The 122392-nt window shown below is 39.9% G+C and overlaps 7 protein-coding genes across 7 annotated transcripts in view; 4 read left to right on the top strand and 3 right to left on the bottom strand.

Moving 5' to 3' along the window:
• Positions 1-6857: 6857 nt before the first annotated feature.
• LOC308369352 (hatching enzyme 1.2-like) lies at positions 6858-11320 on the bottom strand (the record flags this gene model as incomplete). The annotated part of the gene is made up of 7 exons (XM_080843759.1): positions 6858-6990; positions 7168-7249; positions 7561-7739; positions 9267-9384; positions 9738-9890; positions 10046-10112; positions 11249-11320. The coding sequence occupies 7 exons, from the start codon at positions 11318-11320 to the stop codon at positions 6858-6860; spliced, it is 804 nt and encodes a 267-aa protein (XP_080699885.1).
• A 22533-nt stretch (positions 11321-33853) lies between these two features.
• LOC308368872 (low choriolytic enzyme-like) lies at positions 33854-36847 on the top strand (the record flags this gene model as incomplete). The annotated part of the gene is made up of 7 exons (XM_080843154.1): positions 33854-33938; positions 34406-34471; positions 34622-34774; positions 35213-35330; positions 35610-35788; positions 36193-36274; positions 36715-36847. The coding sequence occupies 7 exons, from the start codon at positions 33854-33856 to the stop codon at positions 36845-36847; spliced, it is 816 nt and encodes a 271-aa protein (XP_080699280.1).
• A 1200-nt stretch (positions 36848-38047) lies between these two features.
• Positions 38048-49289, bottom strand: LOC308368871 (uncharacterized protein; the record flags this gene model as incomplete). The annotated part of the gene is made up of 17 exons (XM_080843153.1): positions 38048-38180; positions 41545-41626; positions 41817-41995; positions 42315-42432; positions 42833-42985; positions 43248-43319; positions 44098-44101; positions 44510-44591; positions 44781-44831; positions 45532-45660; positions 45928-46009; positions 46900-47078; positions 47457-47574; positions 48143-48290; positions 48526-48596; positions 48868-48904; positions 49215-49289. The coding sequence occupies 17 exons, from the start codon at positions 49287-49289 to the stop codon at positions 38048-38050; spliced, it is 1713 nt and encodes a 570-aa protein (XP_080699279.1).
• Positions 49290-52341: 3052 nt separating this feature from the next.
• Positions 52342-66402, bottom strand: LOC308369351 (low choriolytic enzyme-like; the record flags this gene model as incomplete). The annotated part of the gene is made up of 8 exons (XM_080843758.1): positions 52342-52474; positions 61312-61393; positions 61891-62069; positions 62498-62615; positions 63156-63308; positions 63584-63649; positions 63930-63966; positions 66328-66402. The coding sequence occupies 8 exons, from the start codon at positions 66400-66402 to the stop codon at positions 52342-52344; spliced, it is 843 nt and encodes a 280-aa protein (XP_080699884.1).
• Positions 66403-69024: 2622 nt separating this feature from the next.
• LOC308369350 (low choriolytic enzyme-like) lies at positions 69025-72989 on the top strand (the record flags this gene model as incomplete). The annotated part of the gene is made up of 8 exons (XM_080843757.1): positions 69025-69099; positions 69229-69265; positions 69550-69615; positions 69848-70000; positions 70616-70733; positions 71111-71289; positions 71735-71816; positions 72857-72989. 8 exons carry the CDS (start codon positions 69025-69027, stop codon positions 72987-72989), a joined length of 843 nt encoding a protein of 280 aa, XP_080699883.1.
• Positions 72990-76017: 3028 nt separating this feature from the next.
• LOC308368870 (low choriolytic enzyme-like) lies at positions 76018-79281 on the top strand (the record flags this gene model as incomplete). The annotated part of the gene is made up of 8 exons (XM_080843152.1): positions 76018-76092; positions 76403-76439; positions 76699-76769; positions 77005-77152; positions 77726-77843; positions 78222-78400; positions 78800-78881; positions 79149-79281. The coding sequence occupies 8 exons, from the start codon at positions 76018-76020 to the stop codon at positions 79279-79281; spliced, it is 843 nt and encodes a 280-aa protein (XP_080699278.1).
• A 35063-nt stretch (positions 79282-114344) lies between these two features.
• The window catches only part of mtch2 (mitochondrial carrier homolog 2), a 10490-nt gene continuing 2442 nt past the window's right edge, over positions 114345-122392 (top strand). Inside the window, exons 1-11 of the mRNA XM_080843604.1 lie at positions 114345-114483; positions 115486-115570; positions 116273-116379; positions 120313-120336; positions 120523-120582; positions 120950-121007; positions 121230-121281; positions 121454-121513; positions 121621-121714; positions 121813-121860; positions 122000-122067. Coding sequence (XP_080699730.1) covers positions 114397-114483; positions 115486-115570; positions 116273-116379; positions 120313-120336; positions 120523-120582; positions 120950-121007; positions 121230-121281; positions 121454-121513; positions 121621-121714; positions 121813-121860; positions 122000-122067 — 743 coding nt within the window. The 5' untranslated portion in view covers positions 114345-114396. The remainder of the gene's footprint in view (positions 114484-115485; positions 115571-116272; positions 116380-120312; positions 120337-120522; positions 120583-120949; positions 121008-121229; positions 121282-121453; positions 121514-121620; positions 121715-121812; positions 121861-121999; positions 122068-122392) is intronic.

The following is a 122392-nucleotide window of genomic DNA, read 5'->3' as shown; positions in this document are numbered from 1 at the left end:
TTTGAGTCTCTAATAGCACATTCATGTTCCACGACATTGTGACTATGTTGTCCCTTTTTGTCATAGCCATTTTTGATCACCAGCCGACAACCTCAGAATCATCTTCGCCCGCTGATGTTGGTTAACCCAAAAGTGTATTCTTCCTTGTTATACTGGACTGTAAATGTCTTTGTAGCCAGCACCATGTTCCTGGGGCTTCAGCGGCAACCTCTGTATGACACACGTGTTACCACATGGTCTCGAGGCCCTCTTGTGGTGTGTTGACCCAAGTATCTTTTGCTGCTTTAAAGTAACACTCTGCAACAATTTGACACTTTTTGAGGTATGGTTTTATAAGCAACTAGTTTTGGTACCATCCTCAAATTCATTTTGATAGCATATGGTCATGTAAAGGAAAGATAAACACCTGTGTCTTTTCCACTATAGCCATCTAAGATATGCCCCATGACATGTTGTATACGGGACTGGAATACCCTGCAAAAATGGAAGAAAAGCTTTCACAGCATGACATTGCCTGCAATACTGCCAAAAGACTCCAGTTAGTGTGTTGGCAGGCTTTTATCAATGTTAACTGGGCTGTTGGTGGTGTTTGCAAGGTTTTTGCATGCCTTTTAGGTAGTTAGCTTGCTAGTTTAGGAATAGAACTCCTTATTGCTGCTTTAAGATCAGCTCCAGTTTCAAAGATGATTATTATTATTGTGTGCAAGGAGTACGTTCAATTAAAATGCCTCAAAATCTTTTAATTATTAGTAATAGTTGGTAATACATAGGTTACAGATGGGTTACAGATTTGTAACTAATGGGGGAAACTATTAGCAAGGGTCACCAGGGAAAGCAACCATGATATGGGTGTATAGTAACATCTTTCACATCATTATATAGTTGCCCATGATATGAGTACCTGATGTGTCAATATAACACTAATTATTTATAGGAATATCTGACATGATGTAAATACAGACATTCATTAACTCACATATTGCTTTTTAAATAGGTTATTATGTGTTTATGAATGAGTTATGACGTCCTTATAAAGGCACCCTTAAGGTAAATTGTTACCAAATTATCATATTACTGAAGCAACATATCTTATGTAGAAAAGAACCAGAAGAAATAAAAACCAGAAGATAAAAAGCTGCCTTAGCACACTGTACTATTCCCATGTACTGGTTTCCTGTGAAAGCTTAAAAATACCTCAACCTTTTATCTCCAACTGATACGCAATCACCTGCTGTCCCTCTGGCACACTGCAAGCACTGACTTGGGAGGAAAATGTATACTAACATAGACATCAGTTCATCCTATACATAGTTTTTTAGAGCAAAGTTTAACTATTGGATTGATAGATAAATACTTTATTAATCCTGTGAGGAAATTCTGGTATCTTGTAGCTCTCTCATATTTACAATAATTACAACATACAGACAATATGATACAAAACAAACTAACAATACAATTCAGCTATGTACAGTGTAGGATGTAGGGTGTATATTGCATAGTTAAAGTTTAATGGCAGCTGGGACAAAGGACCTCCTATGCCGCTCAGTCCGTGAACGAAGCGTGTTGAGCCGCCCGCTACGGAAGCTGCTGGACTGTCCTGCCATGACATGGTGGAGGGGGTGGTTAACATTGGCCATGATGTATGCGAAAATGAAAAGGTTTATTTGGATGGACTCCTATTGACTATGTACAGATGCTCAGATCTGTTTAAACTCTGTTAACCACAATTTATAGTTAACGTTTGTTCATTATGTCCATAACAGTTTCGGATATATTTGGGGAGATGTGCATGGAAGGTCTTTGGTCCGGTACATTTCCGAGGTACGTGCTTGAATTTTTCGTAGACATGAGTGTTTTGCCCAGTGGCGGTTCTAGACCATTTTTACTAGGGGGGCCAAGGAGGGGCCAGGGTTCAGGGCTGGACTGGGACAAAAAATCGGCCCGGGCATTTTGAACCAGACCGGCCCACTTAATTCGATAACACACTTTTTGGTCTCTCGAATGTCTACACCAACCAGGCTTTTAGCTAGCAGGGCGTCTGCCCTATAGTCTACTAAAAAATAAGAAGAAATGGGACGCCCTACTTCTAGGCAGGACGGCCTACAGACGCCCTATTTTTCTCCCGTTTTACCTGTTAACTTCGCTGAATGTGATCAAAATTCACCGTTTCAGTCGCTTCAGTGCTTAGCGAAGTCTAGAATCATATGCCCTGCCAATTAGAAAATAGCATTGCTGTATTCCCGCTACAACAACAACGTTACATCATGATTCCAACGAAACATTGATTCATGGGCTCGGAGAAGCTACAGAAGACAGCTGTCTCACCGCACGTCACTGAACCTACTACTTTATGAGTTCAAGAAGAGTTTGTGTGTTAAGGTGGTGGTCTTAATTAATCTAAATTCAATACAATACAATATACATCATACACTTTAAAGCTTTGTTCAGAATACGGAGGTCTAAGATCGGTCGATATTTTCCGTCCTTTTTTGGAACCAGAAAATAGCGACTGAAGAACCCCCTGTTCTCGTCTACAGACTGTATTGCTCCCTTTCCTAGAAGGGAGTCTATTTCCTCCTGTAGGAAACGCGCTTGATGAGGTGGCACTAACGTTTGAACCAAGTCCCCTGAACTTCGCGGGGGGGGGGGGGGGCAAACTAGAGCGTATAACGGGCTATCATAATTCACTATCTGGACAAATTGGCATATTTTCGGAATACCAGGGTTTGGGAATACTGGGCTTTCGGAACATTGACATGGCACCGCGCACCAATAGGCTAAGGGGCTAGCCCACCACTCAAACACACAACATAGAGTGTAGGCTAACGGCTGGCTGTTTCAGAGTAGAGTAGGCTGAGGGCTAGCAACAGCTACAGACTTGTCTTGTATTTAATGCAAACGAACTTGGCCATAGAACATAGGTCCTAAGTCAAACATATTTTAGAGACATTTTAATTCATGAGTAGTAAGCTTACCGTAGGTTGTTGTATCGTATCTCCATGGGCCACGCTGAATTTGTTTACCGTCCTAATGCATTATGTAGGCAGGTCCAAATCGAAAGGGGTTGGTGTTGGGTCAGCCCAGGGGATGTGATTGGGCCAGCCCAGTGTCAATAGGGCCGCTCAAGAACTACTTTCGTGGGCCAGCCGGTCAGACCATTATATGGGGAAAAAAATAAAAAATAAAAATTCGGGACTTTCGGCCCATATTGCACCTCGGCCCACCGGGAAAACGCCCGGTATGCCAGATTGCCAGTCCATCCCTGCCAGGGTTTAACCAGGGGGGCACATAAAAAAACCGCAACAAATGATATTTAAAGATTATAAACTTATATTACTTTATTAACATGTATAACTTAACTTAACATTATAAGAATGAGTGCAGGTGTAAGAGAGGTAGGGCCATAAAAAATGAAAATGAAAAATACAGTACAGGGTGCAAATACAGAGCATTATCAAACGTTCTCTCAACTTTTGACACTGTGTGTGTGGGAACCAAAGCAAGAGTGGCTCTTCTCTGATTGGTCCTGATTTGACAGCAGGAGAGTCTCATCACGACAACCGTTTACCAAAACTCCGTTAAGTAGCTACATAATATCTTTGTATTCCGACCCGAAGTAACGGTACCCATAACACCTGTTTTTATTAAATACTAGTGGTGATTGTGGCATTTGACCCACGATCACTTTATTAATTCCAGGAAAAAGAGTCAGTTCTCATGACAGTCGATGTTATCTGCCCCTCATGTTATTAAATGTTATTGTAGCTGCTAGCTAGTCTACTGCTGATCTAAGATTCCTGCGCTAGCAAGAAGCCTTTGCTTGTTAACTGTTGTAGCTAGCAGTGTTGAAAGCAGTGAAAACACCCTGATCACGAGATACATTAAATTAATTACACTGAAGTCAACTTTGAAAACTCAGCAGCAAGAGCTAGCAATCAAAGGCTTCTTGCTTGCGCAGGTATCTAAAGCAAACTAGTAGCTAGACATGCTACCTACTGGCAGATAACAGCAACTTTTTTTATCCTGGAATTAATAAAGTGATTTTGAAAGACTGTGTATGACCCACACAAATTCTTGTGGTTGTAAAAACAAATTCGTTCAGTTCGTCTATGACAATATATAACATCTGGGAAAGTCAACAGGCATAGGATATTTCCATCTTTTGGTTCTTGAAAAAAAAACGCTGTGGTTATTTTTCCATCTTCTCTGCCTTCATGTGGCAGAAAAATCACCAGCTCAGCCGGTAGACAGTTGTATATGATCACTATTGTTACCACTAGGCACAGGTAGACTACCAGCTCCTCTTAAGAACCAGCGATAAATTAATGAAACGGAGCGAGCCAAACATTTAAATCGTAGCTCCTATTTCCAAAAAGCACCACACATGGCATACTACAGTGATAGGGTGCGCCGCTTTAATTTACCCCTGTAGAACGTTGTGTCGCACTAGTACCGCTTTTGGCGCTCGTTGTAAAATCGTAATAAATTCATATTTTGTTCTACTCGGTCAGCACGGGGTGGCCGCAGGGGTGGCCAGGGATATGTCTACGGGGGCACGGGCCACCCCAGGCCTCCCTGTAGAACCGCCACTGGTTTTGCCTAAATGCAAATTGTGTCCATACGCTTATGGAAGGTATGATGCGCGCGAAATTACTTTTGTCCATGTATTCTCCGTGTCAGCGGGTCACAGAAAGGATTCTGTCACTTCCGTAGACTCTGAAGCCTAGGAAAGTTTATTAAGGCCCAATCCCATTTCTAATCTCCACCCCTACCCCTTTGCCCTCGCTTTTTCAAACGGAGCCATAACGTAGGGGTAGTCGAAGGGGTTTAAACTCTAGCCCTACGAATTGGGATAGCCCTTCAACACTTACGTACGTCATCAGTACGCTGCGTCAGCTGTTACGTTACCGGAGAGCGACAGCTGTCACTCACCAGACATAAACAAACATGGCGCCTGCAGCTGTTATTAACACAATGCAACATTTCATCAAACAAGTTTTAAAACCATGAATTGCAAAGAAAATACTTTCATTTGTGTGATGCTTTTCCTGCTGTTTCCGAAATTTTTAAAGGGACTCGCGCGATGTTTCTTCTTTAATGATCACGGGTTCGCAATGCATTGGGGGAAATCGGTCTCACCCCTTCGTTTGAAGTGTGCCCTCGGAAAATCTCCGTTTAGAGGGGTGGAAAGCCCTTCCCCTCGCCCCTACCACTCTGTCCTAACGTGAATTGGGATAGCACTACCCCTCCACGTGAACGCGCAAAACGGAGGGGAAGGGGAAAGACGAAGGGGTAGGGGTGAAATGGGATTCAGCCTTAATCTTTGCTCTCGTGGATTTTCACGGATTTCACCAAATGAATGGACAAAAGTCCTTTGGTCTCATAATACTTTCACTAATAGAAACCTTAGTTATTTCAGTAATATAGCATAGGCGGACAATCAAAACAAAGTGTTACAAAACAGTGCTCTTGAGTTCTTTAGGGATGAAGAAGCAAAATGTTATCAATCGTTTGAACCGATGAAAATAGCCTATGACCAGTAAATTCTTAATATTTGTAACAAAGTATAATGTATGAGAGTGCTGTTGTTGTGACAGACTTTGCAGGTGTTCAGTGTCTTGCATTGTTCACATACTATAGAGACAGGATGTTCAGTACCATAATAACCTTTATCAAAGTATGCTCTGTCCAAAGCCAAGCACTCTGAATTGAATTGTTTACATTCTTTCTGTGGTTATGTGAAGGACAGATCAACACACCCATCCTCACACTAGCCACTTATTCATATAGTTTCATGATCCCAGCCTAAATCCCAGCAAAAATGTAAGAACAGCTTTTATAGTACAACAAATAGTGCTGTTTTCAAGGCTGTTGGCTATTCTTTAGTTAGCTTAATAGTTTTAGAGGAAAACTCCTTACTGTTGCTTTAAAAGGCCATTGATTTTTGGGCCGACTGGCAGATGTTTTTGCAGACCGTGTGCGAGGCGCATCTTTTTGCAGAGCGTGTGTGGGGAGCATCTTTTTTCAGACCCCATTTAAGTATATGGACATTGCTCTGCCATTTAAGACTTTTTCCTCCCCCCTTAAAATATGTTAGACTATCAGGAGTCTCTAGAAGTAAAAACATTTAGGAAATGATATGTGTTTCTCTGTAACATGACTTTTGTATTGTTGGCACAATATGTGATATGTTTATACATTCACAACAGTTTTTAGGGCCCTCTCTCAGTAAGTTGTTAGTCAGTTTCTTACTGTGTGTGATGAATGAATGGTTGGTATTTTGTGGACACACAGAATGAGGCAGACGAACTGTCAGAATGGAGATGAATGGAGAGATCACACAGCCTTTTCCATTATACTGGGTACCAATGCAGAAAAACTACTATAACTCCAGCTGGTTGATCAGATGTTTGATCAGAGGATATGCTGAGAGAATTACAATTTTATTAGACATCGGCAGTGTTGTGTTGTTGAGGCAACTATTAATATATATATTTTTATGACATTTTTAAACCTTCTTTCGGCATTCATTCTGATCCTATGTACACGAAAGGAATCAGCAACAAATGTTATATTTCTTGTGATTTATTTTGAGACTGGTGAGACATATGAGACAGAGGAACCCAAATGAAGTTCATCATGCTCTGTGTGAATCCGGGAGTCAAATCTGGCTTTTCATCGCAGGTTCCTCAGGCAAAGTCGTTGTCCTTTTGTTTCTGATAGAAACCGATAGCATCAATTAAAATCATGAAAAAAAAGAAGTGACAAATCCTAGACCGCTCATTTTCATATCATCAACTTAACAGATATTTTTATTAGGATCAGGAAAACACACGCAACAAATTCTGAAAGAAGTTCTACTCACAGCACTTGTACAGCCTGTTAAGTCTGAGAAGGTCGTTCTTGCTCATCTGACCAGCCTTGCCAATTGCAACGTTGCTGTTGGGGACGGGCACCATTGTAGGGCGGTTGTTCTTAGAGAAGGCAGTCCTAATAGGACAGAAATATACATCCAGAATGCACATGAAGAGATGAGAAAATGGCTTGTGAAAATATCGTCAAATGGATGAATGAATGAATGACTGAATTAAATAATTAATGGGTTGCTCCATCAATTCATGAATCAGTGAATATTATTTGAGAGTATCATGCCATTGTGTTACTGACTTGTGGTACTGCATGACAGAGTTGTAATCATAGGGGGTTCCCTGGTTGAGGGTGTTCTTCTTGTTGAAGTTGTGCTTCATGTCTGTGTGAAAGAAACAGTTTTAACTTCTAAATGTTATCTCTGCTAACTAATTATTTTGAAACAGCCTCTGCCTGCTATAGAAAGATGATCATCATATTCATATACACAATATGAAAATATCTTTGTACATGTTACAAACCCACATTACAAATACGCTATAAGACGGAGGGAAAATTAACGTTTTGTGGTCTGACTTGTTGAGGAAGGCTTCGACGTTTCCTGCAGAGCTACACAAACACACATCTTACTCCATGCTCGCTCAGCATGTTATAAACCCCCATTTGATAATTAGTTTAGATATGTTATCCTACCTTCAATGACGTTCTCCCAGACGACACGGATGTGGTTGTCACGGTCGCTGCGGGTCTGCTCGTGGTTAAAGCCCAGAGCGTGAAGCAGCTCGTGCTGGACGGTGTTGTGGTACAGACAACCCCTACGGCTCAGAGACACAACCTGCTGGCCACCACGACGGCCAATGTAGGAGTAGCACCTGATGCATGCAGACAAAGAAAGGTCATCAGTTCAAAGCTATAACTATTCTATGCTAACAACAGAGGAACATCAGCATTTGAGTAGTGTCATTTAGGAACATTAAGGATGTAGCTACCTTTTTGTAACGTAAAATTAGACAGAATGTCTCAGTGAATGCATAGCCTTAGCCACCGAAGGAACTGTGTTTGCACATCAAGGCTCTAGTACTTCTGTTCTTTTTGGTTTCTGCATGCAGACTGCACACCTTTAACTAGAAAATGCATTTCCTGAAGGAAATACCAGTGCATGAAATGCAAAAGTTAAGAAAGGAAGAAGAAAAGAAAGAAGAGTGAAAGAAGGAAAGAAGAAAGGAAAGAAGAGTGGAAGAAGGAAAGAAGAAAGGTAAGAAGAGTGAATAAAGGAGGGAAGAGAGGAAGAAGGAAAGAAGAGTGAAAGAAGAAAAGAAAGAAGAGTGAAGAAAGGAAAGAAGAGTGAAAGAAGGAAAGAAGAGTGGAAGAAGGAAAGAAGAAAGGAAAGAAGAGTGAAAGAAGGAAAGAAGAAAGGAGAGTGAAGAAAGGAAAGAAAAGTGAAAGAAGGAAAAAAGAGTGGAAGAAGGAAAGAAGAAAGGAAAGAAGAGTGGAAGAAGGAAAGAAGAGTGAACAAGAGTGAAAGAGAAAAAAAAGTGAAAATATTGAAAAAAGGAGATAAAAATGGAGTGAAGAAGAGAGATTGAGTGTGAGAGAAAGTAGACTGAGAGGGATAGAGAGAAAGATGGAGAGAAAAAAAAGTAGAGAATGGAAGGTGTCTTATTGTTCCTAGTTACAGTTAAATTGAGAGGGACAGAGAAGAGGTTCCTTGGATTTGGCGCAGGTGTCAGTGAAGCACAGGTGCAAGCCAGTTTACAGACCCTATTATGATTTCATAATGGCCCAATGTAAGTCAATGGGAACATTTTGATTCGTTTGTATTTAATATCTTAAAAAGTATAAAGTTTAGAAAAGTGAAAAATACATAGCATAAGTGTCCTTTACAAGACCTACGCGACAAAGTTTGAATGGAGTTTGTACGTTAAGCGGTTCGGGCTGAATTAATCGCAGAAAAAGGTGAGAAGAAGAAGAAGAAGAAGAAGAAGAAGAAGCCTAGGAATAACAATACAGGGCATTTCATGCACTGTAATTAGTTTTTCTGCCCTGAGGGTTTAACCATTTCAATCATGACACATTCAGAGTCATAGGCTGTATGTGTAACCTCTCCTAGCTACTGTGATATTGTCAACCGAAAATTAACAAGGTCGATCTGAAATGTCCATAATTTTGATTTTTTTTTTACCAAATAATGTAAAATAATATGAATTAGTGCAAAATAAAAACATATTATAAAAAATATTGTGGTTAAAAATAATATACAATTAAATAGTATTTCACCAAATAATGTAAAATAATATGAATTAGTGCATAGTATTAAACATCAATCTTGTTTTTCTCAGAATAACACTTTGAACTTGATAATTCTCAGATGATGATACGTGTTTGCTCAGGTTTCACACCCGTTCTTGGAGTAGATGCCAATGTAGTCCCTCTCAAATCTGCGGGCCTTGAAGCGGATGCAGGTGGAGGAGGCAAAGGAGTCCAGGCCGCGCTGGATGATGGACTTCTCACGAGCAGCTGTGGGACAAGTTCAACAATGAAAACAAAAGCATGAGTTAACTTTCTGATGTACTGTTACTCTTAACTTGACGCTCCTATTGGGCTGTCTGATTTCATGATGGCAGTGTGTGTATAATTTGCTTGTCCAGTTAAAATGTAATGAAAGTCAACACTTCAGACATGGCATGGCTAACACTTAGCATTGTCACGGCTTTATTCACCAAAGCGAACCGCCGAAAAAGACACGTTTTCTATGTCTCAGGTGATGAGAGGTTAACAAATACTTTTGGCTCTGGAGTTGTAATAAGGAACTTAGGTTTTCGATGGGATTGTACTGGACAGCTTGATGAGAGACCTGAGGGGTCACTCACAGAAGTCGTTGCTGATGATGTAGGGCACGTAGACCTTCTTATCACTGGACTTTGGCCACATGCAGCCACGAGAGGTGCAGGGGTCAGCGTTCCTGTCATTGTCGTTGTCCACGGCGATGTCATCCATCAGCTGGGGCTCATCATCATCATGTGCTGGTGGATAATCATCGGTAAATACATGTTAAAACTCTGACAGCATGGGCCAACTTTTCATAAATTCTTAAAACAGAAAAGGTGAGTGCATCACAGAAAAACTTTTAGAAATAAAATTAGAAATATTTGCTTGTGGCTGTGCTCATATAACTTACCTATGCCAAAGTTGGCTTTGTGAAGAATCTCAGCCACAGAAAGATTATCCTCCTCAGAGACATCTGTAGAAAGCAAAAAGAAGACTTGAGCTACATTTGTACTGGGAAATAAGATAAGATAAGCACAGCCACAAGTTTGTGATGGAATATTACTGGGCAGAATCAGGCAGCCATGACCGTGGAAACGACTTTAGGCTGAGACACAGTATGAATGAGCCAAAGGTACTATTTCCTCTTCATTAAACAAGCATTGCACACAGTGCTACATGGCCCTCTGGACAACACCAACTCAGCTGCCAAGGACACGTTCTGTAGTGTACGCATGTTTGAATTTCAGCCTTTGAATGTGAACGTATATATATATTACAAGAGGCTACTGCTTTTTTCAATATTTGACATCTACTTTAGCCAGTCACAATACCAAAAGGGATTACTGTTTAAGGATAAGACATTAGGCTGATGGGTGTGAGCATGGAGGAATCATGAACACCCACAGGTTGGGGCATGCAGACAAGCAGTGGAGAGACAAGGAGCAGTTGTTTCTCTGTGTGATGAGCCCGGTCCTGATTTGGTGTTGAACGGCACCAGATTGGGACCAAATCTACACCAGACTGACTATTTGTCAAAGCTTAAATTTCACAAAGTGGACTGTGCGATCAACTTGTAAAATTAGTTCTTTACAACATTGTTCAGATTTCTCCAAACTGATGTTTTTTTTCATGAGGAAATTAAAATTGTAATCGACAGAAAAGATCACTTACCAGTCTGACAATGGGATTGATGAGGAGAGAAATGAAGAACACCATATCAGTCAGCGCATTGAAACATTAGCATTATGAGCAAGATTACCTGCTGAAAATGATGCTGACTCATTTTTATTTAAATATTTATGAATACATAAAAACAATATTAACTACTATGGCACTATTAACAATTTAAGGCTTTGCTGCATAACACATTAATAAATACTTCATAAACAATTCAGAATTTATACATTTAAAAGAATTACAGGACACCCTTGCATATTAACTCTCCTATCAATTAGAAACTTAGCTCATTGTTACAAACAGTGTAATGACAGCTTTTCAGGAGAAAGACTTCATTAGTTTGAGTCCATTAATGTAGCTCATACAGGTGAACCTGAGGCAATCCATCACTCTCACTCTCAGAGGACTCAGGAGCGGTAATGAGCCAATCCCTCACCTCCACCTCCTCAGCCCAGGCAGACACCAGCAGCAGGGCCAGCAGACCCACAGCGAACTTGAACACAGCCATGACAGACAATCACCTGGGGGGGAACACCACACTGTAAATACTTAAGACCTTTTTTTTTTTTTTACTTCAACCAGTTTAACGGTTTAGAGTTACTATCATTGTTGCACAGATGAAACATTCTTTTATCATTTGTATCATTTGTTTGATAACTATGGAACTGACAATAGTTCGATTTCAAGAAGAACATAAGCCTTAAGAATTCCAAATGATATCTGCTACTAGGTTTACCCAGATTCAACTACGCCTGATATGTTGAGGAAAGGTTCTGTACCGTGACACCCCACAAGTGTATGAGTGAAATGCATGAAATGTGTCTGTTTTTATAGGTTTCTCAGCCGCCCCAACCCTGACAAAGTTGCTGAATGTACACAACTGCCCGTGAAAATGTGCTGTATAGGCCAGCATGTCTTCTACTGTACAGCTGTTTTTATCATGTTTAAACACACATTTAACCTTGGTTGCTGGCTAATACATGCATGTTTAAACACACATTTAACCTTGGCTGCTGGCTAATACATGCATGTTTAAACACACATTTAACCTTGGTTGCTGGCTAATACATGCATGTTTAAACACACATTTAACCTTGGCTGCTGGCTAATACATGCATGTTTAAACACACATTTAACATTGGCTGCTGGCCAATACATGCCCTCTTATCAGGGTATGGGTGATTATTGGAAAACTCTCAGGAATGAGAGTAATAATAATGTTATAAACTGTTTGAAGTTTAGGATTAAAATTATGTTTCTTTAGTTAGTCATGTATTAGCCAAAATCTGTAGTTGTTTTAATGACTATGGAGACCTGCTTTGCTTCCTCTGTTGTTGAAGCTATTGTTTTCTCATAACTGTCTTGCACAGGTCCAGAGCAAAGCATAAAGTATTAAAGTTTAAGTGTACTTATTTATAGCCTGTTGATTATTCTCATGTTAAAAGCATGCATCACAATCTAAACAGTACACACCTAGCCCACTAGCAAATCAGTGATGGTTAAACTCCTAAAACAATTGTAAAAGCAATTTTCATCTGGAATCTAGTTGAAGGGGTGGACCAATGTTCACTTAGGATCCATTCCAGTGGATAAGCTATAATTCACTACACACAGACATTTCTGCGACATGGCCCTGGAAAGTGGCAGTGTTGTCAGCCTCGATGAGTGCATTTAGCACTTTTAAGGAAATCTGTCTGAGGCTGCCATGATTGCTCAGAGGCATGCCCTTGAACAGATAACCTGCTATGAGAACCTGCCGTGCCTAAAATCTGGGCTTTCCGTTGGGTGTGGCTGATAGGATGCTACTAGCCAGTCGTGGTTTAAGCGGGGAAAGGGACATTCCTGGAAAGATAAGTGGGATTTAATAGCTTTTTTACTTTTGTCTGAGTGTATACAGAATAAGGGATCCATACAAGGAGGCGACCTGTTACATCTCAATTGTTTCCTCAGGTGCCTGATCAACACACATCTTTTGTGTGATTCTAGTGTAGTGATGCAGCACGGAGAAATGCATTGGTAGGTAGTAGGCACTTTATTAATCCTGGAGGAAATGCAGCTGTGAGCATGATAGTGAATTACATTTGTTACACATATGCACTGTAAACCCAGACAGTTCTACTAACTCATTAACATTATGTATTCAGTACTTAAAACCTGGTATTTAGTTGACCCAACTTAAAATGTATTCGTTTTCTGAGCAAGTGCAGACGTTTTAATTGTATTGGAATGTATTTGTTTGAGTTAACGTTGCCTGATAACTCAAAAAATGTTAGTAGCTGACGTCATCAACGTCGTTGAGAACACCATTGCAAAGCTCTTGTGATGAGAGACGGACACAGCAGACTAAAGGTAGAGGAGTCGTTTAGTAATCCAGAGGTTGGAAGGTTGCTAGTTCGATTCCCCACTCCTCCTTACCAAGTGTATAAGTGTGAACCCCTAAACTGCTCATGATCTATAAATGCAAAATTCCCTGTCAATCTCTTTGGATAAAAGGGTCTGCGAAATCACAGATGTAAATGCAGTGGCAACACTCGGAAGGCGGTCGACCAGTGACAGTTCTCTCTACAGTAAGAGCTTGCGCAAGAAGTTGGAACGTAAGGAAGATACCCTTTCAAAAACTTGTAAGGGCGTGTAGAACCTGATAATGTAATAATTTCCCGATAATGTAATAACTCCCGATAATGTAATACAAATTCCTTCATAAGTCCCTAAAACATGTAATAAAACCTGATAATGTAATAATACCCCGATAATGTAAAAAAGTGCATTTCCCAATAATTTTGCAGAACCTGATAATGTAATAATTACCTGATATTGTAATAACTTTGGTTGGTGCTGTAGCATCAGGTCTCCAGTTTCAGAGGTCCAAACAGTGAAGCTGTCCAGAGACCTGCTGCTTCACTATTAGCAGATACAGTATATATTTTATATGATTGCGAATGCACAATTTTTACAATGGTGAAAGGGATATTCAGTGGTAATCAACTAATAGGGAAAAAGAAGAACATTTTGGTATGTTATAGACCGGCAGCTAATGGGCACATACTGTACCAGGCCAATCAAATCGTCTTTTGTCATTCGTCAGTCGCTCGGATTGGTTGTAGCGCCATTCCTATTGCGTGGCATTGCGTGCAGAGGCAACTTAACAGACAACCGTTAATCCCGCCCACACTGAAAATCGTGTTGTGCCGGACCCTTGTACAGCTTCTTGCTGTACAGGTTTGGCTTGCGAGGCTAAAGGCCTATACCATTGGGATCAAAATATGAGCAAAACAATAGTGGTGGTTGTTTACACAGCATCACTACTTGGTCTGAATAACTGGTGTCCCAACATTTCAGCACTGACCAAAGTTTTTACAATATCAGGAATTTATTACATTATCAGGTTCTGCAAAATTGAGGCTAACCTGATAATGTAATAACTTCCAATTAATGTAACAGTTTATTACATTATTGGTATGGCGATTGTTACATTATTGGGAAATGCACTTTATTACATTATTGGGGTATTATTACATTATCAGGTTTTATTACATCTTTTAGGGACTTATGAGGGATTTTTTTATTACATTATCAGGGTTATTACGTTATCAGGAAATTATTACATTATCAGGTTATACAGGGCGTAATAACTAGTTTGAGAAAGACCCAGAGAAACACAAATATCTGACGAGGCTAAATCCTTTACGATTTTGGAATAATATGTGTTCAGAGAACTCAAAAATTATGAAAATGATAACACAAAAAATCTGAATAGCCGATGTATAATTTTTGAGTTAAGTTTACTTAAAAAAAATAATATATGTACTCAAATTTTGTTTTGTAATCGGTTACATCAAAAGTTTTGAGTTCTCTGAACTTGTTCAGGTTTACAGTGTGTCATTGCCATCACCATAATTCTTGCTCTGGGTGTGGGGTACGTTGGAGTCAGCACTCAGGACTCTGTGGCCACAAGATGATTCTGAATGTTCCACCATGCTGGTAGAAACGTCTTTAGCCATTCAAACCTCTGTTGGTGAGAACCTTCCAAATGGAAAGATTCCAGATAACAATGGGAATGCTAGTCCACATGGCGATAAGGGGAAAAGCTCCCATAGTCTCCATAGAGAGTTGTTGAACAGTACTCCTGATGACTCGGTACAAGAGAACATGACTCATGACAGATAAGAGGGGTGTGGATCAAGCTTGTCTTTCCATTGGCTGTATCCTTTATATTCTGATTTTCTTTGATTATTTAAGATGAGACGAACAATTCGATTTTTAGTTTTGTTATACTTTGTTATGCATGGTGTAAGTGGCATCTATTTTCCTTCATATTGTGGACATGCTGAAAATAGCATTGCTGATTTTATTTCATTTATTTTTTACAATATTTTTATGCACAGTTTTAAGTGCATGGTAAACTTTTGAGCATTCTGTGTTTGACAGTAGATGGCAATGTTGTGCTTTTAATTTAGCATTCATATAACACAAACCTGATGATGTAGCAGGGACAGATGTTAGCACTCACCAACACATGCAGATGATGACAAACACACTTTACATAGTATTAAAAAACAATTCTGTGCAATTGGATTTACTTGGTTGATATTGTCAAATGAAAAAGGTACACATCCACCTGACATACATGTGATGACATGCCTGCTTAGGGGATGAGGACAACTTCACAAGTTTGACATCGTCCACATACCTCTGTGGGACATGCCCTCTGAATTGTTGATACGATGTTGAAATCTTTTACTACATTTTAATTATTTTCTGAACATTTTTAGGGAAGTATTCCTCTCTCATTCTGATCCAGTGTACATAATAAACAAGAGCAACAGATTGAATATGTTTCATGACGTGCAGAGCTTTAATTAGAGACAGGTGATAGATCTAAAACAGGAAAACACAAATCAAACGCATCATCCTCACTGATCATCCAGGAGATGCAGTATCTTGTTTCTCATGGAAGGTTCCTCAGGCAGTATTGCTGTCCGCTTGTTTCTAATAGAACAAATAATATCAGTTAAAATCAATTAAACGAACAATTACAAGAGACTATGACCCACGGCCTTAATTCAGGAAATTAAAGTACACAGCACTTGTAAAAATCCAACACTTTGAGCGGCATTGTTGTGTATGAAAGGTGCTATACAAATAAAGTTTATTATTATTATTGTAAAGTCTGTTCAGTCGGAGAAGGTCATTCTGGCTCATCTGGGTGGCTTTGCCAAGGTCCACATTTCTGTTGGGGATTGTTTATTCTTTGAGAAGGCAGACCTGAAATAATCAAAGATACAAATATTAGCATTGTCCACTATCAACATAAAGAGATGATGAGATGGTCTTCTCAAATTCCTCTTGTAGCTTTACTCTATGGCTGCCACCCAAAAAAATGAAAAGAAAATATAAATTTTTTCCCGATTTTTCTGGACCACCCTGCTTACCATGTGTACGTAGGAAACCCATCTTGACTCGTTCCACAGACGCTGGGAGACAAGAACAGATCCTGGTTCTGTCAGATCACCAGATGTCATTTCATTTCTCATTTACAGGAGGTGAGGCATCAACAATACAGTCAAGCAAATTATCAAACAAGATTTTTCAGACGGATCTCTTTTCTTTACTGTACAGCAGAGGAGAGGTCACTTATACTTCATAACCCAGAATCCCTCTCCAAGGTGTGAGGGGTTCAATAGGCACATTTGCAAAGAACATGCCAGCCACAAGGGGTAGCCTGAGAGCTAGAGTTTCTCTCTCTCTCTGTGTGTGTGTGAAATTTGGTGGCACTTACAAGCCAATGAAGATGTGTTTCATAGGATTTGTTATTTTCCACTGTACAGCAGTGTTGTACCATGTTTATATAAGCTATATAAGTCTAAGGTATTATTATTATTATCATGTTTATATACACATATAACCCCTGGCATCTGACTAATTGACCACGATGCTTACGAGACTTCGGTGACTGCCTCAAAAAGTAACCATTCAACGATGTCACTAGCTACTTGTGATTGTGATAGCTCTGTGCCACCTTCCCACCTTGGGTATAACACTTATGGATTTGAGACATAGCCTATTATTACTTATTTGTCCTTATCTAAAGGAGTTTACTAGACTGAAAGTCTATGAATATAAGGACATAGAGAAATCCACAGTAGTTGACTCTAGTTGACTCTACTTCCAAATCAGCCTTGCAAGGTTAAGTGCAAGTGGAGCCTGGTGCCATCTCTACATGCAGCCCAAAGATCCCCTAAAGTGTGGCCCATCATTGTCTAGAGAATAGAGCCTGAACCAGTCTTGGTATAATTCAAATAATGCTTATTGAATTTAAAGTTGTCAAAAAAAGTACTTCCCGGTACAATCTGCAGATACATACAAAGATTCTTTCGTTTATCAAAATGTCCACTGGGAGGCGCAGTGTGCTTTTTTAATTGGAGTAACGTATCCAGTTTTGGGAATGTGATCCACCATTTATGAGAATAGCCTGAAGCAATGTGTGTGGCAGATGAGATGAGATCTACTCCAACTCTGCCCCAACTTGTATGGCATTGGATCAGTGGATGATCCAAACTACACACAGGTTAGCGTATGATCAGTATATGAAGTTCAGGTCATTTAAAAAATGATTCTTGTCATTGAATTTGACCATATACTAAACTAGCTGATATTCTGCAAATGGTTTTGTGATATCAGTGAAGTAATCACTACATTTACAGACCAGAGTGGTAATAAGTGCCTCAGGGTGTTATCAGAGTTGTTATCAGAAGGAAGTAAAGAGGGGAGAGGAATTTTGTGTTTCAGTGTCAAATTACACACCTCCCCACATTATTGTCATATTTGGAACACATGATTAGAAAAGGTATTCAGTGTTATCAGCTTGTCAGGAGGACATGAACCCATCTCAGTGACCCGACAGACACCCACACTGTTAGCAGCTGATGTGAAATCAGGAGGGCTAACTGTGATATGTAGCCTTTAGTATATTACAGTATAATTACTTTCAGTGCTTTACTGTATATCACAATTGCATTACGTGAAATATAATATAAAAGGTGCTTATTGAATGAGTTGTGAATCAGAATCATTATTACCTCCGCCAAGGAGGTTATGTTTTCGCCCCTGTATGTTTGTTTGTCTGTTTGTCTGTTTGTCAGCAGGATTACGGAGAAACGCATGGACCGATTTCCATCAAACTTTGTGGGGAGATTGGGTAATATAATGGCAATAATTGATTAGATTTTCAGATGTCAAGGTCAAAGGTCAAGGTCACAAGGCGGAGGTTTGCATTCTCTGAATGCTCCCATTCTTGTTTGTATGTGCATTTCAGTATTCTATTATACATGAAGTTCACATGTTCATTCTTTTGTATATAATATTCTCGTGTGCCTCATCACTAGAAGTAGGTTCAAATAGGAAAGTTTCTGTGTCCTTAATGTCAAGCAGTTCCTGAAGCTCAAGCAGGCTCAGAGTGCCTAATCTAATTCAGAGTGCCTAATCTAATCTCTGGTCTAATCAGAGATGCGGGTGATTCTTCAAGTGAAAACGTTCTTCTCTCCCTTGATGCACACCCTTATTCAAGTCTTAGACCTGTGTGTGAAAAATTGTTGCTTTTGGTTGGGAATAACAGAGGCTTGTACCAGAGCACCGTAACACTGATGCTCTTTAAAAAGGGTTGGTAGTTCACCTGTTAAAATACCACAGCCAACTTGTTTTCAAGCATGTATGAGAAAGGAGTTGACTGCTCCTGACTCAACTGAAAATAGGCATGTTTCACTTGATCTTTGTAAATTAAAGCAATAATGTTCACAAACAGGTTTTTTTAATTGGCTGGCTTTGCTTGGGTTTTCATCACATGGAGAAAACATTTCCTTCATCCTCATCACCTTGTAATAGCCATTTTATTTTCTTATTTTTTCAGAAGACATAAAAGTCAGATTGTGCCAAATGCTTATCGCACCAGCAAATGCATTCATACATTGTATACATATATATATATACGTATATATATTAGCCAGAACATTTAACATGTGCAAAAGACACAGTACACAGACAAGGAACACAGGAGAATGGTTAGCAATATAGTAATAGTTGCACAGACTTGTACTCTCGTACTGTATACTTAAGCATTTTAGTACATTTGACATTGTATATGGTTTTACTTCCCAACTGTGTTTTATAAATACACTCATTGCCACAAGTATAATCTGCTGTGGGGAAAAGTCATGATGTCCATGATGATGAACTTCTTCATGGGTTGTACCGGTGAACGCGTCTCAAACTCAGAGTGGTGCTGTTTGGAAGGCCATTCTGAATGAGCTCCTCACGAAACTGTTGACAACAATTGCATGAACACGTGAGTGTATTTACAATAATTCCATTTAGATGAAAACCTTCTCTGTGCTTCTTGCCCCAAAAACAGATCCTATGGGGAAATTGTTTCCTGGACTCTTTCATCAACACGTGATACTTCAACATATCCTGATCATATTACGCAAGTTTGAGAGACTGTAGCTGTATGTATGTTACCTGTGTTTGCACCCACTATGGCATAAAGCCGTCAAAAACTGCTGTCACTTATAGGAGCTCTGCTACAAAATATTCACTTCATTCAAAGAATTCCTTCACTTACTGGTTTTAGTATCAGCTCTTCAATCTCAACTTCAGTAAGGTCAGTCTTTGTGTCAACCACCATTCTCAGACCAGTTACAAAGGCTGTTGGAGAGTCAGGGAGTTCATGTAAGTGGTGTGTAGTAGGGAGAAGTGGAGTTGGCAACCATGTCAAGTTGAATAAGTGGCTAATATGAATTGATATGAACCAGTTAGCATGCGTACACACACATACACACACACAATCATACAAAGTGGAGAAGTCAATACAAATATTATTGAGTTTCAAAAGCACTTTGGTGGATTGACATAAAAGCATGAAGCAACAACATGTAATACGAGTTACCTGTGTAGCAGAAGAAAGGGAGGGAAGTGGCACAATCCTCATCTTTCCACCGGCCCGAGTCACTAAATGACATTGCAGTGCAGTGTTGGATATTATTGAAGTTATCAGGTTGGCCTGTTTTCCAGTGTCTGAAAGAGGACTCACTGCTGTCTGACCATGTTCTGGTTCTGTACAGGCCGATGAATACAAAGTTTCCACTTGCGGCTTCACGGACCTTTTCATTTTCTGTCTCGTTCCTTATGCTTGGAAGATCTATATAGTTGGCTCTACAGTAGGCCTGTGCATCATTATATGACATTTGTGTCGGTATGAAAACGTAGCTTTTGTCTACTCCTGTAACATGAATTTACAATTAATAATGGCACAGTCATTCTATTGAAAGCTGTTAGAATATAATAGTAATCACACAAAATGTAACATAAGTGTGGTGAACTAAAATCACTTTACTTAAGTATGCTTACTTACTATAGCAAACAACGAATACGTTGTGCTCACAAGATATATCATTCCATGGGCCACTAGGTGACATTTCTGCACAAAACTCCTGTCCACCATTGTTATTGGGTTCTGTTGTTCTCCAGTTTCTATACGTTGTCTCTCCCGGACCATAGAAGCTGCTGTTCGTAATGGGCCATCTCCAGCTGTTCAGCACATCATCATGAAGTCCAATCCAAGCAGAGCCGGTCTGGCTGCCAAGTTGAGTCAGCGCATTCACATCGTCTGCTTCGTAAAGGGTGGCCAGGTCTGTGTGATGGGTCCTGCAGTAACTCTGTGCTTCACTCCAGCTCTTCGATTCATTTACAAAGTTGTATTGGTGAGAGAGAGCTGAGCTCAGGGTGAAGAAGCCTGTTCCCAAAAGCCAGAAAATAGTTTCTGGTGATCAGATTTTGTACCAAAGAGAAATTATCAACTGTCATGATGCAAATACTCTTCATTCAAAATACTAAATTCTTTACATTCAAAATTAACCCCCATTTTTTCTTACATCCTTACATTTGAAAATGTTTCAGTGATTCGACATACACTGTTAGCCCCAATTTCTTACGAAGTCTACTGTACTTAAACAATTTAATTACAATGCACTCAAAAAATGTAAGTTTTATGACATTACTACTAAATGTTGAGTATATTCTACTGAGGGTGATGACATTACTTCATGTTTCTAAGTATATTCTACCAATTTGTAGATATAGTTGATTGTGTGTAATAACTTTAAGTGAATTGGCTTTAAATGATTGAGTTTATTTCACTTAAAGAATGTAAGTTTTATGACATTACTACTAAATGTTAAGTATATTCTACTAAGTGTGATGACATTACTTCAAGTTTCTAAGTATATTCTACCAATTTCTAGATATAGTTGAATGTGTGAATAACTTTAAGTGAAATGGCTTTAAATCACTGAGTTTTCTTCATTTAAAGAATTGAAGTTTTATGACATTACTACTAAATGTTAAGTATATTCTACTAAGTTTGATGACATTACTTCAAGTTTGTTAGTATATTCTACCTTTGTGTAGATAAAGTCAAATGTGTGAATAACTTTAAGTAAAATGGCTTTAAATTACTGAGTTTTTTTTCACTTAAAGAACTTAAGTGTAATGACATTACTACTAAATGTTTAGTATATTCTCCCAATTGATGACATTACTACAACATTTTAAGTTCTTTGTAGATATATATCACACTTAGTAGAATATACTTTACATTTAGAAGTAATGTCATAAAACTTTAATTCTTTAAATGAAGAAAACTCAGTGATTTAAAGCCATTTCACTTAAAGTTATTCACACATTCAACTATATCTAGAAATTGGTAGAATATACTTAGAAACTTGAAGTAATGTCATCACACTTAGTAGAATATACTTAACATTTAGTAGTAATGTCATAAAACTTACATTCTTTAAGTGAAATAAACTCAATCATTAAAAATAACTCAGTCATTTAAAGCCATTTTACTTAAAGTTATTTACACATTTGACCTTATCTACAAAAAGGTAGAATATACTTAGAAACTTGAAGTAATGTCATCACACTTAGTAGAATATACTTAACATCTAGAAGTAATGTCATAAAACTTTAGTTCTTTAAGTAAAAATAACTCAGTCATTTAAAGCCATTTCACTTAAAGTTATTCACAGTAACTTAAGTTAAGTGGCTTTCAATTACTGAGTTTAAGTCATGAACAGAGTGCATTATGGGAATGTGAATGCTCTTGACAGCTGAAAAGCATTAAGTAAATTAAGTCTGTAATTAATTTGGCACACTACAAATCAGCCGTGGTTAACCTAATGTGGTCACAACTTGAATGCGGAGCATGTTATATTGAATCACTCCTCTTGGTGTTTAACAATGTTTTGGAAGTGCAAGTACTGTCGTCATAGCTGTGAAAAGAGAGCACAGCTATTTAAACATTATAGACTGAAACATGGAAGTAATGCGAGAACATTTCCATGTTTATATCAGGAATGTCTGTGTACGTTCAGGTTAAGCTTCATTTGGGGAAATGCAAGCTGCCACCAAAAATTCAGACGCTTAAAAACATCTTGCTTGCAGTTTGCAAATAGGTGCTAAGAAACGTTTATTTTTGTATTTATTTTTTAAGTTTTGTATTTTTGGTTTTGTAAAAAGTGTTGAAATAAAAGTGAAATAAAAAGCTTGTAATTCTTAACTTGTAATTAAGTGCATTGAACTTACACACTTAAGTGTAGTAGTTATGCAAAGCGATTGTTATTGCAAAATATTTTAAGTGAAATCAACTTCGGAATTAAGTGCATTGAACTTAATGCTTTAAGTTTAATCACTATGCAAAGCAGTTGATATTGCAATATATTTTAAGTTAAATGTACTCAAAAGTTTCCATTACACATTACTTGGTGTTTTTAAGGCAACCACTTTCCTCAATTTTTTTTAAGTAAACTCAACTTATCTGGGCGTAGTGTGTTGCAATAGATTTTAAGTTAAATCAACTTGAAATTTTAATGGTCATTGAACTTAATGCTTTAAGTGTAGTCACTTGGCAAAGCAGTTGATATTGCAATAGATTTTAAGTTAAATGTACTCAAAAGTTTTCATTACACATTACTTGGTGTTTTTAAGGCAACCACTTTCCTCAAATTTTTTAAGTAAATTCAACTTATCTGGGCTTAGTGTGTTGCAATAGATTTTAAGTTAAATCAACTTGAAATTTTAATGGTCATTGAACTTAATGCTTTAAGTGTAGTCACTTGGAAAAGTAGTTGGTATTGCAATAGATTTTAAGTTAAATGTACTCAAAAGTTTTCATTTCACGTTACTTGGTGTTTTTAAGGCAACCACTTTCCTCAAATTTTTAAAGTAAACTCAACTTATTGGGGCTTACAGTGTAGTTCAGCAGAAACGTACCGAATAAAAGAAAGACGAGGAGCATGATTCAGTTATTTCCTGGTGCTTCTAAGCCAAATAGACCTGAGGAACAGAGAAACAATATGCAAGTAAACGCTGTGATGAATGAGAAAAGGTTTTTACAACTTACCTTATGTACACTAAGTTATCTAGAAGTACACCCACGCCAATCTGTCCAATACACTTTGACGTGTTCTGCGTCGCCAGTCGCTAAGATAAGGATCAGCCACAGATGACATCAAGTATTTGAGATGTAATATAACACCTCTCCCAGACTTAGCTATACAACATTTTTTACATGTTTATAAACTCTCACCCAATGCACCTACTGGAAGCGTATTCATTTTTGTTCATTTTAATTAACTAGCATTTCTTTAACACACACACACACACACACACAAACACACGCACACACGCACACACACACACACACACACACACACACACACACACACACACACACACACACAGACACACACACACACACACACAGACACACACAGACACACAATTCTTTTTTTTTGTTTCGATGAGGAGGTACTTACATTCATTTCATCATGTCAGACAACCATAACTAAACATAAAACATCAAAACTAAACACAAACTAAATTTCCCTACACTTTGCAGAGCAGCCTCTCCCTCTCCTTTAAAGGCACCCAGTGCAACTTTCGAGGCTTAAAAATAAACATTCAATTTCTAGTCTTTTTTACACATAGTAAGTTTCAATAACTCCATACCATTACATACCGACATTCAAGCAGCAAAGATGACACTTCGTTGTGTGGTGAGAACTGATAGAAAATTGATAACAACAACAATCGCCGCCATTTTTTTAATTTTTTGTAACCTACAATAAATAAAGCAGGCTTCCAGTCAATGGAAAAATGGCTTCTCCCCACCGGCGATTGTTGTTGTTTACGATTTTCTATCAGTTCTCACCACACAACGACGTCTCATCTTTGCTCCTTGAATGTCGATATGTAATGGTATGGAGTTATTGAAACTTACTACGTGTAAAAAAGACTAGAAATTTAATGTTTATTTTTCATTGAATGTTTACATAAAATTGCACTGGGTGCCTTTAACCTCCAATGTAAATACTGTAATTGCCACAATCGACAACATTTTCTGCACCATTACTCTACTTACCCTTGGAATAATAACCTTATGAGAACTCTGTACACCCACAAATGTTATGTTTGTATGTATTGTGTACATTTACCATATGTATGCTGTGAACATTTATGACATGTATGCTAGCATGCTCATCATGATACGTGTATGATTTCATCTGCCGTGTTCCTGACTGTTTCCCCTCCCCTTCTCCTCTCTCCTCTAAGCCTGTTTCACACTTACAGAGCCAGTATACTAACACAAGTTTGAGCACACACACTGGGCAGACAGCTAGAAGAATGTGAATGTGAGAGTGTAAGGAAATGTCCCTGAATTTAACGAAAGTGCTATGGATTTAATTTAAGAAGTATGCAAAATATATTTTGAGGCTAATTTATATTCATCAGGGAGGAGCTCTTAGACCCCTAACCATAACTGTCTATTGACATCGCTGGACCCTGGTAAAATAGGTTTATGTTATTAATGTGATATTGAATGTAATCGGAATGTACTGTGTGTCAAGAGTGACCTGAGGGGTATTATTCAGTAGGTGAGACAAGGGAATGAGGTGTTATGCAGCAGGTACTCTTGGTAAGAGACATGTGACTTTAGAACTCCCATGGAACCCAATTTAGACTCTATCTCCATCTGGTGGCCACATAGATACCATTGCAAATTCAGCACTGTTGCCATTGGCAACGACCTTGTCACTTTTTATCATTCGAAGGGGAAAACATCTTGGCTTGTTCTTCATTGCCATAGTACACAATGGACACAAGGACTAACCTACATATATTTGTAATTGTCCACAACATGAACCGTCATCATCAGACTTCTGTTGCATCCCAAGTCTGTCCCTTGTCACTAATTTTGACACTCTTTAGAATTAAGCAACAGGAGCAAAATGAGCTCATGTTGAATCAAGGTGAAAATGTGTCTGTGACTCAACATCCAGGCTCCAACAGAGAAGGACAGAGTTCTAAGGCTCAGGGTGGAGGGTAAGTTATCTGTATTGTAATCTGTATTGTTGCATACTGATACACTCACACACAAACAACCACTCCAGACAATAGGTTTGGCACTATGGAGACTCACCATGCAACCCCCCAAAACCCTAGACAGAACAATGAACACATATAGGAGGTGGCCAGCATCATTTCTAAAACAAAGGGGAGACAAAAAAAACAAATAATACAAAATGACAAGACAGACCCTGAGACAAACATAGTATTTCTTCTGTATCCTAATACAAATAAATAACCATGTTATACATTATCATGTTTCACAGGTTTGTAACGCCCCACCTTATTTATGTGGTATGGCCCAGACCATCTTTATGGTCCCCTCCACCTAGGCAATTAGCAGTTTCAATGAGGTGGATCCAATTGTGTGTGTGCAAACCATGTCTGCTTGGGTGCGCTAGTGGTTGCAAAGATGGGGCAGGAGTGTGCGATTCATGTGCGGTCGCACCACGACCGTCAGAGTTAGGCTACCTCCCAAAGTCCATCTCTACGTCCTCGTCGTGGGAGGTGGTAACGGGTCATGCCGGCTAGCAGGGCTGTGGTAATGTGCGTGGGGCCAGCAACCCTACCACAGTAAATATTGCCAACTAACACAAAGGTCAACCACAATAACCGAGACAAGTGAGTTGACCCTAGGGCTGAACGATTTGGGAAAATATTAAAATATATATTTTCCCCCCAATATTGCGATTGCAATTTACTATGAGATTTTTTTTTATTTTATCCTCTTTTCCCCCCCCCCAACAAAACGTAATGAATGATTTTAATATGAGCAACACAATAGTAGATAGATTTAGTGTTAAATATTCTTTCCCAAATTTGACATTTTTATTTAACTGCTCATTACAAAAAAAGTAATTTAAACAATGTCAGTATAAACACGAGGCATGCATTTTTTAAACACTGTGCAAAATTAAGCATCTTGTTTTGGTTTCGTAGTTCAAGGAGGCACTGCCTTGTTCCAACAATGAATTTATATTAAGATTATTTGGACACCTTATGCTATATACGTATCCCCTCGAAATGGCAAACCTGTCTCTGTCATGGTTTACATCATTTTCGGGGAGAAATCGTCAGTAGCATAACACAATTATATGCTTATTCTACATAAACTAAAAACACATAACAATACAAAGTGACCTGGAACGATGTCTACCTCAGTTATGAGCTTTCCAGGGCGGTAGACTGCACCAGTGAAAGATCTTAACCAAGTGAAAGCAAGCAAAAATATGTAAAGAGGGCAAGCAGGGTTATGCCAGCTTTTTTGTTAGTGAGAACATAATCGTAATATTACGTAATATTACTTATTTAAAAAACAATTAACTGTAACAGTTAAGTTACCAATAAAAGGTAAGCCTACTACTTCTGTGCTTTCAGCCAGCTGCCTGTTGACATTTTCAGACAACAATGAAGCTAGCTTCTTTTGCACAACACAACTTTTAAAGGTAAACTTTCTATTCAGAAGCTTCTTATCATCCATTTTGCTGTATCGTGCTCACCATTCACTCAAACCATTCACACAAAATCTGACCGTCAAGACTAACAAGCTGACCAAGCTTTGACGTATCCAGGCCCAGGGGCCCATGGTTTTATAATCCGTCTATGGCTACAACGTACTGTATTTTGCATATACCTGCATGTGGTCTTTAGATATTCAGATAAGAGTCAAATTGTTTGCCGTTGTGAGTGTTTCCTAACTCCATGATGAAACATTTTCAAAAATAAACATGTTGTGTGTTACTACTCACCCATGCTTGGAGTAGATGCCCACATAGTCCCTCTCATCCCGGTGGGGCTTATAGCGGATGCAGGTGGAGGAGGCGAAGGGGTCCAGGCCACGCTGGATGATGGACTTCTCACAAGGAGCTGTGGGGGATGGTCAGGGAACTGATGAGAACACAAGTGGGCCACGTAGGCACATCACACAAACCAAACATTAATTTTCATCATATTCAAGCCAAGTCAAGTCAAGTCAAGTCTTTTCTTGTCAGATACACAGAACAACAGAGTCGGACTGGGCACTGAAATTCTTAGGACAGGACACCATACCACACTACCACAGTAAGACATAACATAACATAACATAACATAACATAACATAACATAACATAACATATAAACATAAAAACATATAAGTACTCCAACATGATATAACATAACATAACTTAACAATAAGTGCTGAACTAAGATACACATATGAAAAGACAGGGTAGTAGATGCACTAGAAAAACAATAAATATACAATATATATATAGATACTAAACATAAATATACATACTAAACAGATAAACATACCTACACGAGCTAAACTGAACAGAACATATTATACACATAATAACCTGAACTAACATGGGACCTATACTAACACAGAGACAAAGACACTTTGGATATGTGGGTGGTGCAATATTGCAAATGTAGTAGTGCAAACAGCAGTGAATTACATGTGATTTATGCACCTATTAATGAGTGTGGAGTCGATTGAAGTGACGTTGCGAAGTTGCTAGCTTAGGTTCTGTTAAATGTTGTACTGTTGAAATTGCTAGTTTATGTTCTGTTCAATGCTGTACTGTTGAAGTTGCTTGTTTATGTTCTGATCAATGCTGTTCAATGCTGCCCTATGTAGTTCTGTATACCTGGCTGGAATACCATGCAAAAATGGAAGAAAAGCTTGAGTTGCTTAAACCATGATGAAATGTACATTACATGTCAAAATGACTGTTGTGGCCTCTCTGTTGGGAGCAAATGCGTTTCTATTATTAGAAGGTGGAGGTATATCTACATACATATTAAAGTACCAGTGTCAGTGTCAACTGGGCTGTTGGTGCTTTTTGCAAGGTTTTTGAATGCCTTTTAAGTAGTTAACTTGCTAGTTTTGGAACAGAACTCCATATTGGTGCTTTAAGATATCGTTTTTTGTATCCCTATTGGTCTGTGTTTTGTTCCCCAAGTGTGTTTTGGCAATACTGTTATTGTATTGAGAGAGAGAGAGAAAGAGAGAGAGACCTTCAGTGACAGACTTGGCCATCAGTACACCTTGCTACTTTATGTTCTGTTCAATGCTGTACTGTTGAAGACTATGTATGTATGTAATGGCAGGAGGGATGCTGACCACACCGGGAATTATATATAATTATTACATTTTATTATTATATCATCAGGGAACTTGCTCGTAGTTGGATAACTTACAAAGACTCAAAGTTCATCTTTGAAATTTAACCTAAGACTGAATTAATTAAGAGTGTCTGACTCACTCAGGCCAAAGTTAGCCCTGTGCAGCTGCATAGAGACAGGCAGATCATCAGAGGCCTCCTCTTCAGACATCTCTGCAGAACGCAAAGGAGAGACAACAGTGACAGAAGCAAATATGGAGTGAAGAAAAAGCATGGTGAAACATTCAGTATTGCAACGAGGCACATGAAGCAAAGAAGATTGCTCTTTGCCAATATGAAGGCAAACAGGGTTGGAAGGTTATATCACACAACCGCTCTGTAATATAACTGTGGATCTGTTGAGTTGCTTAATCCATGATGAAATGTACATTGCATGTCAAAATGACTGTTGTGGCCTCTCTGTTGGGAGCAAATGCGTTTCTATTATTAGTAGGTGGAGGTATATCTACATACATATTAAAGTAACAGTGTCAGTGTTAACTGGGCTGTTGGTGCTTTTTACAAGGTTTTTGCATGCCTTTGATGTAGTTAACCCGCTTGTTTTGGAACAGAACTCCATATTGCTGCTTTAAGATAACATTTTTGTATCTCTAGTGGTCTGTGTTTTGTTCTCCAAGTGTGCTTTGGCAATACTGTTATTGCATTGAGAAAGAGAGAGAGAGAGAGAGAGAGAGAGAGAGAGAGAGGGAGAGAGAGAGAGAGAGAGAGAGAGAGAGAGAGAGAGAGGGGAGGGAGAGAGAGAAAGAGACAGAGAGACCTTCAGTGTCAGACTTGGCCATCAGTACACCTTGCTACTTTATGTTCTGTTCAATGCTGTACTGTTGAAGACTATGTATGTATGTAATGGCAGGAGGGATGCTGACCACACCGGGAATTATATATAATTATTACATTTTATTATTATTGTTATTATTATATCAACAGGGAACTTGCACGTAGTTTGATAACTTACAAAGACTCATCTTTTTAATTGAACCTAAGACAGAATTAATTAAGAGATCTTGTATTTTTCTGACTCACTCAGGCCAAAGTTATCCCTGTGCAGCTGCATAGAGACAGGCAGATCCTCAGAGGCCTCCTCTTCAGACATCTCTGCAGAGGAGAGACAACAGCGACAGAAGCAAATATGGAGAAAGACATTAAGGCCCGATGTCAATACTCCCCCTTATCCCTTATCTTCCCCCTTACCCTTGAAGTTGCGCGTTCATGTGAGAGCTAGTGGTGTCTCAATACCCAATTTGATCAAGATTAAGGGATAAGATTTAGGGCTATATGGCCCTTAGAGTCAAGATAATCCCAGACCTTACTTGCTCCTCCAAGCGCTATCCCAGAGCACACAGCGAAACCAGCCCGGGAATTTTCAAAAAAACATTGCTGCTTGAAGTGAGGAATATTTTACATGAATAAAGCTATCTACACAACTTTTTATATGTTTATAATGACTCGGTTTGATCTGAAATGTGCTACACGAACGATGCAGAGTATTGTAGGTCTTAACTGAAGCTTTCAAACAGTAGTTTTAGGTTACAGCTAACGCTTATGCCACCACTTCATTGGATTATATGGTAGCTTGCTAGGACTAGCCTGACTCCATGCATGTGTACAGATAACTTTATTATCCACGAATTACGTTTGATATCTGTGAATGACAGCACTTGCTTTGGAGACATCAATCCGTGCTTTACATGTACCGTCCACAAAACAATTACGACAGTCTAGTTTTGCGCTCTATACAGTCGTATATATATTTGCAACCATAATTGAAACATAATTAAATCGCTAGTTTCATAGCTCATACAGTCACGCATGTCTACAGATAACTTATCCGCGAATTCCGTTTGATATCTGTGAATGACAGCACTTGTTTGAAGACATCGACCTGTGCTTTACATGTACCATCCTGTATTATCCAGGGACGCCAAGTGACGTACCCGAAACCGAGTGGCGTCTCATTTCATAGGGGAAAGTTTTCAGCCCTTGGCCCTTACACTTGCAAGTGCTAGGGTTAAGACAAAGACAAAGACAAAGAAAAAGGGGCAAGGGGAAGAATCGAGATTGGGCCTAATTATTTGAGGCAAGTGAAGAAGTGGCATGGTGAAACATCCAGTATTGCAACGAGGCACATGAAGCAAAGAAGATTACTCTTTGCCAACCGCTTTGTGTAATATAACTGTGGATCTGTTGGATCCATGATGAAATGTACATTACAAAATGACTGTTGTGGCCTCTCTGTTAGGAGCAAAGTTGGAGGTGTATCTACGTACATATTTAAGTAACACTATGCAACAATTTGACACTTTTTGAGGTATGGTTTTATAGGCAACTAGTTTAAGTACCACCCTCAAAATCATTTCAATGTGAAAGGACAGATAAACACCTGTGTCTTTGCTATCCAGGATATGCCCTATGTAGTGTTGTATACCGGGCTGGAATACCCTGCAAAAATGGAAAAAAAGCTGACAGCATGACATTGCCAGCTATACTGCCAGAAGACACCAGTTAGTGTGTTGGCAAGCTTCTATCAGTGTCAAATGGGCTGTTGGTGGTGTTTGCAAGGTTTTTGCCTGCCTTTTAAGTAGTTAAAGTAAAAATATGTAAGTTATTTACCTTAAAATAACAGCTTGAAAAAATTGTGCCGCTACAATTATTTTGGTATGGAGAATGGCCTCTCTGCCATTGCCATCGGGGGGTCTGTAGGGAAAAAAACTGCGGCATGTAAGATTGTAGGAGCCATCCGTTCCTTTGTGTCTGAGCATGCACAAAGGGATGGATTAACGAACAGATCGTACATACACTACACTAAAGGAACTATTAAAAAGTCGATTCAATTAAATTAATAATTTCTTATTTAATTTGTTATTTTTTGTCATTTACAGATATGCAATCATGATTGCTGGGTAATATGTATCTTGTTCGCCAATGTCAAGTCTCTATTACCCCTTTTCCACCAAAGCTGGTTCTGGGCTGGTTCTGGGCTGGTTCCGGGCTGGTTCTGGGCTCTTTGGTTTCCACCGAAAAAAACCTGGCTCCGGTTCCAAAAAACAGGTTCCAACTCAGCACCAACTTTTAGGTGGGCCAGAAAACAAGAACCAGTGACGTCGCGGTTCGTCCCTGGGTTATGGGCGGAGCTACCCCACCAGAAACAGAAATATCCGCCGCCATTTTTTCCCCACCGTCAACTGAGTGAAAACGGTGAAAACGTAAATGAAAAATCCAAGGACAACAGACCAAATAACAAATTAAAAATAATAAAGAAAGCTTTCATTCATCAAAATGTTTTGGTTTGTCTGCCTAGTATACATTGACTCTTTCAATCGGACTTGTTTTTTGTGTTTGTTATCACACTTAAAATTAGCTGTTGACCTAGCAAGTTTGTGTAGCAGGTGGCTAACTAGCACTACCTGCCTTGAGGTACTGCTACAGTTGTTATGCTAGTCAACCATCATGAGTTGCATTGCCTTTCGTTTGATCTACGTGAGGAAATAGAAAACCCGTAGTTGTATCATTAACTGACACCGTAATGTTCTGCTGATTTTGTATTGTTTGTACTGAAGAAGACGTGCCACTTGAAAACATAAACAAAATTCATGTAGCAGCTTGCTAGCTAGCTGCCGTGAGGTATTGCTACAGTTATGGCAACTAGTAAGCATATATCAGTTGTAGCTAGTCAACTCCCGTCAGTCGTTTGATCTACGTGGGGAAATATAGAAAACCCATTGCCAAGTAAACAGAACATTAACTTAAGCTTGTATGGTACTGCATGGTATTAAAAAATGAAACACAATAGAAGTTTTATCGACATTTGTTTGCTTTCTCCCTGGAAGAAAACCACTCGTGAATAACTAGTAACATGTCAAAACATTCGAAAATGTTCAGTTAGGACAACGGAGGCGTATGACGTGATTTAAAGACGTAGCTAGCCCTACTCTGGCTCTCAGTCGGTGGAAAAGCGAGCCGGTTCCAAGATAAGAACCAGCACCGAACCGCATAAGCACCAGCCCAGAACCAGCCCAGAGCCAGCTTTGGTGGAAAAGGGGTATATGTGATCATGTGACGAGACGATACGATTTAGCTAGTTTAACGATGGGGCGACTGACAGATTGCATTTTCATTTGAATTTTGCAACAGAAAGAGCGTGATGACAAGTAAATGCTAATGCAATACACTGGGGGTGCTGTTTAGCTACTACATTGAATTACCATTTGAATAAAGAGTCGAAAAGACCGTGTCAATATGAAATGCAATGCAATAAGCGCTCATTCAAATTGTTATTCAAAATAATACAAACTGGATTGCGGATTGCATTGTCATTTGCACATTGAATTGCCATTTGACAACTGCTTTTCCATTTGAATTGCGGATTGCATTGTCACTTTGCGCATTGAATTGCCATTTGACAAATGCATTTTCATTTGAATAAAGAGTCGAAAAAACCGTGTCAATATGAAATGCAATGCAATAAGCGTTCATTCAAATTTTTATTCAAAATAATACAAACTGAATTGTGGATTGCATTGTCATTTGCACATTGAATTGCCATTTGACAATTGGTTTGCCATTTGAATTGCGGATTGCATTGTCACTTTGCACATTGAATTGCCATTTGACAAATGCATTGCCATTTGAATAAAGAGTCTAATAAACTTCCATATTATGCACCTCTGGAATTTTGGAAATAGCGTTTACGCACCTATTAATAGCGTTTACGCATCTCAAAGTGGCGTTTACGCATCTCAAAGTTCTCTGAGCCTAGTATTCTGCCGTTGTAATAATCCGAAATAAATTTGGTTTCATTTTAAATCACCTTAGACTAAATTTCATATTGTTGAACATATGAACGCTGTATTCTGAATAATTTTTATCTGCACTATATTATGGTCTGTGACCCTCCAATCAGTGCCTTGCGGCTGCGGCAACACCAATAAAGATCCAGGAAGTATGTAAACACATACACGTTGTGGATAAGCCTTTTCGAAATGGATTAATTAGCCATGGATATCAGGCGATTTTTGAAGAGACCATTGAGTGCTTTCATTCACACAGATGCCCACAAAAGGCCTCAAGATCAAAGTAAGACTGAAAAAGATCAATTCACATTTTTTTTACGTCACTTTGGTTCGCACAACATCGCATTAAGACAGGGTCACACGCTTTTAATAACGTCCTTTCAAATACGATGATGCAGGTAACAAGGCAGCCTTCCCGGTTCAATCTACATACAGAAATTCTTTCAGCAATTGAAGATGCATGAGTAATTATCCTCACGCATATCACGCTAATTAATTGCACATTGTAGACAGATTCTTTGCAAGCCAGTTAGACATAGCTAAGTGAAATGTTTTAGCTTAGCTATAGAATCTTCCATTTTCGCAGTCATGGTCAAATATTAGTGTTGAAGAAGAGCCTACATGAGTGTTCAATCCAACACAGTATATGAAGTCCTGGCTGCTGAAGCACAGGAGAGGCATGAACCCCAGAACACGCCCATGCAAGGCAGGTTTCTCCAATGGTTAAAGAACAGGGGAAGTGTTTAATTGCAGCATTGTTTCTTTTTATATTATACTTTTCAGTTGTAACACCCTGGGCCTGTTTCCAGAGGCCTTCATTTTTTATTTAGGTCCTATAGAGGTTCTTTCTTTTGTCTCCCCCCCCCCCACCCCCTTCGTTTTTGTGAGGCCTACACCTACTTTTCTTAACTGTTTTCTTGAAATTTCATCACCTACAAACTCCAAACCCATCTATTCACTGTCATTGATTTAATATGACTTAAACTGACAACATAATGGAATAAAGCCAGGTCAGCCTAACAGAGGTGCAGCGCTTTGTGTTGCGATGCTTCGCGCCGTGTTTCATCGGGTCGAGGACTGTCTGATCTCAAAATTCATAGTTTACCCACCTCTAATTTTACCACTACAGCACTGTGCATAACCTAAAGTGTTTTATGGTATTTCATGCTCTAGACAGCATCCCTGTGGAGGACAACTATACAGTGTCTGCTCTAATCGAAAGGGCCAACAACAATGCAGGTAAGGAGGTGTTGAAGCTCTTAAAGGAACATCAGCAATGATGTCAAGATAGAATTAAACACCAATAATCAAACATAATTAACCATATATAACATAAACATCATATATAAAAATAATTTAATTGCTAACTAATTCTATTTCATTTTCCAGGGCAGGAACTTGATGCTCCGGAGATCACAGAGGGTGATATTGCCGTGTACACTGGGCTCCAGAACGCTGACCCTTGCACCTCCCGTGGCTGCAAATGGCCTCGCTCCAAGAATGGCAATGTCTATGTTCCATACGTCATCGCCAATCAGTACTGTAAGGACTTGTGTTATTGTACAGTCTGTTATTTTAATCCCATACAAATTTTTTCAAGTTTAGCGAATTTCTCCTAGCTGTCCATTCAGTGTTTGTTTGAGAAAATCTCCCGTTTTTATACACACTTATGGTTTTAACCTGGCTCGCTCTGTTTTTTGAATCAGGGTTAGCTGAGGTTCTTAAAGCTTTTTTAAAAAACCAACGGGATATATGTTTTAAGCCTTTAAGGTTGTGTTCAGTCCTAGTGTGAGCCGACTTTGGACTTGACAACTGTATGTGTGCATTATATGTGAATAAGCAACGAACATGTTAGTCATAGTCAAGTTTCCAAAGAAGCTTAGGAGTCTCTAAATGCTAGAAAACGTCCACTAAAACTCTGCTCTATTTACAGATTTGATTGTGTATTTTTAAAAGACAAGTTTTCCTTACCCCAAACAGCCCAACAGCAAAGGGCCACCATTGAGAGGAGCCTGCAGTCTTTTGCCCAGTCCACTTGTATCCGCTTCAGAAAACGCAGAGGACAGAGAAACTATGTGCACATCCAGTCACGCTCAGGGTATTGTGCCTAATAGACAACAAAACAATACAATACAAAACCTTGTGAATTTAGCTTTTTTATTTTGGATCAAGTTATCAGTCTAAATAGCCAGGATTTTAATTTCTTTATTAATACTTTTATTGAACTTTGTTTATTTCATGCCATGTCAGAAATATTGGCAAAACATTGCATTGATTTTTGATAGTGAAATTTGGATCATTTAATTCATAATTTAATTTAAAGGATGGGCTTTTTTTCCCCACTGATGGTAATGTTTGAAACTCCGGCTGGCTGCAGGTGCTATTCCTATGTCGGGCGTAGAGGTGGAGGGCAGGTGGTGTCCCTGGCTAGGAGGGGGTGTGTGTACCACAAGGTGATTCAGCACGAGCTGCTGCACGCCCTTGGCTTCAACCATGAGCAGACACGCAGCGACCGTGACTCACACGTCCGTATTATCTATGAAAATATCATCAGGGGTGAGCAAGACCTGCTGCTTCCTCTTGCTTCTTTTCCTTATTATAACATGCTGCTATGTATTTTTTTATTCTTTGAAGCACCTCTAGATCCTGCCAGGTATAATGTATATATAATTGTTTTATTATTGTTATTACAACTACTAGTAGTAGTATTACTTTGACCGTTGCAATACATTGATACATAGACACTCAACTGAGTACAGTGACACATATTAATTAGATTAATGTCATACTTCAAAATATAATCATGAGTAGTCTTGTATCCAGATTATGTCAGCCGTGTGCCATTTTTGGTTTTAATTCATGAGAACAGAACTGGAGAATAAATCTTTATTCTTTTCGTTACATTGCACGCAGTTTGTAAATTACATGTTGCATGTTCACTAAACATTGGTTTTCCTCAGGACAAGAGCACAACTTCAGGAAGATTAAAACCAACAACCTGGGTACTCCCTATGACTATGGCTCAGTCATGCATTACAGTCAGTAAGTTCTGAGCCTTACAATTCTTAAGGAACACCAAACAGGCACATGGGTAGATGTGATCAAGTTTATGCAATATGCAATGCAATATGGGACTCAGTGATATGCAATATCGGATGTGTGAGTGCGTGGGTGGATGCAAGCATGCTTTAATGTGCTTAAGTGTGGTTGAAGTGCTTATGTGGATGTGAGCATTGTTTTTTTTAGTGGTTGTACAAGCACATTTCGTTGAGTGTATTTACTACACAATGACAATTAAAGTCTATTCTATTTTCCTTTCTCTCTCTTTCTCTTTTTCTCTCTCTCTCTCACACACACACACACACACATCATATTTTGGATAATTCAGGTTTTGTCCTGGTGACATAGACATAAGATAATGAAACGTCAAACTATGCAGTAAACCACTGACCTTAAACATTGATGTGCCTCCTGCCTTTCAGGTATGCCTTTTCCCGCAACCGGAAGCCCACCATCGTTCCCATTCCCAACGCCAATGCAGTCATCGGGAAGGCCTCCCAGATGAGCCGCTGGGACATCAAGCGAGTCAACCTTCTCTATAAATGCAAACAGTAGCATCATTACTCACCCCACAGCTTTACTGCGGTATACCATTAGACATCTGTATTCACAGTATTTGTATGTGGAGTTGTGCTGTATTTAAAAAAACTTTCAAGAGATGAGCTGCTGTTTTTTTCCCATGAATAGGGCCATAGCTGGCAACATGAACACATCGCACCAGGCCTTAACCCATAATAAGAGGCTTTTCCACCTCAATTGCATAAATTAATGCAGGATGTTTGTATAAACAGTTTAATTGTGTGAGTTTCTTCCTGGAATGTTTTGTAGTCTAATACTAAAACTACATCAACCAAAACCTGTGTGGCATTAAATTATTAAATTGTTAAGCCTTTAAGCTTAAACCAATAAAGTTGCTTCAAGTGAAATCTTAAGTTCATGTGTCCAGTCTCATATGGACATAACTTACGTTTATATGGGTGAGGAATGCAGAAGAGCTCGAAGTTCAGTTACAGAAGTGGATCATGTTGCAAACCATCTTACACTAATAATGACAGTTAGAAGCTGCAATGTTGCACAAATAAATATAAGTTCTTGCAATATGTCCCCCTCTTAGTTTTTCTCTTGTCTTTTTCTCAGTGAAACCTTACACATGGTAGACAAATTGTCCAAATAATCGGGTAAATAAATGCAATGACAAGCATTGGACCCATCACCAATAAAGATTTGTGAATGTGGAAATATAGTTTAGTGTGTAGTGTTGTTGGGTTTAGTTTTATAAATATATTGTGAACTTCTGACCAGTTACTCTACTAACAAGTGTGGGGACAAGAAATGGAAACAGACTCTAAAAGATTTGTCATAAAATGAAACTAGAAGCTATTTTCCTCTACCTCTTTATGGTGTTGTGTGAACTGAATAATCAACAGACAGCATAACGGTCATGGTTTGTGATTTTATTGACAGGTGAGTGACTGAGTGGAAGTACAGACTGCAACCTTCATGTGACTCCCCAACAGAAGGAAATACTTTCCCTTCAAGGGTTCTTCAGGATATTCTTTCATCATTATTTACGTTTATCTGATCAAAAAAAAAACATTATCAATGAAGAAAAGAATGTGACTACAGAGCAGGAAAAACAATCAAATAAACCATTTATGTTTATTTGGAAAATTCAAACGCACACTTTCACTGTCAAAACAAACACTCCACACACACATACACACAAACTCAAAAAAAAAAAAAAAAGTGTTTTTTCTACTCACAACATTTGTAAAGTCTGTTCACTCTGATGATATCGTCCTTGCTCATCTCTCTGGCCTTGCCAAACTCCACGTCGTTGTTTGGGATGGGCACCATGGTGGGCTTCTTGTTCTTGGAGAAGGCAAACCTGAAATTATAAAGGACAAGAAGGCCACATTTACACATTTTAAAAATGACATGTTTAAAGGACCAATATGTTATACATTTCCTGTACTAAATCATGAAATGAATATGATATGAAATCAGAAATGAAGGAAACATGCTGAAAATTGGCTTCTCCAACAACAGTGCTACAACCAGTATATTCTCCTTTTTAGATTTCCATTACACATCGGAACGTCTGTTTGTGTTTTGGCCTGTGCGATTCCGCCCTTTACCTAGCCTGACGTTGTCATAGTCATAGTTCTAGTAAGAATATGAGTCTGATACTGCTCCATTGGGCTGTGATTATGGGGCGTGTTTCAACCGAACCAGGAAAAAAAATGCCTCTTCGCTCAATTGGATAGACCTTCAACCATCGGAGCAACGTAGTATGTTACATATGTTAAGCGATGTATGTTAAACCTTTACTGAATCCCGAAGGAAGGATGGCAAAAACATCTTTTTGATCGAGAAATGCCTTGATCACGTTTCTCTGTTCCTCTTTCAAAATGAATGCACTGTCAATGTCTTCTAAAACAGACTTGATGGCAGAATCTACACATCTCAGCTCTTCAGCGGAAGCCATGTTTGTTGAAAACGAATTCAACCCAAGCGCTCTTTGGTGACGTGGTTGATTACATTGCTGTTGATCATTTGTCGATCATCGTACAAAGCCCGCCCTGACAATTTGATTGGTACGAACAGCTCTGGTGCGGGCATAATTCCGCCAGACCGAGCTTCCCGACCTCAAATGTTGTGGGCAGGGCTAAGTTCGGCTTGCACCCAGGCTCATAGATATATAAAGGCTAGATGTACTGTATTATGGCGGACTCTTGAACGACCGCACAGGAGGCCATTTTTAGACAGTATAGCTTCCGGGAGGGATCAGTGGTACAAGGTAACGTCAGTGATCTTCACAATCGTTTACACTCTTATCTCACAGAAATTTTGACGGATTTACAAATGACTTGATTTACAAACGTCATTACCTTGGTAATAATTCTGGATGCTTGAACATGTTGAAATGTGCAGCTTAATTGTGTATCACGGCTATTGTGTATCAGTCATTTTACATCAATTGGCGAGGCATAATTGTTCTTTCTTTTCAATATAACTTAAGTTGCACATAATAAAACTGAAGTTGCACATGATTTCCAATCGGGTTGGTTTGTTAAACATCTTACATTATGATTTCGACAGGAAATTGCTGACTTTATTGCCAAAGCCAATGAAGATGCCAGATTTTTGTGCAGCCTGCTCTATTGAACGTTCCCTTGAAACGAGAACCCGTGAGATCACCTTTATTTTATTATATCAGTAATATTGCTTTTATAAAGGTGATAATAAAAGTATACATGTATCTACTGTTGCCATTCTGTATGCTGAGTTTTAGTAGCCTAGATATTGATTTTACATAAATAGCTAGTGCATGTGTATTTATTGCACCTATCCCATGTTTATAATTCTTCATAAATATGCAGTGCCATAAGAAATATCTTACGTTTACAACAAACCAACCCGTTTGAAAATCGGTTGAAAATTGAGCAAGTTCTGGTTATTTAAAACACCACCAACTCACCAACACGAGCTATACTGACACAAAATGGCCGCCATGTGCAGACATTCGACTCCGTCGGCCAGAAACGCGGGCAAGTTATCTAGCCTTTATCTATATATCTATGCCCAGGCTACCCTTTACCCATTTCTCCAGTACCTCTTTATCACTCTGGGTTGCCAGATAAGAATGAAAGAATGCACACCAACTGGACCAACAGAAAATGTTTGATTCTACCTGACCAAAATAGCCTCGGCATTCCTCTAAAATGGTTCATGACCATAGAAGTAGTAAAATGTGAGTAAATATTAGAGTATTCACATTGATACTCTGTGGTCCATGTAGTGCTGGGTTATCAAGGCAGTGAGTATTGAGACACAGAGTATTGAGAGACACTCTTATTAACTAAGCCAACTTACAGAGTCACTCCCACTCTCTCAATAAGCAAGTGCCAAGGATTGCTAGAAAAATATACACAGGAAGCTCATCTGCCACAATCTGCAAGGACTCTTTCAGGATAAAAGGTGGGTTGTATAACTTGGACAATAGTAATGTTTAGTAAAATGAATAGTTAAATAATTGTTCACTTGACAGTTCCAAAGTAGCCCGTAACGCTTCATTCTAACACACACTAATGTAGGTACTGCTATCAGACACACCAGATGTGCAACGGGCCACGGGTGTTGACTACCTCGTAAACAACTAGTACGTCAGAAATATACAGAAACAGAAAAGTATTACTTTAAATGTAATCAATTTACGAATGCTATTAGTTTATATGTTGAATACTTCTATACTATATTATACGTCACTAAGTCTGTATAGCAGTTTTAGGCTTATATAGTCAATGAGGTTATTCAGCATCACTGAACAACTTATCTCAGGGTGAAAAAGACCTGTTGTGATGCCTCGCAAATGTAACAGTATGTTTGCTCTTGGTGTCTTCTGTGTGTATGGGCAGTGGGGAAGTCTCAAAGAATTTCACGGATTTAAATCACTAATCACTGATGTTAGTCATGTTAACTTAACTGGTATGCAGGACCTACATTCTCTCTTCTCTCTGTTGCTCTTCCTCTAGATCCTCTGCATCTTGAACCACTAAGGCCTGCACTGTCTTCTCCTCCTCCTCCCTGCTCCTCTCTCTAGCTCATCCTCTCTGCCCTCTGCCTTGCGTAGCACCTAACCACTGGCTTTACTTGACACTGGTGAGTGAGGGTACTTCATTACTGAGCTCTGCATTGGGCTGCTACAAGGAAGAACAGTATCGCTAGGCTTCTTCTCCGAAATATATGTGAGATATTGTATACGTTATCTGTTAATTAAGCAATATGTTATCGTTATCGAGAGCCAGGAAAGAAGTAACTCCAACTTCTGTGTGTAGCCTATTTTCAGGGCAGGCTTAGCTTTGGCTAACGTACAGAGTATACAAAATTCACATGAGCTGGTTTGTAATTTAAAAACAACAGAAATACTGCACACGTAGCCACTGATAGGGATCTACTTATTGTGTACAACTTATAACGTCGTCGCTTGCCATTGTCAAAGTTTCATGTTGCGCTGGTTTGTGTAGGTTCCGTGTCCTATGGTCTCCAATCTTTAGAATTTGAAATGCAGTACAGATTGTAAACGCTCCAGACTACACATACACAAAGATAGTTGAGGAAATATTATCACAAAATTACAGAATAAATTAATTGAACAAAATTATGTACAGCAACATGCATCTGTGTGTTCAGCTGGAATGAATGAATGAATAAAAAAAAGAAAAGAACAAATAAAAGGAAGAAGAACTAACCTGTGGTAATGCATAACTGAGTTGTAGTCATAGGGGCTATTCTGGTTAAGAATTTTCATCTTGTTGAAGTTGTGCCTCTTGTCTGTGTGAATATATGAATACATAAAGATAATGTGGTCCCTGTTTATTCTAATTCAGCTGGTTCAATGTACAAGCTGCAAGCCACTAACATGGTAAAGGTCGAATTACCAGTTTAAAAAACAAAAAAATCATAAAAACAGTGACAGAAAAGTATGACTGTGCTATTTCGTTTAGGAAAGGGGGTATAGTACTATCGATGATGTTCTCCCAGATCACTCGTATGTATCTGTCACGGTCGCTGCGGGTCTGCTCATGGTTGAAGCCCAGAGTGTGTAGCAGCTCGTGCTGGATGGTGCCCTGGTGCAGACAGCCCTTACGGCTCAGAGAGACAATCTGCTGACCACCATGACGGCCAATATAGGAGTAGCATCTGGGGTGCAGTGAGCGGGAGATCAGTTTGAAAGTATCCTTTTGGGGACTATGGTAATTTTCTCAATTTGTTCATATCTTCTTAAATTCCCCTTTTTTAAATTGGCAACATCAGCATTATAAAAGAGTGATGTAATATGGACCACACTAACTACGTCACGGTTTTAAAACCAAACAAGATGGATGCAAAATACTGTGAAATCCCAACAAAATACACACGATATTTGCATTTATCTGTATGTGGTCCTTAGGTGTACACATAGGAGCCTGATGGTTTGGGTTTGTTTTGTGTTTCCTAACTCCATGATGTTACTACTCACCCATTCTTGGAGTAAATGCCCACATAGTCCCTCTCATCCCGGCGGGGCTTGAAGTGGATGCAGGTGGAAGAGGCGAAGGAGTCCAGGCCGCGGTGGATGATGGCCTTCTCACGAGGAGCTGTAGAAGACGGCCAGGGAAGCAATGGAGACAGCTAAACGAACTCTAAGAGCAGCGATGAACTGATATCACCAGCCTGTAGTTCCTTTTTGTTAGCAACAGTGAATTACCATTTTGTTGATTTTTTTATCAGTATTCCTTGGATTTGGTATTCATATCCAAAAACAGCCCCCTATATCACCACTGTTATCATACATTATCCTGGCTGACACTGTACATCCCCCTTTCAATTTTCACACAGTGACACACAGTGAATGTAGAATGGCTAATCGGACATTGCTTTCATGCCATGGGTCCGTGTGAGACTCATCTGTTCTCTGGTGTGTGGGGTGGGGCTTAAAACTGCTCTAAACAACAGTGGATTCCTGGTCTCCATGACCACACAGATGAGGCCACTCACAGAAGTCGGTGCTGATGTAGTAGGGCACCTGGACCTTTCCGTTCTTGGACTTTGGCCACATACAGCCTCGAGAGATGCAGGGGTCAAAGCGTCTGCCCGTCTCAAAGTCCATGGCAATATCATCCACCAGGGGGGGCTCATCAGCAGCATGTGCTGGTGAGAACACAAGCGTTGAATAGGCGTTTCACGTAAACACAATATTCAAAGCCTTCCATGATTTATGCAACCTTTTATGTGTGTGGTGCTGTTTATTGTTAGCTTAGAGCGAAGCTGTCAGCATATGTTAAGCACTGTTAAAGACTATGGAGATAGTGCATGTCGTTAAGTAACTTAAAGAGACTTAAACTATTTTGTCATTTGTAATTTATCCCCACACAGAATTATTTGACAGGCCTTGTGTGTCTGTCTGACTCACTCAGGCCAAAGTTAGCCCTGTGCAGCTGCATAGAGACAGGCAGATCATCAGAGGCTTCCTCTTCAGACATCTCTGCAGAACGCAAAGGAGAGACAACAGTGACAGAAGCAAATATGGAGACTGACGTGGATTCTTGGAGGCAAGTAAAGAAGTAGCATGGTGAAACATCCAGTATTTCAACGAGGCACATGAAGCTAAGGAGATTTCTGAAGTTTTGAAGCTAATATGGAGTCTAGGAGGGATGAGAGGTTATATTACACAGCCGCTCTGTCTAAGAACTTGTTGAGTTACTTAAAGCAGCGTTAAGGATTTTTTTTTCCAAAACTAGCAATATAACCACCAACTTAAAGGCATGCAAAAACCTTGCAAACACCACTAACAGCCCAGTTGACGCTTATAGAAGCTTGCCAACGCACTAACTGGTGTCTTTTGGCAGTATAGTTAGCAATGTCATGTTTGGAAAGATTTTCTTCCATTTTTGCCCATATGCTATCCAAATGAATTTGAGGATGGTACCACAAACTAGTTGTCTATAAAACCATACCTCAAAAAGTGTCAAATTTTTGCATAGTTACTTTAATCCATGATGTACTGTACATTACTTTCACATATATTTACACAGTCAAACAGTTTGCTTTTTGAACGAAAAAAGCAAGAGTAGGTTTCAACAACATTTCTTCTTAATACCTGACTGATTAAATGTGTAACAAATATTAAGAGGGTAAATTAAAGATGGAACTAAAGCGGTCCTGAACAATCTTTAGTTTGTTTGTGTATCTTTAGATGGTTTATCATCAAAACAGTATTGGCCTACCACTGATAATATTCCATGGATAGAAAGATCACTTACCATTCTGAGGATGGTGAAGGAGATGGGAGACAGACAGAAAAAGACATTTATTAAATTAATTTGTTCTTCTCAGTACTGATTTTAGCATTATTATCTACATTCTAGAAATACTTAACAGTAATGTGATTAACATTAATATATACTTCTCTTATAATTGGACAATTCAAAAAATGACAGAGTTGAAGGAATACGCAGTGTGTATCATTTCCTTGATGAATATAAACTGTACCGTGCATTTTTAAAGGATTTAAACTTCATGACATATTTTGCCTTCTTCATCATGCAGACAACCAAAAATGTAATGGCATGTTGTACACCAAACAAACCAATGAAAATTAAACATTTATACTGCTTTGATCTCTGGTTTTGCTCATGCAGTGAGATAGACAGTAGTTGATGCCTGAACCCTCACCTCTAGATCCGCAGTCCAGACAGACGAGACCAACAACACAGCCAGAAAAGGTGTGACAAACTTAAACCCAGCCATAGCGACTCTACAACCTGAGGCACGTTTAAATCATGTCAGAGAAAATCCATAAAACTTTTGAAGATAAACTGCTGTCAGAGTTTAGTGACTCCTCTTTAGGCTGTATCCCTTGAACGTGGTCTTCAATGTTTGTGTATAATAAGCACAGAAAACACAGAGTAGCGTTCACCATCTGTCTACCATGTAGAGAGGATACCTGGTGTGAGTGTAATGCAGAGGAGGGTTTATAAACACATCACTCTCATAGCTGGAAGCCACAAGACACGTTAGGGGATAATTGGTGGTTGAGGTTGAGGTTACACTTTGGTGAGTTCCTACCAGTTGGAGCTTTTCCATCTCTTCATACAAAGGGAAGTGTAGAATACAGTGTACAGTGAACATGTACGTAGCCTATGTCTGTGTCTTAACCACTATGTTTGACCTGCGATGAAAATAATTTGATTTATATTCCAAATCTTCACAAGATATGTGTGTGTAGTTTTTTTTCCTATTTATAGAGCATGACAAATGAAGCAAATAATTAATGAGACTGTAAACTTGAACTTCAGCTACAGATTTTACTTAAAGCAACTTTATTGGCTTCAGCTTAAAGGCTTTACAATTTAATCATTTCATGCCATAAAGGATTTGGTTTATGTAGTTGTAGTATTAGACTACAAAACATTCCAGTAACAAACTCACACAATTAAACTGTTTATTCAAACATCCTACATTCATTTATGCAATTTAGCTGGAAAAGCCCATTCTTATGGTGAAGGCCTGGAGCGATGTGTTCATGTTGCCAGCTATGGCCCCATTCATTTTGGGAAAAAACAGCAGCTCATCTCTTGAAAGTTTCTTGAAATACAGCACAACTCCACGTACTCACTACTGCAAATACAAATACTGTGACTACATATGTTTAATGGTATACCGCAGTAAGGCTGTGGGGTGAGCAATGATGCTACCGTCTGCATCCATAGAGGCGGTTGATTCGCATGATGTCCCAGCGGCTCATCTGGGAGGCCTTCCCGATGACCGCATTGGGGTTGGGATAGGGGACGATGGTGGCCTGCCGGTTGCGGGAAAAGGCATACCTGAAAGGCAGATGGTACATCAATGTTTAAAGTCAGGGGTTTACTGCACTGTTTGACGTCTCATTTTCATAATCATTATTCATGGTCATTATTATGTGACCAGGACGAAACTTGAATCACCCATAACATGATTATGTGGACGTCTCTCTCTCTCTCTCTATCTCGCTCACTCTCTCTCACTCACACAAAAACACACACAGAGTGAGAGAGAGAGAAAGTAAACTTGTTCATATGTGCCTGTTTTGGTGTTCGGGGCTCAGAACTCACCGACCGTAATGCATGACTGAGCCGTAATCATAGGGAGTACCCAGGTTGTTGGTATTAATCTTCCTGAAGTTGTGCTCTTGTCCTGAGGAAAACCAATGTTTAGTGAACATGCAACAAGTCATTTACAAACTGACTGCCATGACATGCATTTGTTTAAGACCTCTTCTCCAATTCTGTACTCATGAAATCAAAATCAAAGATGGCACACAGCTGTCATCATCTGGGTACAAGTATGACATTCATCTAATTAAAATGTTTCACTGCACTTAGTTGTCTAGCACATGTGTCAATGTATTGCAATGGTTATAGTAATTTATCTCCCTCTGGAACGAAATACTGTTTTCTGATTGGCTAATGGGGTGTACATTAAGTTCGTATAACCGGACACCTTGGACGTAGTCCCAGTAGAAACGTTAAATCGTCGTTCCATATCAATGCTCATGAATGGTTACCATTGACAACCAACGTAACGGTTTTTTTTTCTTCAAAAAACGCACTACTTTCTCTAACGGGAGCACTAGGCTTCAAATCAAGAATTCATCAGGTTATTATGCATATTAAATTTCCTAAAGATAAAGGAAATTCTAAATAATAATAATAATAATAATAAAAACATTTTTGGATGTTGTAAACGGGAGATAAGCGGGATAACGGCCTCCGAGCTGTCCAGTTCTACGAAGTTAATGGACTTCTGCGGACCAACACCACTCCGCTCCGCGTCGTGGTGTTCTTTGCCCCGCAGCGTCCATTAACTTCGTAGAACTGGACAGCTCGTCGGCCGTTATCCCTTACATACTATTAGTAACAATAACAATAATAAAACAATAGCATTAACATTCTACCCGGCTAGAGATAGAAGTGGTTCCCAGAATTTAAAAATACATAGCAGAATGTTTTAATAAGGGAAAGGAACAAGGAACACATTTTACTGGTGGATAATTCTGTGGGGAGGCAGCAGCAGGTCTTGCTCACCCCTCATGATGTTTTGATAGATAATACGGACGTGTGAGTCACGGTCGCTGCGTGTCTGCTCGTGGTTGAAGCCCAGGGCGTGCAGCAGCTCGTGCTGGACTACCTGGTGGTAAACACACCCCCTCCTATCCAGGGACACCACCTGCCCTCCACCTCTACGCCCGACATAGGACCAGCACCTGCAGCCAGACGGAATTTCAAACATTTACATCAGAAGGAAAAAACAACCCATCCTTTCAATTTTTCAATAATGAATGTAATAATGAAAATGCAACCTTAAAAATTATTTTGCCAATATTTCTGACATGGCAGTGCTTTACATTGCATCACACATGGGCATTCACCCTCCTTTAAAATGTTACTTTTGAAGACTGCTCGAGGAAGGACTAATCGTGGATGGTTTCTAATTCAAAACTCTTCACATAACAATGTTCAACAAAATTATTAACAAAGGAATTACAATCCTGGCTCCCGACAACTTGATCAAAAATCTAAAAAGCTAAATTATAGGGTCTTTTAAGGTCTTGTACTGTTATGTTGTCTATTAGGCACAATACCCTCCGCGTGACTGGATGTACACATAGTCTCTCTGCGATGTGCGTCTTGTGAAGCGGATGCAGGTGGACCGGGCAAAAGACTGCAGGCCCCTCTCAATGATGGCCCTCTGCTGGGAGGCTGTAGGGAAAAACAGTAAAGAAAAAACATCTTTTAGAAAAAAACACAATCATATCTGAGAATAGAGAAGAGTTTTATTAAATGTTCTCTGTCATTTAGAGACTCCTAACCTCCTTTGGAAACTTGGCTATGACTGATATGTTTGTCGCTAAAATTATTCAGAATAGGACTGAAGACAACATTTCAGGCTAAACTCAACTAAGATCCTTAACACACACTGCGAGAAGTTTTAAGAGAAAACATACATTGAGAAACCAGTGGTTTCTCATAAAGAAATTAAGGCCACATTAGTTAAAGGTAGATTGAGATTCGGTTTAGGTTTGACATATAAGTTCGACATCCAATTAAATGTTGATTGCCTGGGATTCTTTATGGCTTGGTCTGACCACTATGTTTGTTTCCCATGTGAGCCAGGACTGTGTACGAACACCGGAGCTTTTAATGAGCGCAAACACTGAATGGACACCGAGGAGCAATTTTCTACATTTTACAAAAACTGTATTGGGTTAGAATAACAGACTGTACCGTTAAGAGGTATAATAATTGTACAATAACACATGTTCCTTACAGTACTGGTTGGCGATGTAGTATGGAACATAAACATTGCCATCACTATAGCGTTGCCATTTGCAGCCACGGGAGGTGCAAGGGTCAGCGTTCTGGAGGCCAGTGTACACGGCAATGTCACCCTCCGTGATCTCCGGAGCATCAAGTTCCTGCCCTGGAAAATTAAATAGAATTCAGCAATTAAGCTGTTAACTAAGTAGAGATAGATTATGGGACATTTTCATGTAGTCCACTCCATCAGAATGGCAAAATCTATGTGTGCTCAAAATGGTTGAAGTGATACTTCTATATATTGTGTTAATGTTATATATGGTTATATATGTTTAATTAATGGTGTTTAATTCTATCTTGACATCATTGCTGATGTTCTTTTAAGAGCTGCACCTTACCTGCATTCTTGTTGGCCCTTTCGATTAGAGCGGAAACTGTGTAGTTGTCCTCCACAGGGATGCTGTCTAGAAAATGAAATACCATAAAACACTTCAGGTTATGCAGGACCCATCTACACTGACACGAGGATCTTAAACTTAACAGTTAAATGATACAGTGACTGGGTGTTGTTCTTGGCACAGACAATTGACATTTACATTTACATTTTTCCCACCTCTCCTGAAAATACTGCAACCTTATACACTATTATAAATAAAGGTTATGGATTCAAAGATTCAATTAATTTATAACCTGAAATGTAAGATATGTGCCACACTTTGTTGGGGGAAAACTCACCAATTTCGCCATCCTTCTCAACATCCTCTGTATTTTCCTGCAATTGCAAATATATATGAAACACACAGATGACAATACATCTTATTACAACAAAAAAACATTTCAAGAATATATTTCTCAGATTGGGTCATGAAGTTCCATTAACTGTTTGTTTTAAGTCACCAAAGAAAACCATGATAATCTAAAATGAGACTTTCTGTGAAGTGACAGATGCTATCAGCTTTCTTCCAGCATCCGAGAGAACAACTGATGAAGGACTGGACCCCATCTGACTCAGTCAGGGCCAGATCATGTCACTGACTTCATCCCTGCTCTCACAAAGCTCCAGGACAGTTAAGGCCCCTTACCTCTTCATGCTGACACTGGACTGTGTTAAGCGTGACCAGCAGGCAGACGAGCAGAATGACTGTGGAGGTTGCCATGGCCAGTCCCTGATGAACTGTTTCAGTCACTACATCAGAAGAACTCAGGTTTATATAGTTTAGGAATGGAGAAGAGCTTTGAAGCTAAGACACACAAGAGGATCCTGTGGCGATCTAGGTTAGGTTGAAAAAAATATTCATGCGGCAAAGCTTGGGTAAAAAAACCTAACAGGGAAGTTGCATTTTTCCATTCTTAGTTATGTACAATCTACCCTTCACATGGTAAACAGATTGTCTAACAACTAGCAATACTGGGTGGGAATAAATGTAAGGAGTAAGCATTGGACCCAATAACCAATTAAGATTTGTGAAAGTAGAAATAAAGTCTACTTATTTCTACTATATAAGTGGTTTGTAGAGTTGCAAAAATATAGCATGAACTTCTGACCAGATAATCTACGTGTGGAGTCAGAGGGGTGGACGTAATTGCTAAAAAGGTATTCTTTTTTTTTAGTGTTAAGCATGTAAAACGACTTTGTGTAATCATACAATGCATGTCAATTATTCATGTACTGTATGTGAAAGGTAGAGCACATGCATGGAAACCATTCTGCTACATTGTACTAAAGTTGATTGTCATAAGCCATCTCAGAAAAGTGATTGAACTGAAAAAAGTATTTATTTTGGGGGTGAAAAAAATCCAAGGAGGTCAATTTGTTTTTAATCCAAATTCATCGTCATGAGATGTGCAATATGGAAAAATGATTGGTACGAGACATTTGAGGAGACAGTTAGAAAGCAGGGTCTTGAAATGAGCTGCAACCCAAACCACATCTTTCACAAAAAGTATGTGCTCATGCCTGATTTCAACAGGTTTGGTTCCACTGTCGAAATACTGAACAGTGAAATGTGTGTTGGGGTGGCGATGGGGGTTGGTAATGTGCATCTTAGTGTAGGGCATTGTGCAATATTTAATGCATTAAAATGTTAAATGATGAATGTTGAATGTTAACTGTTGTGTGACTGTACATGTGTATGTGGAGACACTGCGTTCTCTCTCTCTCTCTCTCAGATGCCCAAGACACATTTCTCCTAAGCGAGGCCCTAAAGGCTAGTCCTAATCCTAACCATAATGTCTAGTAATGTTGCATTGGAATATCACTGGTATGTTTAATATCTTTGGTATGTTCATGATAACATCATAATTTCATAATCTTGTTCATCAGACATGCATATGCACATGCACAGACACAGACAGACACTGTTCTCGTGCAAAAAATGTAAGAGTACAGATGACTACAAACCACCAGGGAGGGTTACAAAAGCATTTTGTAATAAAATAGAGAACCTCTTTACCAGATGTCTTGCAAAATTCCCATTTGCAACCTCTTGGGGGAAAGGAAAATGTGATCTAAATTCAACACCTATAATAACGCAACACTCCGAATGCAAACACAACAGTCATTTATGTCAGGTAATGAGCAACTACAGCATTGGATACCTTTGGCATTCTAGCTGTTAATTTGTTGAGGTAATCTGTAAAAATTTCACCCCACGCTTCCTGAAGCACCTCCCACAAGTTGGATTTGCTTGATGGGCACTTCTTGCGTACCATACGGCCAAGCTGCTCCCACAACAGCTCAATGGGGTTGAGATTTGGTGACTTCGCCTGCCACTCCATTACAGCGTACGAGCTGCCTGCTTCTTCCCTCTATAGTTCTTGCATAATTTGGAGATGCGCTTTGGGTCATTGTCCTGTTGTAGGAGGAAATTGGCTCCAATCAAGCGCTCTACACAGGGTATGGCATGGCGTTGCAAAATGGAGTGATAGCCTTCCCTATTTAAATCCCTTTTACCTTGTACAAATCTCTCACTTTACCAGCACCAAAGCAGCCCCAGACCATCATATTACCTCCACCATGCTTGACAGATGGCTTCAGGCACTCTTCCAGCATCTTTTCACCTGTTCTGTGTCTCACAAATGTTCATCTGTATGATCCAAACACCTCAAACTTTAAATTCGTCCAGAACACTTTTTTCCAATCTTCCTCTGTCCAATCTCTGTGTTCTTTTGCCCATATCAATCTTTTCTTTTTATTGGCCAGTCTCAGATATAGCTTTTTCTTTGCCACTGCCTATAAGGCCAGTATCACAGAGTCGCCTCTTCACTGTAGAAGGTGACACTGGCGTTTTGCGGTTACCATTTAAAAAGCTGCCAGTTGAGGACCTGTGAAGCATCTATTTCTTAAACTAGACACTCTAATATACTTGTCTTCTTGCTGAGATGTGCACCGGGGCCTCCCGCTTCTCTTTCTACTCTGGTTAGAGCCCGTTTCTGCTGTTCTCTGAAGGGAGTAGTACACACTGGAAAATCCATAAAACTTTTGAAGATAAACTGCTGTCAGAGTTAAGCAACACCTATTTAGGCTTTGTCCCTTGAACGTGGTCTTAACTGTTTGTGTATCGTTAGCACAGAAAACACAGAGTAGCGTTCACCCTCTGTCTACCGTCCAGAGAGAATACCTGGCGTGAGTGTAACGGAGAGGAGTGTTTATGTATGTAGCCAACGTCTGTGTCTTAACCAATGTGTTTTGTCTGCGATGAAAATAATTGTATTTATATATATTCCAGATCTTCATAAGACAAGGGTCTAGTTTTTCCTATTTATAGATCATGACAAATGAAGCAAATAACTAATAAGATTGTAAACATGAACTTCAGCGACAGATTTCACTTAAAGTAACTTTATTGGCTTCAGCTTAAAGGCTTTACAATTGAATAATGTTATGCCTTAAAGGTTTTGGTTTATGTAGTTGTAGTATAAGACTACAAAACATTCCAGTAACAAACTCACACAATAAAAGTGGTTATTTAAACATCCTGCATTCATTTATGCAATTGAGCTGGAAAAGCCACTTCTTATGGTGAAGGCCTGGAGCGAAGTGTTCATGTCGGCAGCTATGGCCCCATTCATCCTGAAAAAAAACCACCATCTCTTGAAAGTTTCTTGAAATACAGTGCAACTCCTCATACTCACTATTCCACATACTAAAACTGTGAATACAGATGTTTAATGATATACCGCAGTAAGGCTGTGGGGTGAGCAATGATGCTACCGTCTGCATCCATAGAGGCGGTTGACTCGCAAAATGTCCCAGCGGCTCATCTGGGAGGCCTTCCCGATGACCGCATTGGGGTTGGGATAGGGGACGATGGTGGGCTGCCGGTTGCGGGAAAAGGCATACCTGAAAGGCAGGAGGTACATCAATGTTTAAGGTCGGGTTAACTGCGCTGTTTGACGTCTCATTTTCATGATCATTATTCATGGTCATTATTATGTGACCAGGACGAAACTTGAATCACCCATAACATGATTGTGTGTGTACTATGGAAGTCTCTTAGCCTGGATACCAGACCAAACCCCGCCCACAACATTTGAGGTCTGGAAGTTCGGTCTGGCACTGCTCCATTGGGGAGAAATTATCATAGATCAGAAACTGACCTAACCAATCAAATTGTCAGGGCGGGCTTGATACGATGATGGACAGATGATCAACCAACGCTTGAGTTGAATTAACGGTAGATTCGACATCGTACCAAGACCATTATTGTTGGGTTACTTAGACCAAAAATCCATTGAAACACATAGTAGCTAGCTAGACTCGCTGCTAATATATAAGTATAATGTGAGCATGCATATCTCACAGATATTGACAGCGCATTCATTTTGAAAGAGGAACAGAGAAAGGCGATCAAGGCATTTGTCGATCGAAAAGATGTTTTTGCCGTCCTTCCTACGGGATCCGGTAGAAGTTTAATGTATCAGATAGTCGTACTACGTTGCTCCGATTGGTTCTAGGTATCCAATTGAGTGAAGAGGCATTTTTTCCCTTGGTTCGTTGAAACTAACCGCATAATAACAGCTCAATTGAGCAGTAACAGACTCATATTCTGACTAGAATTATGAGTATGACATCGTCAGGCTAGAAGTCTCTTGCTCGCTCTTTCTTTCTCTATCTCTCTCTCTCTCACACACTCACACACACCAACAGAGAGAGAGAGGGTTAACGTGTTCGTATACTGTATGTCCATGTGCCTGTGTTGGTGTTCCTTAAAGAGTGTGGGGCTCAGAACTCACCGACCGTATTGCATGACTGAGCCGTAGTCATAGGGAGTACCCAGATTGTTGGTATTAATCTTATTGAAGGCGTACTCGAGTCCTGAGAGAAAAAAAACATTGTGAACATGCAACAAGTCATTTACAAATTGACTGCCATGACATACATTTGTTTGAGACTTATTCTCCAATTCAGTACTAATGAAATCAAAATCAAAGATGACACACAGCTGACATCATCTGGCTACAAGGTTATCAATGATTCTTTTTTGAAGCATGACATTCTTTTAATCATCTGGGAACAAGTATGACATTCATCTAATTAAAATGTTTCACTGTATTCAGTTGTCTAGCACATGTGTCAACGTATTGCAATGGTAATAGTTACATTACTATTAGATACAATAACAATAATAAAACAACACAATTTGCATTCTACCTGGCTAGAGATAGAGTTGCTTCCCAGAATGTATAATAAGGGAAAGGAACAAGGAGCACATTTTGCTGGTGGATAATTCTGTGGGGAGGCAGCAGCAGGTCTTGCTCACCCCTGATGATGTTTTGATAGAGAATACGGACGTGTGAGTCACGGTCGCTGCGTGTCTGCTCGTGGTTGAAGCCCAGGGCGTGCAGCAGCTCGTGCTGAATCACCTTGTGGTACACACACCCCCTCCTATCCAGGGACACCACTTGCCCTCCACCTCTACGCCCGACATAGGACCAGCACCTGCAGCCAGCCGGAGTTTCAAACATTACCATCAGTGGGAGACAGCCCATCCTTTCAATTTTTCACGAACACCAGAGCGCAAACACTGAATGGACAGCGAGGTGCAATTCGCTAAATTTGACAAAAAGTCTATGAGATTAGAATGACAGGATGTACCTTTAAGAAGTATAATAACTGTTCAATAACACATGTTCCTTACAGTACTGATTGGCAATGACGTATGGAACATAGACATTGCCATCACTGTAGCGTTGCCATTTGCAGCCACGGGAGGTGCAAGGGTCAGCGTTCTGGAGCACAGTGTACACGGCAATATCATCCTCCGTGATCTCCGGATCATCAAGTTCCTGCCCTAGAAAATTAAATAGAATTCAGCAATTAAGCGGTTAAATAAGTAGAGATAGATTATGGGACATTTTCATGTAGATGGCAAAGTCTATGTATGCTCAAAAACGTTATAGTGATACTTCACTTCTATATATTGTGTTAATGTTATATATGGTTATATATGTTTAATTAATGGTGTTTAATTCTATCTTGACATCATTGCTGATGTTCTTTTAAGAGCTGCAAAACGTCCTTACCTGCATTCTTGTTGGCCCTTTCGATTAGAGCAGACACTGTGTAGTTGTCCTCCACAGGGATGCTGTCTAGAGCATGAAATACCACAAAACACTTTAGGTTATGCAGGACCCATCTACACTGACATAAGGATCTTAGCCTTAACAGTTAAATGATACAGTGACTGTGGGTGTTGTTTTGACCCAAACAATTTACATTTACATTTACACATCTCCCGAAAATACTACAAAGTACACAACCTTATACACTATGTTAATTAAAGGTTATGGATTCAAAGACTAAATTAATGTATAGCCTGTAATGTAAGATACTGTATATGCCAATTTTTGTGGGGGAAAAACTCACCAATTTCGCAATTCTTCTCAACATCCTTTGGATTTGCCTGCAATTGCAAATATAGAAACACACAGATGACAATACATCTAATTACAAGAAAAATCGTTTCAGGAATATCCCTGCAGGGACTTAATCCCTGCTCTCACGAAGCTCCAGCACAGTTTAGGCCCCTTACCTCTTCATGCTGACACTGGAGTGGGTTAAGCGTGCCCAGTAGGCAGACGAGCAGAATGACCCTGGAGGTTGCCATGACCAGTCCCCGATTAAATGTTTCAGTCACTCCGAGTGAAGAACTCATAATGCAGAAAAGCTTTGAAGCTAAGGCACACGAGAGGATCCTGTGGCAAACCAGATTAGGTTAAAAATATTTTTTTCATGCGGCAAAGCTTGGGTAAAAAACCTAACAGGGAAGTTGTATTTTTCCATTCTTAGTTTGTACAATCTACCATTCCCATGGTAGACAAATTGTCCAACAACTAGAAAATACAGGATGAAAATGAATGTAAGGAAGATTTGTGAATGTAGATGTATAGTTTAGTGGTGCAGGAGTGTTGCAGATCAAGTGTATAGTCAAAGGGGTGGATATCTGATAATTGCTAAAAAGATATTCTTTTTTCAATGCATTTAGCATGTAAAACTACTTTGTATATTCATACAATGCATGTCAACTAGAAATACTGGGTGGTAATACATGTGATGAGTCAGCATTGGACCCAATAACCAATAAAGATGTGTGAAAGTAGAAATATAGTTAAGTGGTGCAGCAGGGGTGCAACTGCCCAGTGTCAGGGGGTTATGCAGCAACAATTTTGGCGCCCCCCCCCCACACACACACACACACACACACACACGTTTTTCTTAAACAAATAAATAAGTGTGCCAGACATCATCATGTATGGGCTTTAAATAATAAAGGTTTATTTTAAAGTATATCAGTCACTGCATGCCTACCATAATGGTAATGGTACGCTATGGTGCATACAGTATACAGTATACTGTACACACACACAAAAATATATATATATTAGTAAATAATAAACAGTTGCCAACTTTAACATTATAATGATAACCATTGCAACATAATGCCTTAAAACGCAAGAGTAAGCCTGCAAATAAAGATCTTTAAAGGTGATGATGTGTAACAATGCTGCTACAAAAATATTCTAGTGCTCTTTAGTTGCTACTAAATAATAACACGCCGTGCCTTTGCACTTGCCCATTCATCTAGTATTGCATCATGCCAACAGATAGCCTGTATGTTTGACAGCACAGCTAACATGAACAGCTAATGGTAACCATGGTATCCAGAGTTACGTTTCCAGCTCCTTGTTAGTTACTGTGAATGCTACCAGAGCCCGTCTGCCACCTTATATTTACCAGTTGTTATTTTTGCCTTAATAAAACTGAGATGTGTCATACATGGGATTGGTAAAGTAGGGGTTTAACCGAAATCTAAATGTAGCTATCATCAGCCTAACTGATGAGGCTTAAGCTGGCCATAAACCCCCATTTGGCTGCTACATTTCTATGTTAGCAAACGCTAGCTAGCCTGCTAGCTAGTCTGTTAACATTATTTGCAAGCCTGCAAGCACAAACGTAAAGTCACCTTAAAACCTACCTGTTGCCTTTCACCATCCACTTATTTAATTGCTGTTGCATCCCCTGACATGTCTTCTCCTTTTCCCTCTTTCTTTTTCTGTTCCCAAAGCTCCCAACAGCTTTTTTGCTTCATCCATCTTCCATCCAACCAACTCACTACTCGTAGCTTAGTTCGAACTGCAGTGTTTAGCGGTCACGGCCTCACCTCCCTCTTCTATGTCAAAATTCTATTATGGAATCTTAAGAGATAAGGCGCCTACTCCAGCCTGTTTAGTCCTCTAAAATGTTATAAAATTAAGGAAAATGATAAATGATTTAGAAACGCACAACAGCAGCTACATATAGAAAATACCCAAACATGTTTTTTTTTTTTTTTTTTTACCATCGCTTTGGCGCTCCCATGGTGCGGCGCCTCTATGCACCGCATACAGCGCATACCCACTTTTTGCGCCACTGTGGTGCAGGAGTGTGTAGAGTTGCATAAATCTAGCATGAACTTCTGACCAGATACTCTACGTGTGGAGTCAAAGGGGTGGACATATGATAATTGCAACAAAACAAAAAAGCACGTAAAACTACTTTGTATAATCAAACAATGCATGTCAAGTATTCATTTACTGTATGTGAAAGGTAGATAACATGCAGAGAAACCATTCTTTTACATTGTGCTAAAGTTGATTGTCCTAAGCCATCTCAGAAAAGTGATTGATGCAATAAAATGTTAAATGCTGAATGTTGAATGTTAACTGTTGTGTGACTGTACATGTGTATGTGGAGACACTGCGTTCTCTCTCTCTCTCTCAGATGCCTAAGACACATTTCTCCTAAGCGAGGCCCTAAAGGCTAGTCCTAATCCTAATCATAATGCCTAGTGATTTTGCATTGGAATATCACTAGTAGGTTTAATATCATTGGTATGTTCATGATAAGATCATAATTTTTCATTTTGTTACACTTCTTTGGATTTCAACCTACTTACAGAGAAGAGACCTCTGCATCATACACACAGACATGCACACACATCATACACACAGACATGCACATGCACAGACACAGACGGATAGGTTCTCGTGCAAAAATGTGAGTACAGATTACCACAAACCAGGGAGGGTTTCAAAAGTATTTTGTAATATAACAGTGTATTGTACCGCTTTACTAGATGTCTTGGGGGAAATGAAAATGTGGTTTGAATTCCACACCTATGATAACACAATGCACTCCAAATGCAAACACATCAGTAATTTATGTCAGGTAATGAACAGACAGTACTATGTTGAATTTTGACATTATTAATATGCTTTTAAGTACTTCTGTTTATGACTGATGCAATTGCTGTAGCTTTGATGCAAGGCTTTCAGAGCGTTGACTTCCTCTAAACTCAGCCTGAGGCAAAACTTTTGAAATACTCCACCGGCACCACAATTTGGATCTGTCACATATGCCAGTGAATGTTGACTCAATTAACTATATAATTTGCTGAAATGAAGCAATGCACACATGCTAGTGTAAGAATGACGAAAAATATGGCATGAACAAGCACAGGAATTCCATTTCATCTTTATCATTGGCCTCCACCAGTTGCAACTGACCAGGGAGATACCCTCTGAAACAAAGGATGCTAGCGCAACCCCTCACCCGCAGAACAACAAAGCTTTCTCCAAAATGAGTTTCCAACTTCTGGATCAGAAGGCCCGGTGTACATTGGTGTCATCATCAATATTCTGCCCAATCTGAGGTCAGACAAGGATATGCATGGAAAATTGTTTTCTTCTGATCTCAGGAATGAGTAGTATATCTGAAATATCTCTAAATAGTTCCAAATCTTTTGCAGGGGTTTTGTTGCATAATATAAGCAATGTGTTTGAATGCAATGGCATGCAGATCAGTTTCTTGCTTTTCTGATGTAGTTTCAGCAGCAGCAGCAACAATAGGCTTCCCAACAAAACTCTGATAACAGTCATAATTATATTGGGCATCTGCTGCATGAAAATCTGAGATTGCCCCATCAATTCGAGAACGAACCTCAACTGCAACCTGATCACTTCTTTTTGGTTCTCTCCTCCTGTAATCACCTTCACACTTTTCTCACACTTGAAAAAACTGTCTGACTGACAAAGCTATTTCTGGTTTTAAATCATCACTGAGAAAAAAAAACTAAAAATCTATGGACTGTGGTCCCTATTTCTAAGCATTAAAGAAAATGTTTTGATGAAATATATTGTTAACTGTAATTTAGGGGGCAAATTCAAGGACTATTATAGTTAACGTGCTAACTAACTGGCAAGTACCTTACAATTTTCATTTATTTGGTTTGTATCAATGCTGGATTATGGTCTTTAAAGCATTAAACAACATGTTTGGTTGGCATTGCTGTCTGAAATTCAGCGACAGATTCAAGGGAAATTATAGCTAATGTGCCAACCAACTGGCAAGTTAGTGAACTAGGGTACTTGCTATAATATTCATATTCAAATGAATATGTATTAATTATTTTATTTCTGTATGTATTAGGTCACATGGTAGTTCCATCCTTTATTTGATTTAATATCAACCAAGTCATGATTTAGATGTGTAAGATATTATGTGGCAAAAAAGAACGTAATCCGACCTTAAAGGTCACTTTGCAAAAGGCATTTTGTTCTCTGGAAGGACCTTAACTATTTTTTTTCCCCTTTTTTTTGTCAAAGCTGATTTCTGTATGAGAATAACTATCAATTTATGCAAACAAATTGCATTAGTACCTTATGTCACACACTTATGCCCACATTCTACAAAGTTCAACTTGACTATTGGGTAAAAAACCTAACAAGGAAATTGCTCTTCTCCATTCTTAGTTTGTCTCTTGTCTCTTTCTCAGTGAAAATGTACAACCTACCCTTCACATGGTAGACAAATTGTCGAACAACTAGAAATAGTGGTTGGAAATAATTCCGTAAAAAGGTCCTTTTGGCCACCAGATGCCGCCAATGTGCCAAATTATGGCAATTGCCACCCGAAGTCCTGACAAAGATATTGTATTTTGACAGTCAAATTAAATTATGCTCTTGAAATATATTTATTATACATACATTTATTTTATTAAATAAAATAATTTAGATTTTTGCTGAAACTTTAATCATTTTTTGCTTTGTTTTCTTTGTTGGCAGCCTTGTTACCAGCTATACAAAAGTGGTGCAGAACAGCATTTGGATTGAAATGTGCATGTATGAAGGAAAAATATAGATGTAGTTGTCGATGAAGACATTATCCCACTAAAACTGCTGTATATGTAAGTCATGGGCTATCAATGAGACAAAGTGATCCAAAAATGCAACTTTAACAAACACCTTTATCCAAAAAGAATCTTGCATTGCCCAGGAAAAGAAACTCAGGTCAGCAACTTGTTATTCAACAACACTAACCATTGTACTACTGATCACACATGGTACATTTGCCACACTCAAATATTGTATCTACAGTATTGTGATAGGCAAGCCAACAGATCAAACAAATCTGGGCCCCTACTGACCAGACTGGACGCTCATCGGCCCCCAGGTAATCTGAGTTTGAGACCACTGGTGTACAGAGCACACCTAGCGTGATTGAAGCGGAGAGAAGCGTTTATATACACATCACTCTTATAGCTGGCAGCCACGAGACACTTTAGGGGATAATTGGTGGTTGTCAGCAGTGCCTACCACAGTTTGAGGTTTTCCATACCTGCATACATAGGGAGGTGAAGAACACAGTGTACAGTGAACAGGTATGTAGCCTATGTCTGTGTCTTAACCCATGTGTTCGACCTGCGATGCAAATCATTTTACTGATAATCCCTTTTGTTATAATCTTCACAAGACATGGGTGTAGTGGTTTCCTATTTATAGAGCATGACACATTAGGGACTGTAAACATGAACTTTAGCAACAGATTTCTAAAGCAACTTTATTGGCTTCAGCTTAAAGGCTTTTCAATTTAATAATTTCATGCCATAAAGGATTTGGTTTATGTAGTTGTAGTATTAGACTACAAAACACTCCAGTAACAAACTCACACAATTAAACTGTTTATTTGAACATCATGCATTCATTTATGCAATTGAGCTGGAAAAGCCACTTCTTATGTAGAAGGCCTGGAGCGATGTGTTCATGATGCCAGCTATGGCCCCATTCATTCTGGAAAAAAACAGAAAGCAAAAAGAAGCAGCTCATCTCTTGAAAGTTTCTTGAAATATAGTACAACTCACAAACTCACATACTAATACTGTGAATATGTATGTTTAATGGTATACCGCAGTAAAGCTGTGGGGTGAGTAATGATGCTACTGTTTGCATTTATAGAGAAGGTTGACTCGCTTGATGTCCCAGCGGCTCATCTTGGAGGCCTTCCCGATGACCGCTTTGGGGTTGGGAATGGGGACGATGGTGGGCTGCCCGTTGCGGGAAAATGCATCCCTGAAAGGCAAAAGTTACATCAATGTTTAAAGTCAGGGATTTACTGCACTGTTTGACATTTTATTATTCATTCTTATGTCTATATGATCTGGATAAAATCTGAATTACACATGATATAGTGTGTGTGTGTGTGTGTGTGTGTGTGTGAGAGAGAGAGAGAGAGAGAGAGAGAGAGAGAGGGAGAGAGAGAGAGAGAGAGAGAGAGAAAAGAGAGCGAGAAAGTAAACGTGTTAACATTTGCCCATGTGCCTGTGTTGGTGTTCCTTAAGGTGTGCGGGGCTCAGAACTCACCGACCGTAATGCATGATTGAGCCGTAGTCATAGGGAGTACCCAGGTTGTTGGTTTTAATCTTCCTGAAGTTGTGCTCTTGTCCTGAGGAAAACCAATGTTTAGTGAACATGCAACAAGTCATTTACAAACTGACTGCCATGACATCCATCTGTTTGAAACTTATTCACCAATTCTGTACTCATTAAATCAAAATCAAAGAAGGCATGCAGCTGACATCATCTCGCTACAAGGTTATCAATGATTCTATTTTGAAGTATGACATTAATCTTATTAATATGTTTCACTATATTCAGTTGTGTGTCTATGTATCAATGTATTGCAATGATAATAGTAATACTTCTATTAGTACCAATTTCAATAATAAAAATAATATATACTGTATATATATATATGTATCCATCAATACTACTATAAGTAAAAATAATAAAACAAGTATATGTACATTCTACTTGGCGGGATCTAGAGGTGCTTCCCAGAATAAAAAATACATAGCAGTATATTATAATAAGGAAAAGAAGCAAGGAACACATTTTGCTGGTTGATAATTCTGCGGGAAGGAAGCAGCAGGTCTTGCTCACCCTTGATGATGTTTTTATAGAGAATACGGACGTGTGAGTCACGGTCGCTGCGTGTCTGCTCGTGGTTGAAGCCCAGGGCGTGCAACATCTCGTGCTGGACTATCTTGTGGTATATACATCCACTCTTATCCAGGGACACCACCTGCTTTTTACCTGTACGCCCGACATAGGACCAGCACCTGCAGCAGACAAAGTGTCAAACATTACCATGATTGGGAAACAACATCCTTTCAATTATTCAATTATTCAATTATGAATTTAATAATTAAAATGCAACTGTCAAAAACAAATTGCCAATATTTCTGACATGGAAGAGCTATACATTGCACCACACACGGACATTCACCCTCCTTTAAAATTACACTTTTGAGGACTGCTTGAGAAAGGTCTGATGGTTCCTTCATTACTATTTTCAAGTCTGGCTACTATTTCAAAACCTTTGACATAACAAAGTTCAACAAAAGTATTGATGAAAGGAATTCAAATCCTGGCTTATTTCATGGACAACTTGATAAAAAATCTAAAAAGCTCAATTTTAGGGGTCTTTTTAAGGTATTGTTTAGGGGTCTTTTTAAGGTATTGTTATGTTGTCAGTTAGGCACAATACCCTCCACGTGACTGGATGTACACATAGTCTCTCTGCGATGTGCGTCTTGTGAAGCGGATGCAGGTGGACCGGGCAAAAGACTGCAGGCCCTTCTCAATGATGGCCCTCTGCTGGGAGGCTGTAGGGAAAAACAGTAAAGAAAACATTTATTTTATTAATACACAATCAAATCTGAAAATAGAGTTTTATTAAATGTTCTTGGTCATTTAGAGACTCCTAACCTCTTTTGGAACCTTGGCTATGACTGATATGTTTGTCGCTAAAATCATTCACACTAGGACTGAACACAAGCTTTAAGGCTTATCTCAACTAAGATCCTGAACACACACTGCAAGAAGTTTTAAGAGTAAGTGGTTTCTCCTAAAAAATGTAAACTACATTATGTAAAGGTAGATTGTGATTTGGTTTAGGTTTTGCAAAAGGTTGTTGATGTATAATTTCGACATCCAATCAAATGTTGATTGCCTGGGATTCTTTATGGCTTGGTCCAAACCACTATGTTTGTTTCCCATGTGAGCCAGGACTGTGTACGAACACTAGAGCTTTTTCTGAGTGCAAACACTGAATGGACAGAATTTGACAAAAAGTGTATGGGGTTAGGATAACGGACTATACGTTTAAGAAGCATAATAACTGTTCAATAACACATGTTCCTTACAGTACTGATTGGCGATGACATATGGAACATAGACCTTGCCATTCCTGGAGCGACGCCATTTGCAGCCACGGGAGGTGCAAGGGTCAGCGTTCTGGAGCCCAGTGTACACGGCAATATCACCCTCCGTGATCTCCGGAGCATCAAGTTCCTGCCCTGGAAAATTAAATAGAATTCAGCAATTAAGCAGTTAAATAAGAAGACATTTTATGTAGTTTTCTCCGTCAGAATGGCAAGGTCTATGCGTGCTGAAAATGGTTATAGCAATTATACTTCTCATCTTTAGCTTATTTTCTTGGGCTCTTTTTATGCGTAGATTATGTTTATGTTATATATGGTTATATATGTTTAATTAATGGTGTTTAATTCTATCTTGACATCATTACTGATATGCAGTAAGAGGGTTTCTTTTAAGAGCAAAACGTCCTTACCTGCATTCTTGTTGGCCCTTTCGATTAGAGCAGACACTGTGTAGTTGTCCTCCACAGGGATGCTGTCTAGAGCATGAAATACCATAAAAAACTTCAGGTTATGCAGGACCCATCTACACTGACACAAGGATCTTAGCCTTGACAATTAACAGTTAAATTATACAGTGACTGGGTGTTGTTCTTGACACAAACAATTTACATTTTACATTTAAATTGTTTCCCACCTCTCATGAACAAACTATAACCTTACACACTATTTAAAATAAAGGTTATGGCTTCAAAGATTACATTATTTCGTAGCCTGTAATGTAAGATATGTGCCACATTTTGTTGGGGGAAAACTCACCAATTTCTCCATTATTCTCAACATCCTCTGGATTTGCCTGCTATTGCAAATATATTAGAAACACACAAGATGACAGTACATCTTATTACAGGAAAGAATGTAGGAGTGACTCTTGATGCAGATCTTCATTTTCAAAAGCATATATCTAACATACTAAGACAGCCTTCTACCACCTCAGAAATATTTCTAAAGTCCGTGGCTTCCTGTCTAAACAGGATTCTGAAAAATGAGTTCATGCATTTATCTCAAGTCGGTTAGATTACTGCAACGCACTCTATGCTGGTCTAACAAAACAGATGTTAAACAAACTTCAACTTATCCAAAATGCAGCTGCTAGAATAGTCACTAGAACTTCAAAATTCAATCATATCACCCCTGTTATTAAATCACTTCACTGGCTCCCTGTACAACAAATAATTGAGTTTAAAATACTCCTTCATGTCTATTTCCGATTTGATTTCTTTTTATGATTCATCGCGTTGCCTAAGGTCCTCCAATAAATGTCTTCTCACGACCCCAAGAATAAACACCAATGCTGCACATGGTGCATTCAGTTACTGTGCTTAACCTTGAACTTGAATATATAGCTGTTTGTTATCATTAACCAAAGAAAATCCTGATAATATAAAATGAGACTCGTGTGAAGACACAGAATGCCATCGGCTTCCTTCCAGCATCTGAGAGAAGAAGTGATGCTTAAACAGGACTGGAGCCAATCTGACTCAGTAAGGGCAGAGATGGGCAGTATTTCAATTACTTGTATTTGAAATACTAGTTTATTTGCTTTTGAGTATTTTGTAATTTGTATTTGAAAGGGCCGATAAAAAATCGAATGTAATTTGTAACAAAATACTTTAGAGTGGAGTAATTTTGTATTTAAAATACTCAAATTACTTTCTCCAGTGTTAAGGCAGAAGGAGATTTTTTTTTGGTCGGATTCTACCACTAGACCATCTGATCTGCCTCTGAATGTCATTGATGAATCAGGCATCAGTCAATTTGCCAAAAGTGGTGCTTCTTATGGCCCGCCCCTTTTTGGGGCGAAAAGGAAGTCACCCCAGATCTCTCTCATTGACTCTCATGTTAAATCATTTTTTTTCAAAAAACAGGGCTGTGGGTGAAAACTTAGAAAGCTGTCTTGATCCTTGTCAATTTATCTTCATCGGTATACCTATATCGAGTTGTTGCACTGAACTTTAGCCATCTTGACACAATGTGACTTGATCAAAGCTGTATGATGTCCTTATACGCAATTACATATGACGAAAGCACGGTGGGGATAGCCATCCCGGAAGCCATAGAGATTGCAATGAGAGCCCTGTTTTGTGAAAACATGAAAGTCACACAGCTGCTGCCTGCAAACATATATACCGTATACAGATCAATCAAGTTGTTGTCTTTTAATAGCTTTGCTTAGTTACACTGACATTCTGTGACTGTTCCTCCTTTTTATAGGTTCACCAGAGCGGAATATGTGTGCTGGGGGAAGGGCATGGTGGCGACGGTTACAAACATGAAAAAAAGGATACGGGACTCAAATGTTTGGGAACCACTGCCTAAAGGCCCTTGCTTGGTTCTACGTTGAGCATGAATTGATAGGTGCTTACGCGTTGCGTTGGGGGTGTTGCCAAGCGATTCACACCCAGAACAATAGGCTTGCGTAAAATGGCGCAAGTCTAGAAAAAGGGGCCGACACACGCAAGACGTGAAAAGACGCGAAAGGGGCGCGCAAGGGGCTTGCGCGGCCTCTTGCGCTTGCGCTTACGCTTACGTTACTGAGCATAAATCGGCCTTAAAGGCTGATTTATGGTCAGAGATGTAAGCGCAAGAGGCCACGCAAGCCCCTTGCGTGGCCCTTGCGCGTCTTTTAACGTCTCGCGTGCGTCGGCCCCTTTTTCTAGCCTTGCGCCATTTTTTACGCAAGCCTATTGTTCTGGGTGTGAATCGCTTGCCAACACCCGCAACCATTCAAGGAGCATGAATTGCTATGAGTACATTTTGCGCAACAATGTGACACCAACGTAGAACCAAGCAGCCGCTTTTACACCACTGACAAGGGCTTGTCATAATAGCCTGCACCTGGGCCCGTGGTAACTACGTTACGCCACTGAATAGCCCAAACCTGAATGTTCTGCTATACCAAATTGTGAGAAAACTGAAAATTCAGAAAAAGTATTTCCTGTATTTTAGAAATACAAAATACATGTATTGTATTTTGTTACATTTTCTGGCAACAGTATTTTGTATTTTATTTTGATACATTTATTCAAGGGGTATTTTGTATTTTGTATCAAAATACATTTTGATGTATTTTTGCCCATCTCTGAGTAAGGGTCAGATAATATCACTGACTTTATCCCTGCTCTCACAAAGCTCCAGGACAGTTAAGGCCCCTTACCTCTTCTTGCTGACACTGGACTGTGTAAAGTGTGCCCAGCAGGCAGACGAGCAGAATGACCCTGGAGGTTGCCATGACCAGTCCCTGATGAACTGTTTCAGTCACTCCAGCAGGATGAACTCAGATTTATATGGGTGAGAAATGCAGAAAAGCTTTGAAGCTAAGGCACACAAGAGGAACCTGTGGCAAACCAGGTTAGGTTAAAAAAAAAAATGTATGCTGCAACGCTTGGGTAAGAAACCTAACAGGGAAGTTGCATTTTTCCATTCTTAGCTGTGTACAATCTACCCTTCACATGGTAGACAAACAACTAGAAATACTGCGTGGTAATAAATGTGATGAGTCAGCATTGGACCCAATAACCAATAAAGATGTGTGAAAGTAGAAATATAGTTAAGTCGTGCAGGAGTGTGTAGAGTTGCATAAATCTAGCATGAACCTCTGACCAGATACTCTAGGTGTGGAGTCAAAGGGGTGTACATATGATAATTGCTAAAAATAAAAAAAGCATTGAGCATGTAAAACTACTTTGTTTAATTATACAATGCATGTAAATTATTCATTTACTGTATGTGAAAGATTACATGCATGGAAACCATTCTTTTACATTGTACTAAAGTTGTCATAAGCCATCTCAGAAAAGTGATTGATGCATACAATGTTAAATGCTGAATGTTAACTGTTGTGTGACTGTGCATGTGTATGTGGAGACACTGTGTTCTCTCTCTCTCTCTCTCTCTCAGATGCCTAAGACACATTTCTCCTAAGCGAGGCCGTAAAGGCTAGTCCTAATCCGAACCATAATGTCTAGTGATTTTGCATTGGAATATCACTAGTAGGTTTAATATCATTGGTATGTTCATGATAAGATCATAATTTTCCATTGCACGCACATCACACTCACAGACATGCACATGCACAGACACAGACAGACACGGTTCTCGTGCAAAAATGTAAGTACAGATTACCACAAACCAGGGAGGGTTTCAAAGGTATTTTGTAATATAACAGTGTATTGTGCCTCTTTACCAGATGTCTTGCAAAATACCCATTACAACCTCTTGGGGGAAATGAAAATGTGGTCCTAATTTCACACCTACATTCCTGTGCTTGTTCATGCCATATTTTTCGTCATTCTTACACTAGCATGCGTGCATTGCTTCATTTCAGCAAATTATATAGTTAATTGAGTCAACATTCACTGGCATATGTGACAGATCCAAATTGTGGTGCCGATGGAGTATTTCAAAAGTTTTGCCTCAGGCTGAGTTTTGAGGAAGTCAACGCTCTGAAAGGCTTGCATCAAAGCTACAGCAATTGCATCAGTCATAAACAGAAGTACTTAAAAGCATATTAATAATGTCAAAATTCAACATAGTACTGTCTGTTCATTACCTGACATAAATTACTGATGTGTTTGCATTTGGAGTGCATTGTGTTATCATAGGTGTGGAATTCAAACCACATTTTCATTTCCCCCAAGACATCTAGTAAAGCGGTACAATACATACAATATTACAAAATACTTTTGAAACCCTCCCTGGTTTGTGGTAATCTGTATTCACATTTTTGCACGAGAACCTATCTGTCTGTGTCTGTGCATGTGCATGTCTGTGAGTGTGATGTGTGTGCATGTCTGTGTGTATGATGCAGAGGTCTCTTCTCTGTAAGTAGGTTGAAATCCAAAGAAGTGTAACAAAATGGAAAATGATGATCTTATCATGAACATACCAATGATATTAAACCTACTAGTGATATTCCAATGCAAAATCACTAGGCATTATGGTTAGGATTAGGACTAGCCTTTAGGGCCTCGCTTAGGAGAAATGTGTCTTAGGCATCTGAGAGAGAGAGAGAGAGAACGCAGTGTCTCCACATACACATGCACAGTCACACAACAGTTAACATTCAACATTCAGCATTTAACATTTTATTGCATCAATCACTTTTCTGAGATGGCTTAGGACAATCAACTTTAGCACAATGTAGCAGAATGGTTTCTCTGCATGTTATCTACCTTTCACATACAGTAAATGAATACTTGACATGCATTGTTTGATTATACAAAGTAGTTTTACGTGCTTTTTTGTTTTGTTGCAATTATCATATGTCCACCCCTTTGACTCCACACGTAGAGTATCTGCTCAGAAGTTCATGCTAGATTTATGCAACTCTACACACTCCTGCACCACTTAACTATATTTCTACTTTCACACATCTTTATTGGTTATTGGGTCCAATGTTGACTCATCACATGTATTACCACCCAGTATTTCTAGTTGACATGCATTGTATGAATATACAAAGTAGTTTTACATGCTAAATGCATTGAAAAAAGAATATCTTTTTAGCAATTATCAGATATCCACCCCTTTGACTATACACTTGATCTGCAACACTCCTGCACCACTAAGCTATACATCTACATTCACAAATCTTCCTTACATTCATTTTCATCCTGTATTTTCTAGTTGTTGGACAATTTGTCTACCATGGGAATGGTAGATTGTACAAACTAAGAATGGAAAAATACAACTTCCCTGTTAGGTTTTTTACCCAAGCTTTGCCGCATGAAAAAAATATTTTTAACCTAATCTGGTTTGCCACAGGATCCTCTCGTGTGCCTTAGCTTCAAAGCTTTTCTGCATTATGAGTTCTTCACTCGGAGTGACTGAAACATTTAATCGGGGACTGGTCATGGCAACCTCCAGGGTCATTCTGCTCGTCTGCCTACTGGGCACGCTTAACCCAGTTCAGTGTCAGCATGAAGAGGTAAGGGGCCTAAACTGTGCTGGAGCTTCGTGAGAGCAGGGATTAAGTCCCTGCAGGGATATTCCTGAAACGATTTTTCTTGTAATTAGATGTATTGTCATCTGTGTGTTTCTATATTTGCAATTGCAGGCAAATCCAAAGGATGTTGAGAAGAATTGCGAAATTGGTGAGTTTTCCCCCCACAAAAATTGGCATATACAGTATCTTACATTACAGGCTATACATTAATTTAGTCTTTGAATCCATAACCTTTAATTAACATAGTGTATAAGGTTGTGTACTTTGTAGTATTTTCGGGAGATGTGTAAATGTAAATGTAAATTGTTTGGGTCAAAACAACACCCACAGTCACTGTATCATTTAACTGTTAAGGCTAAGATCCTTATGTCAGTGTAGATGGGTCCTGCATAACCTAAAGTGTTTTGTGGTATTTCATGCTCTAGAGTCTAGACAACATCCCTGTGGAGGACAACTACACAGTGTCTGCTCTAATCGAAAGGGCCAACAAGAATGCAGGTAAGGACGTTTTGCAGCTCTTAAAAGAACATCAGCAATGATGTCAAGATAGAATTAAACACCATTAATTAAACATATATAACCATATATAACATTAACACAATATATAGAAGTGAAGTATCACTATAAAGTTTTTGAGCATACATAGACTTTGCCATCTACATGAAAATGTCCCATAATCTATCTCTACTTATTTAACCGCTTAATTGCTGAATTCTATTTAATTTTCTAGGGCAGGAACTTGATGATCCGGAGATCACGGAGGATGATATTGCCGTGTACACTGGCCTCCAGAACGCTGACCCTTGCACCTCCCGTGGCTGCAAATGGCAATGCTACAGTGATGGCAATGTCTATGTTCCATACGTCATCGCCAATCAGTTCTGTAAGGAACATGTGTTATTGAACAGTTATTATACTTCTTAAAGGTACATCCTGTCATTCTAATCTCATAGACTTTTTGTCAAATTTAGCGAATTGCTCCTCGCTGTCCATTCAGTGTTTGCGCTCATTAAAAGCTCTGGTGTTCGTACACAGTCCTGGCTCACATAGGAAACAAATATAGTGGTCAGACCAAGCCATAAAGAATCCCAGGCAATCAACATTTAATTAGATGTCAAATTTATATACCTTTAGCGAAACCTAAACCGAATCACAATCTACCTTTACTCAATGTGGTTTAATTTTTTTATGAGTAACCACTGGTTTATCAATCTATGTTTTCTCTTGGATTTTTTCTCTTAGACTTCTCGCAAGTGTGTGTTCAGGATCCTAGTTGAGTTTGGCCTTCAAGGTTGTGTTCAGTCCTAGTGGGACCTACCAACTGTATGTGTGCATAATGTGTGAATACTTTTACCGACAAACATATCAGTTATAGCCAAGTTTCCAAAGGAGGTAAGGAGTCTCTAAATGCGAGAACATTTATTAAAACTCTGCTCTATTTTCAGATATGATTGTGTATTTCTAAAATATATGTTTTCTTTACTGTTTTTCCCTACAGCCTCCCAGCAGAGGGCCATCATTGAGAGGGGCCTGCAGTCTTTTGCCCGGTCCACCTGCATCCGCTTCACAAGACGCACATCGCAGAGAGACTATGTGCACATCCAGTCACGCTCAGGGTATTGAAAACATAACAATACAATGCAAGATCTTATAAGCCCATAACATTGAGCTTTTTAGATTTTGGAGCAAGTTGTAGGATTCCAATTCCTTTATTAATACTTTTGTTGAACTTTGTAATGTCAAGAGTTTTTAATTAGAAACCAGACCTAATTAGAAATATTAATGAAAAAACCATTCACGATTAGACCTTCCTCAAGCAGTCCTTAGAAGTGACATTTTAAAGGAGGGTGAAGGCCCATGTGTGGTGCAATGTATACCACTGGCATGTCAGCCATTTTTTTGATCATTTTGATTATTAAATTCATAATTGAAAAATTGAAAGGATGGGCTGTCTCCCACTGTTGGTAATGTTTGAAACTCCGGCTGGCTGCAGGTGCTGGTCCTATGTCGGGCGTAGAGGTGGAGGGCAGGTGGTGTCCCTGGATAGGAGGGGGTGTGTTTACCACCAGGTAGTTCAGCACGAGCTGCTGCACGCCCTGGGCTTCAACCACGAGCAAACACGCAGCGACCGTGACTCACACGTCTGTATTCTCTATCAAAACATCATCAGGGGTGAGCAAGACCTGCTTATGCCTCCCCACAGAATTATCCACCAGCAAAATGTGTTCCTTGTTCCTTTCCCTTATTATACATTCTGGGAAGCAACTCTATCTCTAGCCAGGTAGAATGCAAATTGTGTTGTTTTATTATTGTTATTGTATCTAATAGTAATGTAACTATTACCATTGCAATACGTTGACACATGTGCTAGACAACTGAATACAGTGAAACATTTTAATTAGATGAATGTCATACTTGTTCCCAGATGATTAAAAGAATGTCATGCTTCAAAAAAGAATCATTGATAACCTTGTAGCCAGATGATGTCAGCTGTGTGTCATCTTTGATTTTGAATTCATTAGTACTGAATTGGAGAATAAGTCTCAAACAAATGCATGTCATGGCAGTCAATTTGTAAATGACATGTTGCATGTTCACAATGTTTTTTTTCTCTCAGGACTCGAGTACGCCTTCAATAAGATTAATACCAACAATCTGGGTACTCCCTATGACTACGGCTCAGTCATGCAATACGATCGGTGAGTTCTGAGCCCCACACTCTTTAAGGAACACCAACACAGGCACATGGGCATACAGTATACGAACACGTTAACCCTCTCTCTCTCTGTTGGTGTGTGTGAATGTGTGAGAGAGACAGAGATAGAGAAAGAAAGAGCGAGCAAGAGACTTCTAGCCTGACGATGTCATACTCATAATTCTAGTCAGATTATGAGTCTGATACTGCTCAATTGAGCTGTTATTATGGGGTTAGTTTCAACGAACCAAGGGAAAAAATGCCTCTTCACTCAATTGGATACCTAGAACCAATCGGAGCAACGTAGTACGACCATCTGATACATTAAACTTCTACCGGATCCCGTAGGAAGGACGGCAAAAACATCTTTTCGATCGACAAATGCCTTGATCGCGTTTCTCTGTTCCTCTTTCAAAATGAATGCGCTGTCAATATCTGTGAGATATGCATGCTCACGTTATACTTATATATTAGCAGCCAGTCTAGCTAGCTACTATGTGTTTCAATGGATTTTTGGTCTAAGTAACCCAACAATAATGGTCTTGAGCTTCAGTTAAGACCTACAATACTCTGCAACATTCGTGTAGCACATACACAACTAACCGAGTCAATGTAGACATAAAAAAAAGTTGTGTATATAGCTTAATTCACATACAATATTAAAAACAGGCTCCCGAGACACCACCATCTTGGTACGATGTCGAATCTACCGTTAATTCAACTCAAGCGTTGGTTGATCATCTGTCCATCATCGTATCAAGCCCGCCCTGACAATTTGATTGGTTTGGTCAGTTTCTGATCTATGATAATTTCTCCCCAATGGAGCAGTGCCAGACCGAACTTCCAGACCTCAAATGTTGTGGGCGGGGTTTGGTCTGGTATCCAGGCTAAGAGACTTCCATAGTACACACACAATCATGTTATGGGTGATTCAAGTTTCGTCCTGGTCACATAATAATGACCATGAATAATGATCATGAAAATGAGACGTCAAACAGCGCAGTTAACCCGACCTTAAACATTGATGTACCTCCTGCCTTTCAGGTATGCCTTTTCCCGCAACCGGCAGCCCACCATCGTCCCCTATCCCAACCCCAATGCGGTCATCGGGAAGGCCTCCCAGATGAGCCGCTGGGACATTTTGCGAGTCAACCGCCTCTATGGATGCAGACGGTAGCATCATTGCTCACCCCACAGCCTTACTGCGGTATACTATTAAACATCTGAATTCACAGTTGTGGAATAGTGAGTATGAGGAGTTGTACTGTATTTCAAGAAACTTTCAAGAGATGGTGGGTTTTTTTCAGGATGAATGGGGCCATAGCTGGCGACATGAACACTTCGCTCCAGGCCTTCACCATAAGAAGTGGCTTTTCCAGCTCAATTGCATAAATGAATGCAGGATGTTTGAATAACCACTTTTATTGTGTGAGTTTGTTACTGGAATGTTTTGTAGTCTTATACTAAAACTACATAAACCAAAACCTTTAAGGCATAACATTATTCAATTGTAAAGCCTTTAAGCTGAAGCCAATAAAGTTACTTTAAGTGAAATCTGTCGCTGAAGTTCATGTTTACAATCTTATTAGTTATTTGCTTCATTTGTCATGATCTATAAATAGGAAAAACTAGACCCTTGTCTTATGAAGATCTGGAATATATATAAATACAATTATTTTCATCGCAGACAAAACACATTGGTTAAGACACAGACGTTGGCTACATACATAAACACTCCTCTCCGTTACACTCACGCCAGGTATTCTCTCTGGACGGTAGACAGAGGGTGAACGCTACTCTGTGTTTTCTGTGCTAACGATACACAAACAGTTAAGACCACGTTCAAGGGACAAAGCCTAAATAGGTGTCGCTTAACTCTGACAGCAGTTTATCTTCAAAAGTTTTATGGATTTTCCAGTGTGTACTACTCCCTTCAGAGAACAGCAGAAACGGGCTCTAACCAGAGTAGAAAGAGAAGTGGGAGGCCCCGGTGCACATCTCAGCAAGAAGACAAGTATATTAGAGTGTCTAGTTTAAGAAATAGATGCTTCACAGGTCCTCAACTGGCAGCTTTTTAAATGGTAACCGCAAAACGCCAGTGTCACCTTCTACAGTGAAGAGGCGTCTCTGTGATGCTGGCCTTATAGGCAGTGGCAAAGAAAAAGCTATATCTGAGACTGGCCAATAAAAAGAAAAGATTGATGGGCAAAAGAACACAGACATTGGACAGAGGAAGATTGGAAAAAAGTGTTCTGGACGAATTTAAAGTTTGAGGTGTTTGGATCATACAGATGAACATTTGTGAGACACAGAACAGGTGAAAAGATGCTGGAAGAGGGCCTGAAGCCATCTGTCAAGCATGGTGGAGGTAATATGATGGTCTGGGGCTGGTGAAGTGAGAGATTTGTACAAGGTAAAAGGGATTTAAATAGGGAAGGCTATCACTCCATTTTGCAACGCCATGCCATACCCTGTGTAGAGCGCTTGATTGGAGCCAATTTCCTCCTTCAACAGGACAATGACCCAAAGCGCATCTCCAAATTATGCAAGAACTATAGAGGGAAGAAGCAGGCAGCTCGTACGCTGTAATGGAGTGGCAGGCGAAGTCACCAAATCTCAACCCCATTGAGCTGTTGTGGGAGCAGCTTGGCCGTATGGTACGCAAGAAGTGCCCATCAAGCAAATCCAACTTGTGGGAGGTGCTTCAGGAAGTGTGGGGTGAAATTTTTACAGATTACCTCAACAAATTAACAGCTAGAATGCTAAAGGTATCCAATGCTGTAGTTGCTCATTACCTGACATAAATGACTGTTGTGTTTGCATTCGGAGTGTTGCGTTATTATAGGTGTTGAATTTAGATTACATTTTCCTTTCCCCCAAGAGGTTGCAAATGGGAATTTTGCAAGACATCTGGTAAAGAGGTTCTCTATTTTATTACAAAATGCTTTTGTAACCCTCCCTGGTGGTTTGTAGTCATCTGTACTCTTACATTTTTTGCACGAGAACAGTGTCTGTCTGTGTCTGTGCATGTGCATATGCATGTCTGATGAACAAGATTATGAAATTATGATGTTATCATGAACATACCAAAGATATTAAACATACCAGTGATATTCCAATGCAACATTACTAGACATTATGGTTAGGATTAGGACTAGCCTTTAGGGCCTCGCTTAGGAGAAATGTGTCTTGGGCATCTGAGAGAGAGAGAGAGAGAACGCAGTGTCTCCACATACACATGTACAGTCACACAACAGTTAACATTCAACATTCATCATTTAACATTTTAATGCATTAAATATTGCACAATGCCCTACACTAAGATGCACATTACCAACCCCCATCGCCACCCCAACACACATTTCACTGTTCAGTATTTCGACAGTGGAACCAAACCTGTTGAAATCAGGCATGAGCACTTTTTGTGAAGGATGTGGTTTGGGTTGCAGCTCATTTCAAGACCCTGCTTTCCAACTGTCTCCTCAAATGTCTCGTACCAATCATTTTTCCATATTGCACAGCTCATGACGATGAATTTGGATTAAAAACAAATTGACCGCCTTGGATTTTTTTCACCCCCAAAATAAATACTTTTTTCAGTTCAATCACTTTTCTGAGATGGCTTATGACAATCAATTTTATTACAATGTAGCAGAATGGTTTCCATGCATGTGCTCTACCTTTCACATACAGTACATGAATAATTGACATGCATTGTATGATTACACAAAGTCGTTTTACATGCTTAACACTAAAAAAAAAGAATACCTTTTTAGCAATTACGTCCACCCCTCTGACTCCACACGTAGATTATCTGGTCAGAAGTTCATGCTATATTTATGCAACTCTACAAACCACTTATATAGTAGAAATTAGTAGACTTTATTTCTACTTTCACAAATCTTAATTGGTTATTGGGTCCAATGCTTACTCATTACATTTATTCCCACCCAGTATTGCTAGTTGTTAGACAATCTGTTTACCATGTGAAGGGTAGATTGTACATAACTAAGAATGGAAAAATGCAACTTCCCTATTAGGTTTTTTTACCCAAGCTTTGCCGCATGAATATTTTTTTCAACCTAACCTAGATTGCCACAGGATCCTCTTGTGTGTCTTAGCTTCAAAGCTCTTCTCCATTCCTAAACTATATAAACCTGAGTTCTTCTGATGTAGTGACTGAAACAGTTCATCAGGGACTGGCCATGGCAACCTCCACAGTCATTCTGCTCGTCTGCCTGCTGGTCACGCTTAACACAGTCCAGTGTCAGAATGAAGAGGTAAGGGGCCTTAACTGTCCTGGAGCTTTGTGAGAGCAAGGATGAAGTCAGTGATATTATCTGGCCTTGACTGAGTCATATGGGGTCCAGTCCTTCATCAGTTGTTCTCTCGGATGCTGGAAGAAAGCTGATAGCATCTGTCACTTCACAGAAAGTCTCATTTTAGATTATCATGGTTTTCTTTGGTGACTTAAAACAAACAGTTAATGGAACTTCATGACCCAATCTGAGAAATATATTCTTGAAATGTTTTTTTGTTGTAATAAGATGTATTGTCATCTGTGTGTTTCATATATATTTGCAATTGCAGGAAAATCCAGAGGATTTTGAGAAGGATGGCGAAATTGGTGAGTTTTCCCCCAACAAAGTGTGGCACATATCTTACATTACAGGCTATAAATTAATTGAATCTTTGAATCCATAACCTTTATTTATAATAGTGTATAAGGTTGTAGTATTTTCAGGAGAGGTGGGAAAAATGTAAATTGTCTGTGCCAAGAACAACACCCAGTCACTGTATCATTTAACTGTTAAGTTTAAGATCCTTGTGTCAGTGTAGATGGGTCCTGCATAACCTGAAGTGTTTTATGGTATTTCATTTTCTAGACAGCATCCCTGTGGAGGACAACTACACAGTTTCCGCTCTAATCGAAAGGGCCAACAAGAATGCAGGTAAGGTGCAGCTCTTAAAAGAACATCAGCAATGATGTCAAGATAGAATTAAACACCATTAATTAAACATATATAACCATATATAACATTAACACAATATATAGAAGTATCACTTTAACCATTTTGAGCACACATAGATTTTGCCATTCTGATGGAGTGGACTACATGAAAATGTCCCATAATCTAGCTCTACTTATTTAACAGCTTAATTGCTGAATTCTATTTAATTTTCCAGGGCAGGAACTTGATGCTCCGGAGATCAGGGAGGGTGATATTGCCGTGTACACTGGCCTCCAGAACGCTGACCCTTGCACCTCCCGTGGCTGCAAATGGCAACGCCATAGTGATGGCAATGTTTATGTTCCATACTACATCGCCAACCAGTACTGTAAGGAACATGTGTTATACAATTATTATACATCTTAACGGTACAGTCTGTTATTCTAACCCAATACAGTTTTTGTAAAATGTAGCAAATTGCTCCTCGGTGTCCATTCAGTGTTTGCGCTCATTAAAAGCTCCGGTGTTCGTACAGAGTCCTGGCTCTGTAAATGCCATGGGAAACAAATATAGTGGTCAGACCAAGCCATAAAGAATCCCAGGCAATCAACATTTAATTGGATGTCGAACTTATATGTCAAACCTAAACCGAATCACAATCTACCTTTAACTAATGTGGCCTTAATTTCGTTTTGAGAAACCACTGGTTTCTCAATGTATGTTTTCTCTTAAAACTTCTCGCAGTGTGTGTTAAGGATCTTAGTTGAGTTTAGCCTGAAAGGTTGTCTTCAGTCCTATTCTGAATAATTTTAGCGACAAACATATCAGTCCTAGCCAAGTTTCCAAAGGAGGTTAGGAGTCTCTAAATGACAGAGAACATTTAATAAAACTCTTCTCTATTCTCAGATATGATTGTGTTTTTTTCTAAAAGATGTTTTTTCTTTACTGTTTTTCCCTACAGCCTCCCAGGAGAGGGCCATCATTGAGAAGGGCCTGCAGTCTTTTGCCCGGTCCACCTGCATCCGTTTCACAAGACGCACATCGCAGAGAGACTATGTGCACATCCAGTCACGCGGAGGGTATTGTGCCTAATAGACAGCATAACAGTACAAGACCTTAAAAGACCCTATAATTTAGCTTTTTAGATTTTTGATCAAGTTGTCAGGAGCCAGGATTGTAATTCCTTTGTTAATAATTTTGTTGAACATTGTTATGTGAAGAGTTTTGAATTAGAAACCATCCACGATTAGTCCTTCCTCGAGCAGTCTTCAAAAGTAACATTTTAAAGGAGGGTGAATGCCCATGTGTGATGCAATGTAAAGCACTGCCATGTCAGAAATATTGGCAAAATAATTTTTAAGGTTGCATTTTCATTATTACATTCATTATTGAAAAATTGAAAGGATGGGTTGTTTTTTCCTTCTGATGGAAATGTTTGAAATTCCGTCTGGCTGCAGGTGCTGGTCCTATGTCGGGCGTAGAGGTGGAGGGCAGGTGGTGTCCCTGGATAGGAGGGGGTGTGTTTCCCACAAGGTAGTCCAGCACGAGCTGCTGCACGCCCTGGGCTTCCACCACGAGCAAACACGCAGCGACCGTGACTCACACGTCCGTATTATCTATCAAAACATCATCAGGGGTGAGCAAAACCTGCTGCTGCCTCCCCACAGAATTATCCACCAGCAAAATGTGTTCCTTGTTCCTTTCCCTTATTAAAACATTCTGCTATGTATTTTTAAATTCTGGGAACCACTTCTATCTCTAGCCGGGTAGAAGGTTAATGCTATTGTTTTATTATTGTTATTGTTACTAATAGTAGTATTACTATAACCATTGCAATACATTGACACATGTGCTAGACAACTAAGTGCAGTGACACATTTTAATTAGATGAATGTCATACTTGTACCCTGTGTGCCATCTTTGATTTTGATTTCATGAGTACAGAATTGGAGAAGAGGTCTTAAACAAATGCATGTCATGGCAGTCAGTTTGTAAATGACTTGTTGCATGTTCACTAAACATTGGTTTTCCTCAGGACAAGAGTACAACTTCGAGAAGATTAATACCAACAACCTGGGTACTCCCTATGACTACGGCTCAGTCATGCATTACGGTCGGTGAGTTCTGAGCCCCGAACACCAAAACAGGCACATATGAACAAGTTTACTTTCTCTCTCTCTCACTCTGTGTGTGTTTTTGTGTGAGTGAGAGAGAGTGAGCGAGATAGAGAGAGAGAGAGAGACGTCCACATAATCATGTTATGGGTGATTCAAGTTTCGTCCTGGTCACATAATAATGACCATGAATAATGATCATGAAAATGAAACGTCAAACAGTGCAGTAAATCCCTGACTTTAAACATTGATGTAACTTTTGCCTTTCAGGGATGCCTTTTCCCGCAACCGGAAGCCCACCATCGTTCCCATTCCCAACGCCAATGTGGTCATCGGGAAGGCCTCCAAGATGAGCCGCTGGGACATCAAGCGAGTCAACCTTCTCTATAAATGCAAACAGTAGCATCATTACTCACCCCACAGCTTTACTGCGGTATACCATTAAACATACATATTCACAGTATTAGTATGTGAGTTTGTGAGTTGTACTATATTTCAAGAAACTTTCAAGAGATGAGCTGCTTCTTTTTGCTTTCTGTTTTTTTCCAGAATGAATGGGGCCATAGCTGGCATCATGAATACATCGCTCCAGGCCTTCTACATAAGAAGTGGCTTTTCCAGCTCAATTGCATAAATGAATGCATGATGTTCAAATAAACAGTTTAATTGTGTGAGTTTGTTACTGGAGTGTTTTGTAGTCTAATACTACAACTACATAAACCAAATCCTTTATGGCATGAAATTATTAAATTGTAAAGCCTTTAAGCTGAAGCCAATAAAGTTGCTTTAGGTAAAATCTGTAGCTGAAGTTCAAGTTTACAGTCTCATTAATGATTTGCTTCATTTGTCATGCTCTATAAATAGGAAAAAAAACTACACACATATCTTGTGAAGATTTGGAATATAAATCAAACTATTTTCATCGAACATAGTGGTTAAGACACAGACATAGGCTACGTACATGTTCACTGTACACTGTATTCTACACTTCCCTATGTATGAAGAGATGGAAAAGCTCCAAATGGCAGGAACTCCCCAAAGTGTAACCTCAACCACCAATTATCCCCTAACGTGTCTTGTGGCTTCCAGCTATGAGAGTGATGTGTTTATAAACCCTCCTCTGCATTACACTCACACCAGGTATCCTCTCTACATGGTAGACAGATGGTGAACGCTACTCTGTGTTTTCTGTGCTTATTATACACAAACATTGAAGACCACGTTCAAGGGATACAGCCTAAAGAGGAGTCGCTAAACTCTGACAGCAGTTTATCTTCAAAAGTTTTATGGATTTTCTCTGACATGATTTAAACGTGCCTCAGGTTGTAGAGTCGCTATGGCTGGGTTTAAGTTTGTCACACCTTTTCTGGCTGTGTTGTTGGTCTCGTCTGTCTGGACTGCGGATCTAGAGGTGAGGGTTCAGGCATCAACTGTCTATCTCACTGCATGAGCAAAACCAGAGATCAAAGCAGTATAAATGTTTCATTTTCATTGGTTTGTTTGGTGTACAACATGCCATTACATTTTTGGTTGTCTGCATGATGAAGAAGGCAAAATATGTCATGAAGTTTAAATCCTTTAAAAATGCACGGTACAGTTTATATTCATCAAGGAAATGATACACACTGCGTATTCCTTCAACTCTATCATTTTTTGAATTGTCCAATTATAAGAGAAGTATATATTAATGTTAATCACATTACTGTTAAGTATTTCTAGAATGTAGATAATAATGCTAAAATCAGTACTGAGAAGAACAAATTAATTTAATAAATGTCTTTTTCTGTCTGTCTCCCATCTCCTTCACCATCCTCAGAATGGTAAGTGATCTTTCTATCCATGGAATATTATCAGTGGTAGGCCAATACTGTTTTGATGATAAACCATCTAAAGATACACAAACAAACTAAAGATTGTTCAGGACCGCTTTAGTTCCATCTTTAATTTACCCTCTTAATATTTGTTACACATTTAATCAGTCAGGTATTAAGAAGAAATGTTGTTGAAACCTACTCTTGCTTTTTTCGTTCAAAAAGCAAACTGTTTGACTGTGTAAATACCGTAAATCCTCAAATAGTGGCCGGGGCTTGTATTTACTTAGGCTGCACAGCGCACCGGCCTTTATTTGGGGTAGGCTTGTATTAGGGCTTGTATGGAGGACTGAAAGTGCCAAAATTCAATAAATAAATACACCATCAATAATGATTTAAATGTGTCATTAAATAATAAAAATGGGAATTAAATACATAAATGTTTTATTAAATGTGTCATTAATTAATTAAATAGCAATTCATTCTGTGTAAAAAAAACGAATTTCATTATTTCACTATTTAATTAATTATGTCATGGTCCTGTGTTGCAGCGCATCAATAATTTATTTTATCTGTCAAACTCACCCATCAAAGTCAGTGGGCGGGGCTAATGCTGATTTAGTCTGATCCATTGCTTTAGTCTGAAGTGCCTGGAGAGAGACATTTTTCCAGCACCAAAACTTAACGTTATGGAATCTTGTGACATGTGAGCTACTTCACGAGTGGTCTTCTTCCAGCGAGAAGGCAAATTCATTTCGACAAAACTTAAATTATGTTTAACTTTTTAATACCATGTAGTACCATACGACCTAAAGTTAAAGTTCTTGATCGCTTTAGCATATGACTAGAGTTTTTGAGATGCTCCATGGACCAGCTCAGCAGTAGTTAATTCCTCTGAAATAACACCTATTTGCCTCGAGAAGTTTGTTGAGAACTCTTAGAATTTTCCACGACACATAAAAGTTCTGTTTACTTGGCCACGGGTTTATATATTTCCTCACGTAGATCACACGAGTGGCAATGCAGTTCAAGACGGGAGTTGACTAGCACTGATACTAACCAGTTGCCCTAACAACTGTAGCAGTAACCTACAGCAGCTAGTGCTAATTAGCTAGCTACTACACGAACTTTCTTAGTCAAGAGCTTTTTTTCCGTTTTCAAGTGGCAAGTCTTCTACAGTACACACAATACAAAACCAGCACTACATCACGGTCTCAGTTAATGATTCAACTACGGGTTTTCTACGAGCAGGCAATGCAGCTCATGATGGGAGTTGACTAGCATACTGTAGTAGTACCTCACGACAGCTAGCAGCTAGTGCTAGTTAGCTAGCTGCTACAAGAACTTGCTTAGTCAACTGTTAATATCAAGTGTAATATCACACAAAAACAACAAGCCAGATTGAAAGAGATAATGTATACAAAGCAGACAAACCAACACATTTTGATGGATGAAAGCTCTCTTTATTATTTGTAATGTGTTTGTTATTAGGTCTGTTGTCCTTTAGAACCCTGCTATCCAACTCTCCTCGTACTTCCTCATACATTTTAGCTTTCCTTACTGACTTTTCAATTTTGTTTTGCATTTCTGTTGATGGCTAAATTGCTTTCGAGGTATTTAATCCATGGTCCACTACTGGATCGATTTTCCGTTTTCTTCACCTCGCACGCTCTGGATTTTTAGCGTTTAAGAAAAAGTTTTGTTTGACAGTGTTTAGGAATGAGGCCTGCGTCAATCCAAATATCTTGAATCGGTAAGCCTTGACTTGATGTGCAGGGTAACCAATCAGGTATTAGGAATCCGCCCACTGGCTTTGATGGGTGAGCTTGACAGATAAAATAAATTATTGATGCGCTGCAACACAGGACCATGACATAATTAATTAAATAGTGAAATAATTAAATATGTTCTTTTTACATAAAATGAATTGTTATTTAATAAATTAATGACACATTTATTGAAACATTTATGTATTTATTTCCAATTTGAATTAATTAATGACACATTTATTGAAACATCTATGTATTTAATTCCAATTTGAATTAATTAATGACACATTTAAATAATTGTTGATGGTGTATTTATTTATTGAATTGTGGCACTTTCGGTCCTCCATAATGCTGGTCTAGCGAAACAGATGTTAAACAAACTTCAACTTATCCAAAATGCAGCTGCTAGAATAGTCACTAGAACTTCAAAATTCAATCATATCACCCCTGTTATTAAATCACTTCACTGGCTCCCTGTACAACAAATAATTGAGTTTAAAATACTCCTTCATGTCTATTTCCGATTTGATTTCTTTTTATGATTCATCGCGTTGCCTAAGGTCCTCCAATAAATGTCTTCTCACGACCCCAAGAATAAACACCAATGCTGCACACTGTGCATTCAGTTACTGTGCTTAACCTTGAACTTGAATATATAGCTGTTTGTTATCATTAACCAAAGAAAATCCTGATAATCTAAAATGAGATGAAGACACAGAATGCCATCAGCTTCCTTCCAGCATCTGAGAGAAGAAGTGATGCTTAAACAGGACTGGAGCCAATCTGACTCAGTAAGGGCCAGATAATATCACTGAATTCATCCCTGCTCTCACAAAGCTCCAGAACAGTTAAGGCCCCTTACCTCTTCTTGCTGACACTGGACTGTGTAAAGTGTGCCCAGCAGGCAGACGAGCAGAATGACCCTGGAGGTTGCCATGACCAGTCCCTGATGAACTGTTTCAGTCACTCCAGCAGGATGAACTCAGATTTATATGGGTGAGAAATGCAGAAAAGCTTTGAAGCTAAGGCACACAAGAGGAACCTGTGGCAAACCAGGTTAGGTTAAAAAAAAAAATGTATGCTGCAACGCTTGGGTAAGAAACCTAACAGGGAAGTTGCATTTTTCCATTCTTAGCTGTGTACAATCTACCCTTCACATGGTAGACAAACAACTAGAAATACTGCGTGGTAATAAATGTGATGAGTCAGCATTGGACCCAATAACCAATAAAGATGTGTGAAAGTAGAAATATAGTTAAGTCGTGCAGGAGTGTGTAGAGTTGCATAAATCTAGCATGAACCTCTGACCAGATACTCTAGGTGTGGAGTCAAAGGGGTGTACATATGATAATTGCTAAAAATAAAAAAAGCATTGAGCATGTAAAACTACTTTGTTTAATTATACAATGCATGTAAATTATTCATTTACTGTATGTGAAAGATTACATGCATGGAAACCATTCTTTTACATTGTACTAAAGTTGTCATAAGCCATCTCAGAAAAGTGATTGATGCATACAATGTTAAATGCTGAATGTTAACTGTTGTGTGACTGTGCATGTGTATGTGGAGACACTGTGTTCTCTCTCTCTCTCTCTCTCTCAGATGCCTAAGACACATTTCTCCTAAGCGAGGCCGTAAAGGCTAGTCCTAATCCGAACCATAATGTCTAGTGATTTTGCATTGGAATATCACTAGTAGGTTTAATATCATTGGTATGTTCATGATAAGATCATAATTTTCCATTTTGTTACACTTCTTTGGATTTCAACCTACTTACAGAGAAGATACCTCTAGTCTACATACACACAGACATGCACGCACATCACACTCACAGACATGCACATGCACAGACACAGACAGACACGGTTCTCGTGCAAAAATGTGAGTACAGATTACCACAAACCAGGGGGGGTTTCAAAAGTATTTTGTAATATAACAGTGTATTGTACCTCTTTACCAGATGTCTTGCAAAATGCCCATTACAACCTCTTGGGGGAAATGAAAATGTGGTCCTAATTTCACACCTATAACACCACAATGCATTCCAAATGCAAACACAACAGTAATTTATGTCAGGTAATTAACAGACAGTGCTATGATGAATTTTGAAATAATTATTATGCTTTTAATTACTTCTGTTTATGACTGATGCAATCACTGTAGCTTTGTTTCAAGCCTTTTAGATGATCGACTCCTCAAAACTCAGCCGGAGGCAAAACTTTTGAAATACTCCACCGACACCACAATTTGGACCTGTCACATATGCCAGTGAATGTTGACTTAATTAATTATATAATTTGCTTAAACGGAGTAATGCTAATAATCTAATATATACTGTATGAACATGTATGCATACAGTATGTAATATGAATATATATATATTTAGATAGGAAGTTACAAAAATAAATATTTATAAAAAAATATTTGTATTACTTAGATATTAGTTGTATCTTTTGCTTCTATAATTTGCTTTAAACAATTAATTAACCCACATCTTACAATCTTAAAAAAAGATGTTGTTTTGACATTTATAATTTATTTTACTTGATATTATGATTTCTGCACTGTTTTTCATATTTTGAGATAACATTTCACACACACACACACACAAACACACACACACACACACACAGAAACAAACAGACACGCAAATAAACCTTATGCTTAGTACTATGATTGCCATTTATATAACACAGACACAAGACTTTTCATATTTTGTATTATTTTATTATTACAATCATATTTTCATAAAATAAACTAATTTATTGAGTAGAAGTCTGAGCTTCAGTAATGTATCCCCTTTAGAATATTCTATATATGTTCTATTCTATCTATACTACTTGGTATCTTAAAGAAGATATTTCGAAGCCAGACATAACCACAGAAATTGCTTAATACGTTGAGAAACACAAAAACACATTCTAATGGTCTTACCCAAAGTTGAGACAGAGCTAGAGTAAAAACACTGTTGCCACAGGAATTGTGTAGATCCCCTAGGGGATAATAGTAAATGTTAATACTGTCATGTATGGACAGTGAAATACATTTCAGGTTGCTCTGCTTACAGAGGATTTTCCAATACCTGTGCAGACAGTTGATTTCTCCACTTGCTAAATGTTACGAGAGCAGTTGAACCAAGGTATATGAGAAATGGGTAAAAGGATATCAAGGATATCAATTAACAAATCAGCCTAAATGTACACAGTGTTCCTTCTGGTATAAGCCTGTTTTATACACCAACCTCTTTTCTTCTTTGGTATGTATATGTCTTGTGTTTTCTGTGGCTTAGACTTCTTATGGTCAGAAAGAATGGAAATTTCATTGTTTTGTGACAAATAATTTAATGTGATACACCAAAACACTAAGAAATTGTAGTCTGACATGCTGTATTTTCATCAAAGTACTATCTGTGCCATGTTTGTATATATATATACAACTACCGTTCAAAAGTTTGGGGTCACTTAGAAATGTTCTTATTTTTCAAAGAAAAGCACTGTTTTTTTCAAAGAAGATGACATTAAATTAATCAGAAATACACTCTATACATTGTTAATGTGGTAAATGACTACTGGAAAATATCTGGTGGAAATATCTGGAAATATCTGGTTTTTAATTAAATATCTACATAGGTGTATAGAGGTCCATTTCCAGAAACTATCACTCCGGTGTTCTAATGGTACATTTTGTTTGCTAATCGCCTTAGAAGACTCATGGATGACTAGAAACACCTTGAGACCCCTTGAAAACCCTTGTGCAATTATGTTAGCACAGCTGAAAACTGTTGAAACCTGGTGAGAGAAGCTATAAAACTGGCCTTCATTTGAGCTAGTTGAGTATCTGGAGCATCACATTTGAGGCTCGAAAAAATAACTTGCATGTGAAACTCGCCAGTCTATTCTTGTTTCTTAGAAATGAAAGCTATTCCATGCTAGAAATTGCGAAGAAACTGAACTTTTCCTACAACGGTGTGTACTACTCCCTGAGAACAGCAGAAACGGGCTCTAACCAGATAGAAAGAGAAGTGGGAGGCCCGGTGCACAACTCAGCAATAAGACAAGTATATTAGAGTGTCTAGTTTAACAAATAAACGCCTCACAGGTCCTCAACTGGCAGCTTTTTAAATTGTACCCGCAAAACGCCAGTGTCACCTTCTACAGTAAAGAGGCGACTCTGGGATGCTGGCCTTATAGGCAGAGTTGCTAAGAAAAAGCTACATCTGAGAATGGCCAATAAAAATAAAAGATTGATATGGGCAAAAGAACACAGACATTGGACAGAGAAAGATTGGAAAAAAGTGTTCTGGACGAATTTAAAGTTTGAGGTGTTCGGATCATACAGATGAACCTTTGTGAGACGCAGAACAGGTGAAAAGATGCTGGAAGAGTGCCTGAAGCCATCTGTCAAGCATGGTGGAGGTAATGTGATGGTCTGGGGCTGCTTTGGTGCTGGTAAAGTGAGAGATTTGCACAAGATAAAAGGGATTTTAAATAGGGAAGGCTATCACTCCATTTTGCAACGCCATGCCATACCCTGTGTAAAGCGCTTGATTGGAGCCAATTTCCTCCTACAACAGAACAATGACCCAAAGCGCATCTCCAAATTATGCAAGAACTATAGAGGGAAGAAACAGGCAGCTCGAATGCTGTCTGTAATGGAGTGGCCAGCTCAGTCCCCAGATTCCCAGTCCCCCCATTGAGCTGTTGTGGGAGCGGCTTGGCCGTATGGTACGCAAGAAGTGCTCATCAAGCCAATCCAACTTGTGGGAGGTGCTTTAGGAAGCGTGGGGTGAAATTTCTACAGATTACCTCAACAAATTAACAGCTGGAATGCCAAAGGTCTCCAATGCTGTAATTAATATTTCAAATAAAAATCATTATTTCCTACCTTGTCAATGTCTTGACTATATTTTCTATTCATTTTGCAACTCATTTGATAAATACAAGTGTGAGTTTTCATGGAAAACATGAAATTGTCTGGGTGACCCCAAACTTTTGAATGGTAGTATGTATATATATATCCATTAATCCAAAAGCACATAACTTACCTGTTTTCCATGTTGCTCCTGTTCTTTTAAGGACTTTATTTATGGCAACATCTAATGTACCTGAACTTTTGTGGGCTTTTTACAAAAGTCTGAATAGCTTTTCCTGTTGCATTTCCCTTTGTTTCCTGTCTGATGCAGGAATTGTCCTCGGCTGGCTCACCCTCTGTGATCCTTTCTCCATTAATTTTCCTTTTATTTTTTTAGGCATGTGGGACTGCTCTTAGACCGTGTTCCATCCTGGATGTAGGACTCAATCCAATCTCCTTGGCCTACCAGGCCAGGTAAATGCCCATTTTCATGGGTCTCACTCTGTCCACCCTGTTCTATTTTGTCAAAATGGACAATATTTCCATATTTGGTGTTCATGTACCCCTTCTTCTGACTTTGCATGTTCATTCACACACACCATCAGAAGGATATGTCTCTTGCATCTTTTCACCTTTCTCACCTTCCTCCACCTCTAACTCTGACACTTCAGTCAGGGTTTTCAAATCATGGTATGGGTTCATATCAGCATTTGTGCTATTGCAGCTCAATGGAGAGGTATCATAATCCTCAACATCTTCTCTACATCATTAGCACAGTCACTCAAGCTAGGGATAGTCCAGCCGTCATCATCTGTGTTGTCATGTTCACCAAAAATCATTCTCTTGCATCTTTTCTCCTTTTGTATTTCACCCAGCCATATCAACATCATCAGGTTTTTCAAATCATGGTTTGTGTCCCTTTCAATGTCTGTGCTGTCGGAGGTCCACTGAAAGGGATCATAATCCTCAACATATCCGTCTTTTCCACCATCATCCGAGTCACCCGAGCTAGAGACAGCCCAGTTTTCTTGCATCTTTTCTCCTATTGTATCCCCCACCCCAACAATTCCAACATTGATGCTGTCGGAACACCTTGGAAAGGTATCATAATCCTCAGTATCTTTGTCTCCACCTTCAGCCGAGTCACTCAAGCCAGACTCAGCCTCAGCGTCAACACCCTTATAAGTCTCTGTTTCCTTGGATCCTGAGCTCAGTTTTTTCAGACCTTCTTGAGTATTCAGAGTAGCTGATTTGTTTGGGGAGACATAATCCCTTTCACACTCATTGCAACTTGACAACTTGATTTAACATCACTGAATATGTAACCATGAATAAAATAAATGTGACCACACTCTGAGCCAACCACAGCCTCATTAACTAATACATTTTCTTTCTGTTTTTCTTTTCTAAATCCCTCTTTGATTGTTGCCTCACATTTCCATTTAATTCCTCCTCCATTACTTTCCACATCCGGCAAGTCCATCCTTGCCTCTTTGGGATGCATCAGAGATTTGTTTCCCTTGATTTGTAAGCTATAAGAGGGACATCTTTGGCTCCCTTGCTCCTGCTCCAACTTAGGTCCTTCATTAAGGGTGTTCAAACTAGACATAATGCAAAGCGTTACAAAATATGACCGCCAAACTGTTCAGTAGGTTTCGGCACAGAATGAGTCATGGTTGTCAGTGTGTTTGTGTTTTTATGTGTTTTGTGTGTGTAAATTGGTTTGTGTTTCATTGTTATGTATTAAAGGAATTATTTGTGATAGAATTTGATGATTTGGTTATGTAATGTTTTGTGTACTACTTTTTTGTGGATTGTTTTGGTATATTTTTCTTTTGTTATACATAAAATGAGTGGTTATGGGATGGGTTGACATGGCCCCTTAAGACAAACATACAGGGGGGGGTGTCAGGCCACCTACAGGCCAGTTGGTGTACAGTCGCATAAAAAAAATAATTGTATGGCCCTCCCATGGACGGAATTGCTCGAAACTTGGCATGCATTCAGAGGCTCTCATAATGATCCACCACTTTCAATTTCGTGCACTTTCGACAATATATGTTATAAGTGACTGGAGTTGTGAAGAGTGCATAGTTTGAGGGTCTGCCACGCCCACACCCTTCAAACTTTGTAAAAGATTCTCATAACCTTTAATTCCCCATTGCTGAAGAGTAACCTGACCACGTTTGAAGGCATTACCATTAAATCTGTAGGAGTAGTTCAATCACATGCGAGGTGTGGAAACAAAGTGAAGTTTCCAACCACCAACAGGTGGCGCTATAGGTGATATCAGTCAGGCATATGTACACGTTCGGGCCGGATCCAGCGTCCACCCTAAGACATTTTCTCTGGATCAAACAATGTACGCAAGAGTTATAAGAGACTTTGTGTTTTGTGGCAAACACTGGCAAGTTGGCAAAGTTTGAGGGTCTGCCACGCCCACACCTTCCGACTAATGAGAAAATCTTCTATAACTTTTAGTCGCCCATGGCTGAAGAGTAACCTGACCACATTTCAAGGCGTTACCATTAAATCTGTCGGAGGAGTTTGATCAGATGCGAGGTGTGCAAACGCCGTCAAAACGCATCTTCCACTCAAAATGGCCGACTTCCTGTGGACCTGCCACAATGGTGTCAAGAGACTTTTTGGTGCGTCCAAGCATGATGAAGACGTGTACCGAATTCCGTCAAGCTACGCCAAAATAACCCCAATGCGCAGGTTTTTTTGCAATGTTCTAGGGGGCGCTACAGAGCCATTTTGCTCCATCCATGGACAAAAACTCTACCGAAGATGGACGGTTACAGGCTTGATGTCCCTGGCAAATTTGGTAATTTTGACATATATGCGATTAAAACACCTCATTTTTGCTTTTTAATTTGTAACTAGGTGGCGCTATACATGTAACGACTGGTTATGGTATGGGTTGACATGGCCCCTTCAACACAAACATACAAGAACAATTTGGCCCTCCTAGGCCCTTCGGTTCTCGGGATATTCGAAGAAAACTGTGTCGCGCCACCTACAGGCCAGTTGGTGTAAAACCATATAAATCAATTTATTGCATGCCCCGCCGTGAACGGAATTCCACTAAACTTAACGTGCAATCAGAAGGTGTCATAATTAGGGATGCACCGATACCGATGCCAGTATCGGGTCGATACTTCATCAAAGTACTCATACTCGTTTTGAATTACCGATACCAAAAACCGATACCCAGTGTTGCGTCTGAACGCGTGTGCTTTCTTCTCTACTGTCTATGCCTGGCAGGTGTGAGAACGCCGAAGTTGCATAGAGGCTGAGAGCGGTATTGCAGACAGATAGAGATTTTAGGAAAAAATATAGCTGGCAACATATTGAAAAAAAGAGCTGAACTAGTTATTTTTTTTGGTAGCTGTGAACTAAGTTAAACATTTTGGATTATGAACTTTGTGCTGCCTTAACGGAGATTTGGGCTCATTTTAAGATAAATGATGACGACAGGAGTAAGGCACAGTGTAAGATCTGCACTGCTACAGTGTCGAGGAGCGGAAAGGAAAGCACTTCCTTTAACACAAGCAATTTGATTAAACATCTGAAGACGCACTATAGTGCTAAGCACACAAAGTTCACTCATGCCAGTGGTGCAAGAGACCAAAGCAACCAATCTTTACTGACGTCTTGCAAAAGAAAAAAACGCGCACACAGACAGAGAGAGAGAGAAGGGGAGGAAGAGAGACAGACGTATAGTGCCACATAGGTGATTGTTTGTGTACTTGAGCCGGAGACTCTTTTGATCCTTTTGTAACTGAATTGTGCTCATGTGCTTATCCAGGAATAGTTCTGTTCACTTTTTGTTACGCAGACTGTGTTGTTAACTAAGCAGCAAATTGAACTGCCTTTATCTGGTTGTATTTACATTTTGTCTAATGTGATGATATTGACTCTCTTTTTTTTTGGTTGAAACCAGAAAGCTCTGTTTGTTTTTGGCTTGGGATAGCCTTCTGTTAATGTTGTACTATAGGCTTGACATAATCTGCAGAGGATAAAATAAAATCTTTCATGGAAACCAAATCTAGGAAGTATCGGTATCGGTACTCGGTATCGGCAAGTACACAAATAAAAATACTCGTACTCGTATCGGTTTGTAAAAAAGTGGTATCGGTGCATCCCTAGTCATAAAAATCTCACACCTCCGATTTCGTGCAGTTCTGACCTTGTCAACTTACAATTAACATTTTTTACAACCCTCCATTTTTGCTTTTTCATTTGTAACTAGGTGGCGCTATACATGAAATAAGTGGTAGCGGAATGGTTGACGTGGCCTCTTAAGACCAACATACAAAAACAATGTGGTCCTCCTAGGCCCTACGGTTTTCGACTTATTCACAGAAAACTGAATCGCCCAACCCTCTTTAAAAGGGGTCCAGTCCCGGTGTTTCAGTGTCCCGGGAATCGTTGACAGAAAATCGGCAAACCAGAAAAAAAATTACTGAAAAACCCCCAAAAAACAGAAAAATCAAAACTCAGACTAAACCTATATGTTTATAGTCGCGCGGTGGTCATAATAATGGTTTTGCCCCTTGGGAGAGTGGAAGCATTGAAGACCCCCAGAGACGTATCATCATCAGTCAGGTTTTTCAAATCATGGTTTGTGTTAAGTTCAATGTCTGTGCTGAACTACATAATGTTCTTGACCAGTGAATTGTCTTATTCTTTGAGCTCTGTTATGCACATAGAAGCGCTTGGTTTCGTATCCTATTTACTATCGCAGCAGAAGTCTTTTGCGTCTTGCTGAAAGTCAATTTCATCCACGATGAGTTCTACCTATGGATGCACCGATACCGATACCAGTATCGGGTATCGGGTCGATACTTCGTTAAAATACTCGTACTCGTACTCGTTTTAAATTACCGAAACCGAAAACCGATACCCAGTGTTGCGTCTTAACGCGTGTGTTTTCTTCTCCTTTACTGTCTATGCCTGCCAGGTGTGAGAGCGGCGAGTTGCATAGAGGCCGAGAGCGGTATTGCAGACAGATAAGTTGAGGTTGAACTTGCAGTTTAAATTAATTCAATAACAGCTTGGATACGATGTGTGGAGGTGGCTTGCGTAAGCTAACGGTTTCGCTAGAGATTTTAAACTTAACACGTACGACCTCCAGTAAAGGTAAGTGCTATCTTCGGCTATTTTATGTTTTGCAGTTAACTTAGAACTGCTGTTACATAGGCAAAGTGTAGGGGCTAGCCTACTGTCTTTAGCGACGCTGCGCCTATAACATATTATTGACATTTGCTACGGTTGATTGACGGGGACGGGAATGTATTTGTTTTCTTCTCTTTTACCCGGACGCATTTAGGTCTCGAAAGGAGGACATGTGAGGGTAAAAGAGGACGTCTGTCTTGTCTTGTGTTTCAGGAATCTTGTTGACTTGCTAGTTTGTCATAAACACCCGCTAGCAAGTAGCCGCTAGCAAGACATCCCGTTAGCGATGTTAGCAAGGTTGTTTTAACACTCTTGGACATTGATGCTAGTATTACTTTTTTTTCCGTTTTTCCGCCTGATGCTAATATTAACTTTTGCGTTAACTTCTTTGCAATGTTATTGTGATAGCTATGTTGGCTAGGTTGTTTGCAACTTCCCTAACACAGTCAAACTTCAGGCAAGTGTCAATTTGGCTGCAAGAACGTAGCCCAGTTCATTGTCAACATCAAACTCTAGTAAGAAATCGCTATACCGTTGTGCTGCCTTAACGGCGATTTGGACTCATTTTAAGATAAATGATGACAGGAGTAAGGCACAGTGTAAGATCTGCACTGTTACAGTGTCGAGGGGCGGAAAGGAAAGTACTTCGTTTGACACAAGCAATTTGATTAAACATCTGAAGACGCACCATAGTGCTAAGCACACAAAGTTCACTCATGCCAGTGGCTTAAGAGACCAAGCAACCAATCTTTACTGACGTCTTTCAAAAGAAAAAAAACGCACACGCACACAGACAGAGAGAGAGAGAGAGAGAAGGGGAGGAAGAGAGTTGTTGATCCTTTTGTAACTGAACTGTGCTCATGTTCTTATCATCCAGGATAGTTCTGTTCACTTTTTGTTAAGCAGACTGTGCAAACTATGCAGCAAATTAAATTGCCATCTGTCTATATTTAAATTTTGTCTAATGCGATGATATTGACTCTTTTTTTTTTTTTTTTTTTTTAACCAGAAAGCTCTGTTTATTTTTGGCTTGGGATAGCCTTCTGTTAATGTTGTACTATAGGCTTGACATAACCTGCAGAGGATAAAATAAAATCTTTCATGGAAACCAAATCTTGGAAGTATCAGTATCGGTACTCGGCATCGGCAAGTACACAAATAAAAATACTCGTACTCGTATCGGTTTGTAAAAAAGTGGTATCGGTGCATCCCTAGTTCTACCATTACGAAATTCAAGCCGTGAACCACTTGAGTGCAGAGCCTGATAGTCCAATGGTGGACAAATGAAGGGCCTGATTTACTAACAGGATTGCGCCCATTTCTGGCGTAAAATAGCGGTCGTAAACATAAAACGGTATTTACTAAGGGGGTGCAGCGCATATTAACGCCTGTGGGTGTGAACAGGGGAGGTTACTTGGACGTGGGTGGTAACGTAGGCCAGGGATTCTTGAGACAAGGGACAAAATGGGTTTTTAATTTCTAAAAATAAAAAGTTGATTTTTCCTAAATATATTTATATATCATAGTTGTCCCAGGTGTTGGCCTTTTGATGCTGTTGAAATACAATCTCCCAGGTTTAACATTTTTAACCATTTTGTCATGTTTGCCGGACAAGCCTGGGATTTTGTCAACACCATAAGACACCAAGAAACATTAAAAAAATGTATTTTCAATAAACTTATAGCAGTATTTTGACTTTTGGAGGTTATTTTAAGTTGTGTTATTCTATCCATGTTTTTAAACAAATACATTTACTTTAAAATATTTATATGATCAAGCTGCAGATTATTATAACTAGGGAAATATACATTTACAAATGTATGTTTTATTCTCAAAAACAAACAATGAGAGTCAGAAATACAGGTATTACAAATGTATTTAGGAAATGCAGTGTTTTTATTGAGATAATCTGAGACAATGTAATAAAATGTCTTTTTAACAACAAAAATGAAGAGAAAACTCATCTTATGGAGTTGACGCACAACAGAAATGATGATATTCATGAAATGTTAAATACACAGAAGATATATTATTAAAATAGGAAGTAATGACACTACAATAGTAATGTATAAAATGTAATTAAATGGGCATATGTTACATTTAAGTCCCATTTGTCAACACCATAAGGTAAGTCGTCAACACCATAAGACATCTTATGGTGTTGACGTCTAATGAAGTCTAATGGAGTATTACAGTGTTGACGAAATCTTCTATTTTTCATCATAACATGTGATTTCTTTGCAGAAGCCATCTTGTTTTTCACTAGCTGCATGTGGCCTCAACAATAAAGTTAGATTACACTTTTATTTCTTAATAAAATCACATAAACCTTGAATTTTATCGTCCACGGTGTTGACACTCTATGGTTGTGACATAGCTGGTTTTATAAAAGAAGATAATTCAGGAAAAAATTGGAAATATTTACTAACCAGAGCAGTGGCCTCATGGCATGTCCACCAAACAGGAAGTGGAAAAGGGGTCCTTAGAGAGTGAGCTGGCCAATATAATGCCTGATTTTTTGCATTTTTAGAAAAATCTTTTGGTGTTGACAGAAACTCCGGACACAATTTCAATCACGTAAAAATTACATAAATATATTTTTTAAGTAGTACATTTCTATACAGTTTGAATAATTACTTAAAATACATGATCACAGTAGCTATTGTGTTTGTTTTATTTTATTTAAAACTATTATTTAAGTATTGTAAAGTCATGAATCTTCCTTTCGGACAAGGGTATTTTTAGGTTCAGGCAGCACACTAGGTGATGTAAAATAATAAAATATTTGTAAAAAACATTAATTAACGTTTTGTGGTATAAATAAGTTCTTGTTTTATTGTTTGATCTAATTATTTCACATTTTTTAAACACATTTTAAGAATTACAATGAGTTTTATCTCACGGACATGTTTTGTCCCTCATCTCAAGAATTCCTGAGGCGTAAAGCGCACTTTAATGGGAGGAGAGAAGGTAAGTGCGCCTAATGCAGACCTGCCAACATTGGAAAATGTGTTTGAGTACCACCCCGGTGCGGCGCGGTGCGGTGCGGCAAAATTTTGTGGCCTTCATTTTATTAGTTATAATGCTGTTGTTGCATTATTGAACCAATCGACGACATTCTGAGCTAATAAATAATGCAGTTCTGAACCACTTTAGAAGGCCTAATGAAATAAAATAAAAAGACTGTGATAACAGTTATAAGTGATAACTGTGATAACTGTGACAACAAATTTGTAGCCTGGGATGTTATTTCACTCTAGGCTCCTTAGGAACTTCTCACACAATGATGTATGTTGTATTTATTCCCTACCTCATACCTATCAAGTGTCATGATTCATCATTCTTTTTTCTCCCCACGTCTGATGTTTGAATGCAAGCCCAATTACATGTGATACCAGGACTAGACAACTGCTAAGACCAAATGATGGCGCTGTGTTTGCTTCTTTATTATTTAATTAAATTCTAGTCAGTGGAAGAGTTTTTTAGGCTATTACAGACATCCCAACCTGCAAAAAGTCATTTCAGGGAGGTATTCCCCCCCTAGGCCTACGTATTACTGTTGTGGTCCCTAAAAGTTATAAAAGCATAATATCATTCTACTTACCGAAACAGGCCAATCAGGATGCTCCTGAGGCACACACGCACACTGCCTCACACACGCACAGTCTCCAGGTCCCTCTCCCTCTCTGTCGTGCGCACGCTACACAGATGCTAACACGCGGTTTGGAGCACGTCGCTCGCTCTAGATTCCGGGAGATTTTAAGTCATTTGAGGGCATCAGGGAGTGGTTATCAATATGCGGGAGACTCCCGGAACTTCCGGGAGACTTTGGATGTCTGCTATTATCATTAGCCTATTATTTGTATTATTATTAGAAACACATAGCCTTTTACACTGTGACATGACAACAGCTGTGCGTAAGCATGTGTGGATACTGTGTACGTAGAAGGCTGCCGCGGACCTCTAGCATGAACTTGACAGATAGGCCTATGATTTTCTGATAATATGCATCTCACTGTGTTCGTTACCTGTTGCTCCTTGGTGACTGATGTCAATAATGACATTGCACACTGTGCAGAAAGCATGGTGGGGATGTCTAAAAGAACGGAGGCATGGCCATCTCTCCCGGTAACTATCAATGATTTTTTGCGATCTTTTTATTTTATCGGGTGGTTCTGCCATGGTAACATACTACAAGAGTTTGTCTAAAATAAGTAGTTTGAAAAAATCCCAAAAGCGTAAAGTCAAGCCATTTATAACACAGCCAAGACACTTAGATGTATTTGCCATTTTAAATCGATGGCGAACACGAAAACCACATGGTTATCATCGTTGGGCTAAAATTAAATACATTTTTAACGTCTTATCTCTACATTACTCGTTAGTTTACCTTTAAGTGATTTTTTTTAATGTCCTCACTTGAAGAATTGGCCAGATGTGGTCGGGAAGGGAGAGTTAGGTAAGTATTCATGAATGAAAAATCGCTAACTGACACCTAAACAGCGGTTGATTCCTCTGACCGCAGAGTAACCTAGTATTCTCGGATTTGGATGGTCATACAGGGGATAGTAACGGCAGAAGCAGGGGGTCTGTGATTGGTCAAACTCCTCTTCTGCTTCTTGCTCTGCTGCAGCTGTACGCATTGGTGACTCGAGACAGACTGTGAAGTTTGAACCCATCGAAAACCAGCAATGCATTATTGAGCGTTATGCGTTCTAAAAAAAAAAGATATATTTTTTTTTGGTTATGCGTACTTTTAGACCATCAACTCGTACCAGCGTACTTTGATGTCAAAATGCGTGCCAGGTACGCAAAATGCGTACATGTTGGCAGGTCTGCTAATGATGTATTGTGTGGAATTTACTAAACTGCCTGGCGAGCGCACGTCCCTGATTTGCGGGCTAATTCTCCGCCTCATAAAAGCACGTCTTAACCAGGAAGCGCATTTCCATTGAGTCTGAAAACGTGATATGGCTGCAGTTATAAGAGCAAGGCGAAGAAAGACAGCGCGCACAGAATAATTTGTTCAACTCGTATAACACATTTTCAGTTAAGCGAACCACAAATCATTAGACGGTACAGGTTAACCAGCCACGCAATACTTCAATTACTGGACCAGATCAGAGAGACATCGAACTCTCCACCCGGCGATCACATTCCATTCCATCAGTTAAAAGTTGTTAAAACTAATTTGCAAATATTGGCCTCCGGATAATGTCAACCAGTTATAGCATCTACAGTCTCAGCCTTCACTCAGTCAAATATTCACCCAGGTGCTCGACACATTGCTATGGCTCACTGGTCAATACATTTCCCCACTGCCATAGCTGAAATTAGAGACATCAAACAGGACTTTTTTTTAAATCGCAAACTTTCCGAACGTAATCGGAACCATTGATTGCACCCACGTCCATATATATTGAAGTGAACCCATGTCCCTTGTAGAAATTATTAATCTCGCCATGTACACATCTATATTGTTATAATAGACAGTTTATGCATTAATGCAACCAATAGCATTATAATCGTGTTCTTTTAAACATCTCGCTGTAGGTGATGGCGGGCAGAACAACAATATAGCAGCGCACACATTGAATCAGGTTCAGTGATTGAGCGAACGTGAACCAATATATATATCTCCACTTGCTGAACCTTAATTTTCTCTTCCTAAATAAATACCACGGAAAATACGCAAAAACACCGTGCGTTAATGTGCGAGCGCAGTTTAAGCAGCGGTCGCAGTGTCAGTAAATCAGGCCCTATATAGGGCGGAGTAAACACAGATTACCCAGCGCGATCTGGTTTGATAAATACCACGGAAGATGTGCAAAAACACCGTGCGTTAATGTGCGAGCGCAGATTAAGCAGCGGTCGCATGTTAGTAAATCAGGCCCATGATCTCATAAAGCTGCACTTGTGGATAATAGAATAGCGTGTGGGAGTGATCGTCGACCATTTTGTATGCGGGGGATGAATCCACATGGTAAATAAAATAAATCAGATGTTTCAGGCGCTTGAGTCCCTGGTGTTGCTTTGGGCAAGGGACTCGATGTTGACAATTCTCTTTCTGCTTTAGCATTTTGGTAGCAACATCTTTATTTTTTACGAGACAAGAAAATTACGTTACAAAAGACGAACTGATAACTACATTTTAACTCACCAAACTGCCTGCCTAGGTTTTCTACTGGCATGTTTATCTCAAACCTTATTTTCACAGATTGATCAAAAACCCATTCCTTTTTCCATAGAAATTTAAAATGCTAACACTAAAAACTGCAAACTTCCAGTCGACTTCCATACTTTTCAACAAGTGTAGCCCATTCATAGAAATCCATGTTGGACACTGATCAGCCTGAAATGTGGCAGCACCATGGACAGCATAGGCCCATCAGTTGCCGGGCCAGGGCTGCAAACACCCTTCATCAGTGGCTGACACCTCACACTGTAAAGCAGCAATACAGAGTTCTGTTCCAAAACTAGTAAGCTAACTACCTATAAGGCATGCAAAAAACCTTGCAAACACCACCAACAGCCCAGCTGACACTGATTGAAGCTTGCCAACACTAAGGGCCTGATTTACTAACATTGCGACCGCTGCTTAATCTGCGGTCGCACATTAACGCGCTGTGTATTTGCGCATTTTCTGTGGTATTTATCAAACCAGATCCGCGCTGGGCACTCTGTGCTTACTCCGCCCTTTAAAGGGCCTGATTTACTAACATTGCCGCAGCTTAATCTGTGCCTTTTCCAGGCGCACATTAACGCAAGGTTTTTCCCCGCATTATCCATGATATTTATCAAACCAGATCCGCGCTGGGCAATCATTATTTAGCGCACTGTTAAAACACGGGAGAAATCGCCTGCAATTTACTGCCACCATGGAGATTCGAGGAAGAAATAACTAAGGTTCAGCGAAGAGGAGATAGATATATTGGTTCACGTTCGCTCAATCACTGAACCTGATTCAATGTTATGTTGTTGTTCTGCCCGCCATCACCTACAGCGAGATGTTTAAAAGAACACGATTATAAAGAATATGCTATTGGTGGCATTAATGCATAAACTGTCTATTATAACAATATAGATGTGTACATGGCGAGATTAATACATTCTACAAGTGACATGGGTTCACTACAATATATAAGTGAAGATAAAACTGTCATGGACAGATCTAGGGTATTTGGCTACCACGTTAGTAATGGTCATGTTGGCATCACATATGACCTGGACATTCATTGAATATGTGTGCTTTCTGTTTCGGTAAATGTGTTTGTGGATTCAAGGTGGGACTGTTTGCATGTGGGTGCAATCAATGGCTCCAATTACGTTCGGAAAGTTTAATTTCAGCTATCGTAGTGGGGAAATGTATATTGACCAGTGCGCCGAAGCAATGCGTCGAGTACCTGGGTGAATAGTTGGCTGAGTGAAGGCTGACACAACAACTGCAGATGCTATAACTGTTTGAAATTATCCGGAGGCCAAAATTTGCAAATGTTGCCAGGAGTTTATCAACTGATGGAATGGAATGTGATCGCTGGGTGGAGGGTTCGATGTTGTCTCTGATCTGGTCCAGTAATTGAAGTATTGCGTGGCTGGTTAACCTGTACCATCTAATGATTTGTGGATTGCTTAACTGAAAAAGTGTTATACGAGTTGAAAAAATTCTTTCTATGCGCTGTCTCTGTCTTCTTTCTTCGCCTTGCTCTTATAACATCCCATCATGTGTTTGTCTCGATACCGGAGCCGGAAGTGGCGCTGCTCAGTGGCGACCTGCAGTACAGTCTGTCTCATCCCTTGTTGTTTGTTGGTTTGAATGAGTTGTTTGTTTGCGATCGCTTTCAGCACAAGTATCATTAGATTAACTAACCAACAAATCGTTAGTCACTATGAGTCGCGTATGGGAACTTGTTTTAATAGTCGGATCGATACTGTTTATTATTAGCGTGGCGAGCGAACCGGCCTGCAACGCGGAATCACAGGTACGCTACAACAGAGACTTTCTCCTACAACTGAGCGCCTATGCAGGCGATTGGAACTATACCGATCTCAATATACCCACGGAGATAAAAAGAACCTTCTATGACAAGGAATACAAGAGAAAACGAGGGAAGAGGGGGGGAGTGCGTCAAAGACTCAGGAAGAGGAAAACAAAAGTCCCACTTCCAACTGTCATTCTCTCTTACGTCCAATCTATTAAAAGAATAGCAGACGAGTTGCGAGCAAACACTCGTTACTTGCATGAATACAGGGAAGCCGGTGTCCTTGCCTTCTCCGAGACTTGGCTCAATGCTACCGTGCCAGATTCCGAAGTTTCTCCCGATGGATTCAGTATCATTCGCTTGGACTGATGCAGTAAGGCTACAGGCAAGGAACACGGAGGGGGCGTGTGCGTCATGATAAATGACAGATGGTGCAAAACAAATGTGGTGAGAAAAAAGATCTGCACTCCTGATATTGAACTCTAATCAGTGTCTATGCGACCATCCTACCTTCCCTGTGAATTCCCACACATTTTTCTGACTGTTGTCTAAACATCCAAGAGCTGATTCAAACAAAACAAATCCAATGACACGGGTAGCTCCGCCCCGATGCCCATCCTTTTTGTGTAGTGTGCATGTGCTATAAGCACACCCTAGAGGCGCTTACTCTCCCTGAGAGTTGCAGTGACTGCATGGCTCTGCCTAAGTAGCTCCTACGCCGGAGGCTTAAAATTGCCGCCACTCAAAGCATCGAAGACCAGCCTTGGTCGGACCAATAGGGAGACGGCGACGAAATGAAGGCCCCGGAAACCCTCCAGGGCCTGGCTCTGCTCAGTTGGGCTGACCAGTCCGAGCAGAACACGTCCGGATTTAGTTTGGACCTTCCCCCACCGCCCTAGCACAAACTGCCCGGCGCAGTTGAGGGGGTTAGCCTGATGGACGAATCGGAGGCCTCGGAGGAGGAAGAACCCGTCACTCCATCCCAGTACACACAGTATTCCACCCTGCCTTATACGGTGCTCATGGAGGTGTGTGAGCGGGCTGCCTCCCGTCTCAATGTCAATTGGCCGGCACCCATTAACCTGGCTGATCAGGAGAGAGACGTGTACGACAGCAAACTCTTGAGCTTACCTCCAGGCCCTAAGAAACAGCTGTTGCCGGTTCTTCCCGTGTGTGCAAAGCACATGAAACACCACTGGGGAGACCCGCTGGACTTGAAACACGGTCTCACGGGATTGGACGTTAAAGACATGTCCGCCCTTGGCATGGGTGAGCCACCGACAATCGAGCCGTCGATTGCCAGGCATCTAACCCCATCTCAGGGAGGGCTGCTTGCCCCGCCCAAGCCTGCCCTCCCTAACAAAATGGATTGGTTCTCAGCTTCCATTTTCCAAACCTCTTACCGAGCTAACTCACTCGCTGTAAGAGCGCTGAATGTTTCCTCCCTCTTGTCGGCATACCAAGCTGAGCTAATGGAGGACATGAGCAGGATGCTCCAGAACGGCAACGCCAAACCATCCCTGTGGAAGGAGATTGTGACGGTGAACGATGTGGTCCTGCGAAATGCATGCCAGGCAGTCCAAGCCTGTGGGCGCTCCATGGCCCTGTCCGTCGTGGGTGAACGGACGTTATGACGTTATCGTCTACCCGACAGCGAGAAGAGGCGCATTGCAGGGGCTGCCGCAGAGCCACCCCGCATTCGTACTCTCATGAACTGTCTCACACTGTTCAGAGAGGGAACGAGGGTGAAGTTCCGCACATGCCTGAGACTACAGGGCCTGATGGCTTCCGCCATACAGGTCCTGCCGTTGGGGCTATTGAGAATGAGGGAATTCATGAAATGGATTGCATCTCTCCGCCTTGACCCAATGCGCGATCTCCGTCGCGATGTGAAAGTGTCGCGCAAATGCACTGCATCCCTGCGCCACTGGAAATCCGCGGAGTTTTATTCCCACGGCACTCCCCTGGGGGCAGTGACCGCGAGGAAAGTCATGACGACAGACGCCTTCCTGACGGGCTGGGGTGCAACCCAGGAGGGCAGGACGGTGAACGGTGTTTGGCCGGACTGGTTTAGCTCATATCACATAAATTACCTGGAGCTCCTGACTGTTTAGTTAGCTCTCAAACATTTTCTGCCCCGCCTACAGGGCCACTCTAATGATCCGCTCCGACAATACCACTGCGGTGGCCCATATAAATCGACAAGGGGGAATGCGCTCCTCTGCTCTACACTGCTTGGCACGCGACCTGCTGCTGTGGAGCAGTCCTCACTTTCTGTCGTTACGCGTAACACACGTCCCAGGGGTAATGAACACCGGGGCAGATCTGCTATCGAGGGGGAACCCACTGTTCGGAGAGTGGCGCCTCCACCTTCAGATAGTGGAACTGATTTGGGTGAGATACGTCAGAGCAGCCGTAGATCTCTTCGCCTCGTGCGAAAACGCCCATTGTCCTTTGTACTTCTCGCTTCGGGACAAGAACGCGCCCCTCGGCGTAGACGCACTAGCGCACCAGTGGCCCAAAGTGCTCTTCTATGCCTTCCCCCCTCTGTGTCTGATTCTTCCCACTCTCGCCCGAGTGAGGGAACAGGGACTAATGCTGATTTTGGTAGCACCCAGATGGCACAAAGCCCCATAGATAGCGGAGATAGTACCCCTGCTGTATGCGCACCCGATGGCGCTCCCGATAGGTTCGGACCTGCTATCGCAGGCAAAAGGGGAAATTCACCACAACCACCCAGACCGGGTGGCGCTCTGGGCCTGGCCCGTGAAAGGCTGAACCTGTCCGCGCTGGGATTACCGCCCAACGCCGTAGCCACCATTCAGAGCGCAAGGGCTTTCTCCACTAGGTCTCTGTACGACTATAAGTGGCGAGTCTTTGAAAAGTGGTGTGACGTGCACAGTGGTGGGTAGTAATGCGTTACAAGGAACGCAAATGAGTAAAAAAGTACATTTTTCGGGTAACGAGAACTTTTTGCGTTCCTTTATAAAGTCTGCACTTTTACTCTTACTCAAGTAAATATTTGAACTAGAATTCTACTCTTTACTCAGTTACATTTCCATTGTGATTTCATTAAAATGAGTATTGTGATAAAAGTACACATCTTTGTTTACTGGAATACAAGCATACACGGCAACCAGAGGGTAAAAACGGAGAGGTCAGTTAGCTATGCGTTATCGACGCGCCCTCCACAGGTTGCAACATTGTTGGCATTTCATAGCCGCGCAGGAGACAACTTCAGGTCGACCGTTACGACTATAACTTTAATCGCCGCCACTATGGATGAGAAGCGTTACTACTGGTCCTCCTGACAGTCCTGGGGCAGCCCCCACTCCAATGTAATAATATTTTTTGCAACTCACCGTCAGCATCATGTTTATTTACTTGGCTAGCTTGCAAAAGGCAGCTAAGTTATACTGTCAGAATTGCTAGCACGAATAAGTCAAAAATTTGTAAAATGGCAGGTGATTCATGGCATCTTTTTTCTCTAACCGGGATGATCTTGTAAATAACAATGCAGTCAGAAAGAGAGAGAGAGGGCATTTCTCTCCATGAGAAAGAATGAGATGTCCTACATGGTCAATCATTTTAATGGCCTACTGTTATTTTCTATGAGATCTATGAGATGTGTAATGAAAAAAAAAAAACATACATGATACAATAAGCAACTTGTGAAGAAATGTGTCAAGAGTGCATTTCTTTCTGACTTACTCACGTTATGTTTTCCATTGATCCAAACACTCCAACACAAAAAAGTAACTTGTAATTTGAGTAACTTTTAAACAGAGTACTTTTTTACTCTTACTCGAGTAAGTTTTCCAATTGGAATATTTACTTTTACTCAAGTCGATTTTGAAGGAGGTAATTGTACTTTTACTTGAGTACCAATTTTCAGTACTCTACCCACCACTGGACGTGCATCATTTGGTGTCATATCAGTGCTCTGTCTCTGATATTCTCAGCTTTCTACAAGACCTTGAGGAGGAAGGGAAATCTTTCTCCACCATTAAGGTATATTTGGCGGCTATATCCGCTTGTCACTTTGGTTTTAATAATGACACGGTGGGTCGGCACCCGTTAGTAAGCAGGTACATGAAGGGTGTGCAACACTCGTTGCCAATCTCGAAAAAGCTCGTCCCGTCATGGGATCGGCCCTATTTTTTTGCGCTGGCCTCGGCCAAACGTGTTAGTGACTTGCATGCATTTTCGGTGCATTCAGTTCTCGCCCAATGGGGATAAGGTTTTTCTTAAGCCTAACCCGGCATTTGTACGTAAATGCTTCCAGACGTTCCCTTGCGAGGTGATAGAGCTCATAGCCTTTCACCCCCCCCCCGGAGCGAAGGTTGAACAACTTAAGCGTGAAATCCACTTCTGCATCCTTCTCCGACCTTCTCCGCCCTCGAAAAAAAATAGGCCGGCGGGAATAATAATTATAAGGACGGCAACAGCGCTTTAAAACGACGTTTAACATTATTCAAAGGTGAAAGATTAAAGGCAAGAGAATCGCCAGGTGTAGGCTACCTTCTCATTATGACTAGTTACCATTATAGTTGATTTTCCATCATGTTGCTTCTGTACATCCCTGTATCTGTTTACCAATGGGATTTGAACACTTGATAAATAACAATGACAGTCAGCCATGTGTTGACTATATGGATAGAGTAAACTGCTCAAGCTACTCTCCCAATCAGGTGAAATGTATTCCCAATGATAATAATTTCTCTCTTCTCCATCTTAATACTAGAAGCCTGCAAAAACACCACGACGACTTAGTTTCCCTCCTGTCTACTACCGAACATGGTTTTAATGTGGTGGGCTGTAGTGAAACCTGGTTAAATGAGAGATCACACATAGATTCTCTAAATATTGAGGGATACCAGCTCTTTTTCAGAAACAGACCAGATAGAATTGGAGGTGGTGTATGTCTATATGTGAAATCCATACTGAATGCTAGAGTGCGTGAGGATTTAAAGATTGATGATGGTCACTCAGATTCTCTATTTCTTGAGCTCAAAATCAGTAATATCATAAATTGCATAATTGGAGTGGTCTACCGCCCCCCTGGTTCAGACCTTCACTCTTTCAGGATGAAGCCTGATGAGCTCCTTTTTACCCTAAATAGCAACAAAAAGGATTGCATTATCCTTGGAGATTATAATATTGCCATAGCAAAAAATGATATGGAAAAAAATGATTTTATTAACACCCTACACTCAAATAATTTTTTTCCTACTATTAACACTTACACAAGAGTCACACAATACACAAAAACTATTATTGACAACATAATCACCAACATAAGGAATGCAAGTCTAAGATCTGGTGTAATCATCTCCGACCTTTCTGATCACTTCCCTGTACTGTTATCCATTGATCAGTCAAACATATAACCTCAAATCCTAAAACTAGAGTCAAAATCATAAATGACCGAACAGTCCAGAAATTGTGTCATAGCCTACAAAATAAAAACTGGGACTCCCTTTATCACTCTAATGACCCCGATGCCGCATACAATTCCCTTATAGACGCCATAACTGCCTCCATTCACCAAACCATACCTGAAAAAGTGGTTGTAAGCAGTACTAAAGTCCATAAGCCATGGCTGACATGAGGCATCTTGAAATCCATCAGTCACAAAAATAAACTGTATAAACGTTACATAAAGGACCCCAATGATTCAAATAAGGACATCTACACCAAATATAGAAACAAACTGACAAACATCATCAGGAAGAGTAAAAGAGATCATTACACCGACTGGCTCAAAAAATCGCGGGGGGATTCAAAAAAAATGTGGCAGGTTCTCAACAATGCCCTGGGTAGGGACAGGCAAGACCTTGTTCTCCCTGACATTGGTGGCTCTACTGGATCAGCTGCTGACGACCTAGCAAACCGCTTCAATAACCACTTTGCTTCTACTGGGGAGAATCTAGCTAGAACTATTATCCCACCTAGAGGAGCATCCTTTACTCATTATCTGCATGGGGAGTATCCAAACTCACTTTTTATGCGCCCAACCGATCCTCATGAGATTTGTGCAATCATAGGGAGCATGAAAAGCTCTAAAACATCAGGCATAGATGAAATTAGTAGTGTCTTACTTAAGGCTATTAGGAATATCATCACTAAACCACTGGCTCACTGTGTAAACCTCTCCCTGTTCTATGGGATAATTCCCAAACCTACCAAAACAGCTAGAATCATCCCAATATATAAGTCAGGTGATAAAAATGACATAAATAACTACAGACCTATATCAATTCTGCCTACACTGTCAAAGGTATTTGAGAAGGTAGTGCATAAGAGGTTGAGTAGTTTCTTAGACAAATACAACATACTTCACCTCTCTCAGTACGGCTTTAAGAAGCAAAGCACTACCTGCATGGCCATCCTAGATCTCCCAGAAAACATCAGCCAAGCCATTGACAATAATCAACTGGCGATTGGAATATTTCTGGATCTGTCAAAAGCATTCGATACCATTGACTTTAATATTTTACCTCACAAGTTGCAGCATTATGGGATCAGAGGCACGGCATGGAGATGGTTCAAAAGTTACCTCCAGAATAGAGAACAGTTTGTATGTATAAATGACCATAAGTCAGAAGAAAAAACTGTCACTCTTGGGGTTCCCCAGGGATCCATCCTTGGGCCTCTCCTGTTCATTCTTTATATCAACGACCTCGTCTATGCATCTGATGCCTTCCATAAAGTGTTATTTGCAGACGATACCAACCTGATCCTATCGCATAAAAATCTGTGTGTCCTACAGGAAACTGCTATCAGGGAGTTGTTGAAGGTGGACACCTGGTTTAAGTGCAATAAATTATCACTAAATGTTAAAAAAACGAACTACATAATATTTCGCACCATCAAAATACAGGTAATGTGGAAAACACCTGTCTCTCTATCAATGGCCATGCCATTGATAGAGTAAAATCAATTAAGTTCTTAGGTGTAGATATTGATGAGTTCATAAACTTTAAAAAACACATAGATAACCTAGTAAATAAACTTTCGAAATATGTTGGTTTATTTTTTTTAAATTAGACACTTCCTTCCACTTTCTGCGCTCCTTACACTTTATAAAACTCTGTTTGAACCCCATATCATCTACTGTAATATCATCTGGTGCAATACATACCCTAGTTACCTCCTAAAGTTACAGTCCCTTCAGAAAAAAAGAATACGTGCTATAACGTGGTCAAAATACAATGCTCCGACAGTGTCACTGTTTCACTCACATGGCCTTCTCAAACTCCCTGAAATCAACACTTATCACAATGCTTGCACCATGTACCAGGTGGTAACCAAAATGAACAACCGTCTATGTGATCTTGTACCAATTTTTCGTCCACTGCATGCACACCATACTAGGAACAAACATACAATCTCCAGTAAAGGAAGGAAATTGAAGAGCACTAGCCTAAGTATTGTCTCCAGAGGACCAAAGGTGTGGGACAAGCTTGAAGGCTTCATAAAAATGTCCCAGTCCTTCTTGGCCTTCAAACAAAATGTCAAATTGAAACTGCTATCCTCCTATGGCTTATACAAGTAGTGGCACCGGTGGTCCACAGTGTGACCACAGTGACCTATAATAGTGCACCCATATGTTGTTTCTGCCTGATTTTTTAAACTTATGTCTGGATGTTGTGTCGGGTGAATGTGTATCTCTGTGTATCTCTGTTTGGCTGTTGTGTGTGTGTGTGTGTGTGTGTGTGTGTGTGTGTGTGTGTGTGGGGGGGGGGGTGTCAATGGGTCCCCACTAAAAGCATCCTTTGCTTCTCAAGGATCACCCTTTCATGCTGCTGCTTGTATTGTGTGCTGTCTGTACTCTACTTGCTGTGTTTGTGTTTTTGTTTGCTCAGCATGAATAAAGTAAAGTAAAGTAAAGTGTGTGTGTGTGTTGTCAGTGTTTGTAATACAATGGTGTTGGCTGTAAGTAAACTCCACTTCGCATTTTTGACAATAAAATAAATCCCATTTAGGATAACAGCCTTCTTCCTATGTGCGGGAGTTGGTTTAAATGCCTGGGTGTGACAACGCGATTACAGGCGGAACATTGGTAATGGAAGGAGTTTAAAAATAAACTGTCATCTGGAGAGTTTAAAACAATACCAAACGAGGGGAAATCTACTGTATGGACATATTTCTAGTCAATGCTGGTGTAGTAGCCTGTATAACGTGAGTTGTATTTAGGCATAGCAGATGCCTAGCATGTGTCGGCTATTTAATTCCGTTCTTGCAATGAGAATAATTCAATTTCATTATGCTTATCTCGCCCTTGCCCGGGCTTGTGCGTTTAAAGGTGCTTTTTTGTGTGAGCCAGTTCATTTTTCTGTTGATGCTGGAGTTTAATAAAGGCAGGCTGTTCATATAAAATGTAAGTAAATGTGTCAGTAGTATGAGAGACATTGACTCGGTGGGTGATTATGTCGTTGGGAAATAATGTCGTTAGTGGACCAATCACAGCCAAGGGGGTATCCGACTCTCTCCGACTCTCTACGAAAAGTTAGAAAAAAGCGTTCCTCTCCGATCAGCTCTCCGAGGGCTCTCCGAGGGCTCGGATGGGAGTTAACACCTGGGGGAAGGCCAAGGCCAAGGCGTGCCAAAGTGTCCCTCTACGACCGAATTGGAGAAGTGCAAATTAGGCTTTATGCCCCGTTCTTTGTCTCCTGGGCCCCCCCGGGGAAGGGGATGCCCATTTCTAAGCAGCGCCTGTCTCACTGGCTTGTCGAAGCCATAACTAGTAGCGCTGTCGTTACCCCATCACGTCTATCTCTTCTTCCATAGTTTGCATCAGGCTGCTATTAGGATGTTACGCTGTAGCATGGTTCTTATGTCCTCAGTTTTTGAATCACCAGTGATGAAGAAAGTGTTTTGTCCGTCTCTTCATAAACGGAGTGAATAAGAGTAAGACCACATTTACACATAGCCGGGTAATTACAGAATAGAGAATATTTCTGCCCCTCCGTTCAAAAATAACGTCGTACACACAAGGTCGTTTTCCAAAAAAGTTTCTGTTTACATGAACGGAGGGGCAGAAGTTTCTGCATATACGCCCCCAAGCGCCATCATAACTATACCAAACCTGTAGGTTTGCATAAGTAGGCTGCTAATCCATTAAATTGGCTATGAGTCCTAGATATGTGGATCCTTTACGTTTATTTGGCTACAACAGGTAGACAAGATGGAATGTAAAACTCGTAGTCCACTGGTGGAAGTGCAGGGGATACCATTGTTAAAGCCAATAGTCACACAGTTGAGAGATTCAGTTATAGGGTTGAAAGAATGCAATCCTGCGTTTGAATTAACGTATAAATGAGCACTACGTTAACAGCATCCATGATCAGTAAGCAAACTAACTGTAAATATAGGTTGCTCACATGACGAATGCATTTTTAGGCGCATGTGTGACGTTTGATAACCTAAAACTCCGTTTGACCCAGTGCACACGCAAAAACTGAGTATTCCTGAAATCTCCACTTTGGCCGGAGTTTTTAGAAATGATCGTTTTCCGTGATAAAACCTCCGTTTTTTCTCGTAAATGAAAGGCCAAACCAGTTCAGTTCAGTTGAGTTCTGGATTTTAATACGTTTATCAATCTGTAGATTGGGAGAGAAACCCAGACCTCTGACAATAAAAAACAACACAACACCAGGCTTAGGTCTCAATCATGTCTCTCTCCACTCTGAAGGCCGGAGGACCATCTTTTATAGGGCACAATAATGTAAACATAGTGACAGTCAGAGATGGGCAAAAATACATCTAAATGTATTTTGATACAAAATACAAAATACCCCTCAAATAAATGTATCAAAATAAAATACAAAATACTGGTGCCAGAAAATGTAACAAAATACAATACATGTATTTTGTATTTTTAAAATACAGGAAATACTTTTTCAGAATTTTCAGTTTTGTCACAGTTTGGTACAGCAGAACATTCAGGTAGTTACCACGGGCCCAGGTGCTGCCTCTTATGACGGGCCCATTGTCAGTGGTGTTTCCAAACATTTGAGTCCCGTATCCTTTTTTTCATGTTTGTAGCCGCCGCCACCACGCCCCTCCCCCCGCACACATATTATTCCGCCTATTACACCTGTCAGTGTAATTTTTTCGCTGAATATAGGTATACAGGTATGCATTCAGACTATTAAGATTGACATAAATATGTCTATGGGCCCTGGCTACATGTAAACAAAGCTCTGGTGAACCCAGTAAGAAAGGAAGAACAGTCACAGAATGTCAGTGTAACTAAGCAAAGCTATTAAAAGACAACAACTTGATTGATTTTGTATATACTCTAGATATTTCTGCAGGCAGCAGCTGTGTGACTTTCATGTTTTCACAAAACAGGGCTCTCATTGCAATCTCTATGGCTTCCGGGAGGGCTATCCCACAATGAGACTGTATGATAGGCTGACTAACAGTGTTTTGCTTGGGGCTACTAACACCTATTTCTGCTCCCATTTCCCCCCCAACAGAAGCAGACATTAGTTTAAAGGTGGAGTGCTGAAAGACACATTAAACTCATCCCAAGCTCTTTGCTTCTCCCTCAGTTCTTTTTTCTTGGCGTCCACCAGTGCTGGATTAGGCTCATCGCTACAGGAGGGTGAGATATGACCATTTTGCCCGCAATTGAAGCAATACCAGGGTCTGGGCTTTTTATTCGCTTTCCCTGCAAACTGCTGTGTGGACTGCTGTGGTGTCTCTTGTTTGAAGTCTTTAGGTTTGTTTTTTCTATATATTTCTGTTTTGCTGCTAGCCCCTGCATTTTGTTCTTTTGAAACTTTTAGAGTAGCTAACTGAGCTTGAAGATCAGCTATTTACATTCTCATTTTCTTTGTTTCTGAGGGGAGGTCAGAGGTAACTGAAAACATGTCAACCTCAGTAGCAAAAGGGTCACACACAGAATGCATGTTGGACTGAGCTTTTGCTTTTGGAAAGCCAAGATGCTGTTTCATGCGGCTTGACTTTGCGGCTTGTTTGTCCTCTTCTGTCCAGAAGCCTGAACTCAGATAGAGATGGTGGGTTATCTAATTTTCGCTCAAGCTGGAGATTTGTGACTAGGCTGTTGTTCCAGCAGCCTCTGCAGAATTGTTTCAGCAACTGGTGGTCCATTTGACTGGCAGGTAGTCCACCTCTCTTCACTACTGCACTGAGAGAGATCTATAGCCTATGTAAATAAGCAGAAGGTTTCTCGCCAGCATTCTGATTTGTGTTCAAGAACTTTGCGAAGAGTTCGTCTCCATCGCCCACAGCAGCATAAGCAGAATCCAACCAACTCAAGTAGCAAGCAGAACTCGCCTGAGGACCTAAATGCTTCACCATGGTAGCTGCAGGAGACAAGAGACTTTCAACAATTTTCCTGACCACCTGCAGATCAGGAAAAGAAGAATCCTTGAGATAGAATCAATGTGGCTTCGCCATGTTTCATAATCGACTTCCATTGCTGGAACAGGACTTTTCCCAGAAATGGATCTTAATTTCAGAGAGAGATGCCTGGAAGAAGCATCATCACCCTTCACTATGTGCTCAACGACTAATCTTTGGACCTCAGGGGTACTTAGCTAATCAACGGGTAAGCGTATGGCTGTTGCAGAAGTTGGAACTGAACAAGTCAAGATTCTGGGCGAAGGGCTTTGGGTGTTTTCTTTTGGAAAAGAGCAAGTTCCTTGAATTACATCCAAGGACGTAGGTTTGCATAGGGTTGGTAGGGACTAGTCACGACCAAAGTTTGGGAAAGACAAAAAAGTCCCTACCAATATTTTGTTAATTTGAGAAAAAAAATATTCTTCACAATATATTTGCAAACTCATTCGTATTATTATCAATACAATGTTCGTCGTCCTGAAGAGTTAGAAATACATTTCTAAGTTTTCTAATGTGCCCTCGAGCCTGTGAGACAAGATGCTGTCAAAGCTTACATCTTGTGTGGAAGATTCACCTTTAGTGGACACTCGGATTCTGGCTAACTCTGCCGGGCATTGTCCCTACCAATGCTGAGACCAAACCTACGCCCTTGATTACATCCTCATCCTCATCTAGCCGTATAGATACATCAGCCCTGTTTAAGTGACAGCTTGGGGATTTCCCTAAGCTTACATCTTGTGTGGAAGATTCACCTTTAATGGACACTCGGATTCTGGCTAACTCTTCATGAAGCAATGCTTCAAAGTCCATGCCACCTAATTTTGCCACATTTTTAAGTTCTGTTATATAGCTACTGGTAAGGCTAGATCCTAGAGATGTGGTAAATAGAGTTGACAGCAGCTTAATGTGATGAATCACACTTGGATCAGAAGGGGATATTTTGGAAAAAGGTAGATCATCCTTAAGTTTATCAATAGCTGCGCCACTGTCGTACTCTACAACAGCAGTGTTCAGAAAAGCTGGATCTGGGCTATCGATCTGCAAGACTCTGCTTACAGTGCCATATCTACGTAGTAACTCAAAAATATAATCATCAGCCTCAGAATGAGACAATCCCCTGACTAACACGGCATTAGGCACTTTGATGTTTTTAGATCTTGTGACATCCATTTTTAAATGCTTAAATGTTAGGGCAACAAGTTCAAAATATTTTTCTTGTAATTACAGATGAGGAAACTGTACAAAACTAAAGCCACAACTCTCCTGGCTAGCTCGCCACTAATTATGTAGGCTAGCACCTGTGTTGTCTGGACTAGTGAAAAGAAGCTACACTCACGAAGATTCTAGAAAACTAGAGTTGTAAATAGTTAACACTTTATTTTGTACAGTTTCCTTGATGTAATATTGAAAAGATGTGAATATGTTGCCGTCAGTGTATGAATGAGTGTGTGTAAATGTGTAGTATATGTATATTAAAGAAAAGAAAATAACAAAACCATATGCACCAAAATGTACATTCAATTGAAACAAAGCAATACAAGTCAATGCACTCTATATAAAACTCAGTATACACTTTAAAAAAAACAGTGTACCAATTCAGTGTGGAAAGTCAAATACAAAACAACAAATCAGTGTGGAAAACAGTATTATCAGTCACAATCAACAGTCCTTGTGTGTGTGTGTGTGTGTGTGTGTGTGTGAAAGGAATCGCCTTTTCAGTGTGTAAAGGTGAACTTATCTGTCCACGCGCAAATGTTGCAATGTTCGTGCTCAAACCGTCGAGGAAACCTTAGGCCTATGGTAGCTGGCCAGGCTACCACAGGTTACATGCTGCATGCGCGTGATATGTACCTCTTGGGTAGCTCGCCATCTTTTCCGAGTCTTCTTCAATCCAAACTTAAAAACCAATCGAAGCTCTTTCTTCATCAAAGACGAACTTCACTCTCTTCTCATTAAACGGCAGGGTAAAACGAAATAGGCTACTTATCAAATAAAAAGGAAAATGTATCGATGTCTTATTAGATTAAATTCTAGTTCGACTTTGTTCTCTAAAGTTCGTGCCTACTCGTTTTCGTGGCTGAAGATAAACGGTTCTGGAGACAAGACTAATATGACTAATATTTAGCTGGGCTACACAAGCATCTATTGGACACCATGATAACGATTTTTGTAATAAATAAATCTCAATCGGGAGCAATTACCGGGATGCAATAAACACTGACGTGAAAAAAAATACTGTATCTGAAAAGGGTCCAAAGCTAATGTTAGTTAACGGCATTTTATCTCAATTTTGAAAACGTGTGGAATATTCAGGAAATGTGAGGAGGTGACGGGCAAATAGTGATAATGTGTTGCCACCTGTTGGATGCATTTAGGTTATATGACGAGAGCACAGTCGTGACAGTAGAAACTGATCGCCATCTTTTTTGCCTTACTCCCTGATCACCTGATATAGGCTGTTTGTCATGTCACGTGACACATTCTCGTTTCATCCGTTCCTTCCCTTTGCGGGAGGAGGAGGAGGAGGTTATTGTAAATTGTCTCCATAATGGCGGACACATGTGGCCAAGTTCTGCTGGGATCTGGACTGACTGTCCTCTCCCACCCTCTCATGTACATCAAAGTTCTAGTGCAGGTAAGACCGTGCTTGCTCGGTGGCATTGGTGTCCTTGCAAGCGAGCACAACATGTCAGCAGATGCAAAAGCGTTTACGGTGACCCGCTGTCAGCTAATTTTTAGCTCGCTGCTTTCGGTTTTCATTAGCTAACCTGCTTGAAAACCTTTTTGACATAAGACACATTTTGTGGTAAGACCTTAATTAGATTATGAGAACAGTGCACCATCTCTTTGAAAGCGGAGCTTGTAATCAAGAAAGTGGCATTTTCAACGCAAAAGCTTGGTAGCTAACTGTATGCGTTTCGTAGTCGGCTAGGTTGTTAGCCGGCTTCCCACTTTACGTCACTAAAGGTCAGAGTACGGGGGTTTGTGGATTCGCAACAGAAATACTGGGGTTTGGCTAATTAGCTTAATGTAGACCACACGTCATCTTGATTTGACATGAACTACTTAAAAAAAATAGAATGGAACGGACGATTATACGATATGTTTGACAGCTAATCTTCCATCCCAGGACCTCTTGCAGGCTAGCATGAAATTGCTTCTGAGCTAGCGAGTTTTCCAGGAAGTGTCCTTTGGCCCACTGTAAGGTTATTGAAGGGGGATAAAGTTTGCAAATACTGTGTGCATACCTAGTTAACGATATGCGTACTGGCAGTGGTAACAAACACACAGCCCTGACGGCGTTGAGTTCTGTTGCAAGATATTAGTAAAGGTGTCCTTATTTTCAGTGAGTCTTGACCCCACGCCTGTAATCTTAGGATGTTATTTAGATTGACGTGCTACTATTAATTCGTACTTTAAACGGTCTTTAAACATTTTAACTAGCAAATTCCTACGAGTTTTGTTTCACTTGTACAATTTATTTGACCATGGTTGTCAAATTAAGATTTATCTTGTGCGGGTGTTGTTTGTTGCGCGTTACTGTGGCAAAGAAAGGTAGAGATCTCTGAAGAAATAGCTTAAGTAAAGATTTGAAATCAATGAACTTTGGCCTCTGAACCAATCTGTTTTATTACAGGTGGGACATGAACCTCATCCTCCTTCAATAGGGAGAAATTTGTTTGGTCGACAGGTGTACCAGTTGCCAGGACTCTTTGCTTATGGTAAGGACCGTTGACTGTGTGTGTGTGTGTGTGTGTGTGTGTGTGTGTCTAATTCAATTGTATAAGGCTTTGTCATCATCTCACACACGTTTGGACAGTATAGCCTATATTTCTTTCCAGATTTTTCTCCATAGACAGTAGCCTATGTTTTAGCTGTGTACTTGAAATATAGGGTATACTGTCCAAACGTGTGTGAATTGATGACATAGCTTTATACAAAAAAATCCAGTGCCATGTTTAGGTCATTCATATGGCAACTTTTCATAGTCTTCTTATGTATTTGTGATACTGTACCATGATTATATTGCTTTATATTTAAAGTTGTTCAGTTAAACACATTTTTGAGATTCAAGATAGATGTGAAGTACTTATCTGTGATTGTCAGTATTCATGTTGTCACATCTGTGAAGAACATGGAACCGGTTTTACAGTTTTTGCAAACACATTTTATTTCAATAAACAGACCAGTGTTGTATAAATACATTGCAAGTATTCGGGCCTAATGTAGAGCCATTGTTGGTTCTGTGGAATGTGGTTTTCTTTTGAGTAGACAGAAGGGCTGATAAGGTAGTTTACATGCTCTTATTTCCTTATAGGAAAAGTCACCCTCAATTCACTGTTCCCAATTACTTTTTGTTGTCGAGCATTGCTGTATGTTGTAGTTTAATTTCTCCTAACCTTTCTGTGTTCATTTCCTTTCAGCCAAACACATTGTGAAGATTGATGGCAAAGCAGGCCTGTTCAACGGCTTAGCACCGCGACTCTGTGCGGGGACCATCGGCACACTCGTTCACAGCCGTGTCCTGCAGGTAGAACGTTAATGGTTAACATTAATCTAGCATTCAACATTCATCTAGCAGGCGCTTTTGTTCGATGTTACTTGTTAATTAAAGTAACACTGGAGTTTCTGGAGCCACCAGGTAGGCTGAACTATTCAGTAACTTATTTGCTGTCTTGCTTTGTCTTGTGTTGCACTTGCTTGATGTTTGACTGTGTTAGGAAAGTTGTTTACTCGTTTGTCATAAACAAATTAAGCTAATTTCAACAGGTTTGACTAAGTTTAGCTGCAAGACATCTCGTTAGCGATGTTAGCAAGCTTGTTATAACACGCTTGGACATTGATGCTAGTTATAAGTGCTCTTGCGTCGGCTTCTTTGTAATGGTATTGTGATAGCTATGTTGGCTAGCTTGCCAACAACTTTCTAACAGTCAAACATCAAGCAAGTGCCCTCTACCTGGCGGCTCCAGAAACTCCATAGTGTTACTTTAAAGTAGGAATGAACCTTATGCCTTCCAGTTGATAGCTTCAATCTTGTTTTGGCTTAGTGTGCCCACTGTTTACCCATCACCACAGTATATCCAGTATACTCTGGAGTTGTCTTGAATTGTTCTGTTTTGAGGGGTGTAAGATAATATCGGCTAGACTGATCAGGCAAGCTATTGTAGCAGTTTGGGTGAAAAGTATAAATTGGAGATGTTGGGCACCAAGTTCCTGTCCCTCTGCGGGTTCATAGATGGCCTCATCAGCAATGGGTGTTGGACTGAAATCTAACTGACCATTGCGACTGTTGACCCTGAAATTACATCTTCTGAAATTACATTGATGAGCAGTGTTGAAAGCATTTTATTTTTGTGTAAATCATTTATTGGAAAAGCCTATTCCCAAAAATAACCTTGGGTGAAATGACCGGGCAAAAATAAAAGCTGTATCCTCTTCCTGTAATAATTCAAGGGAGTGATGTAAGAAAGGCTATTATATTTCCTCAAGTAGCTTACACATCCAGAATAGGTATTAGCATCCCCTCCACAATCATATCTCCATAATGACACATTAATAGTATAGTAATATGAATTTGTTTTTGTAGTACTGTAGAGCTGTTTGACATGGCAGTATGTGGCTATGTAGCAGCTAGACATGCAGAATACTTACCACCCCTTAAAGATTGTTGTAGAAAGATTGCAAATAACAGGCATGAGAATCACTCACCTTTCGGCTAAATTCGCCGTTTTGAAAACAAAATAGGTGACCTACGTGAATCGTGTACATTCGATGAGTTTTTCTGGGGGGGGGGATCATATTCAGTGAGCTGCAAACAGCAGAACTGCCAACCTGCACGCATTTTGTGTACACGCCCCCTCCCCCGCAACAAAGTTTTTGGACATCATCTTCATATTCAGATGACATGTACTGCAACTAGTGGTGGCCGCGGCAAGGTGCTCAGTGTTGCCAGATTGTATATGGCGTATCATATCAAAGGCTCAAAATTATCGTATTTGGAGGATAATTAATTATATCTGTCAACACTGGGAAAGCGGTTGACCATTGACAGTTTTGTCTACAGTCAATGCTCGCGCAAGAAGGTGGAACGTAAGATACCCTTGCTGAGGTACAATGGGAAGTGGGGGAGTAATAATCAACCACATACGTTTGACCGAAATGTTAGCATATAAAACGTTAAAACATGTGTTCGGTAACTTAACGAGATGATGCATTTTAAGGGGTATAACCTTCAGATACATTTGTATAAAAAAGTTAGCCGTAGTAGCAAGCATATGATGTGATTAGCCTGGTTACGAGACGGCTACGGTGTGCATAACTGATGGGGTAAGCTAATTTAGCTGCAGTTACGTTAACTCAAACGCCACGGAGATTCCCTGTTCTAACTTTGAATCCCTCTGTTGGGGCAAAGTGATCATTGCAAAGGTGTTTGACTACAGACTGTTAACGTAGCAAATAATTCCTACTATTGCAGCCAGTCAACCTACAAGCCTTGCAGGTATAAAACAAATCATGACGTCAGATGACGATTTTCAGTCTTGTTACCATAAACAAGACCCAATACAGAGCAACCCTGAGCACTGACATGAGCACTTTGGTGACAAAAAAGGTGAGCATGGCTGCAAAAGGGACTTGTCACATGGAAGGCTTCAGTGATGTTCTGCTCAAAAAGGCCAAGTCGCCAAGCTATGAGGCAAAGCAGTCAAGATCAAGTGCCACTGGAAGTAGATAGATGGATACTTAAAATAGGAGCTTTAAAAAAAAAAGCTGGTACTCAAAAACTTTCTTCAAGGTTGGCAGGTCTAGAACATGTGCGCGTGCCAGAAGGGAGCGCGAGTGCATGGAAATATTAACGCGAAGGGCCTTGCCAATAAAATGTATTGAAATCTGAATTACATAACATTGTATTGGCTGTCAATCATGATGGAAGAGTAGACAAGTTAAGTTACAGCATGTCCACCATCTCTTGTGGGGGTTATGCATTAAGCCATTTGTGGTGCCCTCACCACATTGTGCCTCATATACTGTAACTGTTAGACCCAGTGACAGGCTGGCATGAAATGGCTTGCATAATACTAAGTAAGGAGGCCATAATAATTGTTGACTCATGGCTGAATTTAAGTTTCTCCAGCTCTCCCCAGGTTGGAAAAATAGCATCTCAAAATGTATCCGATTGATGCTTTTAAATAGGGAATATTAAAATTTTACTTACGGGGGAGCATGCCCCCGGACCCCCCTGGAGGGGTAATATCCTCCTCACCATTTTCACCCCTGACCCGTTTTCATGCCTGAAATAAAGAGGACGTGCAATGGAGAACGAAGCTATTGTTCATGTTTTATTGAACAAACCGTTTCATTCATTGAGCTACAGGGAGAAGGTTAGTATCAAAAGGGAAACCTGTTCCAAAAATCCAAGTCACTAAACCCAATGGTAAAACCGCTGCCGTATAATGCTAACTGGTAGGCGAAATACTTATAGCTCACTGGTACCATAAAAAAACAATCGGCTGTACTGTTTTGTTTAAATCGTTCATACGCCTATTGTTAGTCTGACTGTTCACGTTCAGCTGAAATTCTGAATGGAAATTGTTAATGAATGTTTCAGAACGCGATGTGTTTCGTATCTTTTCTAATTAGCCTACTTGTAATTTGGGCATTGGCCTCATACTAGGCTACTTTGAGTGATAGCTGTAATAATCTGGCATAATCTGATGTTAATGTTAATAGTTCTGAAATAATGTTCTCTTGTTGTCTTTGTTACTTGTTGTTTAATATTGTGGAAAGGATGTTAGTGAATGATTCAGAGCATGATGCATTTTAAATGGCATCACTTTTGGTCTTGTGTCTTAATTTTTTTTAAACAATTTCAGCTGAAAATAAAATTAGTCAAATAATAACCTTAATAGCTTTAGTAATTAAGGGGGAAAATAGGCCAAATGGTAGGCCCAAAATTTAGAATTTAGTTTTTCAAATCAAGAGTAGGCCTGATTTGACTTATTGGCTTTGCATCCTTTCCTTCTGGCCTTGTCTAGTCCAAAGACATGCTGCCCACCAGCTTTTTAAGTACAATTGTGCCACACTGGTGGCTTTGTATCAATTGTATCCCTGCCTGCTATTTTGTAGTACTGTAGGCCACAAAAACACCCTGAAACAACTTGTATCTCACATACTTATGCCACCAACGGAATAAGCAGGCCAATGGCAACCAGGCGCACAGTTCTTCCTCCCTCACTTTAAAAACCACCAGCCGCCACTGGTATGTGGCTATGTAGCAGCTAGACATGCAGAATACTTACCACAGTTGGCAGTATATCTGACCCCTTTACCCAACTTGAAATGCCCTTTCACTTTCGATCAGCAGCTAAATAAGGAGACAACTGTTGCCTCACATTGCTAGCAGATGAGGCAACTTTGTTAGATGCGATTGCTCTGAATTTAATATTACTATTATTGTGTTTTTCAGAAATGCCAGGAGGGTAAATATGAGGTATGTGTGAACAAATCAGTCCTTAACTTACATGACACACTAGTATTTTGTACTCACCGTAGGAGATTGGTATAGTTATATTTCTGTTGCTGTTTGTCTCATAAAGGCCAATTCGTTTGAGTTTTTTTCATACGAGTTATTTGACAACAGGTCTTGATTCTGCAAATGTATTTGTTTTTTTGTTAGATAATTGGGAGCAGCAATCAGAAAGAAGAGGAAGGATCGCTTCAACATGTTGTGAATGAGGTGAGTACAATAGCTGCTTAAAAAAACTGAATAAAATAATTCCAATTGCATGGATTGCAAGAAAATGTCTCTGCTTCATATTTTTAATGACTCCATAGTGGAGATGTCTCAAAATGAGCTGCTGCTTTTACTGTAAAATCTATTGCCTATTTGTCCCTACAACACATTGATGTTGCTGAAAATCAGCCCGATTAGGTTTTAATATTAAGTTTCCATGGTTCAGTTCTGTTCACTGCCCAGTTAGCACATTTTGCCTATTTATGTACAGTACTTGTGTCTACCATGCATATGTGTCGACAGAACTGACAGAACTTTTCCCTCCTAATTTTTTTTTCTCTTCTCCTCGCTTCACCCCTTCTCTTCCCAGACTACCAGAGAGATGATTGCTCGCTCCTGTGCCACTATTGTCACCCACCCCTTCCATGGTAACTTTGATGCTGATTTCTTTCTCAGGCTCTTTAGCTTAGCTGCGGGATGGAACACCAATTCAATGACTTGATACCAAGTTTGTCACTTATTTAACCGTAGTGTTTTTAAAGGATTTGCCTAAATGGTGTGGTAGGTTTGCCATACCGATGAGATGTATCAGATTGGGATGGATTGGATTTTTAAAAAGAAAATGTATTAATGTTCTTTTTTGCTTCAAGTAATTACCCTGAGATGCATGGTCCAGTTCATTGGCAGAGAAACCAAATACAGGTGTGTGTGTACAGTCATGGCTTTTATCTCAATCTTTTATTTTGATCACTTTTGAAATGCATTGTTTATTGTGATAAACCTGGAGCACTGCCTCTATGAACAATACAATTATATGTATTAAACTTAAAAAATAAAAAGTATGACAAACTAACAGCCTCTTTGTTCTCCTCAGTGGTGTGTTTGATTCCGTTGTAACAATCTACAAGGAAGAAGGCATTCTGGGATTTTTTGCGTATGTAGCTCAACTGTAGATGATAAATGTGTCAGTACTCAAATGGTCTTGAGGTCAATGCAAAAAGTGTTTTTCATTTTTAACCCCCCCCCCCCCCCCCCCCCCAGTGGCTTGGTTCCTCGTCTCTTGGGCGATGTCCTCTCCCTGTGGATCTGCAACATGCTTGCCCATCTCATTAACACATATGCTATTGATGACTCGGTAAGTCCTTCATTCATAACGTACGTTCTGTCACAGTGGTATTTCACTCTTTGATCTTAAAGACTTCTGAGAGACTGACCCTCTGCCTCTTGCCATAGATGAGCCACACCGGAGAAATAAAAAACTGCTCACAAGCAGTCACTGGGGTGAGTGCATGTTTTTTCAAAACCTGCATTGTGCTCCTGTATGTGTCATATGTGCGTGCTGCTGAAGAGTATCGATGGAGGAGGGAGAAAAATGTTTATGGACTGATAGCATCTCTTCATTTGTCCTCCTTTTCTCCAGTTTTTTGCCAGTATGCTGACATACCCATTTGTGTTGGTGTCCAACCTAATGGCTGTTAACAACTGCAGGTAAGACTAGCATCAGTAGTGCAACACTCGAAAATTCAGTTCTATGCAGGTTTTGAGGTTCAATATAGACAATGAAATATCCACTTCCTGGTTATGGAGTGATAACCAAGAATAAGACAATCTCCTTTCCTGCCCCTCCTGCAGCCAGCAATCCTCTGCTTCAGTTAAGGCCAGGCCAGACTAAGCGGATTTTCATACTTTCCGGAAAATAACTTGACAAACTGGCCTCCCGGCCAGATAAATCTGCCATTTGGAGCGTTACTTTTCGCCAAGGTTAGAATCCCCTCTCCAGAGTGGGAAGGTTGCAATCTACCCTGCTATCAGG

This window comes from Sprattus sprattus (assembly GCF_963457725.1).
Source record: "Sprattus sprattus genome assembly, chromosome: 8".
NCBI classification, from domain to species: Eukaryota; Metazoa; Chordata; class Actinopteri; order Clupeiformes; family Clupeidae; genus Sprattus; species Sprattus sprattus.
Note: the sequence above shows the minus strand (reverse complement) of the source record. Positions and strands in the feature narration are given on the sequence as shown.